At 37.7% G+C, this 144,179-nt stretch overlaps 10 protein-coding genes across 13 annotated transcripts in view; 8 read left to right on the forward strand and 2 right to left on the reverse strand.

Annotated features, from left to right (window-relative positions):
- The window catches only part of LOC132846723 (interferon-gamma-inducible GTPase 10-like), a 6,375-nt gene extending 2,590 nt beyond the window's left edge, over positions 1-3,785 (forward strand). The window contains exons 2-3 of the mRNA XM_060871427.1: positions 590-1,544; positions 2,432-3,785. Of these exons, the coding sequence (XP_060727410.1) occupies positions 615-1,544; positions 2,432-2,722 (1,221 nt within the window). The 5' untranslated portion in view covers positions 590-614 and the 3' untranslated portion in view covers positions 2,723-3,785. The remainder of the gene's footprint in view (positions 1-589; positions 1,545-2,431) is intronic.
- Positions 3,786-4,615: 830 nt separating this feature from the next.
- LOC132847436 (interferon-inducible GTPase 5-like) lies at positions 4,616-12,260 on the forward strand. Its single transcript, XM_060872719.1, has 3 exons — positions 4,616-4,737; positions 10,406-10,964; positions 11,149-12,260. The coding sequence occupies exons 2-3, from the start codon at positions 10,406-10,408 to the stop codon at positions 11,787-11,789; spliced, it is 1,200 nt and encodes a 399-aa protein (XP_060728702.1). The 5' UTR covers positions 4,616-4,737; the 3' UTR covers positions 11,790-12,260.
- Positions 12,261-12,619: 359 nt separating this feature from the next.
- Positions 12,620-16,436, forward strand: LOC132847437 (interferon-inducible GTPase 5-like). The gene is made up of 3 exons (XM_060872721.1): positions 12,620-12,703; positions 14,164-14,740; positions 15,073-16,436. Exons 2-3 carry the CDS (start codon positions 14,164-14,166, stop codon positions 15,711-15,713), a joined length of 1,218 nt encoding a protein of 405 aa, XP_060728704.1. The 5' UTR covers positions 12,620-12,703; the 3' UTR covers positions 15,714-16,436.
- Positions 16,437-16,648: 212 nt separating this feature from the next.
- tmx1 (thioredoxin-related transmembrane protein 1) lies at positions 16,649-25,025 on the reverse strand. The gene is made up of 9 exons (XM_060871508.1): positions 24,975-25,025; positions 21,221-21,504; positions 20,080-20,195; positions 19,955-20,000; positions 19,507-19,635; positions 18,646-18,691; positions 18,307-18,408; positions 17,682-17,748; positions 16,649-17,574 (listed from the first exon to the last, which is right to left on the reverse strand). Exons 1-9 carry the CDS (start codon positions 25,023-25,025, stop codon positions 17,387-17,389), a joined length of 1,029 nt encoding a protein of 342 aa, XP_060727491.1. The 3' UTR covers positions 16,649-17,386.
- Positions 25,026-31,259: 6,234 nt separating this feature from the next.
- On the forward strand, positions 31,260-57,571 carry trim9 (tripartite motif containing 9). Of its 2 annotated transcripts, XM_060872723.1 has the most exons (11): positions 31,260-32,172; positions 45,598-45,693; positions 45,872-45,994; positions 47,518-47,628; positions 48,351-48,504; positions 48,619-48,764; positions 49,262-49,400; positions 50,977-51,015; positions 51,277-51,580; positions 54,669-54,831; positions 55,071-57,571. In XM_060872723.1, the coding sequence occupies exons 1-11, from the start codon at positions 31,333-31,335 to the stop codon at positions 55,146-55,148; spliced, it is 2,193 nt and encodes a 730-aa protein (XP_060728706.1). In that variant the 5' UTR covers positions 31,260-31,332; the 3' UTR covers positions 55,149-57,571. The 2 variants fall into 2 exon arrangements, with proteins under 2 accessions (XP_060728706.1, XP_060728707.1); XM_060872724.1 differs by lacking the exon at positions 50,977-51,015.
- A 142-nt stretch (positions 57,572-57,713) lies between these two features.
- On the forward strand, positions 57,714-67,262 carry pygl (phosphorylase, glycogen, liver). Its single transcript, XM_060872722.1, has 20 exons — positions 57,714-58,001; positions 59,289-59,390; positions 59,505-59,583; positions 60,095-60,198; positions 60,644-60,775; positions 61,684-61,795; positions 61,877-61,959; positions 62,132-62,269; positions 62,871-62,963; positions 63,289-63,435; positions 63,525-63,688; positions 63,854-63,968; positions 64,589-64,690; positions 64,835-64,982; positions 65,160-65,218; positions 65,665-65,806; positions 66,227-66,434; positions 66,513-66,647; positions 66,753-66,819; positions 66,954-67,262. Exons 1-20 carry the CDS (start codon positions 57,759-57,761, stop codon positions 67,140-67,142), a joined length of 2,562 nt encoding a protein of 853 aa, XP_060728705.1. The 5' UTR covers positions 57,714-57,758; the 3' UTR covers positions 67,143-67,262.
- A 5,878-nt stretch (positions 67,263-73,140) lies between these two features.
- nin (ninein (GSK3B interacting protein)) lies at positions 73,141-98,170 on the forward strand. 3 transcript variants are annotated; one of them, XM_060872725.1, is made up of 28 exons: positions 73,141-73,360; positions 77,046-77,252; positions 77,995-78,082; positions 79,941-80,110; positions 81,610-81,655; positions 82,573-82,745; positions 82,831-82,974; positions 83,053-83,214; positions 84,024-84,160; positions 84,381-84,521; positions 84,616-84,790; positions 85,260-85,370; positions 85,502-85,591; positions 85,683-85,821; positions 86,124-86,245; positions 86,796-87,862; positions 91,053-91,151; positions 91,238-91,307; positions 91,441-91,599; positions 92,065-92,163; positions 92,239-92,352; positions 92,449-92,595; positions 93,011-93,190; positions 93,271-93,411; positions 94,058-94,159; positions 94,267-94,356; positions 96,384-96,497; positions 96,608-98,170. In XM_060872725.1, exons 2-28 carry the CDS (start codon positions 77,055-77,057, stop codon positions 96,821-96,823), a joined length of 4,494 nt encoding a protein of 1,497 aa, XP_060728708.1. In that variant the 5' UTR covers positions 73,141-73,360; positions 77,046-77,054; the 3' UTR covers positions 96,824-98,170. The 3 variants fall into 3 exon arrangements, with proteins under 3 accessions (XP_060728708.1, XP_060728709.1, XP_060728710.1); XM_060872726.1 differs by having other exon boundaries at positions 77,051-77,252; XM_060872727.1 differs by lacking the exons at positions 96,384-96,497; positions 96,608-98,170 and adding an exon at positions 95,296-96,166.
- A 2,592-nt stretch (positions 98,171-100,762) lies between these two features.
- On the forward strand, positions 100,763-110,526 carry sav1 (salvador family WW domain containing protein 1). The gene is made up of 5 exons (XM_060872730.1): positions 100,763-101,246; positions 101,798-102,283; positions 107,126-107,396; positions 107,654-107,809; positions 108,504-110,526. Exons 1-5 carry the CDS (start codon positions 101,150-101,152, stop codon positions 108,715-108,717), a joined length of 1,224 nt encoding a protein of 407 aa, XP_060728713.1. The 5' UTR covers positions 100,763-101,149; the 3' UTR covers positions 108,718-110,526.
- A 2,296-nt stretch (positions 110,527-112,822) lies between these two features.
- atl1 (atlastin GTPase 1) lies at positions 112,823-126,226 on the reverse strand. The gene is made up of 14 exons (XM_060872728.1): positions 126,062-126,226; positions 122,763-123,013; positions 122,281-122,415; positions 121,565-121,669; positions 121,420-121,470; positions 120,961-121,017; positions 120,760-120,852; positions 119,100-119,238; positions 118,238-118,365; positions 118,053-118,109; positions 117,009-117,080; positions 116,040-116,471; positions 114,326-114,340; positions 112,823-114,220 (listed from the first exon to the last, which is right to left on the reverse strand). Exons 1-14 carry the CDS (start codon positions 126,156-126,158, stop codon positions 114,110-114,112), a joined length of 1,743 nt encoding a protein of 580 aa, XP_060728711.1. The 5' UTR covers positions 126,159-126,226; the 3' UTR covers positions 112,823-114,109.
- Positions 126,227-127,760: 1,534 nt separating this feature from the next.
- map4k5 (mitogen-activated protein kinase kinase kinase kinase 5) overlaps positions 127,761-144,179 on the forward strand; it is a 34,093-nt gene continuing 17,674 nt past the window's right edge. The window contains exons 1-10 of the mRNA XM_060872731.1: positions 127,761-127,985; positions 128,856-129,081; positions 136,293-136,350; positions 138,948-139,038; positions 139,289-139,353; positions 139,870-139,925; positions 140,507-140,554; positions 140,787-140,829; positions 141,012-141,084; positions 141,261-141,392. Of these exons, the coding sequence (XP_060728714.1) occupies positions 128,974-129,081; positions 136,293-136,350; positions 138,948-139,038; positions 139,289-139,353; positions 139,870-139,925; positions 140,507-140,554; positions 140,787-140,829; positions 141,012-141,084; positions 141,261-141,392 (674 nt within the window). The 5' untranslated portion in view covers positions 127,761-127,985; positions 128,856-128,973. The remainder of the gene's footprint in view (positions 127,986-128,855; positions 129,082-136,292; positions 136,351-138,947; positions 139,039-139,288; positions 139,354-139,869; positions 139,926-140,506; positions 140,555-140,786; positions 140,830-141,011; positions 141,085-141,260; positions 141,393-144,179) is intronic.

The following is a 144,179-nucleotide window of genomic DNA, read 5'->3' on the forward strand; positions in this document are numbered from 1 at the left end:
CAATTGTTCTGCTCTGGATATAAATGTAGTTCAAAATCCAAATTAGTTTATGCTCAAACTTAGGCTCTAAAATAAACCTTGTAAATAATTATGGTTAAACTCTACAACTCTTGCAGTATTAAAATATATGTTTAATCAGTATTAAACCAGTACAACTACCACTGTCACATATTGCTTATGCTACTCAAATTTTGTGTGTTGTTCATCTTTAGCATCTCTATACTATTCATTATCATCCACTAATGATTGGATATTGAATAATTGGATATTGAATAATAATTTTGTAATACTACAAAAAAAGCCTTTACTAAATATAGACATCTTTCTCAACTTAGTATGTTAATATGTTTTAAATCCTGTACCATTTCCATGTTCGTCTTATTTTTTTTTTTTATAGATACCACTGTTCAGTTCTGTTTTGATTATGTAATGAGCTATTTACTGGGTGGGTAACATAAACATATATTTTCTAAAATGATTGTGAGGTAGAGCTGAGGCTAACATTGTCTATGGTAACAGTGGGACATTCGTTTCTAAATGATTTTGCTACCTGTGTCGTTTTACTTTATTTCTTTTTTTTATTTGGCAGACGGTTTTATCCATCCTGCATTATCATGGCATCCGAATTTGGAATAAGTAAAGAAGAGGTGAATGAGATAAACAGCGTCCTGCACTCCAATGTTGTCACTGATGTTGTGGCACAAGTGGAAGATATGCTTACACAGAGATCTGTGACTCTGAACATTGCTGTTACTGGAGAGTCAGGTGCAGGCAAGTCTTCGTTCATCAATGCTTTCCTTGGGGTTTCTGATGATGAACCTGAAGCAGCACAGACAGGTATAACAGAAACCACTCAGAAGGCCTCAGCATACTCACATCCCACTGCTAGTAATGTCTTGCTGTGGGACCTACCAGGGACTGGTACTCCCTCTTTTCATCCTAGAACCTACCTGGAGGATGTTGGCCTCCTAAAATATGACTTTTTCATCATTGTCACATCTGACAGGTTCCAGGAGTACCACTCTGCATTGGCTAAATATATAATGCAAGCTCAAAAGAAGTTTTATTTTATCAGGAACAAAGTGGATCGAGATTTGGAGGCAAATGCTAGGCGCAGGAGTCAAAGGGGTTTGTCTAATGATGAAGTCTTGAACCTCCTCCGTGTAGACTGTGAAAATAATCTGAGAAATGATCAGGTGAAACAACCACGGGTTTTCCTACTCTCTTGCTTTCACCCACAGTGCTTTGACTTTCCTGTACTCCAGATGACCTTAATAGAGGAGCTGGAGGGACACAAGCGGCATGCCCTGCTCTTGTCACTACCCAACCTCAGTGCATCTTTAATACAAAGCAAACGACAGGCACTAGCTCAGGATGTTTGGAAGAAAGCGATCTTGGTTTCCTTGAGCAGTGTCATGAGGGGTGCCACTCCCAATCCCATCGTTCCAGAACTGATGAAGACTTTAAAATACTATCAGCAAACATTTTGTCTAGATGCAATATCACTTCATCGATTGGCTAATATAACAGGAATTTCATTTGAGGTACAGTGCATTGTTTTATTTTCCTATATTAATCTACATAAAGGGGGCACGGTGGCTTAGTGGTTAGCACGTTCGCCTCACACCTCCAGGGTCGGGGTTCAAAAGACATGCATGGTAGGTTGATTGGCATCTCTGGAAAATTGTCCGTAGTGTGTGAGTGCGTGAGTGAATGAGAGTGTGTGTGTGCCCTGCGATGGGTTGGCACTCCGTCCAGGGTGTATCCTGCCTTGATGCCCAATGACGCCTGAGATAGGCACAGGCTCTCCGTGACCTGAGGTAGTTCGGATAAGCAGTAGAAAATGAATGAATGAATGAATGAATGAATGAATAATCTACATAAAGTTCTCATTCACAACTTTGAGTCTGGAGGAAAAAGATAATTATGGCATGAATAATATCCATACATTACCAATATGTGTGAATCCTATGCAAACGGTTAGAAAATATTTCCATTTTAGTGACTGAATTTGCTTGTATAGTTACAGGTATCTTGTCTTGAAACCTGTGAACTGCAGTTAATGATATTACCTTAAACACTGTAAAAACATTTAGATCAGGTATAGTATACTTCACCTTCTTTATATTTTGCCATGGATATTTTTAAGGCCTAAATAAATGTGTGGTACAGTATATGTTAAGACTACTGCTACTGCTTTCTGGGTCACAAATTCAAATCTCAGTAATTAGTTGGTCACTTGAGCAAGAATCTTGATCTGTAAACCTTTAATTTGTTTCATGTTAGTTTAAAGTTGCTTTGAATAAATCTGCAAGCCAAGTTGACGTAAAGAACAGTTGTGCCTTTCAACATTACTCACCTACTTATCTTTCACTAATAACACAAATCTTTCATGAATTCTGACAATTTCTTACTATGTGGTTTTCTGCAGAAGCTTCAGAGTGAAGTAACCTCTATCTTTGGCCAAGGGCTGTCAGCACAGGCAGTGGAAGACTTGCTAATTCATCTAACTACACAACATCAACTCTTGGCTAATAAGTTAGAGAACCAAATCCCAATTCTGGGTTCTGTCATTGCAGGTGGAATTTCCTTTGTGGCTTCCTACTTCCTGCTGAAATTTGCCTTAAAGGATTTGAGTGAAGATGGAGAAAGAGTGATACAGAAATCACTATTTGACTCATTTAAACATTTTTCTCTAAATGATCCCAATGAAGTTCTCTGATTCTCGCTACAGTTTAAGGACATGCATGAAGACTCTGTTGGCTCATACTGGAATGCAAACACAGCAGTACTGTACATCCCTCAAATAACCTAATAAACTCCCCTTTTGCTCATGTAAAGGCCTGAGACACATTCCAATTCACAGCAACTTGCCAATGCTGGCAGTTTTTTTAATTAGATAATTCATGCTGCATGTTTTTTTATTTGTAATGATGCTCAATGTTGTGGACTGCTGGTCCTAGATACCTAGTTCCTCATTACAGCATTCATTTCATTTTCTACCACCGAACTACCTCGGGTCACTGGGAGCCTGTGCCTATCTCAGGCATCATCGGGCATCAAGGCTTCAGTTTCACCTTCTCACCACTTTAGTCCACACACTTTGAGAGACTCTCTCTGCACTGCTCTCCAAACTAAAATATCATGGATTTGATAAACTGGTCTCTCAACGCAATTGACACCATCTTCTTGACGAGAAGCTTGGGTTCGGGGGAACCTGACTGCCCTGCCGGAACGTTCGCAGCTGGCTATACGATGGACGCGTGGGAGAGATGGCGGGTCGTGTGCCGGGAGCAACGACTCTCCAGGCCTACACTTACATACACACACACACACACACACACACACATATAAAGATATGCACTCCCCCCCCCCCATCCCACGCCTTCGCCGCTTTGTACCGCCAGTCTGACAAGCGGGTCTGTGACCAGCGCCGAAGATAAAGGCCGCAGGACCTGATGGCTGCTTGCCTGTGCTGGATTACCTCCACCCCCCAACTCCCCTCCCCTGTTGCAAGTCATGTGTTTATGGCGTACTGTTTATGTGCTTATGTTGCTGAGGTGTTTTTTTTCCTGTTCCTACACTGTACTCCCCACCGGAGCATAGTCTGGGGGTTGTTGTTTTTTTCTCCTCCCTTCCCTCATGTTATGCTGTATTTCTTTTCAATCCCCTGTCTTCCTGTCCTGTCCTCCCCTTGTATTGTATGTATTGTATGTATGGGCAGGTTGATGGCTAATTTCGCTGGTACCTGTGACCAGTGACAATAAAGGCTACTACTACTACTACTACTACTACTACTACACTCTCAGCTCACTATGTGGTAGGACTGAGTCAGACAGTGAGAGACAAGGAACTTACCACTACACCACTGAGTCCTACCTCATTATAGCAGCTATAAGCATAATAAAAACTGTACGTTTTTGACTGTAATAAACTTCAGATCATTCAGAGATATTTTTACTCATAATAAAAATTATGTGGGGATTTTCCATAAAAAAATGTATTGTAATAAATATATTGTTTTATAACAAAAAACATACAATCACTGATATGGTGATATGGTTTTCGCTTAGAAGACATTTGTTTAATCTTTAGGTTTTATATAGGTTTTCTGTCATCTAAATACAGCAGCGACCAACCTTACAGATTGAACGCAACAATAACTGGCAACAAGACAATCATATACAGTACATCAAGTTAAACAAGAAACATGTGAGAAGGCAGGAAACAGGATATGAAAGGATATGGCACAACCCACGTGAGGACACTTGCTGGTAGTCTTGCAAGGAACTGTCCCAGTAGCTCCTAACTGGATTTTTACCTACATGATTTTGCAGTAATTTCACTTTTAATGTGAATTTTTTTTTAACAAAAGCTTAAACTACAATTGTGCAAAAAAAAAACCAAAAAAACATTACCTTTTACAAGTGTTTTTTTAAAGCACTGAAGATGTATGTTTTGGTTCTGCTGAATATGATTTCATTTAATGCATGATCGCTTTCTGACTTCTCATAAACCTCTCTCAACTATCAAAGACACTGAGGGTTAACAACAGTTCCAGTTTCTCTTTCTCGCTCTCTTTCTTCATGCCACACCCACCATACACACAAACAGAGTGAAAGAGAGAGAGATGAACTTTTACATTTAGACAAAGGGTGCAGTTTGCGGTGTCTTCATTCCTCACAACGGCATATTTGCCAGACCAGCATTTCTGAGTATTTATTCTCCTTTATAAAGGTAGGATTAAAACTACATTTTTACCAGTTCCTATATAAAGTATTTCTGTTTATTTTTGAGTAATGTGATGTTAAAATAAAACTAACAAGATTTTTAATAAGGAAGGAATTCAGTAAATAATGACATAATGAAAGTCATAACCATTAGCCAAAAGCAACTTAAAAACTGTGATAAATTAGTACACAGAAAACAAAAGGAAAATTACATATGGAAAATGGAACTATAAACTAGTCTGCTGATTTCATTGCTATTAAGCATCAGGTTGATCAAACTGGTAGACAGTCTTTGTCAGCTTGATAGTGCTGGTAGGTGGAAACAGGTTATGTTGCGTACTACAGAGCCATAAAAATCTGATGCCATAGAAAAAAAATGTTTTGGGTTTATTCTTTTAGATTTTGTCAATATTTAAAAAAAATATTTAAATTAAAATATGTTTAAAAATTACCCTTCAATTACCTGTTTTTTACTATTATATTATGTATATTATATAAACATATCTATATATCAATACAATAGAAATATACATAAAATGAAAACAAAACATGTAAGATTTAGAAGGTTTAGAAAATACCAAAAAATCATATTGTTGAACAAACATACTGCAAACACTGAAATTATCGTTATCAGTAAAATAATATATTCCAGTCCACATGGCTTCCTCAAGGAATCTAAGTCAGAGTTTGATTCTATTTTTATAAACAACATGTCTGCAGATTTACTCCTTGGTACAAAGGCTACTGAGATTTTATATACTCAAGGTAGTGTGCTGGTGTTGCATTTATCATCTTGCGCTGTAGGTAAAATGTTTCTGCCATGAAACCTTTCAATCCAAGACAAGCAATGTCTCTTCAGGTGGAATGTCTGGATGCTATTGTGTACAGCTGGCTGCTGGACCTGCCTGTTGCTTTGAGATTTAAGAGATTTTAAGAGATGCTAGTGTGTTGTTTTGATTTGAGTAAGAAGTGAGGAATATCCTCCATCTTCCATCATATCAGCGAAGGATTGTGGAAATTGCTTTTCTATACTTTCAGGAAATATGATACACTGACTTCACTGGGTTGGCCTCAAACTTTCTCAACTCATCAACAGTGACACAAACCATTTGCCTTCTATCTGCTGGAATTAGAAAATTATTCAGGAGCCATTTTCTCATTCATTTTTTTAATTTCCTAAAATTTCCAGGCCAATTCTTCTTTACTGTTGGCCTATTGAAATTATTTCAATAACACTTCAAAGATCCACATAGATTTACAAGCACCAGGTAATAAAATACAGACTAATATCATGCACTCTCCATGCTTTCAGAAGTTTTATACACTGTATTGGCCAAAGGAATGCAGCAATGTCATCTCCTCTCACATACTGTGAGTCTTCGTTGCTTTCTACTCCCTGGTTTAAAATCTTTTCTACTAGCAAATTAACTTAACCTCTGGTAAACTTGACAGGACAGACGTTACCTCCTCCTTCATGCACCTGGTTACATCACACATTCTTTAGAAAAGGTTATGAATGGTGAAGGGAAAATATAGACAATGGCAAAGGATAATAATCTGGTAGATCTGACTATTTTACACATGTACAATTTGAAAATTTGTGCCACCACTTCATATTCAGGCAATAAATTCCCATATGAAGAAGGAAGTCTGATTGGCATTTCTCTCTAAGTTAAGTCAAGTTTGCGAACACACTGCTTAAAATAATTGAGCATGCTTTCAAACCTAAGTGTCCATAAGGGAATAAGAGGCCCAAAGCAAAGTATTAGTTCTGGATAATGACATGCAATGATCGACTTTGTATTTACTCCTCAATAAGGACATTTAAGTAGGTTACCAGGCTAGTTGTAATGGCAGAAGCACAAATTAATTCAACGATTTGCCTCAGCTGCAGCACAAGTTGCAAAATCTCATTCTGCATTTGGGATTTCGTAATTTCATTTGCTATTTATAGCAACATGACTACTGCATGACAAACTGACATTGAAAGAGTGACTTAAGTGTCCCTTTCACTGGAATGTACTGAAGAAAACATTCTGTACAAGAACAATATAGGAACTGGCTCAACATATCTAAACTGACGTCAGTTTTTAAAGCGCCAGTGTTGCAAGCATGGAACAATTAATTAGGTTTTAGAACATCTAAAACATTGTTTCTCTCATTGACTGTGATACCCAACAGTGACAGATCTTCATCCAGACTGTGACGTAAATGAGACTGACTAATGTCATGCACTGACTGAAGGTCTTCAATAATAGACTGAATGACATATCCAGCATAGCATTACAACATCCTTTAACAAGATCGCTATCGATCTAAAATGTGCTCGATACGACGTTCGATATTTTTTATTCTTCGTCGGAAGAAAACAGAGGTTGCGAAGCAAGTTTGGTTGCATTAACAAAGGCACTCGCTCTCTGGTAACCTAGCAACTTGGGGAGTAACACTCTAACAGCCAATCATGTAACAGTATCTGTTTGGTTGCGCCATATCTTTGTCTCGTGCTGGATTCCTCTTCAGTAACCGGCGACTGATGAGCAGAAAATGAGCCGCAGCGAGCGAGGAAATTGTAAATAAAAGAGGAAAAGTCAGCACGCCAGTATGGCAGTTTTTTGGATATTATATCCTCGAGTAACTCGATTACAAAAATTGTTCGAGGCAAATTCCTCTGCCTCGAAGCCTCTTTTAATTCCTTTTAAAGCTCACGTCACGTTCTTGTGCAATTATTGTGTGTGTGACAACGCGCTTACGTTAAAGCGGAAGGAGACGCGAGGAGTAAGCGGTCTTTTGATTTGAGGGCGCGTGCGGGCTGCAAAATGTTAGGGCGCCATAACAATGTCAAAGAGGAGAAAACAACAGAAAATGTCCAGGTTTTGGGACACTATCAGAGCGTCTGTTTTCAGCAGCAGGAAACATTTCTTCAAAGCGCAGGGCAAGCCTCAGTTCTGAGCATGTTGATATGTTTACCTTTTTTCGTTGCAATCACATGCTCCTTTAAAGACTTTTAAAGCACACACACGTTGAGAGAGAGACTTTTATATTCTGATTAATATATATATAATGTATATGCTTAAAGCACTTGTGAAACCATGCATGGCCTCTAGGTCCAAGTTCCTGTTCATGATTTTTGCCTCTTAAATACCACAAAGCATTTCAAATTAGACAGTAAAGGTTTGTTAGGCCTGAGCTGTAGATTTAGAATCTTTTGGTTCTGAAAGTTAAGTTGCATGACTTAAAGGCAGTATTTTTGTATTATTATTATTACTATTCATTTTAATGTATGCCTTAGTTTTGATACTTTTATAATTATTTTTTTTGTTTTTGCATCTCAGAAAAGGGTTCATTTAAAACCCAGAATGTTTGGCACTTAAATGTACTTAATTCTTCTCAGTCAACTTTGTCATTGTTCACAGTACAAGTACAGACAGAAACTATAGTTAATATCTAAATGTTTATTTTTGATAGAAAATATTGATGTATGCATTGCATACTATACATTTAAAAAATAAAAGTTAATTTTTCTAAAAAAAAAGGAAACCAATTAGTTATTCATTTTAAGAGACCTGTCTTATTTTCTCTTGTATATTTAATATCGCTCTTTAATTAAGCAAAAATACATTTTATCAGATTACTCGATTAATTAAGAATACTCGATTACTAAAATATTCGATAGCTGCAGCCCTAATTATAAGTCTACGAAAATATACTTGAATAGTTCATTCTTCAAGTATGATTAGAGTAAGAATAACTTGAGTTACTTTTTCATATTTCTGCAGGTTTTATATTTCAAACTATGTTACTGTACTGTATCAGGTTTGTTTTTTATATTACAGATGTATCTCAGTCTACCTCAGTTTTATTTATGTTTACAAAACACTGCACATATTTTAAAACACTTTATTCACCAGAAGGTGAACAGCCAGTGAACTTCCTAGCACTAAACTTCTTCTCTATGAATTCTCAGGTTTCTCTATGTTTATATTTAACACTTTTTTTTTCACTATTTTATTACACTTTATTAAGCATTTCTTACATTTTCTTTCATTTTGCACCTTAAATGTTAAGAGATAATTGTTAAGTGTTCATTGTGACTTTAGACTTATGTTTACATTATAATTATTTGAGTTTTCCTGGTTGTTGACATTTCTGTCTTAAAAACTGAAGGGATTACGATAAGAGGAAGGTTAAGCTTAAAATAAAAATGTTTAAATGTAATATTTTTCTCCTGGTCCTTATTTTAAATGGGCCATAAAAAGTTAAATAATTATCGATATCGACCGATATGAAACACTGATATCGTGATACAGTTTTTGGCCATATCGCCCAGCCCTACAGGTGAGTTGTAAATACAATAAAAATCTAAAGATGAATAAAAATCAAAACAACAAAGCCTAAGATGTGAATGTAACTGAAATAAGGCCAACATAAAAGCATGAAAAGTTTCAATATGCCTCAAACATGGCAGAAGACCATGGAAAAGTATATATATAAAAAAGTACAATGGTTTCTATGCAACTAAATGGCATTTTTTGAACAGGCATTCCCCTTTAATGGGACATGAACACATCCTAAAATTAGATCCTTCCTTTTTAACAACAGAATAACAACAATCAATCAATCAAAAAATGTAAATTATTGAATCACACAAACCTTGAAGTGAATTAACTATTGGAGAGAGAGAGAGAGAGAGAGGGAGATTGGAGTGAGAGTAATTTATTAATATTAAAGGGATAGTTCACCTAAAAATGAAAATTCTGTCATCATTTTCTCACCCTCATGAAGTTACAAACCTGTATAAATTTCTTTGTTTTGATAAACACACATGTAGATATTTTGAGGAATGTTTGTAACCAAACCATTCATGAGCCCCATTCACTTCCATAGTGGGAAAAAAGAATTCTATGGAAGTGAATGGGGCTCATGAATGGTTTGGTTACAAACATTCCTTAAAATATCTTCCTCCGTGTTCATCAAAACAAAGAAATTTATACAGGTTTGTAACATCATGAGTGTGAGAAAATGATGAAAGAATTTTCATTTTTGGGTGAACTATCCCTTTAAATGGAATGTGTGTGCGTGTGCATGCGAGACAGGAATAGACTGTGCTTGCAACTTAGAGGTTTTTTATATTTAGGTTTATATATATATATATGGGTCCAGATCTACCAAATTGTGAAATGTTATCCTGTGCACAGCCTTCTTAAAGTTATAACACAGGTTTTTGATATGATATAGATCTGGGATCTGACTGATCTATTCTAAAACAATGATATTTTTCTTTGGAAGCAATTCCTTTGTTAACTTGGACTTGTGCTTTGGATTTACTATTAAACTTCAGCTGTGAGGTCTGAGGCCTGTGTTATTTACATTCATCAACAATTATCTTGACCAGAGCCTGGGTCTCATAGAATGATGTTGCTGCCACCATGCTTTGCAGTGTATATTGTGTTCTTTGGGTGATAAGATGTCTTGTTTTTATGCCAAACATGTCTTCAAATTATGCCAAAAACATGTTAATGTTTTTATCATACTACATCAAAAAAGTGTGTAAATGGGTTATTGTTTTTTTATTTCTTTTCACAAAAAACAATTCTATTTCATATGGATTTTGTGGGCTGCTGTACGACATGAAAGTTGCACCTGTTTATGTTTGAAAAATTGTGTTTGTTTTAAAGATGGATGAGTACGACATTATTGACGATGCTGAAATTGAAGAAATTAAAAGGTCACTAGCCACTGAAGATCTGTCATCAGCTGTTGACAAGATTAAGGATTACTTTGCACAACAAGACCGTGTGGAACTAAACATTGCTATAACAGGAGAGTCTGGATCTGGAAAGTCCACGTTTATCAACGCCTTCCGGGGTTTAGGGGATGAAGATGAAGGCTCTGCAGAAACTGGTGTTGTAGAGACCACTACAGTGCCTACTGCTTACCCTCACCCCAGGTTCCCAAATGTCAAATTATGGGATCTTCCTGGCATTGGAACCCCAAGATTCAAAGCTGATGAATATCTTAAACAGGTTCGATTCGAACGTTATGATTTTTTCATCATCATAGCATCAGATCGTTTCAGAGAATGTCACGCCAATCTGGCAGCAGAGATACAAAATATGAAAAAGAAGTTTTATTTTGTTCGCGGAAAGATTGACAGCAACATTGAGGCTGAAAAAAGGAAGAAGACGTTTAATGAAAAAGAGACACTGGAGAAAATTCGAGAGAACTGCATTAAAGGTTTACTTTTAGATTACATATAATTCTTACTCATTTAATACTATTGCATAAAGATTTTTTACACATATGATAATTAGGAATGTAAAATTTAAATAGTAATAGTAGTATTTGATTATGACGAATGATCATTTGAAAAAATGGTTTGAAAAATATATTTTTTATATTGTTTAACTTTTCATCTTAGGGCTGGAAGAGATTCGTCTAAAGTCTCCAACTGTCTTCCTGATCTCTTGCTTCGAACTCCATCTCTATGATTTCAGCTGTCTTGAGGAGACCATGGAGAGAGAACTTCCTCAGCACAAGAGAGATGTACTGATTCTGGCCCTACCAAACATCACTCTGGAGATTCACGAGAGGAAAAAGAAGGCACTGCAGAGCAGCATATGGAAGTTGGCTCTACTCTCCGCTACAGTTGCAGCTATGCCGATACCCGTTGTAAATGCAGCTGCATCAATCAGTGCAGATGTGACCATCTTGGTGTCAGAACTTAAAAAATATTACAGTGCATTCAGTTTGGACCCAGATTCCTTACAAAGGCTTTCTGAGAGATCAGGAAAGTCAGTAGATGAGCTAAAAGCTGTAATGAAATCTCCTCTCAATCAAGAAATAACCAAAGATCTGGTTATTAAGTTTCTGACAAGATCAAGTCTTTTTGGTGTTGAATCAGCAGCAGAATACTTTCTGGGTTTAATTCCTGGTCTGGGATCTCTGACAGCCGGTCCACTGTCTTATGCTACTATTACCTTTATACTAAAACGTTGTCTTAATGAGCTCGCTAAAGATGCCCAAAATGTGCTTATGGCTGCTTTGCAGACAGCAGTATAATGTATGTATAAATAAAATTGTACTGAAGTAAATGTTATTTAGCCATTATAATCAGTTCATGCTTAGATATATTTTGTAATTTTTCATTCTTTCTTTTTTAAATCAGATTTAGGATTAATTAGTATTGAGTTAATTTCTACTAAAAGAGGTTTAATTTGGTTGACTTATAATTATGAATATTCCTTATTTTTGATCTGTTGTTTTTATTGTTTTTTTCTAACAGTATGTAACCTCCACCTTTGGCAGGATGAAAACATCATGTCTTTGTAAATAAACATAAATACTTCATAAATACAAATGCAGCATTAAGAGAATTTCACGGCAGATATAATATCTTTTACCTATCTTTTACCAATCATTCGTGTAGTTTGTGCAGCACCACACACTACACTACACACTACAAACCACAATCTGATTTTGCAGCAATTTGACTTTAACATGAATTTTTATTAAAAGAATTTTAACCTAAAATTTAAAGCATTGCAAATGTATGTTTAGGTTCTGTTGACTATGATTTCATTCACTGCATGTTTTATTATAGCAAAACATTTTGTAGTTTGCTTTTGTAGCAGATCCTCTTTTGAGGTTTATTCAATCAATTGTCGTTGTACTTCAGCCCTTTCTGATGCAACCACCCCCATGCTCACTGGCAATGAGAGTTAATGACAGTTTCGGTTTCTCTCTCTCTCTCTCTCTCTCTCTCTCTCTCTCTCTCTCTCTCTCTCTCTCTCTCTCTCTCTCACACGCACACACACAAGTGTACACACACAGAGAAATGAATGGCTATATTTAGACAAAGTGAATTTTGGGTGGAGTTTGCAATGTCTTCATTTCACAACGCCATATTTCCATTGTAGTCCAGCATTTCTGAGTGACAATTTCTGTGGTAAAAGTACTTTAAAAAACTTTTAACGGTAGGATTAAAACTACATTTTTACCAGTTCCTATATAAAGTATTTCTACACAGTATATCTGTTTATTTTTGAGTAATGTGATGTTAAAATCAAACTGACAAGATTTTTTAATAAGAAAGGAATTCAGTAAATAATGACATAATAAAACTCATAACCATTAAGTAGCCAAAAGCAACTTAAAAACTGTTGAATTAGAGCAGTACATAGAAAACAAACAGGACATCCTTGTGACAAAAAGAAAATGGAACTATAAACTAGTCTGGTGATTTCATTGCTTTTAAGCTTCAGGTTAATCAAACTGGTAGACTGTCTTTGTCAGCTGGATAGTACCATACCTCCATATTGTTGAAAGGCTTTTTCTGGTAAACAAGCAGTGCTGCACAAACAGGTTTTTTTGGCATCTCTAATGTAGATTTCACAGAGACAGCTTTAACTTTAACACAATTTCACAGACTATATGCTCTTAGGAGAAAGGTTACATATAAAGTACTAAGGAATATTTAGTTTGTACATGAAGCAAAACTCTTAAAGGAACTTCTATGTAGAAATCTGTAACAAAGAGTTTTCCTATCTGTGAGCAGTACAAGTGGATCCTATTTGGAGAGCTAGAAATTGTCTCTTCAAAAAGCCCTTGATGATCCTTCACCCTAAATAATTGCCAGACATAGATGTAAAAAAACAACTGTATGCTTGATGTCATGCAAAATATAGAACGATATTTATTGTACTTTTTGCATTTTATTCTTTATACAAGTAGAAAAGACCAAAAATAAAAGCTGTAATAATAATAAATGTAATAAATAAAAAAATGTGTGAAAATAAGATGATGAGGGTGAAGATCTTAATGAAGAACAAGAAGTTTATTCCAGTATCGCAGTGACAAAATACATGAAGTACTTTGGATTCATCGGAGTCAGTAAGAACACAGGAAACTTCCCTTTCTGTAGTTTAAATGAGGTTCCGCTTTGAATGTGTATTGAGCGTAAGAACTGAGTGTCTCCCAAATGGCTGGGATACACCTTGTTGTCTAGCCGGATGTCTTTAAATGTTAATCATGGTCACGTACACCTTGGCTTGGTATTGTTACAATTGTTATCAACCAAATGGTCACTTTAAACGGTAATCACGGTCACATAGATCCTTTGTTAGTGATGATACTTGATGTCCTGCTGCTGCTCCCATACTAATGATTTAATCAAGTTTATTCATTTAGAGTTCTAAATGTATTACCTTATGATACGTAAGCCTTTTTAGGAATGAGCTCTTTTCGATGTGTATCTTGGAGTGGAATCTGGGTGCATTTATCTGTAATTTATTACAAAGCTGACTTTAATACTTTTTTTATCTGCAATGGATTATAAGCATGATCATATTTAACTTTTGAAATACATTGATTTTTAAATACAAATGTAATAAATATTTAGCATTTGTGTTTTTTAAAAATGTACTTTTTTTTAAAGATGGATGAGCGCTCAAATTTGAGCTCAAATTTCAGCATTGACAATGCTGAAATTGAAGAAATTAAAAGGTCACTAGCCACTGAAGATCTGTCATCAGCTGTTGACAAGATTAAGGATTACTTTGCACAACAAGACCGTGTGGAACTGAACATTGCTATAACAGGAGAGTCTGGATCTGGAAAGTCCACTTTTATCAACGCCTTCCGGGGTTTAGGGGATGAAGATGAAGGCTCTGCAGAAACTGGTGTTGTAGAGACCACTACAGTGCCTACTGTTTACCCTCACCCCAGGTTCCCAAATGTCAAATTATGGGATCTTCCTGGCATTGGAACCCCAAGATTCAAAGCTGATGAATATCTTAAACAGGTTCAATTTAAACGTTATGATTTTTTCATCATCATAGCATCAGATCGTTTCAGAGAATGTCATGCCAATCTGGCAGCAGAGATACAAAATATGAAAAAGAAGTTTTATTTTGTTCGCGGAAAGATTGACAGCAACATTGAGGCTGAAAAAAGGAAGAAGACATTTAACGAAAAAGAGACACTGGAGAAAATCAGAGAGAACTGCATTAAAGGTTTACTTTTCAGATTACAATTTATTATTTCATGTTCTTACATATATAATTAAGGAAATAACATTACTGATGGTAATAGTTGATTACTTAATACTTTTACATAACTGTCATGAATAATGATCATTTGAAATAAATTGTTTTGAAAGGCCAATTACTTTTGACTTGGGGATAGTAGATTAGAAGGTTGTGAGTTTGAATCCCAGGTTCACCAAACTATCACTGCTGGGCCCCTAAGCAAGGCCCTTAAACCTCAGGTGTATAATATGAGATAAAAATGTAATCCACTCTGTATAAGTGTGTCCAGTAAACGTAATGAAATGTTTTTGTTATAGGGCTGGAAGAGATTGGTCTAAACTCTCCAACTATCTTCCTGATCTCTTGCTTCGAACTCCATCTCTATGATTTCAGCTGTCTTGAGGAGACCATGGAGAGAGAACTTCCTCAGCACAAGAGAGATGTACTGATTCTAGCCCTTCCAAACATAACTCTGGAGATCAACGAGAAGAAAAAGAAGGCACTGCAGAGCAGCATATGGATGTTTGCTGTGCTCTCTGCATCAGTTGCAGCTATGCCGATACCCATTGTAAATGCAGCTGCATCATTCAGTGCAGATATGACCATCTTGGTGTCAGCACTTAAAAAATATTACAGTGCATTCAGTTTGGACCCAGATTCCTTACAGAGGCTTTCTGAGAGATCAGGAAAGTCAGTAGATGAGCTAAAAGCTGTAATAAAATCTCCTCTCAATCAAGAAATAACCAAAGATCTGGTGATTAAGTTGTTGCCAAATGCAATTCTTTTTGCTGTAGGGTCAGTAGCAGAATACTTTCTGGGTTTAATTCCTGTTGTAGGATCACTAACAGCTGGGCCAGTGTCTTTTGCTACTATTTACCTCATACTGAAGCGTTGTCTTAATGACCTTGCTAAAGATGCCCGAAATGTGCTCATGGCTGCTTTGCAAACAGAATTATAAAAATGAAAGCAGTATGCAGTTCAACCTCCATTATAAATTCTTATGACAAAAAAAAGGCCATTTAGACGTTATAATTTGAATAATGGCTTGAGTTGCAGTCATATGGGTGTTCTTGGGCATAATACACAGCACCCTCTAGTGTCTCAATGCATTTATTAAACAGCAAATTTATTAAAAAACAAAGCAATATAATGAAATCCAGTACTCAATAAATAACAGCTAAGAGAAATATCATAACTAAAAAAAAACAGGCAAAGTTTAGTTTTTTCTTTTTCAGAACAATGGCTTAATTGTAAGTGGTTCATTGGCTTAAAACCTGGTGCATTAATACATAATTGGATTTTACAATGGCTTACAATGGATTTTTAAATGTGCAGCCAATCTACAACCATAACTGTCCGTTTAATTTGAAATTTAATATTTTTACATTGTTTTTATCAATTAGATGCTACAATCGATAAGATTATGACTACTTCCTGATTTTATTATTTTGTTTACTATGTATTTCTTTGCTCTTTCAAATTATTTTATTTTCTTGATTGTCAAACTGGGGAGTGGGGGGGGGGGCAGTAGTTATCACGTTTGCCTCACACCTCCAGTGTTGGGTAGGTGAGTGAGTGATTGTCAAACTGTAAACTATTTGTGATATCACATCCCAGTTATATTAATTAAATGCAGTCTAAAATTTTGGTAACTTTTGGAAAGATTAAAAGATTTATGAAATGCTGTTGTGTAAATGTTGTTGATCTGTTATGTGCTGAAACGGAGACTGAAATTAATAAGAGTAAATAATTATCCAAGGTATGCAGGTATTTCTCACCACTCCTGCCATTTAACCAGGCTTCACACATACAACATGATGTGTTTATATAAAGATAAGTAATAAATGAATAAGCCGAATTAATACCAGAGAAGAAATGCATTTTATGTAGCACTCATGGAAATGGCAAACTTTATTTGTACAGTAACATGGGATATTTCCTGGGGAACAGCACACTAACGCTTTAACTGATGAACCACCACAAGTCTCTAAACTGAGGTATTGATGTTCATCACAAAGTTTCATTAAATCCACTTTAATGAAACAGCTGAAACCTCAAATCAGTCATCACATGAAACTTTTACATAAGCAAAAATAGAGTGAAAACTTCTGGCAAATCTTTATCCGTAAAGAGCAACAAAAAGTTAATGTGAATGAATTACTAGAAATTTCGGATATGAAAAACTCAATAAAGTATCTGACATAAAAACTCAGAAATGTAATAAAATATTAACAAAGCAGCAAAAAAAAGTAGTTAATCCAAACATGTTAAGTTTTTGTATTCTCCAATGGACATCTCTGCTCAAGCAGGTAAGTATTAGTTCAGCTGAAAGTTAGGCAGGCAATAAAAGTTCATCTCATAAACAACAAAATTTCATACATTGTTATGTCCTGGCCCCTGCCTGACACTTCTACTCCCATATTTCTTTCAGCGTCCTTCCCTTCTTTCTCTCTCACACAAAAGGAAAAGAAGGTGGAGCTGAGGAACTGAAGGGAGGAATACAGGGCAACACACAGTGAGAGCTCTGACATCAGTGATGTCATTAGGTGGCCTGCCATGTTGGCGTGGGCATGCGTTTCCATAGCGATTTGGTTGGTCTGGTGTTGTAATTCACATTTCCTCTCCAGTTCTCTAGGTGTCCTCCTCCTCACCTCCTCCCACTGCTCTCTTCCTAACATTGTCCTCATTCTCAACTTCTCTGCTCCATTCCTCCACACTCCCAACATATTCATCCTCATCCTCCTCTTCCTCACCATCAGCCTCCTCCTGCTCTTCCTCCAACTGCTGCCGAAGGCGAGCCTGTTCCATAGCATGCTTCTCTGCTCAACCACAGAAAACACAGTAAATCCTTAAATCCAAAAACAGAGTAATGCAATTTGGTACCTAAAGGGTACCCGTGATGCTTCTCAACAGTGAACACACTCACTCTGATAGGAAGCTGAAGAAGAAAAGCGGCGTGATGGAAATACATAATCAGCAAAAAACACCAGCACCTAGGGGATAAAAGGTAGCAAGAAGAAAAAAACATTTCTATTTGTGCTTCTTACATAGAGTTGTATAGAGCATTTTTATGACATTTATGTATCTATAGTGGGAAAAAACTGTCCACAACTGTTTTTCAAACCCCTCTTAAACATTTTGGAAATATGAGAATTATGTAAGAGAAATGACTAATCCAATTAATTTAAGGTATAGTTATTTAATTATTACTATAGTTTCATTTTAAAATTATATTGTTTGGTTTGGTAGCTTTGTGGCATGTTTTAGTATTTTTCCATGACGCATATTCAGACTTCTATTCTTGTCGGTACATGAAGCATCAGCTTTTAAAATTGAATTTGGGGAAAATATGTCAAGGAATCCCAAAAGTGTTACAATTTTTTAGCAAGTGACAAAATACTTATATAATATCCAACTGACTTTGTTTCTAAAAGTTTATTTTCCCCATTTATGTTTTATGTGAAATGAACACAGTGTATCTCTCTCAGGTATCACTGTCTTTTGCAGTATCACATTCTAGGATCAGTATTCAAATGCGTTTAGACACTTACCAGTCCAAGGGTGAGTCCACAGAAGAGGGTTGCTAAGCCAAAAATGACATAAGAACCCCAGACTGGAATTCCGACATGCTCTGTTAGGTAGGTATGGCATTGCTGTAACAATCAGCACAATGTTACTTCAACTAGCAAGCAATATTAACCTGACTATGCATGAAACTAATAAGTCACTGAAAGTAGTGAACTGGAAAATGACAGCATTAACACAGTGATAAATGGATCACTCTGAAACTCAACCTGATCTGACTGGGCTTTTGTGTTTACTTTCACTGTAAAATAAGATACAATTTATGACCAAAGGAATGTTGTCTATCAGAATAAAACGGTTCTTACCCTGATAAACATGGACAGCTTAAAGAGAGCAGACATCATGTTCATCCTAAAGCAAAAGAACAAAATCATCCATTTACTTGCATCATTTAACCTTTAAATAAATATGGGCTATGTATTCTATTACAATTATTATTATTAATTAGCAGGGGGCACGGTGGCTTAGTGGTTAGCATGTTCGCCTCACACCTCCAGGGTCGGGGTCCGATTCCCGCCTCCACCTTGTGTGTGTGGAGTTTGTCAAATTCTGTCATTTTCTGAATTTGTCATGTTCTCCCCGTGCCTCGGGGGTTTCCTCCGGGTACTCCGGTTTCCTCCCCCGGTCCAAAGACATGCATGGTAGGTTGATTGGCATCTCTGGAAAATTGTCCCTAGTGTGTGATTGCGTGAGTGAATGAGAGTGTGTGTGTGCCCTGCGATGGGTTGGCACTCCGTCCAGGGTGTATCCTGCCTTGATGCCCGATGACGCCTGAGATAGGCACAGGCTCCCCGTGACTCGAGGTAGTTCGGATAAGCGGTAGAAGATGAATGAATGAATGAATGAATGAATTATTAATTAGCAATTTATTATCATTTTAATAGCAAGGTTATACTAAGTGAGTATTCTAAGAGCGGAGAGAGAGAGGCATTTTTCTAAACAAAAAGCTTTCTAACAAAACAATAACCCTGCTTCACTTCATACAATGCTTGATGAGACTAGAGAACTGAGAGTAAGCTGTGCTCCTTGTAATCTAAGTTGTAATTTAAGTTGTAAAACAAGTGTTGAGACAGCACCACTACCCACCACCATGCTGCCCTAAAAGGAAACATTTACGTTACATTTTCTCTTACAGACTCAGCTACATACATTAGGAAGGTGCTTACATGAAAGAGGAAGGGCCAAACCAAGAGGAAATTGGCTCAATACTCTGCCATTTCTTCTCATCAATGAAGCTCAGGAAGTCTTCTTTAGTACGTGCACCTTGGTACCTCCGAAACACTCCATCTTTACAGCTACATAATATATGTGCAAATAATATACAAAGCAATATATCAGTTTACAATTAAACACTCACTCACACTTATTACTGTAAGTCTCAGTCATAATGCAGGCAGGTACAGGCAAACACATTTGCACACCCAGTACCCTGGCTATGGGTGAGTCATAGGAAGTTATAAATGGCTCATCCGGAAGTGAAACTCACCACTACACACTCTATCGAGCAGAGTAAATGATTAAATGGCATCACAGTATTTGTGCACACCATTTTGTATGGTATTCTTGCACACTTTACTTAAAAAGATAAGGTATCTCAAGTAGACATGGACTTACTGGTATATGGTTGGAAGAGCTGTGATGATAAACCTGCCACTCAATCCTACAAAATCATATAACATGTAAAGCAAATAAGTTCTTATTAAACACACACAAAACTGAGTTTAGGCAAGAAAATTTACCAGGCTGCTCAGTTACATCCACTTTAGCAATGTTGACCCCAATGTCCTCACTCCAGTCTGCAAATTCATTCCACAGAGGCTGCAGCTGCTGGCAAGCTGGACACCATGGAGCATAACTGCAAGACACAGATTAGAGGCAATGATCTAATATTAATAATAATATTAATGATGTCATAGTAAACTTTTCTTAGATATCACAAATATTGAGAGAATTCTTAAGATGCTTACAAAAAAAAGCTTCTTGACTTCACAAATGCAAATGGAGACAATTTTCTAACAGACCTTACAAATAGTTTCAGTGAATTCGGTGAAAACCTTTCTAATGGGCCCACATCTGGTTTGCTAGCAGTTTGTTAGCAAACCTATATATCAAGATACAGATCATTTATCACATAAAAAATCATTAAGTATTGCAATATACCATTTATTACCCACTTCTTTAGCTTTTTGAATAAAAATGGATGACAAAGCAGGAAGCAGTGCTATCTCACGATACCAGACTCATGGGTTTGATCCTAAGCTACTGTCTGTGCAGAATTTCACATGTCCTTCTTATATTTAGATGCAATTCATGCAGACTTTCCAGTTTCTGATCACCTAGAAAAAGACATGCATGTAAGGGGATTGGCTATGCTAATTGCCCCTGTGCAAAGTGTGTAAGTGTGTGTAAGTACGTGTGTGTGTGTGTAAATTATATGATAATTTTATATTAGTCCAAATTAAGGCAAATTAAGCAGTATTGAACTATCTGCTGTACAGTAATCTAACTTACAATGCAGAGTATTGATACAAATAAATAAATAAATAAATAAAGGAGAGAACATTATATTAACGTATGAAAACCAGAACTATACAATCTTTAATGACAATCTATAATGTTGACAAATGAGACCAAGGACAATTAATCCTGTAGTTGATTTCCTTTCTCCAACACAGATCCCAACATCTTATTCAAAATGCATCAATATAATACAATTTAAACATAACTCATTTTTATGACACGTTTTTTAGATCCGTTTTGGTTGTGTAAAACGGAGTTAGTCGGTGAAAATGAACCATACTGTTCCATGATTATTCTCATGCACACATAATCCCCAGCTAACTCATGCTAAAGGCTAACTGGAGATAGGCGGCAACTCACAATTCTATCATCCATTCACCCGTCAGAATGTCCTCCCAGTCCGTGTCCGTGATCACTCTCAGGTTGTCCGGCTTGGCTGTGACAGGCAACACCGCCAAACAGTACAATACGACGACTGGATACAAAATGGAGAAGGAATTTATTCGCGAAAGTGGTCTTGTTTCTCTCCTTCTGCAGCTCACTGAAGCCGCCATGTTTACTCTAATTCTTCTTAGCCTACTTCCGCTTTGGGCAGCGACTACATGGGCTGTGTTCCAAATGACGTCCGTATATAACGAAGTGCACTACAAAGTAGGTGAAATGGATTTATTCCTACATCATGTGAAGTGAACTATAATTTTAAATTCCAGGCAATTGAGACTCCATGTTGAGGAATTCCTGCGTTATCAAAAAGTTACAACTAATCAGTTCTAACTATAATTATTTAAATTAATAATAAAATTGCGTGAGAGTGTGTGTGTGCCCTGCGATGGGTTGGCACTCCGTCCAGGGTGTATCCTGCCTTGATGCCCGATGACGCCTGAGATAGGCACAGGCTCCCCGTGACCCGAGGTAGTTCGGATAAGCGGTAGAAGATGAATGAATGAATGAATGAATAAAATTGCGCGTATCTCAAAACAATTTTCCCCATTTAAATGAATTGAAGTCCCATTAATCCGTTCCAGCTCGCAAAATTCCACTCCAGTTGTTTTGTTTATGTGTTTTGAATATGAAAAATGTACAGTACCTGTATATATAAATGACAAATATTGTATAAAAACATACAGTAATAAAAGAGAATGTTAAAAAATAAACTGGTTTTACTTTACGGAAGATGCGCACGGAGGTTGAGGGAGGAGTAAACAGGAGGAATTTTGTCTCGTACAGTACGTACACTTTCGCTTTAGTTCACTTACTCGCTACTTTACACTCTTAATGCTACTTTACACTTAAATGGAACTTAACTAAACTTCACTAAAATTAACGAACTTAAATCAAGCATCGCGTTAGTTCTGGGAGGCCACGTCATCAAGCGTGCATCATCTAATAATCAGCTGTCCACGACGCGCACCAATCCGGTTACGGCATCCATATTACCCGACAATTTAAATTCCCATTCATTGAGCCGCTCTAGCGCTTCGCTGCTGCTGCGATCTAAACTCCCTCCTCCAACCCCGACTCCACCATGCCGGAACCCGTGTTCGTTGTGCCAGTTTACGTCATAAATCTCCACATATTTTTCTTTCTCTCTCCCTCTCTCTAATTATTTAATTATTTATTTATCCATTCATTCATTTATTACTTTCCAAAAACGCGTAAGCGAGCATATCTAATACTATGCATGATTAGTGGTTCTACGGGGGTCTATTCTATTTTCGCTGCTTTCTCCGCTCTGACCACGCATGCGCACGGACGGGCGCGTCGATTTTTGTCCAGAACAGAACCATACCGCCAACACTAACTGTATGCATATCATCTAATAAATTCTCTTTTGACAAAGTGGTCCTGACTGAACTGAAATTCTTAACTTAAGTGAACTTAATTGCTACAATTTCTGTTTTCTTTACATTCATTTTGCTTAATTTTCTTCATCACTTTTATCTATACTTGTTTTTGCCTTTTTTGTCACTCTTTCCTCACTAATATCTGCCGGTCGTTTTTAATAACCTGTCCGGTCGGCATATCGGATGCGGTGTAGTCGCACAAGTTAAAATTTTTCAACGGATCCAACGCTTAAAACGGATCTGAAAATTACGGACCCGCAGATGGTCGGCACCTTTGCGACTCTCCATAGGAAATGAATGACTTCCTGTTTATCGGCCGTCGTTTGTCGTGTGCAGTGGAAAGGCGGCTTTAACCGAGTGAGACGCGGGAAGCTGAGGCGGGGAAACAGCGCACACGTGGTTGTTGGGGATCTTTGTTTCGGCGGCGGCGGCTCGGATGCTCGTATCTCAAAAATTTGCTCGTATCTCAAGCCAAAAATTTGGTCGAATCACAGCTCGTATCTCAAAAGAATCGTATGTCAGAGCACTCGTATCTCGAGGCATCACTGTAATAAAAATACATGTTCATTAGTTTTCTTTATGCAATGATGAAATTTTTAGTGTTTGCTTTTTCATTTTAATTAAGCATTAAGTGATTTTTTTTGTAACTGAAACGTCAAGAGTATTAAAGAATTAATGAACGAATTATTTAAAAAAATTAATTTAACAATTAATATAATTAATATCAACAAATGCATATCTAATAAAATATTCACTATAGAGTACTAGTTTCTTGCCTATTGAATAATAATATTTTCCCCCCACTATATTTCATGCTTTTTATTGTGCAAAACAGTGTGTATTATTTAATTAATCCTAATAATTATTAATTTTAGTTTGTAAATTTAAATTTTTTTGCCATAAACATAGACGTTCCATTTACTTTGCAGCCTGGAAAACATTATTAATATTGTTACATACTTCTTTGTTTTAGGTAAAAATAAAAAAGGAAGAATAAAAGATTATCACACCCGTTTCTTACCTATCCGTTAGTTAGTTGTCTTGCGCCAGTAGAGGGCAGAATAAGCGCTATATAACAAATGAACCTGCAGCTTTCCATTACATATAAATCAATGAGTTCGTGAGATTTGGAACACTAAAGATTTTGCTTGGATAAATGTTCACACACACACACGCTCACACGCACGCACGCACGCGCACACACACAGACACACACACACACACACACACGCACACACACACACACACACACACACATACACGCACACACACAGACACACACACAGACACACAGACACGCACGCACGCACACACACATACAGTACACACACACAGACACACGCACACACACACACACACACACACACACACACACACACACACACACACACACATACATTTAATGATTAAACATAATTACTGATGTCCATAGCAACCATAGCAAGTGAGAGTGATAATGAGAGCATTTGAAGCTGTCTGTGAGTATATATATATATATATATATATATATATATATATATATATATATATATATATATATATATATATATATATATATATACGTATATATGTATACGTATATATAGAAAGCAAAATAATAACAATTTTTACCAAATAATAACCAATTAATAACCAAAATTATGTAGTAACAATGTCATAGAAGGATAGGACGAAGAAGAAGAAGAAGAAGAAGAAGAAGAAGAAGAAGAAGAAGAAGAAGAAGAAGAAGAAGAAGATGAAGAAGAAGAAGAAGAAGAAGAAGAAGAAGAATAGGAGGAAGAAGAAGAATAGGAGGAAGAAGAAGAAGAAATTGACAAATATTTTAAAAATATGACCAAGATTAATGGGTTCAACTATCGAATTATGATATTTATTTAAAAAATCAGGTTTTGGGCTTTGTGTCTTTAAATTCTAGTTACTGAAAAGTAAAGGTTAAGGTGAACATGCTGATTAAATGATGATATATGTATTGGTAAATATCTGCATCTCTTCAAACATGGCCATATTTGGAGAGCACTAAAATACAAAAAAGCTTGACGTAGGACGCACGCTTGCTTCACAGGATATGGGTGGGAGGAGAGAAAACGCCGGAACTATGGAGACAGCATGAATAGGAAGAAGTGGGCAGAGAAACCACTCACTCCTTCTAATCACTTTCTTCCTCTCTGTCTCGGTTATGCAAGGGTCTTCTCTCAGTATCAGGTATTCTCTAAAAGCAAACAGAAATAAACCATTCATTCTAACAAAACTGCATCTCAGAGCTTTGTCACCCACACATGCATCTCAGAGGCTTTGTGAGCAAGTGGCTTCTGTTGATTCATGATCTTATATCATGAGTTGTGCTTATATAAATATATTGAATGAATATACAGTACAGATCCCTTGAAATATTTAACAACATTTACAAACAGGGATTCATTCCACTAAAAACAATCAAATAAATTATGACACGTCATTTAGATCAGAAAGATGTGCATGATTACCTACTGAGCTATATTAGGTGCATTAGAAATATATAAAAATATTTTTTTAAATACACAACAAGTTTTAACTTAGGGTTTAATATCTGTCCTCTACGCATGACTTACAGTCTTTTATACAGATGGGAACTTGGATCTTTTGGATCCTGTGTTACATTTAACTGAAAGACTGCAAGAGGTGGATTGAACACCACTAGTACCACATCAGCAAACTCTAGCCACTCTTTTCTGCTTTTGGATGCTGGTTTTAGATTCAGATTATGTTTTTAAAAAACAGTGCAGAAACTTTAGTGAAAACTGCATTTATGACTTGCAGCCATCAGGGCAGTTTTAGAAGGACAAAGTGTTTTCATGAGTGTGTAAGACACAGTTTATGTGACATATCTGAATGTGTGCTTTGTCTCTCTAACACTCTCTCTCTTAATTGCTGACAGTGTTCTTGTCAGGCACACATTCGTTTGGTGGAAACTGTTTAACAGAATACAGAATCCTAGTGCAACATCCAGACCCAAGGAACATGCTCCCCACTAACAGAGGTCACCATCCCCTGAATAAAGAGTAGTTGTAATATATACCCAAATATATACGAGCTCTAATTATCTGTGATAATTTAACCTATGCTGTTAATAAAGTACACACATAGGTCTTTTCCAGTGTTTCTCTGTGTTGTGTGTTCCAGATTTTTTATCAGTGCAGAAATACAGCTGGTATTGAAGCAACTCTTTCAGAATTAATTTTGATTTATTTCAGAATTTATATTTATATTCTCAAACCTGAGAAATGTCAGTTCACACAGTATCAATCAATCCACTGCATTATTATCATCATTCACATTTCAGTTGTTTGCTATTTTACACAATACATTACAATACCATACAATACAGTATTACAATAATGTAACTGCTGCTTTAGTATTGGGGTTCATTACAGTAATTCTGCACACACAATATTGATTGAACATACAGTATTTACACTGGTCAGCACTGTTTTTGTGTATTGTCCTTAGTGTATTGTCTTTTGTGAAATGTTTTGTATTTTTTGTTTGCGCTGTGTTTTTGTCTTTTGTCCTGCACTGTTTGCACCAGGTTGCACAGATGCACTTTACAGTATGTGGCTAGGACTAACTTACTTGAGTCCTAAGCTCTGTCTTTGTTTTATCTAGCACCATGGTCCTTGAGAAATGTTGTCTCATTTCACTGTGTACTGCAATAGCTATATATGGATGAAATGACAATAAAAGCTTCTTGACTTGACTTAATCATAATTATTTTGGATATTAGTGGAACCAAGTGCAACAGCATCACCACTGGTCATAAGCAGAAACTATTATATATGAAGAAGTAAGGCTTGAACACATCATAAACAGAGACTGAGAAAAGGCACATGAAATACAGTCAATAATTGTGTAATAAATGCAAACAAAGCTGGAATATTAGCTCAAATTTATGTTTGAAAGAGAAACCAAAAGTAAATAGATTATGCATGTATTATCTAATTACATTTTAGCCTTCATATTTATTACCCATGCTTAGGTATATAAAATATAACCACTAAGTAATTGCTTTGTATGGAAGTAATTACAATTCATTGTTTTTTCTATGAGAAAGGGGATAATTTCATGATGGTAGTTCACTAATGTTAAGAATTACGACAAATTCAATTTGGGTGACTGTTACTTATAGGTTTTTGGGCTTTAAATCATTTTCCATAAGGGAGTTTCTGACCTGACAACCCAATTTTCTAGAACAGTGCAGCTCACTGAAGAGACTGAAGATTGCAGACATTGACTTTCTCAGTGCACTTCATACTTTGTTTTTTAATGTTAGTGGAAATGAAAAATATTAACAAGATTCACATTTTGTGCTTTCCTGTTCCTACTTCCACTCAGATATCTTCCGTTTGCATGTATATCCAAAATGGTATACAATTGAGACAGGACAACAATGTGCAGTTTAGGGAATAAAAGCCTTGCTTAAGGGTTCAACAGTGATTTAGTTCTGGGATTTAAATTCTTGACACACACACACACACACACACACACACACACACACACACACACACACACACACACACACACACACACACACACATACACAGTCATATTTCCTGGCCCAATCACTATCATTTCTCAGTGCATCTCTGAATTTCTTTCCTCAAGATGTTATGTTTATTAGTTTAATATCTTAAGTTATACATTGTTCATTTAAGGTGCCATAATTTAAACAAAAATGCTTATTTCTTTTTCAGTCTTAATTCCTTAGCAGCCCTTACTGTAGGATGGAGTTATTAGTTTAAAATTAGGTTGAGGTTTGCACAGGATTTCACTATGTAAGAGCTACAGTATTAGGGATCCAAACTATTTCAGGCACTTTGCACTGGTTTATGAATTACTTGATCTTTAACACTATTACATGTTTGCTATATCTTATATCTATAACTTATTACATTTATATATACATTGTGTTATAGGAATCAAGTAGTTGTCTGGCTATTATGTGCATATAAATGTACAGTCAAAGAATATACAATTATATACAATAGCATCGAGTAAACATGCTAGGTTTTGTGATGGTAATATTCTAAAATGTCTGGCACAAAGACAAACAACATTTTTTATGTTGTAAAGCAGTCAAAGAGCATGATATCTGAGTGCTTATACGTGTGCAGAAAGACAGATAAAGAGCTAGAAAGAAGAGAGTGTGCAAGGATGATAAATGAACCTGCTGTCTTCTCATTCAAATTAATCTGATGTTCTGCAGTAAACATGCTTTTGTCTGTATATCTAGAATATAAAATGATGTGCTAGAAGGTAAAATAATATGTTGCAGCATATTATGTATTTGCTCAACAAAAAAGCTGAACATTTCTAATTGCAAACTGTGCCAAGCTCCATTCATTTTCATTTGTTTGATTTTGCTACATAAGGGATGTATAATTCTGGTCCTGAAGATTGCAACACTGAACTGGTAATTATTTTCTGGCTAGAAGACAGAAAGTGTTTGGGAAACACTCCACAATTATGTAAAATTGAAAAGCTGCCACCTGTAAATTGAGACTAGATGAGGGAGAACAGTAATTGTGCATCATGCAAATGCAGTATCTCCTAAGAGGTCTTTAATGAAAGGAGATGAAGGAAGTATTTCAGGGAATTTGGTGCTGTGTTCAGTCTTAGAATGAAAGGTACTGTGCAGGCTCATTTATGTTCTCAAAGGTGCAACAATGGTCCACAAGTAACTTAACTCATGCTCACATGTCACTAATTATGCAAAAGACCCTACCAGTGCCAAGCATTTGTACCTTGAAATGCACTTTTCAGTACTTTTTCCTATTGTGTGTGGGATAATTTCCAGTGCTTTCAGTTAACCAGCATTGAAAAATATGCAGCAGGTGAGAGTGATTTAAAGAAGTTTAGGTAAGAGGAGCTTCCTGAACTTTAGGTCACATGCTGGATCAGTAGCTCACTGACCCACTTTTCCACCATCAGAATAAAAATCATTAAGCAGTTCATTATCCAGGAATCCCTCTACAGAGACATTAGAGAAAAACACATTATCACCATTCCTTCCACACAATATAACACTCCCTCTCAATCTCTCTCTATGTCTGAAAACACTCACATTATTCCTAATACATTTTCTAAATAATTTAAAACCATTCTCCTACCAAACACTGCATGTTTTACCCTTTGTTCTCTCTCTCTCACACACACACAAACACACACACACACACAAACACACACACACACACGCAAAATAAATCTAAAATAACATGTGTACTTCCTTAATTCACACTTTTCCATATAATTTCTCTCGCTGTGCCCAGGCAACTGAGCTGATCTGAGCTAAGCTGGTCCCCAACACATACCGGCACACAGTTCAAAATCACTATCTCACTGCATTGTAGTACTCATGAGTATGTATCAGGTTGTGTGTGTTGTGGGTTCTTGAACACATTACTTTCCCTCTAGTGGGTGGACCATTAAAATGTCAGTTTGCTGCACTGTATGAGTGAGTGCTGTTATTCACCTCGATGCAGCTCTTGTACTCTGCTTTCAGTCAGGTTACTGTGGAAACACAGCCGAAAGCAGACACAATGGGACAATACAGAGCAGTGCCCATGAGTACAAAGCATGTAAAAACTCAGGCCTGTTGACATTTCAGCTTCAAAAATCTCACAACAATGAACATGGACATCTAAGGATCCAAATAACTGAAAGCAATGCAGCTGGATGTTGTTTGATTTCATCTGAATCCATAGTTTAGCCAAAATATTGGGAGTTATTGTTAATTATACTAATTACTTTAGTATGGACTAAAATAATCTATGGACATGTATTATTATAAAGGTTTGTTATGAATAATGAGATAAATGGATAAATTCATAACTTAATGTATTTATGATTCATTTTACACAATGTTATAATTAGTAATGAAAAATACACCTTACATCAGTGGTCACAATGCATTATGAATTGTTATGAATAGTGTTCATAACATATTAATTTGCTAGTAGTAATGAAAAAGAATACATATAGACCCATTGAGAATTTTAAACAAGTAACTAAACGTTTCAATGTTTCATATGAATGTAGATTACTATCAGTTTTATGATATTATAACCAAATTATAATACAGTATAAGTTGCATTTGTGGAACTCTACACCAATAATTCTGAATTTTGAGGGGTTACAACACTGAACCAGTAATTACTTGTCTTGTGTTTGGAAAACATTTTACAATTATACAAAATGGAAAAGCTGCCACCTGTAAATTAAGATGAGATGAAGGAGAAATTATGAGTCATGAAAATGTGTTGCTTCCTAATGTAGGAGTTCTTTCATGGAAGAGGGAGTTGGGAGAGACTCATGTAAAATACCATGCAAACATGGTAAGTTTGTTACTGGATGTTGTAAATAGGTTCTATTTACTAATTCAGAATAAAAGGTACTGTACGGGCATATTATTGCTCCAAGCAGCACATCAAAGATACAACAGTGTACCTTAAAATAATTCCCATGCATTATGTACAAATGAGTCTTTAAGGGAATCACCCCATTTCCATTCAATCGTACCTTTAAAGGTTATTTTTCTGCACTTAATAAAGTAGCTTAAACCTTATTATAGATAGCCTATAACAGTTATGTGAGTTGAAAGTTCTGTAAGACATGTTACAATAAGCTGACAAGGCCTTTGGGGAAAATGCCAGCAGCCATGTTGCAGTAAATGCTAATACAGTTTTAATATTATAATTGAATTCATGTACCTAACCCTACCATCTGTTCATGCAAATTGTTTAATGAGAAATGTCATGAACAAACCTACAGACTGTAACTGATTAACTTGTATGCCCTTCAGAAGTGCATGGAGTCATTAACTGTCAGCCATGCAGCATGTCCTTAACATTATCCCACCTATTGTACTGCAAAGACTACTCCAAGCATTCAGTTATCAGATCGTTTGGGAACACATACAGGTGACATCTATAAAATTGCTACTCGTACATGATGGATGTGTGATATGAACAGAAATATTTGTCCCTAACTGTAGACTTTATATGTAGAGAAAAGGTTTTTTTTGGGTAATTACACTCAAATAGTATTTTATATCCGGATTTACACAGTGCCTTTAAGGCTTAACTCAATGGGAGAAAGCAAAGATTTTTTGAAGATGAAGATGGAAATAGATAGACAGCAGTTACCATAGTTACCACGCACTTTTAGATAAAGGGGCTTCTCAAGGGGTTTTGAAGGATCATGATTCAAATTTTCTAAAGGGATTCTAAAGTAAACGCTTCCTTACAGGGAACCCCTGCTCCATTTTAGGGTTCTGGGTTTCCACAGAAGGACAAAATTATCCTTTAATTAAATATTGTAGGTTGTAGCTTTCTGAATGATTTCAAATACAACATTTAAGAGTTGCCAAGAGAGACTCCAGATTGCTAGATGTAACCTCCCCCCCCCCCTCTATGAGTGGCAGGTGCATCGTCGAATGGGCTGTGGATGCTGCCGAACCTGACTCCGCCCCCTGTATAAATTCACCTCTCCTGACGCTCTGCTTGTGCATTCTGAAGAGGATAACGAAGATTTTGTTGCTTAAGGGTGAACTGAGATTTATTTTTCCTCTTGCTGCTAACAAAGCTAAACCTGAAGATGGATGAAATGGAAGAGGAGCTCAAGTGCCCGGTGTGTGGCTCTTTTTTCCGCGAACCGATCATCTTGCCCTGCTCGCACAACATTTGCCTGGCCTGTGCTCGTAACATCTTGGTGCAGACGCCGGACGCTGAGTCTCCGCAGGGCGGGCGCGCCTCCGGCTCAGCGCCTTCCGATTATGACTACCTGGACCTGGACAAGATGAGCTTGTACAGTGAGTCGGACAGCGGCTACGGCTCTTACGGCGGCTTCGCTAGCGCACCCACAACCCCTTGCCAGAAGTCACCTAATGGAGTGCGTGTGTTCCCTCCTGCTGCTGTTCCCCCTCCGCAACCTCAACACCAGCTGCTCCCGCAACCCATGGGCACACCACCGATTCCGCGCAACGCCTGCCTGACGTGCCCGCAATGCCACCGCAGCCTGACCCTGGACGAGCGTGGACTACGCGGCTTCCCCAAAAACCGGGTGCTCGAAGCCGTTGTGGACCGCTATCAGCAGAGCAAGGCGGCAGCTCTGCGTTGTCAGCTGTGTGAGAAAAGCCCACGGGAAGCCACAGCGATGTGTGAGCAGTGCGACGTGTTTTACTGCGACCCGTGCCGCTTGCGCTGCCACCCACCGCGAGGTCCCCTCGCCAAACACCGCCTCGTACCTCCCGCGCAGGGACGCATAAGCCGGCGCGCAAGCCCGCGCAAAACCTCCACCTGCACCGAGCATGAACTGGAGAACCTCAGTATGTACTGTGTTCAGTGCAAGACACCCGTGTGTTACCAGTGTCTCGAAGAAGGCAAGCATTCCGCTCATGAAGTCAAAGCACTAGGAGCCATGTGGAAGCTGCATAAGGTGAGGGAGAGGGACATTTACTTAAAATGACCTTTATCTACAGTAGTGAATTAACACTTACATTATTATATTAACACGTAATGTTTAAGGCCAGTTACACACAATTGAACCCTACTAAACTGAATTCATATTGAAACATATATCTAACACATATGTATTTCTATTTTGGAAAATGGATCAATATCAGAACACATGAGAGGTTCTGATTAAAAATGGATCAATATCAGAACACACGAGAGGTTATATTATTATTATTATTATTATTATTATTATTATTATTATTATTATTATTATTATTATTATTATTAATTATTCATTTATTTATTTATTTTTTCTTTTAGTACATGAAGGTGTTAGATTTTGAAACAGGAAACCATCTCTACTGGGGCACTAGAAAAAAAAAATTTTTTACGCCTAATGCCATCATGCTATATGATGGTCTGCATAACTTGGCAACAGAACCTCCAGAGTGCTGGCTTTGTTACTAAGAAGCCGCCACAGTCATATCCATCTTGTATTGGATAGCAATCAAAAATTTGTTATCAGTGTTACATCAGCAAGTGAATAGGGATAAAGGCGAGCATAACTGTAACGCAGTAATAACATACAACTTTTTCATTATCATGTGGAATTCCTCAAACACAAATCAAAATGTTTATAGAGGCTCCTATGAGCACTTGTACGTAAGAGTGTCATTGGTGAGTAACGAGTCATGGCGTCTCTGTCTTTAGACCATTTAAAAAATCGTGATGGAAACATGGCAGAGAAGAACAGAAGTGGCGTCTCTGATCTGTTTAAAATTCAAAGCACAAGTAAAAACGGAGCGGGCTGTAATTCAGGCAGAACAGGACACTGTGGTGAAGGATGCATCACTTATTTTCTATAAATATCCTGTGACTGATTTAGTACACTCAAATCACAGACTAAGCTAGGTTCAGGTTGGGAGCAAAGTCTTGGCTACTCAATAGGGTCAATGTCAGAACGGTGTCCTATTTTGCCATCAAATTGAGTCATGTAGCTTATGTGGAAGAAGTAAATCGTTATTAGGATGTTCTACCTGTTCCCTAAGGGAACTGCAATTCTCCTTGGAAATGTTAAAGGGATGTGTGATTTAGTCTCCATAGTGACATTAAAGGCATGTATGTTTTGGCAGGCAGCAGTAAATGAATGCTCTTTTACTGTATTGGAACAAGAGAGAGAGAGGAGAGGGGAAACATGTCATATCTCTAACTCCCACTAATTTACATATACATGCATCTGTCTGTTAGACACATTGATCTGAAGTGACTTACGCACTTGTACCATTTCGTTTTTCAAGTTTTTGACACTGATACAAACAATGCATAAATAAATATCCACCTGCTGATGTGTAACAAGATACTTCCTGAATGAAGCACTAGCAAATAGGAGGACCATAACCATCGGTCACAAAGCGATCAGCTTAACAGCAAATGGGAGTCATGTTACCTAATAATATGACTCGTAGCAATAATAGTAGAAGTATGTGTTTTTAGCTAAAATTGTATGGTACAGTGCAATGTGCCTGGCTTAACATATAAACGGGGGATAGATAAGAAACTTGTTTTGAATATCACAGCACTGATCAATCCTTAAAACTTAGAACCTATACACAGACGCTCTGCATAAAAAGATCTAAAATGTGTGATTGCTCATGCAATCTGTTTTTTGTAAACTGATTTTTATTAAGTATTTTTTGTAAGGACTTTGAAGTGTCCTTATGCTTTAATGCTTTAATAGTGAGAGGTTAAACTGTAAGCTCCATCATAGACATTTTCAATCAAAGTTTCCAGGATGGTTTGTGATTTCTTATAACATGACAGGCTGCATTTGTTTGACCTATTGATTAAAAAAAGGCTATGAGTGATCAACTGTTTGAGAATCAGTGAACTTAGAATGATAACAGGAACTATTAGTGAACAAAACATGCTGTGTTCAGTAATTACAAAAAAAAGTTAGCTTTGCAAATTATTATTAAGTAAGAAAAATAAAACACTGTGGGAAATGCGAGAGAATTTTTTAATTTAATCAGCAGTACAAAAGTTGGGCTGTAGATTACACCATAAAAAATCCTCTATTCCAAGATCATCCCAAGCAAACAGGTGATGTGCTCCAACGTGAAGTAGAGAGTTGATTGTCTTCTAAACTGTAGCATTTCCCACAGTGTTTTATTTTTCTTACTCAATAATAATTTGCAAAGCTAACTTTTTTTTGTAATTACTGAACACAGCATGTTTTGTTCACTAATAGTTCCTGTTATCATTCTAAGTTCACTGATTCTCAAACAGTTGATCACTCGTAGCCTTATTTTAATCAATAGGTCAAAAAAATGCAGCCTGTCATGTTATAAGAAATCACAAACCATCCTGGAAACTTTGATTGAAAATGTCTATGATGGAGCTTACAGTTTAACCTCTCACTATTAAAGCATTAAAGCATAAGGACACTGCAAAGTCCTTACAAAAAAATACTTAATAAAAATCAGTACAAAAGCAGTACAAAAGTTGGGCTGTAGATTACACCATAAAAAATAACATAATTTGGCTTTAAACTGTTTCCTTTAGTACTGGATGGTGGTAACACAAATACCTCTTCACACACAAACGTTGGAGACTGGAATGAAAGCACTAATGAATGCCTCCATACAGGTGGATGAAGTTCCCATGGTTACTTTATAGCCAAGCATGTGTTGAACATAATGTATGCAGCTATAGGGAGCCAGTAGAGTGAAGGCTCCTGTGCTCATTTTGGTTTCTGAAGACCAGACACAGACATTTTGGATCATCTGCAAGCTTTTAGTTTTTAATCTCCAGTTGTCCAGACTTCAGACCTTCACTCTTATCTAAACAGCTTTCCTAGATTTAGAAGTTACTGAATAATAACATATTTGTTTGCATATACATAGGAATATTGAGAGCAGAATTATCTGTAAAGGCAAGTTTGGTGTTTACTATAAGCCCAATGCTTCAGATGAGCCTAAGGTTATAGTAGCAATGAAGAACCAAGCTTGGCAGTGAGGTATTGAATTGAAGGGACTGACAAGAATGATCACAATTACATGGACAAAAATCTTTCTGTTCCTGTTAGTCTTTTCTCAGCTTTTAAGCAGTCTCTTGAAGAAACATAATCTAAATCTTTTAACAGTGACTCTATGTCTGAAAGAAATTTTATTGTACGTCTCATTTGAAAGAGAAGGAGCATCAGACAAAAAAACTTTCATTCAAAAGACAGAATGTGCGTGGGATAAGTCTGTACGTGGTGTGTGTGTGGAGGGGGAATATTCTCTGCCAAAAATATGAAAATGTGTAGGAGGTAAAATGAACAGATATAGAAGCATTGCAAGCTTCCCAACCAGGCATGTGTGCACCACAACTGTGTGTATTTGGCTGTAACTTATAGGTTAGGAGGCAACACAAGAGTTGGTGTGCGTATGTGTGTGTGTGTGTGTGTGTGTGTGTGTTGTTCATTGTGGTGTACATATATGGGGTGTGGGATCCATATAACCTGGGAAAACTAAGCCTTCAAAGTGAGATGAAATCTCTGATGAAAACACAGGGTTACACAGCTGTTACTCTGTATCTATGGTGTGCATTTCTGAGTGTGTGTCTCTGTGTGTATGCTTGTACCTACAATGGGATCCTTTGTGTGGGGGTCCTGTTGTTATGGTGATGTATCAGATTCCCATCGGAAAAAGTAAGCAGGAGCTAATGTGTAGACTTTGCATTGGATTTACTATAGGGATCCATGACATGGTTTGATTTTGTGAATGATCTGAAAACATTGGGCTAATGTGGATTAAAGCTATTAATGCATACAATAAATACAATAGCTGGTAGTTATTGTATGATGAGAAGTATTATCTTTATACTTTATAAAATGCTTTAACCAAAGTCATCATAAGAAGTGGGTATACGGCAATAACTCAGAAATGGATCTGTTTTTGAAAAACCTCAGATTAAACCTTAAAAATGGCGGCAGGGAGCAGTGACACTAAACAACAGGGAGATTTTGACCAAAGTGTAATTTATTCTAGTGGATGCTAATGCCAGGAAGTGATAGCCACAGAGTGGAAGCCTGTAGCACTTTCACTATCAAAAATATACATTGTGTAGGCTGTAGTCAAGTGTTATAATGTAGCACTAACAAGTTCTGTACTGTAGTAGAGATCATGATCCCCGTTGTTGGTTTTATTTCAGCATAGCTGTATGTATGTGTGTGTATGTATGTATGTATGTATGTATGTATGTATGTATGTATACATTTAGTTTTTTCTCCAAGCGAGGTTTAACTGAAAGTGTGATCCAGTTCATGATGGACATCTTTTATCTGTTTCATCTACCTAATACAGACAAATAAATGTAAGAATTAAACTATACTACAACCCTACTTTTTTTGTATGGCACCACATATATATACTTTTATTAAAATTAATTTGGTTTGGCTAATTAGTTTAGTAATTAAAACCTTTTCATTCATCTTTTTGATTTTAAATTCAACTGTTCTTGTGACACTGCAAAGCTCTGCAGTGCTTGAATTTTTCACTGAATGAAAAGAACCAGCTTTTCTGTAAAAATCCCTTCTTGTCTTCTATTGTTATAAACTTTAACTTCAGTTTAAATTAGTGACTATTCAGAGACATATTAAAAGGCATTGATTATGTCTAACAAATTCAGTGATTGTCAGTCACACTGTTTGATGTATGAATGCACAAAAAAAATTGTAGATATGACTGTGTGTTCAGTTCATGAAGGCAAATGTAAATAAGACCTGTAAACAGTTTTTTAATGCTTTTTGCATTAGATGTCTGATTATGTCATATATCTGATGCAAGACCAACTTCCATATTACTGGTAATATTAAGTAATACATTTTATAAACAAATAAAATAATGCCTTTGCTTTAATCTTCAAATGGCAGATATAGGCTTGTGCAAATTTAACACCTGCCCTTTAGTTGTATTAAATTGCATACTAGGTCTTCACTCCTAAGCAGTGACTGCCACTGCTAAATCAATATGTTTGTGTTGACATCACCCTGTATGTTTTTGGTAATTGCAGTATTACACAAAACACTGTTTCTCAAATAGAAAACACCTAGGGTTAGAGTTCATTCATGTTTTTTTGGGTGTTATAGCATTTGGTTTTTTGGTGTTTGTATATACACATTTAGCAAATCATTTAATAAATCAGGTCTTATAATGCAACACACTTCCATGACATCTTTTGCATATTTGCTTAATTTAAAATATCTTAAATGATGGCAATTGATGGTGTACAAAAATGTGAGCAATGTCATATTTTAAATTTCTTCTTTTATTTTTGGCTTCTTTTCATTCCATGATTTGAACACTGAGTTTATAGCAAAAATCTCCCATGCATACTACATGCACACTAACACACAGGAATATACACACCACATCCTCGTTATTCTTAAGAAACATGAAGGAGACTGTGTGCAAAAAAAAGAGACCAACACAGCATACTCTATCTCTCCCTCATGGTTATTTTTTCTCTAGCTTTTGCATCACCATTGCCATTGTATTCTGCATTTCAGAGAGCATGTTCAATGTTATTTGAGGACTGCTTTGGAATATTTAGGTCAGATTGAAGCAGCCCCAGGTTCTGGACAGAGCAACACAAAAAAGAGATGGGGAAGATGAAGGGAAGAAGATAGCATGCTCAACACCTAGAGGGAATGGCTAGGGGGCTGTTTCAACTCTTTCAGTCATTTTGCTGTTTTAACTACATCTTATATATTTTACTGTGCTGCTGAGACATCTGCAGAATGACTGCAGAGCCAGGAACAACCTTCTCAGTGCAGAACGCAGGACACATACTGAGCTTTATGAGTGTCATTATCTTCTGCTTCACAGCCATTTTGAGAGGAAGTAAATTGCCTTTAGAATAGTAACCTCCCACACAGTTGCACAGCTCCTGCTCCAGCTCCTGAGTGGAAAAAGATTCCATCATTGCACAGTATTACTGATACCGGTTGTATGATGCAGTAGTAGGGTATAGTGTATTTGTGTGTTCATGAGATCATTATTTGTCTTCAAACTGAGAAAGTGCATGAGTGACACTTCAATTTCATCTTTCTACTTTCTTGGTATTCCCTTGGTGTTACAGTAAAAAAAAACCTTGCATTAGAAAAACCAATAGTAGCCCAAAAGTTTAGGTACTATGATGTGATGTCAAAGCACTATGGAGAGGAAGAAGATATTCAAGATAATGGATACTAATACTAATAATAATAACAAAAAGAAATATTATTATCATTATATTATGTTATATTATGCTTAATGATAAGAATGCTTGGGGCACAAGGACCCTGGGAATAGGATCCAGGTTCCCCACGACCCTGCAAAGGGTAAGTGGTACAGAAGATGGATGGATTTTTATTCTACACAGATCACAAATATTCACCCAATTTAGGAACATAATTTTAGAAAATATATTCAGAAGATAAAAACCCCCGATTGGTGGATGAGTCCTATTCCACTTTATGATTAAATTGTACCATCCAGAACTGTAAAACATCACTCAGGACAGTTTTCGTGCCACACACACTTTAAAACATGGACATTTGGCTCACTTGGCTTTCTCTACTAAACAGATTGAATCTTTGCTAAGGCCTCAGGCCTGCAATATGCCATATTGGTACTGCCAGACCAGCAAAGTTTCCACATGAAAGTGAGAAGTCTGATTTGGGTTACTGTCACTAACTGTTTATGTCGGATAAATCATTGAAATTTTCAATCAGCCTGTGTTGTGACAGTGACTTTTGCACTGGATAACAGAGCAAACTAGATTAGGAACATAAAACCAGTTTCTAGCACTGACACATACACTGATTTTTTCTCTCTAGGTTTCCATTTGCTAAAATCGCTGTAAAGTAGGTGTTTTTACTGCTGGTTGCTATATTAATAACATTTAACAGTAGGTGAAACAACTAGCATTCAAAATAAATTTTCTTGTGCTAAAATTAAAATTTCTGGATGGAGAGCACTTGTATATAAAATTCACCAGTGTATTTATGCATTATATCTTCCATGATAAAGGAGAAGCAGTGTGTGCTTTTTGACATGGAGGATGTGTGATCTATTGTCTTCACTCCCGTTGGTAATCGCTACACCAAGTCAGTGCATATTTGCATAAACTTTTCTCAGCTCTGTCACTTAACTGGACACACCTACATCTATTCGCTAGCAGCCATTGGTGTTCATGTCGGCAGAAGTTGCCAACTCCATCCATCCATCCATTTTCTACCGCTTATCCGGGGCCGGGTCGCGGGGGCAGCAGTCTAAGCAGGGACGCCCAGACTTCCCTCTCCCCAGACACTTCCTCCAGCTCTTCCGGGGGAATACCAAGGCGTTCCCAGGCCAGCCGAGAGACATAGTCCCTCCAGCGTGTCCTAGGTCTTCCCCGGGGCCTCTACCCGGTTGGACATGCCCGGAACACCTCCCCAGGGAGGCATCCAGTAGGCATCCGGAACAGATGCCCGAGCCACCTTAGCTGACTCCTCTCGATGAGGAGGAGCAGCGGCTCTACTCTGAGCTCCTCCCGAGTGACCGAGCTCCGCACCCTATCTCTAAGGGAGCGCCCAGCCACCCTGCGGAGGAAACTCATTTCAGCCGCCTGTATCCGGGATCTTGTCCTTTCGGTCATGACCCAAAGCTCATGACCATAGGTGAGGGTAGGAACGTAGATTGACTGGTAAATAGAGAGCTTCGCCTTGCGGCTCAGCTCTTTCTTCACCACAACAGACCGGTATATCGACCGCATCACTGCAGAAGATACACCGATCTGCCTGTCGATCTCCCGCTCCATCCTTCCCTCACTCGTGAACAAGACCCCCAAGATACTTAAACTCCTCCACTTGAGGCAGGGGCTCTCCACCAACCTGAAGAGGGCAAGCCACCCTTTTCCGGTTGAGAACCATGGCCTCGGACTTGGAGGTGCTGATTCTCATCCCTGCTGCTTCACACTCGGCTGCAAACCGTCCCAGTGCACGCTGAAGGTCCTGATTTGAGGAAGCCAACAGGACAACATCATCTGCAAAAAGCAGAGACGAAATCCTGTGGTCCCCAAACCGGACTCCCTCCGGCCCCCGACTGCGCCTAGAAATCCTGTCCATATAGATAGTGAACAGGACCGGTGACAAAGGGCAGCCCTGCCGGAGTCCAACATGCACCGGGAACAAGTCTGACTTACTGCCGGCAATGCGAACCAAACTCCTGCTCCGGTCATATAGGGACCGGACAGCCCTTAGCAGAGGGCCCCGGACCCCATACTCCCAGAGCACCCCCCACAGGTCACCACGAGGGACACAGTCGTATGCCTTCTCCAGATCCACAAAGCACATGTGGACTGGTTGGGCAAACTCCCATGAACCCTCCAGCAACCTGGCGAGGGTATAGAGATGGTCCAGTGTTCCACGGCCGGGACGAAACCCGCATTGTTCCTCCTGAATCCGAGGTTTGACTATCGGCCGAATTCTCCTCTCCAGTACCCTGGCATAGACTTTTCCGGGGAGGCTGAGAAGTGTGATCATCCTGTAGTTGGAACACACCCTCCGGTCCCCCTTCTTAAACAGAGGGACCACCACCCCAGTCTGCCAGTCCAGAGGCACTGTCCCCAGCCTCCACGCGACGTTGCAGAGGCGTGTCAACCAAGACAACCCCACAACATCCAGGTGCCTTGCCACTGAGGAGCTTCTCAACTACCTCAGTGACCTCAGCTTGGGAGATCGAGGAGTCCACAACTGAGCCCTCGGTCTCTGCTTCCTCAATGGAAGACATGTCGCTGGGGTTGAGGAGAACCTCGAAGTACTCCTTCCACCGTCCGAGGATGTCCCCAGTCGAAGTCAGCAGATTCCCACTCCCACTGTAAACAGTGTGCGCAGGGCACTGCTTCCCCCTCCTGAGGCGCCCGACGGTTTGCCAGAATTTCTTCGAGGCCAACCGATAGTCCTTCTCCATGGCCTCACCGAACTCCTCCCAGACCCGAGTTTTTGCCTCCGCAACCACCCGGGCTGAAGCTTGCTTGGCCCTCCGGTACCTATCAGCTGCCTCCGGAGTCCCCCAAGCCAACCAGGCTCGATAGGACTCCTTCTTCAGCTTGACGGCATCCCTTACTTCCGGGGTCCACCACCGGGTTCGGGGATTGCCACCACGACAGGCACCGGAGACCTTACGGCCACAGCTCTGAGCGGCCGCGTCGACAATGGAGGTGAAGAACATGGTCCACTCGGACTCAATGTCTCCAACCTCCCTCGGGATCTGGTTGAAGCTCTGCCGGAGGTGGGAGTTGAAGATCTCTCTGACTGGAGACTCTGTCAAACGTTCCCAGCAGACCCTCACAGTACGTTTGGGTCTGCAAGTCTGTCCAACTTCCTCCCCCGCCATCGGATCCAACTCACCACCAGGTGGTGATCAGTTGACAGCTCCGCCCCTCTCTTTACCCGAGTGTCCAAGAAATACGGCCGGAGGTCAGATGAAACAACCACAAAGTCGATCATCGACCTCCGACCTAGGGTGTCCTGGTGCCATGTGTACTGATGGACACCCTTATGCTTGAACATGGTGTTCGTTATGGACAAACTGTGACTAGCACAGAAGTCCAATAACAGAACACCACTCGGGTTCAGGTCGGGGGGGCCGTTCCTCCCAATCACGCCCCTCCAGGTGTCACTGTCGCTGCCCACGTGAGCGTTGAAGTCCCCCAGTAGAACGATGGAGTCCCCGGTCGGAGCACTTTCCAGCACCCCTTCCAGAGACGCCAAGAAGGTCCGGTACTCTACACTGCCATTTGGCCCGTAAGCACAAATAACAGTGAGAGACCTATCCCCGACCCGAAGGCGCAGGGAAACGACCCTCTCGTTCACCGGGGTGAACTCCAACACATGGTTGCTGAGCTGGGGGGCTATGAGCAAGCCCACACCAGCCCGCCGCCTCTCACCGCAGGCAACTCCAGAGTAGTAGAGAGTCCAGCCTCTCTCAAGGAGTTGGGTTCCAGAGCCCGCTTTGAACCGCTCTTTGTCTGGCCTGTCACCCAGGACCTGTTTGCCTTGGGAGACCCTACCAGGGGCAGAAAGCCCCAGACAACATAGCTCCTAGGATCATTCAGGCATGCAAACCCCTCCACCACAATAAGGTGGCGGTTCGAGGAGGTTGCCAACTCTCATTGAAAATAAATGGCCTCCAGTTTGACACAGTGTGTGACTGTATGTGTGAAAGTAGTCTTAGTATTGTTTCACTGACATTTGATTCATAAACCTTTTTATTTGATTTAGCTACAGTCTGTTACTAGCAATGAAATAGATTGAGCTACAAAATGTACTGTATAATTACAGTACATGGACTTTGTGTCTAGCGGTTGGTTCTTCAATAATGACTATTATGTATAATCTTTTAACATTTGAAAAGAGCTGTTGTGTGATAAAGGAAAGCTAGCTAGGAATTTATCAAATTACCCACATTCCTAAAACAAATTACATTACCGTGGAATTGTTCATTATATTATTAGAAGAAGCGACTGCAGGAAGGAGGTGCTGTATGATTGGCTGAGTGTTTAGAGGCTGAAGCGACATGCACAGATTTATCAGCTCTGACAGTTTCTGTCATCTTCCCACTCGCTACGTTACTCTCGGCAGCAAAATAAAAGGAGCAGGATTAAATGAGCCTAATTGCCCTGCAGGGAGGTATTTATGCACAGCAGGTTAACCCCTTCACTCTCTTTCACAAATTGCACACCCTCTGTCACCCACATAATGAAACAATGAGAGATGATGCCAGAATGAGTTCTACATTAATGACAGTTTTATTGCCATCAGCAACAGCTAACAGTACCTGAGGGATACAATCTTATCTTATTGCACACTCTGTGCTGATGCAGCAACACACCCACCCACACACACGCACAGTTTCATCTCTTTTCTATGAGGTAAGAGGTCATGGTGGCAAGCATGTAATTTTATATTAATTTGATTTAATGACACGGACATAAAATATTTCAGTACCTAAAGGAAGCTGTAGCAATGGTTTATTTATCCACTTCACAAAAAAGTGAGTAGGACATAACACTGCACTGTTGGCAGTACTCAATGTGAACATTTTCAGAGTTTGACCTGGCTCTCTGAAAGAGGAAACAGCCATGTGGTGAAGAGATTTTAGTTTAAATTGCTCGAATAGCTTTTTAGATCTGTTTTGGTAAGAAAACAGTGGTTAGCTATAAAAGAAGTCCAAATTAAGATCATAGCCTATGTTGTGTTGTTGTGCTGTTTTTTCTTTTTTTTTTTATAGTTTTTTTTTTTCTCAGAAAACCGACTCAGTTTGTACTGTTTTAGTGCAATTATAATTATGTATGAGTTTCCTTGTCAAACACTGATCCGCTGTTTTTTGCCTCATATCTTTGTTCTATTTATGTATTTTCACATTTTAATGCAAATCTATTTCTTTTGGTTCATCAATGTGACATTAAGTGCTGTTGTTAGAGTAGTGCACACCAAAGTTTAGAAGACATACAATTAGTATTGTATTAGTATTATATGCTATTGTATAGTATTATATGCTATTGTGTAGTATTACTGTATATGCTATAATATGCAGTGCTTTAGAAATAGAAATAGTGGTGCTTTAGGGAATAGGGAAGTTGGAATGGACATACAGAGAGCCAAAGGATTTGTGTGGAATAAGGTTTGGCCATATGAAAAAAATCTCATGATACATAAAGAGATTTCTATTTCTATTGCAATGCATAATATGCGTAAAAATATATGTCTCTTAAAACTGTCAGCAAAAACTGTAGTTTAAGTTTAAAAATATCTGGAAACAGCTGATAAATATCTTAATGTTTACAGAAAACATTTTATAGTTATAAACATTTTAATAAGGTATCCTCAATCACAGATTGCAACTGTTATAAAAAAAAAAAAAGAAAAATGAGAAACATTTTGTTTTTCATGCTGCCCTGTTTTTAGGCAGCATGTTGGACTGTGTATAGCAGACATACAGAGGCTCATTGTGTAATGTTCTGCTCCACTGATCAGAAGGTTATGAGTTTAAATCTAAGCATCACCAAACTGCCACTGCTGGCCCTGGAGCATGGTTCTTAAGCACTCTAATTTTCTGACCCTAATGGGAATAGGCCAGTGTGCAAGAAAAAAAGGCTTCTAAGAGCATGTAATCATACCAATCCATATTTACTTTAGGATACTTTAAATTTATTTATTTATTTATTTATTTATTTATTTATTCATTCATTCATTCATTCATTCATTCATTCATTCATTCATTCATTCATTCATTTATTTATCTATCTATCTATCTATTTGCTAACCAGAAATTAGCACTTATTTAAAAATATCCATTTGGAATTGTATTTTAGTTTATAGATTGTTCTGTACATATATACTCTCATTATTGGAAATAAAGGTGTTTTTTTATTGTGTGTTTTTCAGCCTTGCTTACTGTGCCCAACTTTTCTGGTAACAGTCGTAATTGATATCTTGAAGTTGATTTCTGTTTGTCAGTTTAATAAAAATCTATCGAAATGTTGAAATAACTGGCTAATGACATTGGGGGATGTAGTAGGAATTGTTTTCCAAGGTTTCTACTGTCTGGCGCATGTGGTCACTGAACATGTGTGGATTTTATGTGTGCAGATGTGTGTGTGTGTGAGAGAGAGAGAGAGAGAGAGAGAGAGAGAGAGGTCAAATAGGAAATCCCTCTCTTTTGGTACCATAGCACTGAAGGGATGTTTGTGTTTCACATCACTCCTAGAGCTTCCCACAGTCAGGAATTCCAGGGTCACTTAAGTCTCATATGCTCTGTTTCCTGTTCACTCAGCCATGAGCTGCTTTCATACAAAACACACACACACACACACACACACACACACACATGCTAAATCGTTTCCTTCATATTTGTACTTCATTTGCTCTCACTTTTTCTGTTACAGTAGCTGTGTTGATGCCAAACAGTGTTGTGTGATTTTAATATTGAAATTATGATTATCATTACAATTATTCATCCAGAACCAAAATAGTTATAACATATTATATTTATAAAATCAACAGAAAGTATGTTTTATTAGATTCTACATAATTATTTTGTATTCTCTATCACAGGTGAATGAATTGAATTGTAAATCTTGTAATTAGCACTGTGTTCATCCAGGCAGTTAAAAGATATGAAATTAAACACTTGTGGTTTATTGTATAAGATTCAATTTAAAACGAATTTAGCTAAGCTCAGCAGTATTGTAGATTATGTTTAACAAACTATGTTTGTCACTTATTAAAGCCTGAATAAATTGGCAGCTGTAGAGTCTACTATTTGAGATTGTACACTTGAACTGATTTATCTTATGCCTCTATTATTACTATTTATCTGTTTCTTTCTCTCTTTAGGGGCAGCTCTCTCAGGCACTGAACATCCTGTCTGATCGTGCCACTGAGGCCAAAGAGTTTCTTGTTCAGCTCAGAAACATGGTGCAGCACATACAGGTAATCAGCACAAACATATTGATGTGAGAGTGGAAAAGAGGGTCCAGGGAAATGAAGCATGTAGTTAGGAAGGTACTACACTGACTGCCATTGACATGTATTCCTGTCTCTAGGCTGCATTTCTAGAGTCACAGAGTGTGTGTGTGTGTGTGTGTGTGTGTGTGTGTATGCATTACAGGAGAATGGAGTTGAATTTGAAGCATGCTTGGTGGCTCAGTGTGACGCACTGATTGATGCTCTGAACCGCCGGAAAGCCCAGTTACTGGCCAGAGTGACTAAAGAGCACGAACACAAACTATTGGTAAACACAATAACACACATACACAAACTTTATAGCTACAATTATTTCTTATCAATAATTCAGCAGCAGTATGTTGGTGATAACATGTATTATAGTGAGATGCTGTTACAGTGTGCTGAAATTATTATGCTACAGTCATCATCATTCCTAAGAAATGTTTCCTGTTGTCTTGTGCTGTGTGTGATGAATTGAATTTTGCTTTGCCTTCTGTTCGGGGTTGTGGAACACGATGGACCAGATGTACATGACTGCAGCTGCAAAATGTGCACCGATGTGTCAGACAGTAATTTTCAGTTTGCTAAGATTAATTGCAAATAAAAATTAATGTGGCTGATATGCTAGGTCTGTCATTAATTAAATAAAACAATTTAACTGTCTTAACCCTAAGGAAAAGACAAGCTGTATTAATCTATCATACCTGCATGAAACCATTTTTAGAAAAAGGTGAAGTAGGTTATGTGCTTTGAATGGGGTTGCCAGATCTGTGTGACAAAATCAGCCCAAATGGCAATAGTGAATTCACTGAAATCCTAAAGTGGTCTTGAATTATTTTTTAGTAATTAGAAAAAAAATTTCCCAGCTATTTAACAGGGTCTGAGTTCTGCTGTAAAATGTAAGCCATGGCAACACTGCCCACACAGCTCTGTGCAATACGCATCACTAATTTACAGCTGCTTAAGCACAAACTTGATTGGTAATTTTTTGGCTGGCACTAAATCTAGTACAACAATCAGAATACCAGCCTCACTCTTTATGCCTCCCTTTTTTGTAGTGATATCCCCTCAGTTGCAAATCTCTGGAAGAAATGTGCACCTTTATATTCCTACGCTAGTTACATATATAACACATGTTGTATTCAAGCAGGTGACCAAATTAAACCTGAAACCAGGCACAGACAGATTAGTACACCTGACCTTGTGATTTCTCAGTAAAGTGCCTGAGGTTGTATTTTGTGTGGATACCAGAGGCATTAGACTGAGATCTTTCAAACTATGAAGCAGCAGGCCTTCTATTGCCTCGGGTTTCCATGGAGCTATGGCTCTGTTGCTATGGTTACCAAAATGTTGGTTTTCTAGGATTGTGTTGTGTTTGAAGTGAGAGGAAAAGCTACAAACATACACATACACACACAAACACACACACAAACACACACCCACACCCACACAGTCACGATTTCTATCAAGATGCATGCTATCAATTATTTTCCTTAGGGTATCCTCGTGTTTAATTAAAACTGAAGGGTTTTCACACACACATACAAAAGGAAAACATGCATGTTGCTTGCTCACAGAGGATGCAAATAGCCTTTCCTGCTGTTGCTTAGCAACTCAGCCTCAGCACCACTGACAGCAGGGGAAAGAAACAGACTTATCAGAGTGATTTAGATAAATCTAGTGGCTAAAGATTTAGTGTGAGGAGAGAGAGAGAATATTTACCCAAGTTTGTGCAATAACCCTTGAGTGTTAATCATCTTTTCTTTTTATCTGTCTGTCTGTCTCTCTATCTGTCTGCCTGTCTGTCAGGTGGTACGTGATCAGATCTCTCACTGCACTGTAAAGTTGCGGCAGACGACAGGGTTGATGGAATATTGTCTTGAGGTCATCAAAGAAAACGACCCCAGCGGCTTCCTGCAGGTCACCTAGCCTTCTCCTGCATCTTTATAGACAACACATTATTATAAAAAATATAAAAATTTACACACATTGTACTGCATTCAGGAGCTGAAGTTCTCAAGATACCTCACTAGATACACAGGAATCTTTCCATGTATTCAGACTATGTGGAGCTTAATTTTCTGGGTGATCCAGTCATGTTATTATCCACACATTCTTCATACCTCTAAGGTGGCTCTTTTTTGTTGTTGTTATTTCTTGAATGCAGTCTTAGAGGAATCAGTGGATAGGATGTTATCTAAACTAGCCAATTGCAGGCACCTTTTAGCTCATGCATACAAGCTCATCTTTTTATACATATTAAGATGCTCTGTGATGAATGAGCAGCAGATCAAAAATGCTCTGCCCTCACATATCTGAAAGAATACTTATAAATTTATCACAATTTGAGCTCTTTTTCTAAACACGCATGGTCACTGTTTCATTTTGAAGATGAATACAAAAACTGAAACTTGTCTTAAAATGCTACATTTCTTGGGAACATTAACACTGAAAAAAACTAATAACTGGCCTTATGAAATTGATCATTAAAACATCATTATAGAACAGTGTTAATCAGCAACACACAGTGGCTTTATAGCCATCTAACCATGCACATGATTAATTGATTAGCTAATGTGTTTCGCCTGACAGAGCATGTGCACTTAATGGTATTTGTGTGTTGTGTGTGTTTGTGTGTATAGATCTCTGATGCACTGATTCGTAGGGTGCATATGACTGAGAGTCAGTGGGGTAAGGGCACACTCACGCCACGTATGACCAGTGATTTTGACCTGACACTGGACAGCAGCCCATTACTACAAACTATCCACCAGCTTGACTTCGTACAAATGAAGGGTATCAATTATCATGAAGCATAGTTGTCTGTGTGCATGTATATCTTATTAATCATATATTTAATCACCAGAGATGTATGTGTTTACTGACAGGACTGTGTTTGTGCATGTACAGTACCTGCAGCTCCAATCTTACAGCTGGAGGAGTGTTGTAGCCAGACCAACAGTGCCACTTTGTCATGGAAACAGCCTCCTCTCTCCACCATTGCTGTAGATGGATACATACTGGAGCTGGATGATGGCAGCGGAGGGCAATTCAGAGTGAGTGTTATACGCCCACACACATACATATATGGCCCAAACGTGCAGAAAAACACAAATACACCTGAACATACACATATACACATAATTAGAAAGAATTATTATTGTCTCAGGCCTTCTTTGTGATATACATGTTGTCTTACTGCAGTATTCTATTAATACGCTTTTAGTAGGCTACTCCACACACACATATACACACACACACACACACACACACACACACACACACACACACACACACACACACACATGCTCCCTTTATCCCTTTCTAAACAGGCCAAGCTCTTTTTTAGGCAGCCAGGTCCTTGTGTTCTGATTTCTGCTCTATTTTTACAAAGGATGACTGAGGAACTATAAGTGCTGTTCTTTCCTCCATTACACATGATCTTTATGACTTCACAAGAGTCTTAATTATACCCCTAATGTGAGCCCCACAGGAAGTATTATGCCTATAGATGAGCATATCCTGCATTACATAATGCTGTCTCATTCCTTAGGAAGTATACGTTGGCCCAGAGTCGATCTGCACAGTGGACGGACTTCACTTCAACAGTACATATAAATCTCGTGTTAAAGCCTTTAATTCCAGCGGAGTGGGACAGTACAGCAAAACACTCATCATGCAGACTTCTGAGAGTAAGTGACCTAAGTCATTTGTGCTTCTGCATACACAAACACCCTCTTTTCCATTAGATATGCTTGGCTTTTTATAAGTATGGGAGCCGGATGGTGTTCAGTAAGTAGAATCTAAAGGATTGTAAAAGGCTAAAGCATGTTTTTTTCTTATTACTAGTACTGCTGTTAAGCTACATTACATATACCTACATACAGTTTTTTTTTTAGAAATGCTGTAATGAAGCCTTTATTTGTGGAAGATTTCTTTTTCCAAAAACAAAAAAATAAGGATTTAGAATTATGCAGTCTTTTGGGGTCATTTAGAATGATGCAGATGAGCTTGTGGTCCCTAATAGCTAATGTTCATGTTTATTCAAGTGAGCCTTTCTGCGAAATGTAATCCTTTAAAGTCTGGATTACGCCTCATCAGAAGAGCTTCAGAGAGCCGCCCAAAATGAATATTTATTATACATTTTGTAGCCTGTCCATCAAATAAGCGAGTCAGTGTAATAAACTGAAAGCATTCGTTGTTGATATCTGTTTAACAAATGACATCTTTTATTAATTACAATAAAAAATGAAGATACCAAACAAGCAATTTATAAACTCTTTCTCCTTTAAAATCTGAAACATCAGAATGCATTCACAGTTAAAGTTCAGGTTTGTGAAGTTCAAACCTGCAGCTTTCAAGCAGTTCTTGCATAGATCTGCCTGGATTTATCTTTTAATTAATGAAAGAATTTGCTGGAATACACTTTTCAACCATGAATGTTTATTATATGCATCCCTAATTATACTGAGTTCTCTGTGCCCACTGGGTGATTTACAATTTCCCAGGAAATCATAAATCTTTACACTTAATTGTTTCCTGCTTTGTTGCAGGTAAATTTTAAATTTTTTAAATTGCCCACACAAAGAAAAATGCCCTGTTGTCCCTAAACACTGATCAGGAATCAGACTCCATAAGATATATTTTAGCCTCAGTTTGTTTGAATTTAAAGGACTTAAGGACTAGAAAATTCAGTGCTTCAGTCTGTATGTTAGACACTCTGTTTTCGAATGTGATTATCTGTGAGAAATCTAGGATTACAGCTCATGCCAGTTTTTGTCCACTTACATTAATGAGCCCAGTACACAGTGTAATCAGTATACTGCGTTCCAGTCTGTGTTTGTTCTGACATCTGTGGTGGAAAGTGACTTCTCCAAATTTCCTGTCTGACCAAGCATAAATCATGCATAAGTAGAATATTCAGTCCCACAACAAACAAACAAATTAATAAATTAAAGTTATACAATTATTTTAAAGGCTTTATGACAGTTTCATGCATGAGGTGATATGTCACTGAGCAGATCCAGCTTCCCTGATCAGCTGCTTTACCTCCCTCTCTTTCCTTTCTATCACTTTCCTTTCTATCACTCTACTTCTTTCTTTCTTTCTTTCTTTCTTTCTTTCTTTTACTTTCTTTCTTTCTTTCTTTCTTTCTTTCTTTCTTTCTTTCTTTCTTTCTTTCTTTCTTTCTTTCTTTCTTTCACACTCCCACCCCCTCCCTTCTGCTCACCTTCTCCCCTTCCCTTCTTCTGTCTCTTTCTTTCTCAGCTGGACTTGCCTCATGTGATATTAACACTCTAGCTACAGGTATGGACGGCTCTCTTAACACCAATCTGCCCCCTCCTTTTCTTCATCGCTACATTCATACCTGTACATTTCTGCTCCTTTGTTGTAGAGTTTGTGTATGTGCCTTCTGTTTGTGTGTAAGTGAGGTCACACTGGACTGTCCTGATCATTATCAGTGGCATTCAAATCCATAATTACTCATCTAGTGTAATTATGTGTTAAAACTAAGCCCTCGACAACACGTAACTTGTGTATGGGTGTCTGTTTGACTCCTTCTTGCAGTTGCGTGGTTCACCTTTGACCCTGCATCAGCCCATCCAGACATCATACTGTCTAATGACAACCTCACAGTCACATGTAACAGTTATGACGATCGTGTTGTCATGGGAAACACACCCTTCTCCCGTGGTGTACATTTCTGGGAAATGACCATAGATCGTTATGACAATCACCCGGACCCTGCATTTGGGATCGCCCGTGGTGACGTGCTGAAAGACGTGATGTTGGGAAAGGATGATAAAGCTTGGGCAATGTATGTGGACAACAACCGCTCCTGGTTTATGCACAACAACTCCCACACCAACAGGTATGCTAAGAGGTTGTGTATGTTTCGGTACATTAGCTATGAACTTAGTGATTTAACATCAGCATGCATTTAAGTATAAATTAGCCCTTTAGGTAATCCTTTTCATGAATCATGTCAACCCTTATGCATAAATTACAAATCACTTAAACTAATACTGTAGAATTACTGTAGTTTATAAATCATTAATCATTGATTGCGATTCTCAAAGCAGCATATTCTGGACGTTTTTAGAAGCATTCTACACAAAATACATGTCAAGAATATCTGACATGCTCTTTGCTATTGATTTTATTGCTATTAAAAAATGACATCTTGTACACATTTGGTTCATCCACAGTATTTAAAATTTGAATTGGATGTTAGATGATAGAATTTCATATTCTAGCATTTGGAAAAAAGAATTTAAATGATCTTATCCTTTTAGTTTTATGGTATTCCTCATGTGATATTTAGAAAAAGTAAAAATTATGGCATGCAATAACAACATGTAAAGAAGCTGGATATGGTTTAAAAATAAGTTGTGCATGAAAGGGATAAGAGAAAGCTACACTTTTATGCTTGAAGCACATGTTCTGTACTTAGTAGTGCACTACATAGTGATGTGTCACATGTTTTCCGAGATCCTCAATGAATCTCGTCATGACCTGCATCACTCAATAACAAGGAAAAACATTTCTCAACTGTCTCAGCTAATGAACTACAGACCATGGCACCCAATTCGTCACATGACCCATTTCCTCGTTCACAGTTCCCTGATTACAAATCAGCTACACCAGTTCCACATGGCATTAATAGCTTTAAATAACCCAGACATTCTCTATATTAGTGCAGAGTCAATTCTGCTTTCTGCCAGTGAGGATTACAAACCTTTGGTGTGGTTGACATTCTGGTTTTGGCATTTTTCTGCTTGCTTTGATCAATTAATAATTAAATAATTGCATTTGTATCAAAACCTTTGTACAACCTTTGACACTATGTAATGCACTATGATATACTGATAATATATTGAGCTTGTATAGTAATATATGGAGGGATATACAGTACATGTTTAGCAGTACCTAAAATATGTAGATTATATATTGTAATAGCTAATGTACTGCACTGTATGCTCCATAGATTTCCATTTGAGATCCAATCACAGAAAAGGTGACTTTAATAAGCGCATTTTTATGAGTTATATAAGTTTTATGTTTTAATTAGTTAATATACAACCACTGGCAAAAAGAATGGAATCACCCCTCTCAGAAGATGTTCATTCAAATGTTGTGTAGAAAAAAAAACAAGCACATATATGCCACAAAACAATTTTCCCTCAACAATCCAAACTTCTGGCTGTATAAAACACTTTAAAAAAAAAAAAAACAAAGAAAGATAACTATAGTCAATTACAACTGTTTTTACAGATCAAACAGAGGAAAAAAATATGGAATCACACAAATCTGAGAAAAATTATATGGAATCACCATTAGTCTGCAGTTAAAAAAGAGTGCTTGCACACATTAGTAATGTGTTGAACCAAGATGATTGACATAACTCATGGCTGCAACACCAAAGATGTCAGTTGAAACAAAGGAGAGGATTATCAAACTTCTCGAAGAAGGTAAATCTTCACGGAATGTTGCAAAAGATGTTGGTTGTAACCAGTCAGCTGTGTCTAAATTCGGGACAAAGTACAAATGTAATGGAAAGGTTGTAAAAGGGAAGCGTACTGGTAGACCAAGAAAGACATCAAAGCGCCAAGACAGAAAACTTAAACTTAAAGCAATATGCCTTGAAAACAGAAAATGCACAACAAAACATGAACAAATGGGCAGAAAGTGGAGTCAATGTCTGTTACCGGACTGTAAGAAATCGCCTAAAAGAAATGGGATTTACATACAGAAAAGCCAAATGAAAACCATCATTAACATCTAAACAGAAGAAAACAAGGTTTCAGTGGGCTAAAGACAATCTTGGACTGTGGATGACTGGATGAGAGTTATATTCATTGATGAATCACGAATCTGCATTGGGCAGGGTGATGATGCTGGAACTTTTGTTTGGTGCCGTTCTTCAAATGCCTGAAGAAAACATGCAAATTTCCACAATCATTAATGATATGGGGTTGTATGTCAGGTAAAGGTATGGGAGAGATGACAGTCATTACATCTTCTATAAATGCACAAGTTTATGTTGAGATTTTGGACACTTCTTATTCCATGAATTGAAAGGATGTTTGGTGATGGTAGCATAATTTTTCAGGATGATAACGCATCGTGCCATAGGGCAAAATCTGTGAAAACATTCCTACAGGAAAGACACATAATGTCAATGGCATGGCCTGCAAATAGTCCGGACCTCAATCCAATTGAAAATCTGTGGTGGAAATTAAAGAAAATGGTCCACGAAAAGGCTCCAACCTGCAAAGCTGATCTGGCAACTGCAATGAGACAAAGCTAGAGACAGATTGATGAAGTATACTGTTTGACATTAGTTAAATCCATGCCTCAGAGAATTCAAGCTGTTATAAAAACCAGAGGTGGTGCAACAAAGTACTAGTAGTGTTTTTATTTGGTGAATCCATATAATTTTCCTCAGATTTGTGTGATTCCATATTTTTTTCCTCTGTTTGATCCGTAAAAACAGTTGTAATTGACTATAGTTTTCTTTCTTTGTTTTGTTTTTTTTTTAAGTTTTTTATACAGCCAGAAGTTTGGATTGTTGAGTGAAAATTGTTTTGTGGCATATATGTGCTTGTCTTTTTTCTACACAATTAAACATTTGAATGAACATCTTCTGAGAGGGGTGATTCCATACTTTTTGCCAGGGGTTGTAGATTTGCATTTAATTAGAAATGTTATACATAATTGTCAATGAAATATGCATTAAATACCTTGTCTTTTGTACATCAAGTGATTTTTAAAAAAGAAGTAAAAGATCACGAGGTCTTAAACATTCAGTTGCCTCTGAATATTTAATAGTGATTGTGAAACCTATTCTGATCAGCACTATTGCATACAGTATATTCTCAGGAGTGTTCTAGTGCATGTGAATTTATTTATTTGTGCATGTGGCCAGGCTTTGAGTTCAGAATCTCTCTTTTTTTTAGAACGGATGGAGGGATTGGTAAGGGAGCGACAGTGGGAGTTCTGCTGGATTTCACCCGGGGAATTCTGTTGTTTCTTATCAATGATGAGCAACAAGGTCCGGTGGCTTTCGATTCACTCGAAGGTCTCTACTACCCTGCCATTAGTCTCAACCGCAATGTTCAGGTAACACAGAACAGCCACAAAGTCAAACCAACAGACACATAGCAGCCAGAAACACATTGTAATGACTAATGATTAAACTGATGAAAATTATTAATCCTAGATATAAAGAGCATTTATTGTTTCACAGTCACCTCTCCTAAGTAGTGTGTGTGTGTGTGTGTGTGTGTGTGTGTGTGTGTGTGTGTGTGTGTGTGTGTGTGTGTGTGTGTGTGTGTGTGTGTGTGTGTGTGTGTGTGTAGGTTACGCTTCATACTGGACTGCCCATTCCAGATTTCTACACACTAGGAGAGTCAGACCCTTCGGGCTCCGTCTGCTGAAGTCCAACATAACAACTCTCTCACTCATTCTTCTCTCTCTCTCTCTCTCTCTCTCTCTCTCTATCTATGTCTCACACACACATACAATGATGGATAGGATTTACACTGATATTCAGTTTTCAGCCGTTTATGTGAAATTCTGGGTTGGTTTAGAAGTTCAGTGCTTTTTAATAAGCTTAGCTGCTAGTTACAGCTGTTCAAATGAAATGAATTTACTTTATGACAAGCAGAGGCAGCAAGAGAGCCAAAAACTGCTGTTCACTTCAATTTGTCATCTCCAAAAGCCAGAGACTTTATGTGTAGTTTTAAGAATATTAGACTACATGTTGAAAACATGATTTTAAAAAATGTTGAATTTCTCCCTCCCACACAAAATACTGATGTTATGCTACAAATGTGAGACTTGCCTCTCATTCCTTCTCCACTAATCTACTCCATTTAGTCATTTGGTCATTTCATCAGCTAAAGGAGCAAGATCAGCATACTTGCAAATTCATAACAATATGCAAAGCTCAAGTGATATGAAAAGGGCACAATGAGTAGCATTGCCACCTTGTAGCCCAGTGTGCCTGGTTCAAACTCAACCTTGGGTTACTGTCTGTGTGAGGGTTTGCATATTTCAAGGTTTCCTGAACCTCCCTATAGCATGCCAGAAGGTAAATTGTCCCAAAATTACTCAAGGTATGTGTACATTGTGTCCTGGCATCACATCAAGGGAGTATTTTTGCTCAAACACTGGTCATACACCGTGGCCCTGGGTGAGTGAGTGGATGGATGAATGAATAAATGAATTTATATGAAAAGTTGCCACTGCCCCCTGCTGGTCAAGGTTAAAGTTAGTAGCATTTCTACCTTTTCTTATAACTTCATTAATATGATCAACTACATCATTCTCACCAAAAAAAAATTCACAGGTTTAGAAAATGTTATCATTATTATTATTATTATTATTATTATTATTATTATTATTATTATTATTATTATTATTATAGTTGGTGCTAAAGCATAAAAACATATGGCTCTGGTCATACAAGCCTATAAACTAGAGTCACCAGACAGATTTTATACTTATTATTATCACTGATCATATACTGTATTATGGATCTGTGCAAAAGTGAATATGTGCAGATATAAATTATGAATCTGTAGAGGTTATACAATGCGGTTTACCATTATAATTGGACTATGTGCAGTCAGTTCAGTATAATGTGTTAAATAAGAAATTCACACCCTGACTGAAATGTCAGCATGGCCTTTAATGTGCTTTCTTTTTTGTAGAAAGCTAAGAAATTTTTAGGACATTTTGTCCTCACACATTATAAATTCATACAACGCATACTGCACCCTATTTGCCAATAACTGCTAATGCCAATTTGTAAGGGATTAGAAAATAAAAATTGTAACTTTATGATAAAACTTTAATCTCATATTATGACTTGATGCTATACTCACAGACTTCAATGACGAGTGTGTCAGTATAGTCATACAGTCATTTAACAGGAATGAAGAGACACTAGCCTGACTCTCATTCATATACACACACAAATGGAGGCACACACACACAGCATGAACACTCTCTCCACCACAATCCACACATAATCAGCAGCAGTACACTCGCACATATACATTTCTCTCTTTCTGACCCCTCTGTTTGTTACTGCCTCAGAGCTGTACAGGCATATTGCTAATCTTTATTGAAAAACTGGTGCTGCTTCTGTTTATATGTCTGAAAATTACAGTACTATATATAGATAGAAAGATATATTTGTGTTATTTACCTGCAATATAAAAAAGCACAGCTTTAAATGAAAAAAAAAAGTAATTCATAAACTGGCAATATGTTTTATGTTCTAGAAGTGCTAGACTCCATAGAGTGGATGTTTGAGTGACTCCATGTCATTAGATGTGGAGGGGTTCAGGCTGCTAATGCTGTGGTGCAGTGAAATAACTGCCTTTATTTGCATCACCAGACATGTGTAGCCTACTTAAAAAATAAATTACTGAGCCTGTTTGTCAAATGACTGATACAAAGATACTCTTCGGACTGATGAAGTGTGGCTTTGTTGTGTTGTATGAAAAGAACTGTGTACACAGCAAAAAAAAAGCCTACGTTTGAACACCTACAGAACTGCATGAACACCTATAATGCTGAACTAAATCTTATAATGTTTATTTGAGGTGTGAAAGGAGGCAAATGAATGAGTGGACAAACGAGTGCATCAAACAACATAGGCCTTCAATCAACACCAGTTTTGCTGTGTACAGAGCCAAAAGTGTGGGACTGTGACTGTACAGGGGATCTTTACTTTCTTAATCATAAAGTAATCCCTAATGTGAACAATAACTTTATTACTTTATTATTATTATTATTATTATTATTATTATTATTATTATTATTATTATCTGCCGCTTGGTGCATTCTGTAACCGTACACTATATTCAATAAATGGGTTGAGTCAAGTAATCTGTTCTTTAATGTTGTCCCTCTTGTAAATGACCAATGAGAGAGCACAAGGCCTGAGCCGCCTCTGTCTGTTTAACCTGGACTAAAGTTCAGATCAACGAACCCCATACTTCTAGTAGTCTGTTCCAGACATACAGACCCTCAGCATGGCCACTCCACTCACTGACCAGGAGAAACGCAAGCAGATCAGCATCCGTGGGATCGTCGGAGTCGAAAATGTTGCCGAGCTGAAAAAAGGCTTTAATCGCCACTTGCATTTCACTCTGGTGAAGGACAGGAATGTGGCCACACCACTTGATTATTATCATGCCCTGGCACACACGGTGAGAGATCACCTGGTGGGTCGCTGGATCCGGACACAGCAGTTCTACTATGAGAAGGACCCAAAGGTGAGGTCACAGGAGAACAAAATAGGGCTTTTATTCTAGCATTTCTAAATAAGAAGGATACAACTCTTTTAATTATCTTACTACACCTCCTCTATAATGTGCTGTCCACCTATGATTAAAGTTCTTTAAAGGCAGTAAAGATGGGGAGTATACCAAGAAACCTGAGTAGATATTTGAACCAAGGAATTCCAAAGGAAAAAAAAATGGATGGTGGGTTCACTTTATGAACCTGTCAGCGACCAACATTTCTACTGGGAATGAGGTGTCCTTTGCGTTGTCTGAAAGCAATGACCTCTCCAATAAATGGTAAACACTTATAAAAAGTTGGCCAGAAACTATTCTTTACAGGAATGCCAGAGAGAAGTTATTGGTTTCCTTGAGGCCGTCCTGTCTTTTATCCACATTTTCTATAGCTTTCGTTTAATTTGTGTTAAAATAAAGGAGTGTGATATAATGTTCATTTCAAAATTCAATATATTTAATCTTTAGGTTGTAATTCAAGCAGTACAAATATGAAAAACTTGATGCGGCTTATAGATGTTTCATAAAGGTGAAGAAATTTTGATCATAAGTCATGCTGCTGTGTTCTTCAACATATCATAATGCAATAAAACAATTCTTATATTTATCGTATTATTGGGATTAAGTTGAATTTTGGCTGTGTTGTAAGGGCAACTAACAATGAGATAAAGTGAATGTTTCAAAGTATGGAAGCTAGGACACGTGGTTATTCTAATATTGTGGAATAACATAAAAAATACATATAAACACATATATCGTGTATGTCACATATATAAATGTGCAACACATCATTTATTTTTACATATAGCGCATATGGTTTTATGTTCCACATGATCATATGTGAGTCACATCTGTAAATCACATGTGCAATTTCAGAGCAAAGGATGGTGAAATTTGCCCTTACATCTTTTTTACATGATCACCTATTACTCAAATTATAACATAATCATTTTTGAGCAAAAGGTTGCAAGATCTGGTTCTTTCTTTTTTTTTTAAATATTGTAGATTATGCACTTTTGTATTCAACATATCTGACTGTTTTTATTGAGCTCTTAAATTTGTGACAGGTCAAGCTGGTTAAATTATTAAACTGGGAAATATTAACTAAGAAAACCGGTTAAGGGTGATTAACATGTTTACATAACTAAGTAGGTGCAAATATGTTACAGCTTCTGTATCAAATATGGGTATTTCCAGTATCAATCATACTCAGTATATTATGCTTTTCTGTACTATTGACTGGAAACATTGAAACATGTGTTACAGCGTGTGTATTACCTTTCCTTGGAGTTCTATATGGGCAGAGCTCTACAGAACACCATGATCAATTTAGGACTGCAGAATGCATGTGATGAGGCCATCTATCAAGTAAGAATGTGTGACAAAATAAAGGAGAGCACTGATTACTTTGTTTACTGAACTGCGTACACTCGATATATCTGATTTCTATGAGAAAATGTTTACTTTCCTCTATCATTTTAGTTGGGATTGGACATGGAGGATTTGGAGGATATGGAGGAGGACGCGGGATTAGGGAATGGAGGACTAGGCCGGCTGGCAGGTCTCACAGTTTTTTTAGTTCTCTGCCTCAATCTGTCATTGTTCCTTCCTTCATTCCTTCCTCTGCCCTTCTGTGTCTCCTGCTGCTCTTGTTCTTCTTAGTTCCCACAAGGCTTTTGCAGCGTCTGTTACTGCAAATGTCATTTTTGATCTTGAAGAATGTTAGCAGAACAGGCAACCCCAGGCCAGAATGAGAAATTAACGACCCTAGAGACATGCAGTATTTTATTTCCGTAGAGAATGTTTCTCCTGAAATCATATGAGCATTTTATTGTTGCTCTATGGACCACTCTAATCATTCATTACTATCACTGTGCAATCTAATTACAATAAGATACAAACCATCCAGAAATCTCAGATGAACCATAATTAGTCTTACTTCCCTTCCGTGATTTACACCTGATTATCCTACTTTAGTGTTGACAGACAAAACAAGTTCAAACTGGATCTAACTTCCTTGACATGTGTATATCCTCGTCCATTTATATGTGTTTATGTGTTCATGTTTATAGCATGTTTTCTGGACTCTATGGCAACTCTGGGCTTAGCTGCATATGGTTATGGGATACGTTATGAGTATGGGATCTTCAATCAAAAAATCATAGACGGCTGCCAGGTAAATAGCCAAATTGACAGTTGCTTTGCCAGTCACGTCATGTAACATCATATATAATATCTACATTTGAGAGTTTGATTTATGGGCCTGTTGCAGGTAAGATAATTTTTGTGTGTCAGGAGTGTAACCTTTGTGTGTGCATGGGGGAACAGGGTTCACATTGCTGATAGCAGGGAACCAATAGAAATTGCAGGCTTGAATTTTTAGTTGTTTTTTTTTCAGTTACACAGCACATATACAGTACAGAACTTGTGTCAGGACTGCAAACACATGCCTGGACTTTAACCAACAGAGATCTGATCACACACGTACATTGGTTGTGAAAGTCATGTTTTCCTGAGTATCTTACTCTTATTTTGGTGTATATTTCTATTTATTATTTTATATTGCAGCTGCATACTGATGGCCATATTAAATGTATTAGGTTGAATGTCTTGTGCATTAGGTGGAGGAGGCTGACGATTGGCTGAGGTATGGAAACCCATGGGAGAAGGCCCGTCCTGAGTACATGTTGCCAGTGCATTTTTATGGACGAATAGAGGAGACTGAGGAAGGAACTAAATGGGTTGATACACAGGTCTATTCCTACAAACACACTGGCACCAACATTATATGATTTTTCAGTGCAATGAGCTATACTAGATATACTAACTGTCCACTTCATTAGGAACACCTTTACACCTGCTTATTTATACAGTTGTCCAATCGGTCAATCATGTGGCAGCAGCACAGTGCATAAAATTATGCAGATACAGATAAAGAGATTCAGTTATTGTTCAAAACTAACAGAATAAAAATTTCTGTAACATTAACCTTAGGCTGGTTGTTGGTTACAGATGGGCAGGTTTGAATATTTCAGATACTCCTGGGAATCACATATACAACAATGTCTCTGTGAGAGGAGGGTTTGCAGGCTGAAACACCTGGATGACAAGAGAGTTCAGAGGAGAATGACCAGACTGGCCTGACTGATAGTAACACTTTTTACAACCATGATAACAGGAGCGGAATCCAATGTGGTTCTTCTGCTGTTTTAGGCCATCCACCTCAAGATTCAATGATTTGTGCATTCTGAGATGCTTCTCTGCTTACTACTGTTGTAATGAGTGATTATATGAACTATATCTTTCCTGACAGCTCAAATCGATCTAGCCATTTACCTCTGACCTCTCTAATCAACAAGACTGTTATTCACTCAAAGTTTTTCTAATTTTCAAACTATTCTAAACTAAACTCTAGAGACTGTTGTGTAGAAAAATGATCAGCAGACTCTGAAATACTCAAATCAGTCCATCTGGCACCAACATCCATGCCACAGTTAAAGTCCACAACTGAAGCTCTTGATCTGTATCTGATTGTTTTTATGCATTGTGTTGCTATAACAAGATTGGCTGGTCACACAGATAACTGTATAAATAAGCATGTGTACTGGTTTTCATATTTATGTGGACAGTGAGTATATGTCGTTATAATGTCTTCTTTTAGGTTGTTCTGGCTATGCCTTATGACACGCCCATTCCTGGATACATGAACAACACTGTAAACACAATGCGCTTGTGGTCTGCACGAGCTCCCAACGACTTCAACCTTCGAGACTGTAGGTGATCAGTCATATGTATACGTAGTGCTCTGATCAATTACACAATAAGTGTTCTTGTGTATTTATTGTTATCCTCAGTCAATGTTGGTGATTACATCCAGGCTGTTTTGGACCGGAACCTGGCTGAGAACATTTCCAGAGTGCTCTACCCTAATGATAATGTGTGTTCTGCTTATCCACTCCTTTACAATGTGCTTTTATGCCTATTATTGCAAACTTAAGTACAAAATCCTAACAAAACATATCACAGTATATAAAGTTACTCCTTAAAATAGATTTAATATAGAATCCAGCTGTAGTATTAAAATTCCATGGCATTTTGTTGCCCTGTAGTTTTTTGAAGGTAAGGAACTGCGACTGAAGCAGGAGTACTTTGTGGTGGCAGCGACTCTGCAGGATGTGATTCGGCGCTTTAAAACCTCAAAAAAGAGTACCTCTGTCCCCCTGTCTTTTGACAGCTTTCCTGAGAAGGTTTGTATAACACTGATGATGGAATGGAAAAAGCCATGTGTTTGTTTGATTGTTTGTTTGTTTTTGAGTCTACACACTTATGTAAAATCTGGATTTGAGTTTACACCATGTTTGGAAAATGATCTTCATATGAATTTGATTCACTCTGATAGTAGAAGAAAAACATCTTTCAAGTGGAAAAAACTGTCAGAGCAGGGGAAAGCTGTTTAGAATTTCCACTTAAGAGAATTCAATCGTTTGGAAAATATGCCAAAACCAGATAACATGGTGTTCTTGTAGTATGTCTTTTTTTCATTACTCAGAATATAACAGCAAACCATTAAAATGATTTATGGTTGAGTTCTTATTTAATTTCCCTGCAATGTAAATGCTACATGATATATGCCAACATTTACATCTTTTATCAGACGTAATCTGTTCCACCCTATCATCCATCACCCATATTGGCCCATCACTTGTGATGCTTTGGCACCAGGGCTGTGAAAGATTTACTGCAATCACACTTTTCTACCCACGTACCATCTGAGCTACTTAACTAAATTTGATTTCTTTTAATGGTTTTGAAACATTGTTTGTATGTGTGTTTGTATCTTTGCCTTAGGTGGCCATCCAACTGAATGACACACACCCTGCCATGGCTATCCCTGAGCTAATGAGGATCTTTGTGGACATTGAGAAGTTGGACTGGGCCACAGTGAGACACCCATATGTTAACAATGTCTTCATCTTATAGCTGTTCAAAATATTTACATTTATAGCATTTGCCAGGCACTTGCATCTAGAGAGACTTACAGAAGTGCTTTGTATTTTCCAGCAGAAACATATCCCTAGGCATAAATAAAAAGACTAGGATCTAAGAAATCTAAAATCTAGAAATATTAAGAATACTATCAGGGTCTACTATCAAACTAAATTAATGTTTATAAGAAGCTACTACAGCAAAAAATATGCTTGATGTTAATAATAATATTTAATATAAAGTGGTACTGTAGTTCTTCTGACTTCATTTCTGTGTGAAGGCATGGAATCTCACTAGGCGCACATTTGCATACACCAATCACACCGTACTCCCTGAGGCTCTAGAGCGCTGGCCTGTCCATCTGCTGGAGAAACTTCTTCCACGTCACTTACAAATCATCTACCAGATCAACCAGATACACCTGGATGTGAGTGTGAAAAAAATACAGATCACTTTTTTTTTACAATGGACTTACATAGAGAATTATAGCAGCCATGTATTTGTGTGTTTTCGTAGAACATAGCATCCCTGTTCCCTGGAGATATGGATCGTTTGCGCAGGATGTCTCTAATAGAAGAGGAGGGTGGGAAGAGGGTGAACATGGCTCACCTGTGCATCATTGGATCCCATGCTGTTAATGGAGTCGCTATGATTCACTCCAACATCATTAAAAACGAAGTGTGAGTCATATATAGACCAACCAAAAATCACCAGACACATAGATCTAACAAAGATCAGAGACCTGCATTCATAGAATTCAGTGATATCAGAAACAAGGTGAGATTCTTGTACACATTTATCCTACTTCATCAAGCCAGTGAGGTTATATTTTTCCCTCCTGTCAGATTCCGAGAGTTCAGTGAATTGGATGAAGACAAATTCCAAAACAAAACAAATGGAATCACACCACGGCGCTGGCTCTTGCTGTGCAACCCCAGTCTGGCTGATCTAATTGCAGAGGTAACACAAAAAAATCTATATTTACATTTTTAAAATATTTACATCTGTAAATGTTTCTACCAATTATAATCATATAATTGTAAAGACCCAAGAAAAACTATAATTTGCAATCTAACAATGAATTGCAAGAGCTTCCTTCATTTCAGTCTTACAGTTTCTTACAACTTTCTCTGCTGAATCACTGATGTTGCATTTGTAAGTCTTAGCATGAGAACATTTGACTGGTGAGACATTTGTTATTGGTGTAAGGCCTGGCCTTACTGTGTTCTTACTGAAATGTGAGTTTGATAGATAAAAAGGATGAAAAATAATATATTATTTTAATAAATATAATAATATAATAGATAATAAATAAAAAAAAAAAAGAATCTTTAGTAATAAAAAATAAAAATAAAAATTTGTGTTCATAAGAATAATGTATAAAAGTTTGTTTATTATAAAACAGACCTTGGAAGTATTATAAGTATTATTTATTCAAAGGTTTACATGAGTAAATGAAACTCATCATTTTCTGACAAATTCTGCCAAACCCTGACGGTAACATGTAACATTAGAGTTATTGTGTACCTGATCCTTGAGGGTGGTGAGGCATTCTTATCTTCCGGTGTGTTTGTGTGTAGATGATTGGAGAAGACTATGTAAAAGACCTGATGCAGTTAAAGAAGCTGAATGATCTGGTGGATGATTACGAATTTATCAGAGATGTAGCTAAAGTCAAACAGGTTTGGACACATACTGTGACTACTTATGCACATTATATACCTCAGGGTGTATGCATAAACTCATATAAACAAATTGTCAAGAAAGAACTGCACTGTAACTGCACTGGTGCTTACATTGTGGTTATTGATCGTCTTTGTGTATAGGACAACAAGCGGAAGTTTGCACAGTACTTGGAGAAAGAGTACCAAGTGAAGATAAACCCTGCATCTATGTTTGATGTTCAGGTGAAAAGAATTCATGAATACAAACGACAGCTCCTCAACTGCCTTCACATCATCACTATGTACAACCGTATGTACTGTAGATAACATAAAAACATGCCTTGAATGTCTGTGCCCTTCTGACTTCTAAGCTTTATTCTTGTAATCACTAATTGTTAAAGTGCACACAGAATTCAGGTGTAAATATCAGGTACACACTGGACATGATGCACAGATGCTTTCGTGATGTGTTCTGTCTCTTTTCTAGGCATAAAGGCCAGACCAGCAGCACCATTTGTACCACGCACTGTGATTATTGGTGGCAAGGTAAAATACACAATTTAATATACAGTAATTAAAAATATCCATTGATTTTGAAGTGTCTCATAATGTAATATATTATAATGAATGCACAGCTGATAAATACATCCAGTCTTCAGCAGGCCAGTTTGATTGAGTCAGTGCCCAATAAGCCTCAAATGTACACCTTTGCTGTTTTAGCTTACACACATTCAAGATTCAGTATGTCCCGCAGATGCTTTTCTGTTCACCACAGTTGTAAAGAGTGGTTATTTGACTTACTATAGTCTATCTGTCACATTGAACAAGTCTGGTCATTCTCCTCTGACTTATAAGTATAAGGCATTTCCACCTGGATGCTTTTGGTTTCACACAACATTCTGTGTAAACTCTAGAGGCTGTTGTGTGTGAAATCTAATTTTTTCTAAAATATTCAAAGCAGCCTATTTACATATGTGTTTGTGTGTATGTAGGCTGCGCCTGGATATCACATGGCTAAGATGATCATTAAGCTCATCATCACAGTTGCAGATGTGGTCAATAATGACCCCATTATCGGTAACAAGCTGAAAGTCATTTATCTGGAGAACTACAGAGTGTCTCTGGCAGAAAAAGGTAAATTCTCACACAACAAAATTTGAGGGTGCATTTAAATGCACCTTATGCCCACAACACAGGGATGAGCAGTATTTATAATACATTTGTGTTGTATTATATTATTTACTAGCCATTAAACACTATGTGTAATAACTTAAATATGATTTTTAACTTTGAATCTTTGAATCTAACTCTAATTTAGCATTGAAAATCCATACACAAGTGTAAAACCAAGTTAGAAAAAGAATGCCCTGATTTTTTTATTTTCAATATTTAATATCAGACTACAATTCCTTAATACATCTTGTCTTTTAGCTGTTTTCTCTTATTTTAGCAAATAACCAGAATTGTATATATTCTTTTTTTTTTCACCCATGTGAAACACCGACATTCTGTGTGTGTGTGTGTGTGTGTGTGTGTGTGTGTGTGTGTATACAGTGATCCCAGCAACTGACCTCTCTGAGCAGATCTCCACTGCAGGCACAGAGGCATCAGGCACAGGAAATATGAAGTTCATGTTGAATGGTGCGCTGACTATTGGCACCATGGACGGGGCCAATGTAGAGATGGCAGAGGAAGCAGGCCAGGAAAACCTCTTCATTTTTGGCATGAGCGTGGAGGAGGTGACAGCCATGGACCAGAAGGGGTATTGAGACAGGAAGATTAAGTAAGAAAGTAAATGGCCATATAGTAAGATATGAACTTATTTTATGTTTTTGTGTAGATATGATGCAATGCAGTACTATAAGAGCATCCCAGAATTAAAGCAAGTCATTAACCAGATTAAAAGTGGATACTTCTCACCCAAACAACCAGAACAATTTAGTGACATCATCAACATGCTCTTCAACCATGATCGGTATGTGATATGCACAGATTCATTATAAACACTATAACCCAACACACTGCTATATTATCTTCATTAATGTATTTTAATGTCTGTGTAAATACCAATGTCTTTCAGCTTTAAAGTCTTTGCTGACTATGAGTCCTATGTTAGATGTCAGGAAAGAGTCAGTGCTCTGTATCAGGTAACAACACACACTCACTCACCTAAACTCCTTCAATGCATATATACCATTCTAAATTCACAGATTCTGACTACATTAAACATCATAAATATAATGCTGATGTTTCCATTTATAACTTCATTTGTGTGTATCAGAATCAGAAAAAGTGGACGCAGATGGTAATTAAGAACATTGCTGCTTCTGGAAAATTCTCCAGCGACCGAGCAATAAAAGAATATGCCACTCAGATCTGGGGGGTTGAGCCAACTGACCTGAAGATCCCACCTCCCAACGAGCCACGAGAAGCGATCGAAGAAACAGTGCGTGCACTTCGCAAGATGTGACATTATGCACACATGCTCAGTGTTACATTGTTGGCTTTCATATAATGATTTACTGTTACAATAAACAGCATAAGCTGACTGTATACATCTTTTAATGGTCATTGATGTTTTCCATTTTTAAATTTTTAACCTTCTTTAATAAAAACAAGGTTAATATACAGTGTAAAAAGTGAACACGTTTATTTTCCCTTAAGTCTTCAATGAGTTTTTAAGACCCACTTTTTTACTTTCCACTCGGTGATGTATTTGATGTCACACAGACTGAAACATGAAAATTAACATAAATTAATTGAGTGCTTAATTTTAATAGGTTTGCTACAATGACATGTATAATACCACTAAACATAGTACAGATGTACAAAGCTGAAAAACAGATCACATTGTTAGGGGTGCAGAGAACTGCGTGGAACTGATCAAGGCCTATTATCCGATTGGATAAAAAGGTGTAAAACTGTGGACAAGAAGCCGGATCAGTAATCCGGAGCACACAAGGAGGAATGCAACTAGCCAAAAGGTGACCTCAACAATAATGATATTACCGATAATAATGCAAAACCACGGTGATGATGGCAAGAGTGGGGTGAGAGCTGGTGCTCCACACCCGAGCGCCCAGAGCGCTTCCCACCATGCAACAGGCTCACACTGTTAGCAGTGAAACAAAGAATAATGTCCGCATTAGGGGACACGCCAGCAAGAAATGCTCACTGCAAAGATGAGGATGGGGGACCCACTACTCATGGTTAAAAAATAAAAATAAAAAGACAAAAGACAGAAAGAGAGTCAAAAAGAGAATAATTTTAAATTACCATATCTGGAAATCATACTCATACTTTGTATAGTTAAGGTTATTTGAACCTTATAAATATATAATGTACAGGATAAATCCACTGCAGCAAAACACAGAGGAGTCTCTAGCACTGTACTGTATTATCATAGGGCCTTTCTGTAAACTTTTCTCTTGATAGAAAATCATATTAAACCCATGGCATTAAGACTGTGCTTGTACAATATATTCTCACATTGTCACAAATGGTATGTTTGGTATACAACTGAAGTAAAAGCATTTTATTTAAAATGAAGGACAAATCCAAAACATGACTGAAGATCAAAAGAGAGAACAGGCAGAAGTCGAGTCAAATCAGCACGAACAGAGTTAATAATCTGGAACCGGAAACAAGAAGCAAGGCCAAACTTAGCAAGTTATGGCAAGAACAAGTATATGTTCCTGGATGATGTACTTCATCTAAGGGCTCTTCTTTTAAAGGTTTGTCTTGAATCCTACATTTAGCCCATTCAAAAGAGAGATATGTCCATGAGAGCTTTAAAAAGATGACATAGAAATGTCTTTTAAAAGGAAACTACACAAGATCTACTTGGTTAGGTCATAGAGAGCGGTCAGGGCTGAATTGGAAACAACACAACACATCGTCTTCTGTGAGGTAATGAGGAGTATATGTACATTAATCTACAACACCTACTGAAGCAATGTATTGTATAACTTTCTCCTTCCATAATTTTTCACAGTAAACTCATTTAATGTTGAAGATCAATATAAATGAAAATGCTACAACCTGTCAAGAAGCGAGTTGTGGAAACTAAACAACCTCACAACATAGACAGCAGATGGTGACAAAGACTAAAAGGCTACAATTTTATAGTCTCTCCATTTGTGTAGGTGTCACAGGCAGTGTCGGCGCCAGAGAATAGAGAATGAGGGGGCCTCATGTTTAACTGGGGGGCCTATCTCGTTCACATACTATTACTATTATTAAACTTCAATAAACATAATAAAATATTAAACGTGAACTGTAAACTATAATTTATCATGACTCTAAAGTGCAAGACTCGCGAAAACACACGCAAATTAGCCACCAGCATATAACCAAACGTACTAAAGCAAAAAGGCATCTTACCTTTAGAAGAGCTGCAGGCGACGAGAGGAGGAATTAAATTTTTGAAGAACAAGGTCCTTCAACGAATGGCGAAATTTTTTCGTAAGGTCCCGCTCAAATGCAAGATGCACGAGTTGAGACTTACGAGTGTGGCTCATTGCTCGTCTGTGGTCCGTAAAAACGTTCTTTAGTGCCGAGAAGGAGTTCTCACACATGGCAGTGGAGGCCCCGAACGTGACCGCAACTTTTAGCGCAGACAAAACACTTGGCATAGCTTCCAGAACTTTGTGTTGTTCAGAAAGAAGTCTCATAACCGTCATTTTCTGTTGACTTTCCTCTGTCTTAATTCTGAAGATATATTGCTTTGCAAATGCATTCTGTTTCCACAATGGTGCAATTTGTTAAATCCATAATAGGGTTCATAGACTCAACATTTAAAAACGTCTCACTATCTATCCCCAAATCTCAGGCGTCATTGGGCATCAAGGAAGGATACACGCTGGACGGAGTGCCAACCCATCGCAGGGCACACACACATTCACTCATACACTAGGGACAATTTTCCAGAGATGCCAATCAACCTACCTACCATGCATGTCTTTGGACCGGGGGAGGAAACCGGAGTACCCGGAGGAAACCCCCGAGGCACGGGGAGAACACACACACAAGGTGGAGGCAGGAATCGAACCCCGACCCTGGCGGTGTGAGGCGAACGTGCTAACCACTAAGCCATTATTTTTTAAATTAACTTATACTCTTTATTCTTTAACCAGTATTCATGGTATAATAAAAGTAATTTGTAAAACATTTTTTAAAATTATTAAGTTCGTTATTATTTTGAGAAGTAAGGGGGCACAGTGACTCAAGTGGCCGGGCCACGCCCCCCAGGGCCCGCTCGTGGCGCCGACAACTGGTCACAGGGCATTGTATATAGATCATATAGAAAAAAACATTAAGGGGTCAACAGGTTAAATTTGAACTCTTGTTGGTATTAACTGTATTTAATCATAATCATGTCACACTGGGGTACAGGGCTAACACTACATTCATACCTACTTATGTTGTCTCTACAAATGAATGTGCATATTCCCATTCCCTTAATATTTTGTAAACAGTCAGTAACCTGGTAGCACTCTTATATACCGTCTACAGCCGTTCAGCGCTGAACCAGAAAACAAGCATGGCTACTAAGCAACAAGTCATTTAAACAGACAAATAATGACATTCATACCTACTGCACTATTTTGTCATAGGAGTGCAGAGACCTTACTCTAGTTCCATATAAATGCAGTTACAATAAATAAAAATTTGTAATTAGCTTGTTTTAAATTTTAATATTACATAATTATTTAGCTACCTAATTTAATTATCATGCTATGATATGTTTTAAGTAAAAAGTGAAATTTATATGTTAAAGACAGATCAATTTGTCATAATTTGTAGCAGTTAATTATCTAAACGTTTATAGACATTCATGTGCATTCTGTATTCGGATGTTTATTGTCCTGAATGCCATATAAAAAGAATGAGATAAATAAAGTACTTGAAGAGGCAGATTTATTGTAAAGAGGTAATTGGCAGACAGGGTGAAATAAGCACAATCAAACGTTTAAGACAGAAAAAAGTTCAAACCACAAGAATAATTATGGTATAATCCAAAAAATAAACCAATATAAGCATGACAAAAATGGCAATGTGGTCAGATACAGTGGACCTAAAAAGACTTTACCTGTTAGAATTGCAGGTAAATTAAACCGAGATCAATTGTGTCACATCCTTTTATACCTTAAATGGGCAAATGTTTACAACCAACCAACAAACAAAAAAACATATTAGGAGGAGAAAAGGAAGAGAAAACCCAAGGAGAAAAGGAAGAGAAAAAACTATTGGTTAAAGCATTTTTGGAATCTACCAATTTAATTCCACTGTTCCTTGCAAAACTGTTCCATATCTATCAAATTGTAAAGGGATTCCTGGTTCTCAGCCACCTTGAATTCAGTCCACAACTATTTTTTCTTCTGATGTTATACTTTTGTTGACTTGTATTTGTGCATCAGGCATTGTGAAGGAGGTACATTTTTTCTTCATTCATTATCATTTATAAATATAATATGCAAGTCCAAATAATTGTCAGCCTATGTAATCCATATAATAATAATAATAATAATAATAATAATAATAATAATAATAATAAGAAGAAGAAGAAGAAGAAGAAGAAGAAGAAGAAGAATAAGGGGGCACGGTGGCTTAGTGGTTAGCACGTTCGCCTCACACCTCCAGGGTCGGGGTTCGATTCCTGCCTCCGCCTTGTGTGTGTGGAGTTTGCATGTTCTCCCCGTGCCTCGGGGGTTTCCTCCGGGTACTCCGGTTTCCTCCCCCGGTCCAAAGACATGCATGGTAGGTTGATTGGCATCTCTGGAAAATTGTCCCTAGTGTGTGATTGCGTGAGTGAATGAGAGTGTGTGTGTGCCCTGTGATGGGTTGGCACTCCGTCCAGGGTGTATCCTGCCTTGATGCCCGATGACACCTGAGATAGGCACAGGCTTCCCGTGACCCAAGGTAGTTCGGATAAGCGGTAGAAGATGAATGAATGAATGAAAGAATGAATAATAATAACAATAATAATAATACATAATATACAGTTTTTGACTTAAAAATCAGGGTCAGCTTACATTTTACATTTAAGAATCAATAACCTGTGAAATAATATTTGTTCCTATGATTATAATATAATTATATTGTGGAAATAATGCATTTGTAGATAGATAGATAGATAGATAGATAGATAGATAGATAGATAGATAGATAGATAGATATGTGATTACACAAGCAGGTGATATAAATTTGGGTGATGCCACACACTTCTCCTCCATGCTCACTCCAACTGATTCTGTGGTGGTTTCTCTGTGCAGTAACTGACTCACAGGCTACAGTACAAAAGCTCAACTGATCCGAGAACAGTTCTTTGGTATTAATGAGATAAGCCTGTTTGGCAGGGCCTTTAGGGACAGAAGCAGCCATGGGAGAATAACACAGCCACAATCACAACCACACATGCACTGTAGACATAGAAACATGCAACATGGAAAGAAATACAGTGTGAGATTTTAAAAGCGTGAGGATTAGCTTTGGTTCAGTGTGCTCCATAATTACCGTCACAAATCTGGCCAACTAATTGATTAGGCAACTGTAGATTATTGTTATGTACAATTTGCCATCCCAACTTTTGTTTCAGATTTTCTGAATTAAACATTCTGTGTATATTCATTTACCTTGTTAGTTTTTATTTGTGTAATGCTTTAAACACATAAAGAGATGACATAAAGAAATCTTGAGACAAACTGGATTCTTCTGGATGACACTGGATAGTGGGATTTCAAATTGGTGCTCTTGTACAAACTTAACATGCTATGAGCATATTATGAATAAAATCAATTGTTTGATAATCTCCTTCAAGAATCATCTCTAGTTGCACTTCATGGAAAATATTCATTGATGTTTCTATCAGGAACTGAAAATACCCCCAAAATTTTCAGACATTGTCATTTATCCAATCAGACCTCACACCTTCATTTGTTGAGGCAAAGCCATGTGACTCTTTGGATGTGACTTTCCTGATGTTTATCAGGAAATCTATTTGGTAAATATGTTTCCAACATAGTTTATTTCTGTCTTCTTATAGAATAAAAGATTATCAGCCTGAATTGAGCACATAAGCTTTTTTGGACAGTTTGGAGTTTGTTGTTTCTATTCAGCATGTGATATTCCAGAATTTGTATAAAAATACATAGATGGAAACACAGGCCAGTGTGACTGCTTTGGTGAGTCTATTGCTAATTAGATAGTTGAAGCACCATAACATTAATGCCATAAGATTAATATGCTACAGTCAATAATTGTACACTTTAAACTGCACCTACAAATTGGTGGCTGTAACTAATAAGTGGTCACTGACTGTAGATACACATCAGATGCTCTGCGTTCACATGCTCACACTGCTGCACTGTTTTAAACCAGCCGTTAGTGGTGCTAGAGAACAAATCAGTCTCTGCGTCCCTCCTCTTCCTCTCTGAAGAGTGCTTCAAAAATCTCAAAAAAAAAAAAAAAAAAAAAGATTCAGTCGAAGTCGGAATCCCTCAGCAGGACGAGATGAAGAGACCTGCAGCTGTTACAGCTCGATAACAGTTGGAGCTCAAGCTCAATCCCACACTGTGTTTGTGTGCATGAGCGTTAATTCACGCTGGAACGCATCTCTGTTTCTGGATGATTTTTTCCCCAAGCGAAGATAAGGAGAGCGTGTACGACACCGTATACTGAGAGGATTGGGTATGTTTTGTGTTTTCAACTTGTTTGATTAACTTTCCGACATCTTTGGGTTGTAATTTCAAACTGCTTATGTCACCAGAGCGCACGGTTATGTGTGGGCGCTGGATTTAAAACGTACAGTTTCTGTTCATGCATACTTCTGAATCATGGGTCTGTAATTTCCGGTGTTACAGAACTCAATATCTCGTGTTTTTGCTTATAAAAAGCGTAAAAACCCAAACAAGTAGAATCAGAACTAGGGGCACAAACGTTACCGGTTATACTTCACTGTGGACGCGTATTGGACAACTAAAATGACCCAATAATCTGCTTAGTAGTCTCTTAATGAAGGCCTAGTATTTTGCAGAATGTGCATTATTTAAGGATAGTGTTGACTTTAGGACATTGCCGGTGGTTATTACTGTATCACTCTTATCTTTTTGGTCAGCGGAAGTTGGTCTTCACTTTGGAAGCGTCTCGTTTACTGTAGCAGCTGCTACTTCTGCTTTGTTACATTGTTAGCTGTCTCATGTAAGTGTTCTTAAAGGGCTTTTTGGACTTCCCTTTTATTTGTTTTTCTTTTAACGACACTTCATTGAACATAATGGAAGTTTTAAACTATTGTTAAGTCATGTTTTGTTGACATTTTATTCCCCTTGTATTTCTCAGTCATGTTGGTTAAACGGTATTGATTTCCAAAATAAACTCATCAGGTGAGAGATTACAACCATACAGTTATTAAAAAGCTGAAAGTAATCAAATGTAAGGTTTTGTATACTTTTTTTATCCATGTGGTAACTAAAAGAAATATTTAAAGAAAAATCCCAGTTATTTGAAGTAATTGAAGGAATTATTGTAACATAGGGTTACAGTTACAAATATAAACACAAAAGAAACCTCTCGTCATGTGACAAATGCTAACATACACATAAACATGTTAATAGGAACCCAGGACAACCAGGATAATCATTCAAAGCAGAGCTGGATTTTCAGTTATTAATGAAAAAGCCCTATGATTATTTTTGTTTGTTTATATTAACAACTCTGTTCCAGGCAGATAGTGTTTAATGTTTGTGAAAAACACACTGTTGCATACAGTGATTACTCCCATTTGTTGTCAGGCTTCTGTTTAATGAGCTGTAAGTGGTTCAGCTCACTGAACACGCACTGATCGGAATGATGATTTTTTTTTTGTGTGTGTAAACATTAACAGATATAACAGAATAAATTTTGCTGTCCGATATTGGAAACACGTTTAGTAGTTGAAGTATGGTTTATGGCTTGCTTTTGCAAACACACATCCACATGGCTGTTTGTAACTACAGGAGGGTTTACGACCACTGAGAATGGACATGACCGTGTGTGCTGTGTGCTAAAGATGTTACCTTTTACAGTTGTGAAACGCATGTGTGTGCTTCAGTCTATAGCATTTTATTTCACACTTAGTGACGTCTCTCAGACAGCTGACAATCAAAGAGTCAGCCAAGGTTACACTTTAAAAATTTCAGACTGTATAGTATTAATTAAAATGATCTTATAGGTTATTTTGCTTGATTATTATCACCACAATTGTATCACCACCTTCAGTCAATTTAGAAGCAAATTTAGTTGTGTTTTAATACATTAATTGAATGTAAACTGAATCTTTAAAAAAAATCTCACACTGATTAGCAAATTGTTTTCAAATGAACAAATGGGATTTACTGAACCAGTCAATAAAATACTATTTAACTTTAGGCAATTAGCTAGCTTTATCTAAGCTCTGAGTTGATTATGGTATTAATTAGGGAAGTGTTAAAAATTATGATCATCATCTTTTTAAAGGATGCTTGTCCCTGGATATTTTCTGAGACACCATGAAAGAATGATTATTCAAGTTTTATGATGTTATAGTGCTATATTGGTATGTGACTTACCCCTAGTACATGGTCTGTTCTTTGTTATGGATGGGTCACAGCAGTTTGTTTATAGTTTTTGTTGTGTGTGTGTGTGTGTTGGTGTGAGAGCTACATGACCTTGGTTGATTTATTATTCCTCAGGTTGATGTTACAGTAGCTCAGAGACAGTATGGTGAAAGCAACAACAAAGGGAGTCTGCTCTCTCAACACACTCAGAGACATACACACAAACCTGATGCATGTGGAGGAGATTTTAAGGCCCAGCTGCTCCTCATCAGTGACCATCAGTGGTCCTCGAAGTGAACTGAGTGGCCAGGTGTCTCCCCAGTGATAAAACACACACAGTACACTCCAGAAAAATAACACACAGACCTGTAATAGTCAAAGACTTCATTGTGGTTCATGTTTTTTGTTATTTAAAAAAAACACCTTTGTCCTTTATATAAGAGCTGGTAGACCATATTTGCATTTAAACAAAACTTATCCAAATGATTTCTTATCACAGATGTAGTTGATCAGTGAAGACTTTATATGTTTCATATTTCAGTTTGCTTCTTTTGTGTAGTTAAAAAAAATAAAATAAAAGATTTGTTCAAACTGCATGTTTAAATCATCATGCATTAAACTGATTTGAGGTTTTTATTAATCTCATTAGACTTAATTGATTTCTGTGACCATTAACAAAAACATTACATTCTTGAACGCAATAGTCATCTAGGATTTTGGCATCTGAAAGGAGGTAGTAAACAAAATCTGAATTGAAGTGCTTTGTTTGTTTGAAAGGTTTATGTAGTATAGCTCTCTCACAGGTTCAGGGTCTTCAGTTTAATCCTGAGCTCAAGTTACTTTTGTGAGTCTGTGTGTATCTGTTTGTGTGTTTTTTCCTGGGCTTTTTGTTTTTTCCCACTGTCCAAAAATACATGAAGGAAGATGTCAAAGTAACTCTAGTTGTGTGTGTTTGCGCATGTCTGTGACCCTGAACACCTTTAAAATCATTACTGATGAATGAATGAATGAAGTAAACAAGTAAGTGCCAATACATACATGGCAGTACAAAAAAACAGCCTACAGAAAGCAAACATAAATTAGTTGATGGAGTAGAGATGGAGTAATTGGGGAAATTGTGTATAATTTATTTTTGACAAAATCGTGAACAAGTATGTGCGTGTATGTCTGTCTAAAGTCTCTCTGAAGGCAGTGTCATAATTGTTGTGTTTAGCTAAGGGATTGGTTTTAGGTCATTTCCCTTAAATGACTTTTCCTGCCTGTTTCTGTAAATCTACTTCCTTTTGTGTGATCTCCTCTATCAGCCCAATCATATGACCTCTCAAACATTCTGAGGAGGCAAAAACTGTCATAGGTAGTAATTCTACAGACTTGTTCAACTAATTGCGTAAGGAATCATTTGCAAAGATTTCATTTTAGATTTAGATTTTGTTTGTGTGTGTGTCAATATCAATAATGAACAGGAGCTGAGACTCTACAAGCTTCCATTATATTATTGAAACTCTTACAGGCATGGTGGTGTCATACATATGTGCAGATTCATGACAACCAACATCACACATGTTCCTCTTATGAAACATGGTCAGTCTGATCCAGTACCAATCCAGTTGCCCCCTACACCTTGACAGTGTTTTGTTTCCAAGAAAAATTAAACTAAGCAATGTTTAAGTTGTCATTTAGCTTTGATGGATCGGGATTATTGGACAGATCCATGTTTATTGAATTTTTTTTGCTTGCTTTTCTGTAGCTTTGAAATCTTTCTAATGATATCCTATGAATTGTATGTGTGTGTTTTCATGCAGTGCAGGCTGATGGATGGAGAGGGAGATCAGAGGGATCAGCATGAGGAGCGCTTAAGGGAGGTGTTTCAGAGTTTCGATGGGAGCGGTGCTGGTTCACTAAGCCCAGAGGAGCTAACAGAGCTCTGTCATGCTCTACAGCTGTCTGACCAAGCACTACACACGCTCCTACAAACACTATTCAAGACACAGGACCAAATAAACACACGAGTAAGAATCGATTATACATCAGATGCACTCTAGGATGTCTGTAAACTTGAAAAGCAGCATGTTTTTTGAATGGATGCCAATCAAAAGAGTTCCTTGCTGTGATCTGCTTTTGAATTAAATGTAATTTTACATCATTTTTAGAGCAAATCCATTGTGGTCTTTTTTTGTGCTGTTTTCTCTGCCCCTTATACAACATACATGTGTGCTAGATTGGACCAGTCTTTTGTTGTTAATGTGGGGGAAGAGCACTTGTTGAGGATCACTGATCCTTCATTCTGGCTTAACAATAGCGTGAACCTCAAAAGACACATGCACTTGCACAGCATCTACTACTTGCCTCGTACACCCCCTACCCTTTTATAAGAGTGCCATAATCCACAAAGGGAACCTCCATATGCAGAAGTGTGTTATTGTCTAGGGCAGCTGTTGCTACCCAAACCACTCAGGGTACACCCACAATTCCCTTAGTCACCAGGCAACCAGGATTTAATTAATAGGCGTGTTGAAGATTATTTGTCCGATTTTAGCTGGGATCTTTAATCTTTGCTCTTCATCACAGGGGAGCAGCTGCAGGGCAACTCAGTATTACACATTAGCTGCCATTAGCTTTAAAGGTCATTTTCAGAAGGTTGTATATGAGCCAAACTCTTAAAAACCTCTAAAGGCTACAGGTTTGCACCTGCTTTCTTTATTAAATTCTGTAAAGATGTTGAATACCGTCATTTGTTTTTCCATCTTGCAGGTTGAATTTGAACAGTTTAAGGACGCTTTGATTCTGGTGCTTTCCTCCAATGAAGATTCAATAGCTAATGAAAACCCTCCTCGGCCAGGTAACATCATCTTCTGTGTCTGTTTTGAAGTTAGATTATCATATTTAATTTTTTATTTTTATTTTTAATTTCTTTTAAACATTTTTTTTAACGCAAATGGTTTAAGCCTTCGGATAAGCGGTAGAAAATGAGTGAGTGGTTTAAGCCTGGCAATCTTGGTGAAGTGCCCTGTCTGTGTGGCAGTGTAGGCTGTTCTCATTAGCTTGATTGCCTGATGTTAATGAGATGGACATTAGCCAATGTCTAAGTGGGCTTTTGCTTCATGTCTCTATAGTAACACTTTACAGGGCCAAACAGTCAGTCAGCATAACGCTGTGATTGTGCTGAGCTCCACCTACTTAAAATGGCAAATTCTCTGTAAATATTTTACACTTCTTTGCTACTTAAAGTACAGATCACATAACATGGCTCCGTGTGAAACAGAACCTGTGGCCCTGAAACATCGTAGTAGTGGTATTAAAGCAATAATGCCACTAATATGGTCTTAATCCTAAACAGGTTAAGGTATTCTGACAGTGAATTACTAATAGTATTAATACATGAGTCAGCATAGCCTAGGACAATGAGGGCTGTTAACACTTTAGTGCCATCTCTGAAAAAACTGGACTTTCTTTTTTAATCCACCACAGAGTTGACCTTATTTCTGTCAAGCTTTTGCATATGCAGTGTTCAGTCCATTTGAATGAAACCCTTTATATAGGCAAGTGTGGGCGCAGAAATAGCCCTCAGGTGCAGATTAAAAACACAATCTGTAAGCTTCAGAGTGATGTTGTCTCAGTCTGGTTGAAGTGAAATGATCTCAAGCTCTACATGACTGCAGTGAGGAAACAATTAGACTCTGTATCATCACCACTTCAGGAGCTTACTCAAACGTGACGTGTTATTAGTCTTTGGACAGCATTTTGTTTGAATCTGAGAGCTGTAGAGCTATATATATAATTATTATGTAGGCATGTATTTAGAACGGACTCTCTTAATTTTGGTCATTTATAAATGGAAAAAGTGGACCTTTTTACACTGCTATATTTTTTTGACCAATGACAATGAGATTTTTAGCCTTACATATCCTGTGGTGTGTGTGTGTGTGTGTGTGTGTGTGTGTGTGTGTGTGTGTGTGTGTGTGTGTGGGCAAGCCAAAATTCTAATTAACTAAATACATAAAATCTGCAATCAGACTAAGGGGTGTGAAACCCTGCCACAATATTTTACTAGGAGACCAATTTTTGAAATGGTAAATGGTCTGCTTTTAGTTTGGTTTTAGTGCATTATGTGTAATAAGAATATTAAACTTTACATACAGTAATTAACCTTAGCCACAAGATGGCTGTAATGCTGAAGGTTATTCTATGAGTTGTGTGTCTAGAATAAGATGTTTCCTGTCTAGGTATTTGGAAACAAGGTTAAGATTCTTAAAGAGGATTACTCTATATCAGGAAGTCTTGAAATAGATGACGACACTGTCAAAGTAGAGAGCTTTCCTTCTTAAGTCTCTAGGTCCTGTCAGGTCTGGCTCTTTTATAACGATGCATTCACTGGAATCACTGATTAGCCTATGATTGTCTCTTTTCACTTTTTGACAGAGTAGAGACTCACTGAAAGTCTTTTATAGCACAAGGAAGTTCATGGGCTACAGTCAGTATTGTAAACCTAAAATCATCAGTGACCAGTGCAGATACAAGGTAGCTGTATATAAACTAAAAACATTGTGTATGCTTAGTCAGAAATGAATTGAGAACAATACTTGATAAATGAGGGAAAGACATGAAAATTAGGCTTCAGGCTTTTAGCATAAATTGCTATACACCACAGACCGTACTCAATGACCAACGTGTGCATCTGTCTGATTGTCACTGTCCAGTCTCCCCAGAGGTACAGCCTCGCTTTGTAAAGGGCACTAAGCGTTATGGTCGTCGGTCCACACCAGAGTTCACACGCTCCATTTCAGATCTTGCAAACACATCGTCGGTGGAAAGAGAGGAGGAGGATACCACAAGGACCAGCGATGGGACATTGCCTGTTAAGCGTGAGGTAACACACACTCACACACACACACACACACACACACACACACACACACACCCTTCCTCTGCCTGCTGGAACCAGAAGTCAGGAAAAAATATTCTGCACCTAGAAGACAGTTTTCAGCCTTCAAATAGTATGAAAGGAATGTTCAAAATGTACAGCACATAACCAAGAAAGAACATATTTGAATATAAGAGAAATTTTTGCCATGGAGATAGTAAATAGCAGTCAAAACAGGACCAGCATGAGTGACTCAAATGATAACTGGAGACATTCTCACATTGTCTTTTTCACCTTAAATAAACACATTCCTGTAGAGATTTTATTTTGAATTTATTAAATTTGGTGCTATATAATATAATCCTGCACCGACTACTGAGTAGTCCTGTGTAATTTTTGCCCTATTTCCCACACTAAGTGTGCTGTTAGCTAGGATGTTGGCTTCAGTATTTCAACTGAAAGATTCAACTCACTGAATCCATCAAATAGTGTTTGTGTGTGAGAGAAAGAGAGCGTGTGTGTAAGTGTGTGTATGTATAAATCCCCAGCTGTGTGCATTATCCCGGTGTCATAGTGACACTGTGAGAACAGAAGCCTGTTTAATCTGTAGTGAAAACGCAGACGCCTGTTGGCCTGCCTGTTAATAAGCATGTGTGACTGCACAGGGTTACATGTCTATGGGCATGTGGCTGCTGACAGTCAGTTTAGTGTGTATTGTGTAAAGTAGGGGTTCTCAAACATTTTGAGAAGCCACATTCAAAACTGTTGTAGGATATGAGAATAATTGTGAGATGTGATGTTTAGAAATTTTCAGATCCATATATTTTATTTCCCTCCTTGTAAGTAGTAATATTGTTTATTCTAAGGCTTCTTTATATTTCAGTGCTTATTTATTTTACAGTCTGATATTATCATTAAAGCAATGCATATATAGTGGTGTGTGTGTAGTGGCAGGCATACTTATTCTTTAGCAGGTGCAGGCTATAGTGAACACATGCTGATATGAAGCATGGCCTTGTTTTTTGATGATGGTTTTCAAACAATGCTCAGCTCTAACCCCAGCAGATGCAGAGGTTGTGTGCGTGTGTGCAGGCATAGGGCAGCAGGTCTGGCCCAAGGAACAATGTCACTACCCCCACTATGTTGAATACCGATACTCTGAGCCCCATCTGTTCTCTACACCCAGAAAAACTCACAATAGAAAGAGGGTATAATAACTCCCTTCCCCTGTTTACTAATTCACACACACACATTTGTGTTTGTGCGCATGCACACACACACACGCACACACACTCCCTCCCCATTTACTAGTGTCACTTGACAATATGAAAATGTGTTGATGGGAGTTTGACTGCCATGCATATGCCAGTGTCAGTGCGGTGATTTTGCTGATGCAAATACTTAAGAGCTGAGTTCTGTGTTAAATTTGTTAGTGGTGCCCCCTACAGTTCAACTAATTTTCACTTTTCTCTTGTTATAACTTCAGCTCTTTTTGTGTGTTTCAGCGCTGGAACGCTGACGTTAGCAATGCAGAGGAATATGAAGCAGAGGGTAAGTTTATCAAACTGTAAAGCTAAACAATAGTGTGTGTGACCTTATAATGTCCTCCTTCTGTTAAGTGATGTAAAGAACCTCAATACTGGTGATTTCTTCTCTGTAATTTGGATGTGTATACAGTATATGACAAAAAATGTAACCCTAAAGTATGCTGTGTTTATTTTAACAACCATAATTTGTGTGTTGTGGCAACCTTTTATTAGTCTATTAACCGTGTTCTTTTATTTAATGTTCTTGCTTTGCAAGAGGAACTAAAATAATCATATGCATTTTATATTATCCAGGATTACTTATGATCTTAATCCTTGAATAAGCCGGTTACAGTTGCAATAGATTCTATATTGGTAGTGTATAATTTCTATATACTATATAAAAATAATACTAATACGCTATAAAATCTAAAAACATCAACAACCTCAGCAAGTGAACAAACCTTTGCCTGAATGTTTTAACTGCTGTTGTAACTTCAGCCAGACAAAACTGAAAGGATAATGGGTAAACCTTTATAGAAAGTTTTTTTTGTTTCTGTTTCATTTAAATGATCTTGTAGCTGGATACAAACCGATTTCAGTATTAACTTAAAGCGGTCTTTCCCTAGATAGAAAACATTGTGTTAGCCTGTGAATTCTGTCTCCAAAACTGAGTAAGCTATAGTTAGATTTAGTTAGAACATTTATTTGCAATATAACAATATAGCCTTGATTTTTGTCATGTGAATTCCTTATACATTCCTAAAATGCTTTATAGGCAAAATGCACTTTTATGTAATCTGTTCCACTGGAGCAGATAAATATTTATCTAGATCTCTCATATGCAAATCTGTGGTTGAAACAAACATTACCTTACTTTATTTTTTAATGTTTTATTACATTTTTCTACTTCAACATCCATGCTTGTGCTTGTGTGTGTAGGTCAGCTGCACCTGTGGAACCCAGATGAGCCAGGTACTCCATGGGGTAGCATGGCACCCTCCAGTGACCTGGAGGAGAGACTGTACAATGCCTGCCACCAGTTCTCACTGCCCCTGCATGGCACAGCTACCCTACAACAACTACGCACACTCTGCCAGCACCTTGGCTTGGAGGTACACAGACACACACACAAAAGCATAAATGCATAAATATCTGTCTTTGTGCTCATGGAGCCATGTTTGTGTATGTGTGTTTTAGGTAGGAGAGGAAGTATTTCAGTCTGCACAAGAGAAGAATATGAGTGTGATGGAGTTTGTATCTTGCATCCAAACCAATAGCAAACCTCCTACTCCTTCTGCCTCAACCCCATACAGACAGCTAAAGAGACATCACTTTACACAGGTAACCCATCTGTTCACCACACACACACGCACACACGAGTCATATAGTCATATAATCCAATGACACAAAATCTTTCAGCCATTTGATGAGATGGGTCGCAGGATCTCATCTGCAATGAGCAGTACAATCGGACTGCGGCTGTTTTCTGAATTAGATGATGGAACAGGACACACTGCAGTGGAGCTACTTCTGGATACCTGGATAGAAGACGGTGTAGAGAACAGCTCTGAAATCCTGCAGGTTTGTGCAACACACATACACACACTTATATGTACACTAGGTCTAATGCACTCTATAAATATCTGCCTTCTGAAAAAAAAATCCCATGTATGTCTTTCATTTGCAAACACAAATCGAGTAAAAACATTCTTATTCTTAGTCTTTTGTGTGACTTATTTGAGAAAATGGATCTGAGTAAATGCATTTTATTACTTACTTGTGTATTTATGTCTTACTTAATTACAGCTGATACATATAGTTTATACTGACTGAATCTTAAATGGCAATATACGATATATGTATTGTACCATAACTGCTCACGACATGGGTTTTAATGTAAGAGATAGTAGACGTCTTTTCCTAAAGAGAATAGGACTAAAGATTCAGGATTTATTGTAACTGAATGTTAATATTCAGTGTAACTGTATGTTAATGTAAAAAAGAAAATTCTAAAATTAAGCATTGTTTGAATTGTGGGTTGTCTGTCATGTTTAAAATATAGCTTAGGTTCAGAAACTAGAAACTAATATATGGTTTGGTAAATAAATTGAATTTGAAATTTCCTACATATAATTTGTTTTCCTTATAGATAGGGAAAATTTAGCGTCTGTGTTTTATGTAATATAAAAACATTGTATATCACTACAATTGTGTAAGTTTATACACTTAGTCTCATTCATATTGGAATGCATTTGCATGCTAAGTAGATTCAGTAAATAATTTTGGTTTAAAGATTTAATAAAGTTTTTTGCATATTGAGACCATTTGGATCCTTTTGTCTAGCAATCTTCTACTTGGATTCAAATAAAACTTTGTGTGTGACTGAAAAGGCTCTAGATTTCAGCCTGGAGGGAAAAGTGAATCTGAGTGAACTGACTGCAGCTCTGGAGAACGAGCTTATGGTCACAAGGAACTCCATCCACCAAGCAGCACTGGCAAGCTTTAAGGCTGAGATTAGATACCTACTGTAAGTCTGCTCAGAACACACACTGGGTCTTTAACATCCATATATCTTTTCAATATTCCTGCATACATCTTTTTTTGTGCAAAAAAAAAAAACAAATGCTGCAACAAGTAAGCCATGTTTGTCTGGATTTGCGGAAAAAAAAAATTAGGGCTGAATCTATAATGCTAAATTGAGGAATTAATCCTGTATATTCTTGTGATTCCGTGTGTGTGTATGCCAGTGAGCGTGTAGATCTAGAGCTCAGGGAGAAAAAGAAGCTTCATTCTGATTTGGAAAAAGCAGAGAAGCTCAAGTCCCAGCTGGCCTCTGAGGTGGATGAGCATCACTCCGCCATCGAACGCAACAACAATCTTAACCTGCGGTAAAACTTGATCTCTAATATTTATCCATATGTGACCTTTCAACTTGAATCCCTCAATGCTCTGATTTAGTAACTTGTTTTTTGGTTTATACAGGAAGTTGGAGCAGGAGCATAAGGACCGTGTAGTGGCTCTGAAAACAGAGCTGAGCAAAGAGGTGGAGCTTGTACAGCAACAGGCCATTCAACAGAAAGAAGAACTGGAAGTGGAAATCAGTAGGGTCAGAGAAGATGAAACCTTCCTCAGAGAACACCTCACTCTGACTATTAAGGTAATTGAGTAACCATAATCTTTGTCTCTGTGATGTTTTTTCAAACCAAGTACAAAGTTTTGAAAACTAACCTGTGCTTGAGCATGCTGGACCAAGCTTTGGTACCTCTAACATTCAGAGCGTTAGAAAATGATTACAAATAATAAGCATTTGTTTTTATCATGGCAATCTCTCAGTAACCATGTCTAATGTCTCTTCCCACCCGCTTTATCTCTTGCATGGAGCTAGATGTAATCTTATATTACTGTGCTCCAAGTGTCTTGCGTGTCTATGCACTCTGGAATTTTTCCCGTGCCTTATTGACTCCATGGACAGTTGACCTGTCCTATGATATCTGTGAATTATATAATTTAGAGATTAAGTACTATCCATACGTCCTTACAGGTAAAATAGAATGTTTTTATTATTGTAATTTTAAATGATTTGTGTGACTTATCATGGAATGAATATAAACAAACTGAATGTTTAGGAAAATGGCCGATTGGAGGCAGAACTGCTGGACAGCACACAGCGGCTGATGGAACTAGAGGCCCAGCTGAACAAACTACAAAAGAACCTGGACAATGTTCTAAGGGAGAAGGTACTAGCCCAACTAAAAAACACATTCTTGTGCTTAATTGTCACCTTTTCTGACCACTATAGCTTTTAGTCATTTTGTATTTGGAAGTATCACTATATATACATTTTTTTTTTGTTTGTGTGTCTTTATAGTTTGGTGATTTGGACCTGAGCAATGCTGAGTTCTATCAGCAGGAGGAACGTCTCAGGCAACTGCGTAACAGCTATGAGGAGCAGTGTCAGGTTAGAAATTCAACTTTTTTTTTCTTCTATTTAATAGCTTTCTTTCAATTCCTTTATTGCATGTTAAAGCCTTTTTGTCTGTGCTGTTTAGGAACTGCAGGATCGTATAGATGAGCTGCAGGCACAGTTGGAGGAGTTTCGTGCATTAAGCCGAGCTCCGCAGTCCTCCCTCATGCCATCTCTGTCTGATGAGCTGGATAGCAAGAGTCCTGGCATGGAGTCGGACCAAGGTGATTCTTCTTTTCTCTCTCACTCACTGATGCATGCGAGATGCATGCATTTTGGTCAGTGTTAAGAAATGTCTATACCGTCACTAAATTTCCCTCAGTTATGAGAGTATCTTTTGGAATAAGTTTTCTTCACTCCAGTACAGTTATATGAAACAGTTCTGATGCTGTCTGGCAGTATTTGGAGGCTTCTTTTTTTTTTTATTAATTAGTCTTCTGTCTGTACATGTGCATATATCCCATGTTTGCAGGACTTATTGCTGTGGCAGAAATGCTGAAGTGTATGTGTGTGTGTGCTCGCCTAGGCCTAGGTTCTGAAGAAGGGCAACCGTTTAACGTGAGCCTGGAGGCAGAAATGATGCTGGAGCAATTGAAAGAGCAACACATCAGAGAGCTGGAAGACATCAGAGACCAGTTGGATTCCATGGTCAGCCTCACACGCAGGATGTTCTCACACATATCAAGTGCAGCATGCTCGAAGCATCTATGATGTCTTCTTATTGGCAGTCGTTGTTTCTCTGATTTTCCTCTTTTTATAGTTTTTAATATATGAAAACCTTGACTCATTTGCACCATCCCCTACCACTTTAGTAATTTTTTAAAATGAGTTTCCTAAAACGGTCTATATTTTTTACTTGTTAATGTTTTTAATATTGTAATAAGAACTTTTGGAAATATTGCTCCATGCTTGCTGAGTTGTCATAGTCCTTTCTCTCAATCATTCAGTGTATTTAGGTTGGATTTCTGGTGCCTTGTATTTACTAAGGACAGTTTGTACATATGGAGTGCTTTTTAACATAAGTTCATCCACAACAACAAAAAAGACTTGTTTAAACATGTTGGGACACTTTGCCTCAATAGGGTGCTTTCATGCTAATTATTTTAGTTTTACACCCCACATATTTGATTAAATCAAGTAAAAGAAATGAATCTTGGAGCAGATACAAATGGATTAAACACATATGCATTTTCTGTAGGTGAACAGCTATGAGCATAAGCTAGAAGAACAAAAATCCTCTTTTGAGAAGGAGAGGAGTCTTCTCTCCTTACAGCATCAGCAGGAGGTGGAGACTGTGAGGGAAGAATTGAACAAAGCACTGGAGACAGCTAGAAATTTGCAGGAGGAATTAGAGCAGCAGAGACGCAGCATGGAGGCTCAGCAGAGTGACGAGCGTGCTGAGCTACATGCTGTTTACCAACAGCAGGTTGATGCTCTCAGCCAAGAGGTGCAGGATGCCAGGATCCAGGCATTGAAGCTAGAGGAGCAGCTCAAGCTCCTGGAGGAGCAAGAGGAGAGCAGCACAAGGGACAAAGAAGAGCTGAGCAGGGCTCATGTAGAAAAGCTTACCCAAATGGAACTGCACTATACAGAGACACTCAAGACCAGCCTACAGAAGCAGAAGGGGGAAGCAGAGAAGATACTCGCAGATGAGTTGGAAAAAGAAAGTCAGCATCTTGAAAAAGTTCATGAGGAGATGCTAAGGGTTCAATTAGAAGAGGTGCAGCAGAGAGCCGAGCAGGAGCGAGTCAAATTAGAGAGGAGGCTCAGAGAAGAGTGGGAGTGTGACAAGCAGCAACTAGAGGAGAGCAATAGGATAAAACTTCAGGAGGAGTTAGAACATACGCAGAAGGAACAGGAGGAAAGCAGTAAAAGGCTCCGAGAGCAGTGGGAAAAGGAGCTCATGCTTTTACATGAGCAACATCATACTGAGCTGCAGAAGTGTTTACAGCAGGAAAGGGAGCGACTGCAGGCCCAAGAGGAAGACATGGAGCATAGAATTATGGAGTGGGAAAAAGAGCGAGTTCAGCTGCATGAGCAGCATGAGGAGGTGCTGCAGGCCAGGCTAGATGAGGAGAGAGCACATTTCCAGACACAGGGAAAGGAGCAAGAACAGAGGTGGCAGAAAATGCTGGAAGAACAACTGGTAAAAATGGAACAGGCACACCAGGAGGCCACTAAGGTGCTGAGTGTGAAACATGGTGAAGAGAGAGAGATGCTGAGCTGCATGTTGGAGAAACTACATGCAGACGTTGCAAAGGAGAGGTAAGACACAAACCATCATATTCTGATACATACATTCTTGCCTTTTAACTTGTATATGTCTGTAAAAATGGCATAGCTCGTCATTTTATCGTTCCTTTAACATTCTAGTAAACATTTTTTTCTTCCAGACAGTACCCTGCCTGTTTCATAACAAGTTCTGTGATGATTTCTGAAAGTTATAGCATTGATGTCAAACAACAAACATTTATATAAAATTGGCATTTCTAAATTACCTTAAATTCTTAGTATTTAGAAAAGATCATTGCACACAGCTTTTAGACAGTAATACTAAATATTATTTTGCTTTATTGTTCAGCAGAAAATGAATATAGCCTGGTCTTTTTTTTTTTTTTTTTTTTCTTTTTCTTTTTTCTCTTTTTATCTTCCCACAGAAAATAGCAGTTGTCTGATGCTAGAGATTACTCAGAACAGTTGATTGAATTTACCAATTTTTTTTATACAGATACCCTATTGAGGTTTAAAAGGAAGTATTGATGTAAAGTGTCGACCACAGATTACAGGCCTAAGCACACTGTCTGATAGATAAGCACTATTACATACAGTGTATTAAGTATGTGGGTATGTGTAAGTAGGAATTTTGAGTGTTTACCCTTGGCCATGCACAGGAATGAGTCAGAGATCCACTTTGCTCAGGGGATCCTACAAGTAGAGGCCAGTTTTTTTGGTGACCAGGAAACGGTGATGAAGCATATTCAGACAGATGTATGTAACCTCAAACATCACTACCAGAGGAAAGTAACAGCTCTTACCCATCACTTTGCGGCAGACAATGCACAATGGGAGGCAAAGCTAGAAAATAGCACCCAGGAGTCAGGGCAGCAAAGGAAAGTACTGCAGGAGGCTCTTCAGTTGGAAAAGGTGCCCATCGTTACAGAGCTCACACGAAAGCCAAAAAGGCTGGAACATAGCCATATATTAGTTATGGGTGCCATACCAGAGAGAGACCTGCAGCTTCAGAGCAAACTGGATAACATTGTTGGCAATAGAGTCAAACGGGCACTTAAAATTCGTCAGATGGAATCACATGCCAGAGAAGCTATTAAAGGTCAAACTATGAGTAATCAGATTATTAAGAATTTCTCTCTGCCTGATTGCCCCATTGTCATGGCAGAGCAGCCAGAAGGCTTTAGTGTTCTGAAAGAGAATTCACTAATAGCACAGCATGAGAAACTGGAAAGGCAATTGTTCCTGCAGGAGGAAGACCCAAGAGACTTTGAGAATCCAGACGATTCAAATACACAGATTTTAAAAATGTTCAGTGGTGAGAATCTCACATGTACAGGCGGTAATAAACCTAAAGGCACTGAAATGGTGAATGACCAGTTTACTGACACTGACACTTCTAGTAGTGATGAACAAGATGAACATTACACCTATGAGCCATTGTGTGTTGATTTTGCTAAAAAATCAGAGAGAATAATTAAGAATTCTGCAAGATTAGTTTTTGGCAGTTTGAGTGTCACCAGCACTGAAGAAATCACAGAAATTGGTGTAGATCATAAGGTTGTGGACAGTAGTGTTGACACTAAACCTTTTATTGAAGAAACCAAGTCTCTAGTTGGTGGAGAATTATGTAAGAATCCTGCTGAAACGAGCAATGAAGTGGTTGCTTTTGGAGTCATCAACATTGTGTCTGAGGCTATTGTGAAGCCAAAAGGTGCTAAGATATCAGCTCTAGATACAGTGAATAACACGGAACATTATGAAGGTACACAAAATATTGGACTGAGCAGTGCTATATTCTCCAAAGATACTGTTTCAATGGCAGGTGAAGAGATTCCACAGTGGAGCAGTGATGATTTTACTCCTATTGGAGTGTTGGTCAAAAATGGTACAGTTTGCATAGCAAAAAATGTTTCTGACAGAGCCAAAGGAATCAAAAACGGCAATATTACCAAAAATGAGACAAACCAGGTTGTGGTCAGAATTACTCAAGCTGAACTTTCATATCATGAGGGGCCAAAGCAAGAGGATTCTAAGACTGATGACATCTGTACTACCACTTCTCAACAACAGGTTCTAGCCATTGATCCCATGCAACAAAGGGACCAAGAAGAAAAAGAGCTTGGTAAATATGTGCATGCTATAGAACTTTTGGAGTTGCAGGCTTTTGCAGTGCAGTTCAAATACCAAAGTTGTCTCGTGGAGTTGCTTCAGGAGCAGTACAAAAGCACCGTGAAGCAAAACCTCTCTCTGAAGAACCATCTGGTTAACATGCAGCAGTGCAATAACAAGCTAGAGCTTATGCTAGATCTGAATAGAGGCAAACTCCTAACCAGTCAAAAGGTCTTGGAGGAGATTCATGACTTTAGGATGGACCTGATCGCTATGGCAGGCTATGCAATAGAATTGGAGATAAAAGTGTGGAAGTTTGTTGAGCTACAGGCACAATACGAAAAATGCGTCTTCGAAAATGTGCAGCTGGCTAAGCAGAAAATGAAACTTGAGAGAACAGTGCAACACCTGGAAAGCAGGATTTACAATATCCAAGAGTTCCAGGAGCAACAATTAAGCCTGCTGAAGCACATTAATATGTATAAAGAGAATGCAAGACTTAGCATGGTGGCTGATGATTTTGAACACCAAGATAGGGTGCTTTTGACACTGCAGGAAGAGGCTGAATCTATACCTGTAGACTCCTCAGATGATTCCTTTCAGGACCTTAGCTTTAAGATGGAGTTGATGGTCTCCACGGTGTGTGAGCAGAAAGACTGTTCCTTGGAGTTTGACCAACAAAACCCTTGTCTGCAATCTGCGGTTACTCAGCTACAGGAGAAGTCCCTAAGAATCAACAAGAAGATACAGGAACATAGGTACCATAAAATGTCCATCTCTAGTTGGCTGACTAGGAGAGATATCTTACCTTTCTTGGCAAAACCAGCTGGCCTGTTGCTCCCTACCCCTGCTAGCTGCTCTATCTTAGTAGTTCTAACTCCTTTGTGTCCTGATTCAACTATGCAAGTAGTTTCTTGACTGACCCCACTTGAATTGACTGCTTGGCAGGAGACCCAACCAGTAGATCTATGGGATGAACCTGTAAAGCTTCAAAAGCCCTGTACTTTTTGTATTTTCTAATGATTCCTAATGTCTTAATCTAAATGCTTTAGAAATCATTCCTGTAGTTAAGTAAATTTTGTGCAATGTTAAGAACGATGCAAACTTTTGTTAGGAATGAAGCTGTACGTCTGGCTGAGGAAAACCATCTTTTGAGACAGAGTATCTCAGAACTGAGAGAAGAGGACCTGAAAGAAAAGCAACAGGAACTGCTGTAAGGATCAAGTTTGCTCTATATACAGTAAAATTGTTTGCTTAAAGACCTGTTGGCTAACATTATTACCAACTGTCTACATGTAGCCTTAAAGTGGAGCACTTGCGGAAGGAGAAAAACACTGTTCAGAAGATGGCTGATGGTTTGAAGAGGCAGGTGAGCACACAGAAATAGAGAATGCTGAGAGATTGTATTTCATAAATTGTTTATCGTTGTCTGTCTTAATCCGTTATGACCAATTGCTATAATGTCCTGTATGCAGTAACAAGTGAAATACTGCTCTGTCCAGATTTCTGAGCTGCGTCGTCGTGGCAAGCAACTAGAGAGGGAGAACAATGCTTTGTCACAGCAGAATGCAAAACATGCACTTAGTGTTGACACACTTCAACATACTCTTGAAGAAGTGATGCTCCATCACGGAAATGGTTCCTCCAATGAAAGGAGTGAGGTGAGCTCTAGCGCACTAAAAATGATATTACATCAGCTGGCAAGAGAGTAAATTCTTATGGCCATTATTATGAAATAGATTCAATGATCATCTTAATTTAAGGTCCCACTAAATGGTGACCCCTTAAATAAACATATTTTATTTGCTTGTTATGAAAACTGCCAAATCATGAACTATTCACAGTAAATAAATTTGGTTCCAGTACTAAAGTGCTGTAGGCCTAGAACAAAATCTGCTCATATCAGGGACTAGGGGTGGCATCATTTTATTGATATGACAACTTAAGCGAAAATATTTTGAGGTTTTTAAAAATGCTTTCTAACAGTGGAATGTTTTATATCTTCTTATACATTTTACATAATGTCTTTAAGTGAAAGAATAAAATATTGTAACCAGTATGAATACATGAATTTACCCATTAAGCTTTCCTTATGTTTGTCTTCTTTCAATATCGACATTATACAGATAGAAGAAGGAGATTTTGCAGCATCTAATAGCAGAACCAAAAAGCTAGAAGAGGAGAAGAAGCTTCTACGAGCAGAACTGAATCGCTGTGTGGAAAAGGTACATTACTTTTTAGATGTTTTTCAAATGGGCATTGGTCATAGAAACAAATCTATGATCTGTATTTTTGTGTAGATGGCTCAGCTTCGTTCAGCTGAAACTCAGCTAGCTCAACTCTTGCAAGAAAGACAGATGGCAGACAAACGTAACCAAGCATTACGTACACAAATGATCAAGGCACAGGAGATGGTAAGAGCACAAATATGCACAGGTCAGCTTTTTTTTTTTCTCTACAGAGAATTAAAATATATGCTGAGAATTCCCCATTTTTTGTTTCTCTTTTAGGTCCAAGCACTGAATTTTACATCGCAAGGGCTTACTCAGCAGAACACTCGCCTGAAATCAGACCTGCGTGTTACGCAACAAGAGCGAGACACTCTCAAACAGGAAGTGATCTCGCTGCATAAACAGCTGCTGAATTCCAATGAAAAGGTAGGGAATGAGTCCATGTAATCTGCTTTGACCTCATTGAGGTCAATATTTAGGTCAATAATATTTAAATATTCTGATAGACTGTAATATCCTTTTAATTATAATGTCTCGATGTACATATTTCACTATACACTGTACTACGCAAGTGTTGTTCATGAAGCCTCATAACTCGTGTGAGCCCAACACTGTGTTGATATGTTTAAGGAGCAAAGGCTAGCCTGTCTGGTCTGATCTCACTGAAAAAGTTCATACTGGCTATGATACTAAGTTTGCTTAGTATCCAGTTTGCTGTGTAGCTTGTAGAGGTCTTGTACTGTGACCTGTCAAGTCATGGACTCCACAAGGGTGAACTTGACTGATCTCTGTTTGTTTGTTTATTTATTTATTTAGTTATTTATTTGTATTTTCTCATCAGTGCCGTCTGGCTGAGATGTCTGTATCTAGTGTCCCAGGGAGCTCACACCAGGGGAAGCGTGTGTGGCCGGAATTGTCTAGGCTGATGGAGGCAGAGTTGAATTTGCTGCGTGAAGAAAATCAAAGGCTACAACGAGAGCTCAGTGATGCAAGACTAGAGCTCAACTCTGCACGTGAGAAGGTCTGAGCTCATACATACCTTTGGGTCACTCTAATGCAATAACATCTTGTAATGTGAGCTTTGTTATTCATATTTCTCAGGCTCGTCAGTTGGAGGCGCTGGTGTTGAGTGTGAAACAGCAGAAGCTGCACAACCAGGCAAGCTTGTCCAAGACTGCAGAACAGGAGAGATCAGCTCTTAAACGAGAGATAGAGGCTCTGCAAACACAGCTACACAATAAGGTAATGTACTGTACAGTACATGTGTATAGGCAGAACAATGCTTAAATTGCAGATACAGTTCAAGAGCTTCTGTTAATGTTCACATCAGACCACAGAATGCAGACCTGTGGCATGGTTGAGGGTGCTGGATAGGCTGGTTTGAGTATTTTAGAAATATTTACACTCAGTAGTCTCTAGAGTTTACCTGGAGTGGTGCAGAAATTAAAAAAACATTAAGTGAGCAACAGTTCTGTGCGTGGAACTGGCTTATTTATGAGCAATATCGGAGTAGATTGACCAGCCTGTTTTGAGCTGACAAGATCGTTACAGTACCGCAAATCAGTCTTTACAACCATGTTAACTAGTAAACAATAGAACACAACACATCAATATGGATAGGCAACAACAGCAGACAACCTTATCAGGTTCCACTCCTGTCAAACAATAACAAGACTCTGAGGCTATCATGATCACAGACTTGCCAAAACTGGACTCTTTTTAGACTGGATTAAGATTTTTGTCGTGGTGTGTTCTAGGCAAGGAAAAAAAAAACAATTTAGCCACAACTACTCCTGTTTTCTCAGACCACCACAGATATGTAACGGATGTGTGTGATCATATCATTGACACTGACATGGACCTTTTCTGCTCCCTGTTTGTTGTGTAGCTGTGTGACAGTAATGAAGAGCAGAGAGAACTTGAGACTCTTCATGAGGAGAATGATAGACTTAGGAACAAACAGACAATACTGGAGGCCCAACTGATGGAGGTCTATACACACACATTCCTTAAGTGTTCATGCATATGCATAGACCAGTGTTTTCCCAAGCTGCTCCCAAACATTGAAGCTCACAAAGGTCTGTTCTGTCTCTACAGGCTGAGATTATAGCCATATTACCACCATCGCCACTGCGGTTGTCAGCTGAGCGACAGCCCCGAGAAGAGGACATGAACCCAGACATCAATGTAAGCGTGTGTATATGTACTCTATACATGCACATTTCTGCACTGGGCTGCTTTACTGATTCTCATGATGTGAGTCACTCCTGCTCTGCTCTCCTGCACTCTTATTGTAGTGTGTTCACATCAGAGCACATGCGTTTTTCTATATGGCACCTGCTGGTGATGGTTCCTGCTTGGTTCCTCTATCAAGTCTGTGTCTTCCAGATAATTTAGCTATGCATACCTATATAGAATATGGTTTGGTGTTCGACATGGTGGAGAATGATAATGGAATGTCTGATCAATATCTTGTTTTAAAGGGGTCAAAGAGCCTTCAAATGTTTTTACATTTTTTAAATGTAGTGCATCCAGGTAGCTATAAATGATGGAAAAACTAATGCATGAAACTTATCTTTTCTTTTCCTATGAATTGTGTGATTTCAAAAATGTATCCTGAAAGCTTAATCATGATATTGTCGCTTATGTGTATGTACAGTGAGGCTTTATACCAGTTGTAATGATCAAAATAGTGGTCAGGTTAATTAGTCAGGATCACATTTTTATTTCTAATTGGCTTTAAAGACAGTCTTGTAGATTATATAAACCATTGCAAATACTTGTGTTTATGTAGATGTCATGCATCTGACATTGCTCTGTAAGTTGGAAATGATAAGGCATTAGAATCAGAAGCATATTAATACAAACCTTGTGGCCAGATCCAGTATCAACACCTTCGGAACTTCAAAGTACCTATTTTTCATCTGACCAGTGGTGCACATCTACAAACTGTGTGGTAGCTGTTTACACTCCCACATGAAAGAACCTGGAATGAGCATCACTGATATCGCTTGCTGGTGTAAAAGCAGGGATATTAATTTGGGATGAGGCGTCTCAGGACAAGATAGCAGTTGTTTGCGAGTGTGTACCGGTGTTCGTGAATATAGTACTGTGTTCTTTCTGCAGGTGATCCCCGAGCAGCAGTCTCATCACTTCGACAGCCACCGGAGGAGTGGTGGCTTTTGAATCACCTCTAAACTTCATAACATGTTGTCCAATCACTGAACTCTTCCTGTCCTATCTTACATCGAAAAGTGTTTTATTTAATTTGTATGTATGCCAGTGTTGTGTTTTTTGTCCTTCCCGCAGGGCTTTGCTTGAATGTCTGAGAGGTCTTGGCAGGAATTGTGTAATGGCCGAATCTGCCACTGAGTGGCAGTCATGTGTGACACTATGATGTAGTACACTGTAATAGATGACTAGATTGTAGGCTGAAAAAGTCAATGCTGTATTTTAAAGCAAAAGCGGATTGTTTCATTGCTCTTTGAATGTGTGGAATGTCTATCATGTCACCCAGTTGTGTGTATTTTATACCATTTACACTCACAATGTGAACTTTTTTTATTTATTTCTCTGAGGATGTTTTGCATGTTGAATGATTTTACACTTATGGTTTTTTTTTACTGCAAAACTGAAGACTTGTGTACTGTATTTGTTTATTGATGCTGTTTTTTTTTCATGTTGTGGGTTCAGTTTGATACACTACCTGTGTGTATGTCTTTGTGTAAGAGCTGAATATAGTACTAGCAGCCTGTCTGAATGAAGTGTCTGATCAGTGGTTGTTTTAGTGTCTCACTTGCTGTACTGTGTAGAAGTTTTAGTCTTTTTTTTTTTTTTTTTTTAATATCATTTGAAAGAATGGATTTAGTGGGTAGAATCTATTAAGTTAAATGTTTAAGTTATTACATTTAAATAATTTTATTTTTTATATTTGATTTATTTATTTGTTAGTTTTATTATTTATGTTTTATTATTTATTTTTGTGGTGGTGTTTTTTTGTTTTTTTTGTTTTTTCTCCCTCTACACCTAAAAGTATTAATAATTTTGTGACGCTGAGACCAAATAAAGAATCAGGGTAAATTTGTAATCGTGTTTATTTAAATTATTCGTCACTTCCTGCGAACAACATGATATGACTAATATTTTATTATAAATAGAATATAATAGATTATTCTGCCAACTGAAAATCTAATATTTCTGTTGTTTGCCTACAGAAAGAGAAGGAAGTGGCACTGTTAAAGATGGAGGAGAGGATGAAGGAGGTGGAGCACTCACTCCGAAAAGTCAAACTGTTGTTGCAGGAGAAGGTTTCCCAGCTGAGGGAACAGGTACATAGCAGAAGATGCACACAAACTCACTTGAACAGAATAGATGATTCTTCTTTTTTTCCTTTTCTTTTTTTCTTATAAATATGTGGTATTTTACTTTTCCTCTGCAGATGAATAAGAACAGTAAAGCAGATGTGTTGATCAAGGATCTTTATGTAGAGAATGCTCACCTTTTGAAGGCTCTGGGAGTCAGTGAGCAAAGGCATAAGGTGGCAGAAAAGAAGAATTACCTCCTGGAGGAGAAAATCTCCAGCCTCAATAAGATTGTTCGTGAGCTCAGTCCATCGCCGATAATGCCTGTGCCATATCATGTGACCCGCTCCTGATGACCCATGTCATGGTTTTTAATATACGTTTCTGTTATTTATTTTTGTTATTGAAAAGACATGAGAAGAGGTCATGTTTTTTTTTTTTGTTTGTTTGTTTTTTTGTTTTGTTTTTTTTTATAATGAAGCCATCATTCTTGCTTGACAAATAAAACAAAAAGCACACAGAAGAAAGAAACTCTGCTGAGGAAAAAAAAATACCTGAATATGTTAAATTTGCTCTTTCCAGCAGCACATTTATTTGTGTTTTTTTAAAGATGCAGATTGTGATTTATAGAGCAGTTGCCATGGAAACAATTACCCCACACGTTCTGTTGAATCCGTGTCTCTTGTGAGTTGGCTTTGAGAAAAAACATTCAGAGCTGAGCAACTCCATTCTGGTTGGGGATGGAGCATGTTTTTGGGTAAGAAAACTGCTTAAAAAATAGAATCTCAGCAGTAATTTTGTGTATCAGTTTTTCAAAGGTATTTTCTTTTTTTCTTTTTTTTATTTTAGGAAAATAAATCAAGGTTTTGAGGGAAATTACAAAGTTTCTATGTAAATTCTATAACAATTTATTTATTTTTACATCAGTCAAGTACTATTCCAGTTACCTATTTGCACTTCATTAGCCTTATTATATTCCTACAAATTGAAGACTTTCTTTTTTGTGAAATTTAAACCATGTCTTTCCCTGTTTTACAGTATTGGTTTGTTAAAAATGAAATCTCTGACTGTTCTATAAATACTGGACCTAAAGAGATGTGGTGTCTCCTAGTACAGTCACAACTCCCTAAAACATACTAAGGGCAAAGTGCACTTTCTCTATGAGCAAAATATATTGTGAATCTGTTGGGGTTTTTTTCTGTCCATTAGCAGTATTTGGTTCAATTTTCTATAATAGATTGATTTCAATTAAAGCCTGCCTCTTGGGTATTGGCATGGCACTTCTGCCTGTTATGTATTTTCTTTCCTGTATGAATTGTACATGCTGTGCAGGTGTTCACTGAAGTATTACATTTTTTTATTTTAATTAACATTGGAAATAGACAAGGACCACTTCAAATGTCCTAACCAGCATTTTTGTAAACCTAAATAAAGGCAGCAAGTTTGGCCTCCTACTGTAAGTCTGGTGGTGAATGTAAGCCTGTAATAAAACAATATGCTGCTGAAACAGGAAGTATTTGTATTACAGTTTCTGAAGTGTTGCATAACCAAAGAGATTTTCCAACTGTCACTGGCTTAGTTAACAGTATCCAGACTGTCCAGACTCTACCTGGCAAGAGCTGCTGTTATTCAGGAGAGTAACTGACAATGTGCTGGGTTATTGTGAATCAGATGAAGCAATAAATTCGTTGACAGAATAAGGTATCTGAGTGATCATTTTCTCTGTGAGCATGAAGATTTCCTGTTGCATCTAGGCCTGCTTCTCGGGCACAAATAACCCACTGCTATAGTAATAAACGTTGTTCATAAAGAGGAAGAGTTGTGGGATTTTCTTGACCTCCTGACCAATCACATACATTAAACAATATATTCAAATGTGATTAAGTAACTATGTTATGATGTGAACATATCAATTTCAGTGAATTACAGTGTTATATTTAAATAAATTACTTTGGGGAAAGATGATCACTTGTAAATCTAAGGAAATTGTGTGGAATAAATCAAACATGGAAATGAATTATTTGGGAAAAAAATAATGTGAAAATAATTTGAAAAGAATGACCTTAATATGATCGAATACATGAATTGTCATGTTACAAAATAAAAACATACACATTACATATGAAGACTTTAAGTGTGAATCATGTGACCTTTTAACAAATGAACATTGTCTTTGCATAGTGAAGTTACATTATCATACTAAATTAATTCTATAATAGAATGTATTTATTTTACATCAGTCAACCATCACACCAGTTACATATTAGCACATTATTTGAGAAACTGGCCTCAAGCTAGTGGGTGAAAAGGAAAATAAGCAAACAGTGAAAGACTCATGTCGCCCTCCTCTCCTCATCTCTCCTCTCCTCTACTCTCCTAACATCATCTCTCCTCATCTCTCCTCTCCTCTCCTCATCTCTCTCCTCTCCTAATCTCTTTCCTCATCTCTCTTCTTCTCTCCTCATCTCTCTCCTGTCTCCTCTCCTCTCATCATCTCTCCTCTCCTCTCCTCATCTCTCTCCTCTCATCTCTCCTCTACTCTCCTAACATCATCTCTCCTCATCTCTCCTCTCCTCATCTCTCTCCTCTCCTCATCTCTTTTCTCCTCTCTCCTCTCCTCTCCTCATCTCTCTCCTGTCTCCTCTCCTCTCCTAACATCATCTTTCCTAATCTCTGATCTCCTCTCAACATTATGTTGAACATACCCACTAAATTTTTATAAGGTTTATAAGATCTCTAATGTAAACATTTAAATGGCATGTTATAGATGATTTGTTTATATGCTAATGTGCAATTCAGTGCACTATGACATCATTCTTGATGTTGTCTAAGATGATTCTTAACGATAATGACATCTGTAAATGTAAGAACTAAACTAAGAAAACTGTACTTTTGGGACATGGCTTTGATAAGTGTTTGATACATTTATACATTTTGAGGAAAACAATTAAGAAATATGTGCAACAGTTATCATTGTTATTGCATATGTGATTTTATATATATATTATCAGAAGGATGTTTATTTCATGCCTGGTTATTAATAGGGTGAATACTACATTAATATAAACAGCAGGAATATTCCAAATGTTACAAATCTAACTTTTATATTTAGATTTAGATATAGTCATGTAAGTGCTCCTTTTTGTCTGTAAACACATTTAATAAGAAGAAGAAGAAGAAGAAATATTTAATGATATCATTACTCTGAATTCCAATTTTATGTAAACTTTTGTGTGTATGCGTAAGGAGCCCAGGAGTTTTCAAGCAAGACATTGAGCTGGCTGCAAAGTCAGAAGTGTGACTTTTTTCCCCGAGTTTTTGAGGCGAGAACTAAGAGCACCTAAATCCCTGAGGACTGTACATGCGTCAATTTTCCCACAAATCCTTGCGGAGCGTCAGAGAAAGACAGAGCGCTATATGTTGTGTTGCCAGGTGCGTAAATATAGCACCTTTTAAACTACAGTCATAGGTTAATTTTTTACTTTACTTTTTTTTAACTGTTCCTAATATGTGTGTTGAGCACAAATGCGTACAAAGGATTAGATTAATTACAGCTGTTTACACGTGATCGGACAAGGTATAGTCTGTTCTGTATGTAAGGACTACATGAAAAGTATCCATACAGAAGTGGATTATTTCTGTATAACAGCCAAGGGTGAAGTGTGTTACTTTGCTTATTCCACAATCATTTTAAATTATGTTTAATAGTAAGGTTTTATTAAAGAACGAAAAATTGCACATGTGGAGCGACCGCAAGACAAGTTTCTGTTATCACCAACATTATACCCACTTAATGCCACTTAATACACGCAACTGCAAAACATTGAGGTTGGTACAAGGGTGCAAGGCTTTGTATTAATTTATGATGACAGTATTTAATATAAATTAATACAAAGCCTTGCACCTTTGTAAAAACAGTATACTTACAAAAAAGTGATTGTGTATGTATATAAAATTTTTATCCATATTATATATATATATATATATAATTTTATATATTTATTCATGTACATATATTTTGTAACATCCAGTAAGTTAAAGTCCTGAGAACATTATAAGCTGTTTCTTATATATCAGCTTTACCAATAACTTGTCTCAATCTACAATAACATCTATAAGTATCTATAGAGTATAAAATTTGACAGCAAATATAATCACTTTAACACATTTTAATCGCTGAAAAAATTATAGTGATAGTGGTGTGAGACGAGTAAAAACGTGTTTGTGATATTATTGTTAGGTGTTACAATGAAATCAAGCACCGTGTTTTAATCGCAGGTCTGGCAACCTGGGCTGTATGGGCTGGGTACAGAGCAACAGGCTGAAGCCTACTATAACTTTAACCACTCAACTTATTTGATAGCTTAGACTCTTTTTTGTCTTGTGGTAATTATTCTAACTTGACGGTTCAGTTTTTCATTCGTTGTGATAATGTAAGTAGGGTTAAAACATGAAACTCAGTGTAAAGTGAGCTAGCAAGCTCGACGTCTGTTTTGTTGTTGTTTCAGCTAACGCTAGCTAGCGAAAGCTGCTCTGAGGTCTAGTGTGAAGTCGATAGCCTGAGAGCTTACGTTTGGTCCTCGGTCGAGTTTAAAATGAGCGCCGTTGACGAGCTACTTTTCAGGAAGCCATCAACAAAATGTTTTTGCCACATTAATATCTCCTATATTCACTGAGCTATGATGCTCCCGAGGAAGAAAAGTAAGAACGAAGCGTCCAAACCAGCAGAGGTTCAAGGGAAGTATGTGAAGAAGGAGACGTCTCCTCTGCTCAGGAGTGAGTCGTTCTGATTAAGTCAAATAAACTTTTTTTAATGTGTAACTGTAATGTAAAACCACTCAGGAGATAAAACGGATTGTCTTGGTGCGTTTTAATAAAGTTTAAAAACTCTGTATGATCCAACATGTACCATAGAGTTTACAGAACTGTAGGTCTGTATTGTGTTTTAATGAGATGCTTTTTTTTTTTAGAATGATCTAAAATGCTGTGCAAGACTTTTAACTGTATATTAATTATGTTTTAATATTGTTTAGATTCTTAGACCACTTTTACTACAGTGACATTCTTAATCCCAAGGTCACTTTGCTATATCCAGACAGTACAAGTGAATACTGAAGGATAAGATCATGGTTTCTTGGGTTGTATTTGACATTTTCTATCCATTACACTGAAGCATTTTATGCGGTGAAAGTGTGTGGTCTTGACTGATCTAAAAGAGATCATCGAAATGAACCTAGGTTGTAGTCTGTCTTAAAACTGACAAAAAAAAGCTTTGTAGCTAACAATTTAATTAGCAGCTTTTAACCTTCTGCTAATTTTTCCCCCAGACCTTATGCCCTCGTTTATCCGTCATGGGCCAACGATTCCTCGGCGAGCAGAGGTGCCAATGACAGAAGCCCCAGCTGTACCTAGTGCCAGTGTGTACCCATTGGGTTCAGCAGCAGGGACGGACGCAGGTGGACTGAAGAGTTTCTTGCGTAATGCGACGCCTCGGCCTCAGCATGAGGTTTCTCGGCGAGACAGCCATCGTCTATCTGCACCAATATATCTTCCACGCTCGCTCTCTGACCTTCCTCATGACTACTCCTCTTCTACCCCGTCATTCATCAGTGATGGTGGTCCAATAACTGAGAACGGAGATGTGGCTCGTTACTACTACCCCCCTGAGGCGTACTACGATAACCAGCCCAGGCGCACACGCCGCCCCGATCACTTCCATGATGATTACAGATATTATGAGCACAGCGAACTCAACTATCCACGAGGCTCACCACAGCCTCAGACGCCCCAACCTCACCATCGTCCCCCTGCAGGTAAGAAGAGTGAGATTACCCAGCATGCCTCTCTCTTATGTGACTGAAGAGACAAGTGTCAAGACAGCAGTGGCATAGGAATATGTAGGCTAATATCAGCTACTGATTATTTACTAAATGCAGGGGTAAATGCTTCGAGGGACCTGTTAAAATAATCAGTCGACTCCCTTAGTGCAAATATAATGTTCAAATATTTTGAATTTGGTAGATTTAGTTTGACATTATTTATAACCCTAACCCTGCGTCTTTTTTGGGTTTTTTTTGGCCTAAGCTGAAGTGACTAGTAAATATGTTATTTTTTATAGAATTCAATAGTACATACAATAATATTAGTAATGGTGGGCTGTGATTTTCCCCCTTTTAACAACATAAAAAAAACAGATTATTCAATTTATCATGAGAAGCTTCATGCTTAAATGAATTCTGTGCTAGCATAATTTGAGTAACACTTTTGTCCTGAAAGAACATAGTCTGTTTTATACAACAGCAAAATACAACAGGAAAAGTCCAGATCGAAGTCAGAGTCTAAAAAGCTCTGGTTCGAGTCGAGTCTTGAGCCATGATGTATCCCTGATGGCCTTATTTACATCTTCAGATAAGTCTGAATAAACTGCTTCCTGCTGATCAGTAATAAAATTGTTAGCAAAAGCATATCAGCTCACAGATATTTCCGCCAAGTGGAATGTTGTAAATATTGCTGAATGTTATGCAGTGTTTGAGTGTTTTTTTTGTGTGAGTATAAAAAAATAAAAGCCAAACATCAGTAGTTCTATCAGATTCAGCAGTCATATGATTAGGCTTAGGGCTGTTAGTTCTATGACATGGGCATGGGTGGACTGCTGAAAACAAATCTTTGACAGCAGTAGACACACACACACACCCAGAAAAATCTACATCCGTTTTCTCAGTCATATTGTGCAACTAATGTCTGTTCCATTGGAGAAACCTTTATTTGTGTGTGTGGGATTGCCAGCATGCAGTTGTAGATCTTTTGCATGCGTGATTGGGTGAGATTATAAGGCAGGTCCTCACATTACACTGCAGAGAGAACGCTTTTTAGACAGATACAATTGCAGTTTAAGTATAATTTATAGCTATAATAATAGTGTACATGAGGAGAGGTCAGCCTTGTGGTCATACTGAGCAGATTGGTAAGAAAATCACTGTCTAGTCGTCTTTAGTAGATGCCGTGAGCTAGGTGTGCGTATCTGTATGGGTGTTGTATCTGAGGGGGGTGTGTGTGTGTGTGTGTGTGTGTGTGTGTTAATATGAGCTTTTGCATTAAGCAGTTGTCTCCACCCAAAGTTAAATAACTGACACATGCCAAAGACATCATCGGTTGCTATAAATACACACTGTACTTATCCATTGCTCTTGTTCTCTCTGTCTCATTCTCCTTCTTCAAGACCAGTTCAGGTTTTCTTATGAAACCAGCCTGGTCAGTGTTCCCACACTTCTCTTATATGTATTTGAAAAGCAAAATACTTTTTAAGAAATTAAAAAAAGTATTTCTACGTGTCCTATATGATCGGTATGCACAGATGTGGACCTTACAACCAGTTTGCATGTTTTCTCCTGCTCAGTTTTTCCCTCACTATATTCAGGGGTTAAAGTAAAATATCTTAGAAACTAGGGTTGTGTGGGACAGTGATGCTTAGAAAGCTAAGTAGCTAAGGGTACCAAAATACCAAAAAAAGATGATCTGATGATCCAGTATTCCAGAAGTGGTACAAATATTCGTACCACACGTACACATTAATGCACAAGCGTTATGTACTTTTTGGTGATGTACTTTTGATTTCAAAATTATGTACTTCTGTGCAAATAATTAATAATTGTAGACATTAGAAATTCTCAGCCATATGATCAAATCACACAATGATCGTATTTTAATAACTTTTCTCTATCAGCAACTATGTTTTCTAGTGTGCAGTAATATTGTAAATAAACATGAGCACTAAAGTTCAAGTAGCTTAACTATTTTAGCTAAAATGTAAAACATGCATGTAATGACGGCATCATATGCGTTTTAATATTTTGTTCATAATTTAACAAATAGCCCAGAAACAAATAACAGAAAGACAAAGCTTCTTGAAAATGTGGTTCAGGTCTTGCGGCTTCAAATGCTTATTAAAGGCCTGTAGCTCTTATTGTAAATGTTACTGAGAAACTGTACTAACTGTATAAACTGTACTGAAGACTTGTGCCTTGCAGACATTCTGTAACATTAAATTTAACAAGAAATGTGAAAAAAAACACAATGTGTTGTTCATTGTAATTGTCGATAAATTATTGTGGAATAAGTGGACCACTACTTCTGATGTACAAACTCAAAAACTACTTAAAATGCTCAATTTTAAAGTTTGTATTTTTTAAAATACATTTTTATCATTTTAGCAGTTGCAATTAAGGGTCTATCCTCAGCATCTGTGCTTCCTGTGCTCTTTACAAAGTAGACCACTTGAAACAGCTGTCAAGAAAACCTACTCCTTTGAATCGCTAAAGAAGACTTCAGGTCATTAGACTCGTTCTGGTCAAGTTCAAGCTTCAACCACCACCCTGCCTTCACAACACACACTTCATACACAACATAGTATCCTTAGCATATACACCGAAATTTTAATAGAGTAGTTTGTGAGGCCAATTCAAACAAGGCTTTTATCATTTAATACAAAGTGTGTAAATCTCATCATGAATCTGATTTCTTTTACTGTCTGGATCTTTTCAGACATTCTGGGGCACCTTTTGTTTACCCCATAACACACACTGTGGCGGGTGGAAAAAAATGGCTCTGTGTAGAAACATAATAGTAAAAATGGATAATCCAACCCTGCATCCATTCCGCTTACTGTCTGGTCTGAAATAGTATCAGGGATCAGAATTTGCTATCCCAAATTCTAGTTTGTTGCAATGAGTATCCCAAAGGTACCTGGGCTACTATTTCTGGTAGATTTTTGGAGTGTAGGTCCATGCCCACATTTTCATCGAATGTTGCTCACAATACCTTGCATGAGGGAAAACGTTTTGTTACAGTTTGCTTCACATTTTCATTTTGGATATTTTATAGAGGTGTAAATGGAAAATGATAAAGGGAATGGTAAATTACAGTATATAGAATAAGGGCTGGCACTCTGTCCAGGGTGTATCCTGCCTTGATGCACGATGATGCCTGAGATAGGCACAGGCTCCCCGTGACCCGAGGTAGTTCGGATAAGCGGTAGAAAATGAGTGATCGTGAGGGAGAATAAGGGTTATAAGTGAATAAATAATGAAAAGCTGAAATGCAATGAGGAGTTTACGGTGATGGTGTGTGTATCTCGGCAACAACATTTTTTCCATTACATGACATGCTAGTAGTGTCTCAGTACTTGCTGAGTAATGTTACTACTATTACATACTATTGCTACACACTCAAAAGTATATACTTTTTCTTTGCAAAAAGAATACATACTTTTAGTGCAGAGTGGGACACCGCTTAAGACTTTTGTTGGAGACACAAAACTTACATGCTGAGGTATTGTGAACGTCTTGAAGAGACTTGCAGTTTCTTTTTGGTTAAACAACCTAGACATTAAATACTGCTACTTATAACTTTCTCATAACCTTGATTTGATTACATGTAGTGTTCATGTAAACTGGTGTTGAACACAGTTCTGATTTCAGGTTACATATCAACACTTCCTTTAGAATCCTTTGCATATAAATGATTCAGTGGCACTATGATTTATTAAAACATAACAATGACTTGATTAATCTTTCTATTTATTGGCATTAAAACACTGATCATAATCGTAACAGGTGAAGGAATATGTTCAGACTATAGAAGGAGGTGTGCCATCTAACAATTAGAGAAATCAGTGAGTGATGGGGTTGATGTAAACTGTGTGAATTGACATAGTGGCTAGAGATGAACTGGTCAGATTCAGTTGTATTAAATTGCTATTTTCACATGAGAAGTGTTTAAAGTCGAAGGTAGCGATGTTTCAGAATTGTGATGAAAAGAATGAGTATTTGCAGTGTGTCTGTGTGTTAGAGCAAGAAGGAATGCTCTCCTTCTTCAGTAGGAGGCGAGGAGCATGGTTTTCCTCACATTCCATCCCTGCCTAAGACTCTCTCTCTCACACTCACACTCACACACACACACACACACACACATTCACAGATGTGATCATTGACGTACATAGTCTCACCCAGCTGCAGAATCCACCAACATGGAAGGCAGTCTTCTGACGGTGATAGAATGTGAATCTTAGATTTTCTAACCTCTCGTGTTTTCAGTGTATTTCAGTGCTTCACGTTGACTGAGCAGTGAAGTTGGTTTGAAAGTTTTGACACTCCCTCAGTCTCTGGGCTCTGTTTCTCCTCTCTTTTATTTTGTCAGAATGATGAGAAAATTCCAACTCAAAAATGGCACATACTCCCAGATGACTTACGCACACACACACACGCGCGCACACACACACACACATGCACACCGTGAAATGAACACAGTGACACACACACACTCTCTCCCTTGGAGAGTCTCCCAAAACAGGCCAAAATCCCAGAATTAACAGCAGATGTTTGATTGCACATGCAGCTCTACTGTATTTTTTGCACTGATACAATCGCATAAAGAATAGGAGGAAAAAAGTCACATTCATGACAATGTGGCATTTTGCATTGCGGATTGGAATGATCTGCCTTTTTTCTGTTCACATGCACATTTTGCAGTAATCTTATTTTGTCAATGTATAACAAGTACAAAACATAATGCAAACATGTATAGCCAAGTGTTTAACTGTAACATTAATAGAAACTGCTTGTGTGTGTCTGTGTGTGCACGCCTATGTGATTTTGTAGCTATTGGACGCATGCAGGCAAAGTCTCTAGGCAACCTGGCGAGTTTGAGTGGAGAAGAGACGGCCCTTCCACCTGGCTGGACAGTTGATTGGACAATTCGAGGCAGGAAGTACTACATCGACCACAACACAAACACTACTCATTGGAGTCACCCACTGGAGAGGGAGGGGCTTCCACCTGGCTGGGAGAGAGTGGAGTCTGCGGAGTTTGGAGTTTATTATGTCGACCACATCAACAAACGGGCCCAATACAGGCACCCGTGTGCACCCAGGTGTGTTTTGTGTGTGTGTATGGCACTTGTGTGACAGAGCTGTGTAGAGTTTAAAAGAGTTTCCCTCAAACAACAGTTTTATCTGGCTTGTGTTTCAAAGTGGAACAGGTTTCACATTCCCATATTGACATTGCTGCTATTCAGAAATATTTTTAACCCAAAAAAAAAAGTCAGATTTTTACTATATTCTCAGAACCTCTGTGTTTTTTTCTGGCTCTAATGCTTCTTATTCATTTTCCATCTGCCCCGGCCATCAGTGTTCCACGCTATGACCAGCCTCCGCCCCTACCTCCACCAATCACTTACCAGCCCCGTCCCCCAGAGCGGAATCAGCCAGTGCTGGTGCCAGCAAACCCCTACCACACTGCTGAGATCCCAGACTGGCTCCAGGTCTACGCCAGAGCACCTCTGAAGTGAGTTCCCACACACATGTACACACACTCAGATGCTTGTACACTAATGAGCTGGGTTTATTGTTCATTTTAGAAGCCCCTAGAAGACATAAAGGCTACTGCAAGCCATCTGTAATTTTTTTCTTCTCTGACTTCACTTCTCTCTGTCTTTTTTCTTCTCAGACTCAAAAGTTTAGGAAATGTTGCCATGCATGTGATTGTGCCTAATTATTTACCTATACACTGGAATAAGAACATGGCGGCAAGTGCAGAGCTGAACATTGGTGTGGTCTAATCTCTACAGTCTAATCTTTACTTTGTGTTCTTACTAAGAAGTGTCAAGTGGCCATTTGTGGCCATTCACGCTTCAGCTGTTTTTATTTTTCAGTGTACACAGTCAGATATAAAGAAGAACTGGCATTACTCATTTGCATAACATTAAGAAGATCTTGATTAAAATGTCATTGCAAGTGCCAGACTCACTGCACTATTATGAACTCAGATTATAAAGGGTGGTAGTAAAAATCTCCACTTGCAGTGGGCTCTGTGAATAAAGCAGTGATACTGAGAAATGTAGCCCTGCTTTCTTTCCAGCTTGCTTTGATGCAGGGCTATGGTGCTATACATCATTGCTTTATTCAGCCAGTGGATATCATCTTTGTAGTCTTTTTTATTAGCCATTGTATCATGCTAGCCATTTTATTTCGTTCCTTAGGTATGACCACATCCTAAAGTGGGAGCTATTCCAGCTGATGGATTTGGACACGTATCAGGGTATGCTGAAGCTGCTGTTCATGAAGGAACTGGAGCGCATCGTTAAATCTTATGAAGCTTATCGGCAGGCGCTGCTCACTGAACTGGACATGCGCAAACAACGGCAGCAATGGTACGCTCAACAGCCAACCAAAAACTTCCCTCACAACATATGAACTGCAGGAGACTGACATCCAGGAACACACATGTACACTGCCAAGCCTTCACAGACGTGTGCCTTAGCAAGTGTCCTGCAGCACCATGTGTAGACTCCACACACACACACACACACACACACTCCAACATATAGCAGAGGCTCGTAGGGTTCTTACAGACTACACAAGATTTAAAGCGAGAGCTGCACACCTGTATTTCCAGAAGACCTTCCAATCACTATCGTATGATGCGTGCTACAATGACAGTTACCTTCTATACAGTTTAGATACTACGATTTAAATAGACACTACAGTGCCTTTTGGAAATTTGGACCTGTGAATCACCTTCCTGAACTAAATATCTTTCTCACACAGACACGCACAGCTCTTCCTGTGTTTCAATTGTCTGAAGCATGCTATAATCCTGTCTGTACTTTTCTTCGGCCTGTGCAGCCAATCTGCCTGTAGCACACACACACTTTTGCCTTCAGCCTATGGACAATGAAGCTTTTATATGGACTTTTCTTGACAATGACAATCCAGCGAGCTCTACATGTTAAAGGGTTTGTGGTTTTTTTCCAAAGGAATATGTCTTTATTTAAAGACTAGGTTTTGTCAGCAGAAGCATCACATGTGATGCAGGGCAAGTGTGAGCTCTTTTTGCTCCTAGCTTTTTATCTTTATGTATGTTAGTTTATTTCCTGCATAATGAAATTATATATAACTAAACCTTATATAATGTAAAATCCTCTCTGTGCTGTGTAGCAGCAATATGTTTAAGTCTTTAATTATTGTGTGTATGTGAGTGAGAGAGGCTGAACGTTGGCATTGCTCATGCACGATCGTTTTTCCACATATGTTAACAATTTTCATACACACAAGCACTCACATACATCACAAGGCTTATTTGTGTGAGGTGTGTCTGCTGCTGACCGCTATCTGACCTCTGTTATAAACTCACAGATCTTGCCAACTCAAGTCTGTGTGTGTAGGATTGTGTGGGCTTGTGTTTGTGAGAGAGTAAGCAAGGACTTTTACAGAGCATGATTTTCTTTGTAAAGTTTGTACATATGTAAACACCAGCAAAATTTTAAGCTAGAAAGCAACACAGAGCCGGTAACAGTGGTTTCACTGAATACCACATATTTCTTTTTTATTAAAGAACATGGTGTCACTGGTGTTATAGCAGCTGTATGCAGCTGTTCCCTTGCTTTCTCTTGTGGAGAAAAATAATTGAATTTTTGCAATTTTTTTAACATAAATTGCAAAAAGGACTTTCTGGTGGTGGTAAACATTACCCCTGACTATTACAAGGCACCGACACTGGAGACTCCTTTCAAAAAATAAATTAAATAAATGTGTCCTTACAGAAAACTCCACATCATCAATTTATCTTGGTAAAGACATTTTAAAAATACATTTATTATTTTCCTTAGATTACTTTTACACATGCACCCTATAAGTCTTGGTTACTTAAGCTTTACCATGTGATATATAATATTAATCAACACCTGACCAATCAGAACTGAGAAATAAACAGCTCTGTGGTATAATGCAATATAACCTGAACGCTACTTTTTTTTTCCTCCTGATTTTGGCCAATGCCATATCATGTCTGTTCCTGAAAGAGGGCTTGAAAAAGCTTCAACTTTACCTTGAATTCCAATATCCTGCATCTGCACATTTGTCCTTCCAGGAAAATATATTGCTTTAGCTATCTCAGTCTTATATAAACTGAATCAGTATTGTGTTAACAGTGAGCTGTAAAAGCCCTCAGCAGTCCAGCCTTCTCGTCTGTTACGGCTTGTAATAAAGACTGGGGTAAATTTATCAATCTTTGGGCAGTTCTTGTGAAGATTTTAGACATTTTTCTTGTACTCCTAACTCAGGTAACATTTTGTAATGACGGAAAATGGGAACTTGTTTTGGAAAGACTAAAATCAGACATTGTAGCCATGACCTGCATGTGTGAGCTATAGTAGATTGATATAACTTGCAGCATTTCTTGGCTTGCAGCAGGGCAGGTAAGCACACAGACATACACACTGAAAACACTCACCTTTAAACATGTAATATTTAATTCTTTATAAATAGCACTGGTTTCAACATTCAACATAAAACAAAATAAAACATTATGAGTGTAACCCAGCCAGGATAGTTAGTGTTCCACAGCCATGAGCACAGATTTGTCTTTGCTTTATAGTGTGTGAATAACGTGAATGTACAGCAAGAATATTGGGTTATAAGTGTATTAGGTTATGTTTATTTATGGTGAACAAATGATTTCCTTAACTGTGGTGGATCTACAGTCATCTGGCCACACTTCAGGCAGAAACAGCAAATGTACAGAATGAGCTTAAGCTCATTCAGCACAACACTTATACACTTAAGTGAACCATGCTATATTGCCTTTATACCTTCAGCATCAACGTATTTCTACTTCATTTCCAGCACACACAAAAGATTGCCTTTAATTGCTAGGAAAATGATGTATCTATATACTAAAAGCACAGAGGGTAAGATTTAGATTTACATTGTGTTATAAAATCAAAAGTGGGTGAAATCTGCTTAAAGATTTAAAATGCAAAGCTTTTATGGAGGAGGGTGTGTATATATCTAAGGTATTTTGTCTGACTTCTAATTTTCTTTTGTAAGCACTAATGAATTTTATACTTTTGTAGATAGTCTATAACTATCGTTTTATCCAAACTCATTAAGCTAATCAGTCAAGCTAATTTGGACTGCTTAATTTTGACCAATCTTGTCAGTCCCCTCAGAAAGTTTGATCAACCCTGTCCACTCCCATCAAAACTTTGACCAATCACTCCCAAAGGTATAAATGAATCCTGAATACTCCTTTAAGGAATTTTGACAAATCTACACCACTCCCTCAGAAGGTCTAAGCAAAGGAATCCTAAAGGAATTCTAGACCAATCTTGCCTGTCCCAAAGGAAATCTTGACAAATCCTTCCTATTCCCTCAGAGTGTTAGACCACACCTTACAGCTCAATTCATGACCAATACATCCCACTCCATCAGAAAGTCTGAACAATTCTGCCCATTTCTAAAGGTACTATTGACCACTTGTGTCCAGTTCCAGAAGTTTTGACCAGTTCTTCTGACTCCTAAAGGAAATCTTGACCAATATTGCCTGCCCTGAAGGAATTCTTGACAAATCTGCCTACACCCACAGAAAGTCTGACCAATTCTTTCAACTTTCTTAGAGGAATTCTTGACTAATCCTGCCTGTTCCCTCAGAAGAGTCAACCAGTCCTTATGGGTCCCAAAGGAGTCCTAGTCCAGTCATGCCTGCATCCAAGGGAATTCTTGAAAAATCCAATCCACTCTATCTTAAAGTTTGACCAATATTTCCCCTTCTTAGGATGTTTGTCAAATCCTTCCCATTCCTAAAGAAATTCTGTACCAAATCTTATTGACTGCTTCAGAATATTTGACCAATTTCTTCTGGTTTGTCCAATCCTAGGGACTCTAGACCAATCATGCCAATCATATATATATATATACACACACACACACACACACACTCACTATCCACTTTATTAGGTACACCTGTCCAACTGCTCGTTAACACAAATTTCTAAATTAGCCAATCACATGGCAGCAACTCAATGCATTTAGGCTTGTAGACATGGTCAAGACGATCTGCTGCAGTTCAAACCAAGCATCAGAATGGGGAAGAAAGGTGATTTAAGTGACTTTGAACGTGGCATGGTTGTTTGGTGCCAGACGGGCGGGTCTGAGTATTTCAGAAACTGCTGATCTACTGGGATTTTCACGCACAACCATCTCTAGGGTTTACAGAGAATGGTTGGAAAAAGATAAAATATCCAGTGAGCAGCAGTTCTGTGGGTGCAAATGCCTTGTTGATGCCAGAGGTCAGAGGAGAATGGCCAGACTGGTTCGAGCTGATAGAAAGGCAACAGTAACTCAAATAACCACTCGTTACAACCGAGGTATGTAGAAGAATATCTCTGAACGCACAACACGTCGAACCTTGAGGCGGTTGGGCTACAGCAGCAGAAGACCACACCGGTACTAGTAAGGTGTACCTAATAAAGTGGCCAGTGAGTGTGTGTGTGTATATATATATATATATATATATATATATATATATATATATATATATATATATATAAAATATAAACTGTGGGACTAGGCAAGATTTGTTAAGAATTCCTTCAGAAGCAGGCATGATTGTAAATTATTGTGAACCAGACCAGAATAAAGCTTATAGCTTCTAGTATCACACTATCAGTCATAGCTAAGATGTAATATTGTAAGAGACCAACTATCAATGGGAACTCAAAGAAAAACTAGACTTCATTGAAAATGATAAATCATTCTTAAAAGATGGTTAAAGCAAATCATACTGCTTTAATGCAGTAAAATCAGATCGATTTGATGTGGATGTGGTTAGAAAAGGAAATCTTCTTTCCCTCTGCACTTTTAACCTAATATCCAGCAGATAGTAGACATTATTTCCTAATCCAGGTCACTTAGAAATCCAGGCAAATTTGCATTTTTCTAAACCAAGTGATTTAATCTATTTTGGACAACATAAAACAAAACAGCACTAGACAAGTAAGACTATCCACATGCACAGTTTGCTTAGATGCAATAGCAGTCATTTCATAGCCTTCTTCCACCAACAAGATACCAGTGCCTAATCTGAAAAACACTGCATTTCCACTGCAAAAGTTGTGATTCTCAAATGGAAAAAAATGATTACAGCTCTAAAAACAAAATATAGTTCTAAGAATTTGCAAAACATGACAAGCAAGCATGATATTTACAGTCGCAACAAACTGGATAGGAGAAACTCTATTAATGTTTATTAATGTGAATAAGTGCCACATATGTATATCCTGTTGCAAATGCATCTGACAACATATTGGTGGTGTGAAACAATTTTATACCTTATAGTAAAAGAAGGTAACTTATAATAGCAATTTTGCATATAATAAATTTTACTTTGGGTGGTAAGATGTGCACTGATTATGTAAGGGTTCGGCTTTGAACTCCGTGGAAAAGGGGAGTGGTTTGTTAATTGGTTCCCTGAAGTAGTACCAACATCTTGTTGGTGGAAAATCCAGGCTGAGTTTGATCTAGATCTTGGGATTCCAATTTCCATTACTAAATTCCAGCAGCTATTATACATTAGACTGGACTTCTATGAGCTATGGCAACTGAATCTGACCTTTGTTTCTTATTCAGCAATAATTTGAACTTGTTGCATTTTCTATTTCTCTTGATTTCTCTTTCTCTCTGGCCATGATGTCTCATACATGATCCAAAAAGCTCAAGTGTGCTATGGCTGGAGCATCTCTTCGACAGAGTGGATGTACATTTGGGTCTGTGTGTGTGTGCACGCGTAATGTGTATGTGTGTGTGCTCAGTTTCTCTTCTTATCCTGTTCGGGGTGTTGCTCGGTTTGGTGTCTGGGGAAAGCGTGGTTGTATAGCTGCCTATGATTGGCAGCCACGTTATACAATTTATACAGAGCCTGTAAGAGAGGAAGAGGGAAGGAACGGGTTAATCAGCATAAAACGAGTTTTGATCTTGGATATTTGGTTAATGTCAGGTAAACAGGACTCTCCATGCCCCTTACCTCATTAGTGCTTCCCTGCAGTGGAGAGAGAGAAAAAGAGAAGAAAATTAATGCAACAGCATAGACACAAAAATTTGGGATTTTTAAGTGACAGGTCATGCTGATTTACTGAAGTGGAAATTGTATACAATTTTGAACCATGTTTGTAGTCCGAGAAGATGAAAGCCAGTCAAATGTCAAAACCCATAATCTTGGGTTACATTTTCTTGCCATAGTCTCCAACTTGGGTTACTCTCTCCTTATTTCATTTGGAAGCTTATTACTCTGAAATTTGACAGCTGCATGGCAGAAAGTGAGTATCTGTCCCCCTTGTGGTGAACAATACATACTGCACTCTGCAGTGCATCTTGCTGCAGAAGTACAGTTTAGTCATGTTCAGTCATGTGAAAAAATTAGGACACCCAATGTAAGCCTGTGTTTTTGTTTAAATAGTTAAACATATGAGAATTTGATCTAAGAGGCTCAAAGTCTGCCATGAAATACAATCATTTTAACAATATTGGAAGATTCAAGTAATACAACTAAACAAATAATGCCAAAGAAATGTCTTTTTTAAATGATCTATAAAATGTAATAAAAAAATCTTGTGAGGAAAACGTAAGGACACCCCACATTTATTTATACTTAAAATGGATAAAATTACCTACAGGTGTATCACAGTAGGTACAAATTATTACGTACCAATTATTGTTTCAGAGCATTTTGAAGGAGGCTTTTCAAACCACTGCAAACATGACCAGGTCAGGACATCTAAGCAAATTTACCCCAAGAACAGACCACCAGATGCTTAAAGAAGTCTCCAAAAACCCTAAAATATCATCACAGGACCTACAGCAAGCTCTTTCTACAGTTGATGTCAATGTGCATGAACCTACAATCAAAAAAAGACTGAACAACTTTATCATGGGAGGTGTGCAAGTAGGGACTATTAACTGTCTCAGAAAAACATGAGGGCAAGTTGAAGTTTGCGAAAGAACACAGAGGAAAAAGGCCAAGACTTCTGGAATAATGTGGTTTGGACAGATGAGTCTGAAATTGATTTATTTGGACTCTATAACAGAGGTCATGTTTGGCATAAACCAAATACATCATTTTAGCAAAAGAACCTCATACCAACTGTGAAACATAGAGGTGGAAGTGTTATGGTTTGTGGATGCTTTGCTGCAGCAGGACCTGACCAGCTCATCATCATATAATCCACTATAAATTCTACAGAAGTGGGGGAAACTTTCTTCCAGTTGATGTCAGGAACTGGCTACAAGAAACAACTCATTGAGGTTATTTCAGACAAAGTGGGAAACACTAGCTATTAGGTCACAGGGTGTCCTAACTTTTTCCTCAGTTGAATTAACCTTTTTTTTTAAAATCTATTTTATTTTTTTTATTATATTTTTATTTTTTATTTTAATAAGTGAAAAGTGTTTTTTTGGTTTACGTGCAATTACATCACTTTCATCTACAGGTACAAATTAAAACAAGATGGGAAATTGACATTTCTTAATAAAGAACAATATAATATATAATATAAATATTATATATTATAATATTTAAATATTTAATGGGGTGTCCTGATTTTTTTCATATGACTGTAAATGTACTTTGTACTTGCACTTGCCTCTGTTGAAATACATGGCTGATGCTTGTCAGAGATTGTGTGCACCCTTTTAATGCTTTATATGTTAATGATAGACAAGTTAACCTGAGAAAAGCTCACCTGGTCCCACAGCGCTCCAGCTACCTGGTCTATGAGGGCTCCAAGCTCTCTGTACTCGCCGGAGTAGCGGATGTAGGCCCAGGTACAGAGCGTAATGAGAGCGAAACCCAGGACCATGTTGCACACACTGGCGATCACATCCACACCCACGAAGCCTGTGATGCCCGCCGCCACATACATAATGAAGATGACCACAAAGAGTGTGGCGGGCGTCCGTGCTGCATGGAAGATGTTCTTTGAATCGTTGTGCTTGATATACTGCACAAAGAGCTCATCGATCTCTGCCTCCAGCTGCAGCAGGTAGCGCCGACTGAACTCCTCACCACCCATCTTCTTCACACCACGAAACACAGCTAGGGCTTCATCACGGATCACTGCATGACGAGCCTGCAGCTCACTCGGGGCCAGAAAGGGCCGGTCACCCCCACTTACCTGTTAGAGGAAGTAGGGGATTGGAGTATGGAGCTATATTCTTGTTTCAAGTATAAATGCAACAGCAACTTCATGAGTTTCATTCATTCTTAAGTGCCAGCTTTATCCTGGTCAGGGCTGTGATGGATCTAAAATCTGTCCCAGGAAGACTGAGCTGGGAAAGCACCCTGGATGGGTTGCCAGTCCAATATTGCCATTTTTGGGGAGTTGGGATAAAAGCCAGTATTGAAACAGGGATCCTGCAGCTGTGACACAACAACACTACCCACTGAAACTCAATGCAATACCCAGTAGAGATCTAGTGTAGTGTAGGATTACATCTGAAAGGTAATTGTAGGTGAGAAAGTCTACTAACATGATAGTCAGGTACTGTGCATTTTCTTTCATTCATTCATTCATTCATTCATTCATTCATTCATTCATTCATTTTCAGTAACCCATTTCACCATAGATCTAAAAACCTTCACTTTTCCTGACTCTGACATAAGTGATGAGCACAATGAAAATAGACTGAGTGTATGTGTTGCTGGCTCTCACCTCCTCCATCTTTCGGTTATACAGGTCTTTAGCTGCAGCTACAGCTGCCAGGTTATTCGCCTCTGCAGTGGCCTGCACACAAACACCATATACGCAGTCAGAACCTACCGTCAATCAACCCCCGAAAACAATACCCGCAGAACAGTAGGTGTCTGCTTGTGAATTTATTGTGCTTGACTGTGCAGAACATTAATGTGCTGTGATTATAGACATCATCCTAACAGCAAGACTTTAATTCACCTAAGCATTATACCTAGATGCTAGTCATTTTGAGTGTACTATTTATAAAAATACAGAAAAGCATTATACATGCTTTAATGATACTTTTATACATGCTTTACATGATGCTTTAATATGTTATTTATGAACCTCACAAGCTAGCTAGTTTGTTAGACATTAATTTATTGTGGCTGTCTGAACCCTATAATTGAACCAAATAGACTCTACTTTTAAGCTTGCTTTGTTGCTTTTGGTCAGAAGATTGGTCAGAAGATGCTGATTAAGTTTCTTTGACAGTAACTGTGAGAGGCTGTAATTCAGATCTCGGTTTACAGCGATGCACACCTTCACTGCGAGATTATGCAAATCCTGGGCTGTGAGAAATTGAGCACTGGTCACGTCACTTATTTTTAATTATTATTTTCCTGAACATTAAAATCTGTTTCATTCCTTCTGTGTAACAGTAAATTAAAATAAAATAGCCAAACAGATTTTTAAGTTCACATTGAAATTTACATTTCATCACATTTATATAGCTAAGCAGTTGAGGGTTAGGGGCCTTGCTCAAAGACCCAAGCTGGGATTTGTTCTCACAACCTTCTGATGAGCAATATAACATCTTAACCACTGAGCAACCAGTTCCCTGTGATAGAAACAGCTAATACGCCAACATTGTTTCTTAAGTTTTCTAAACTCCTACCAGCAGCAAGCAAAGAGATTAAATAATCATCACTCCCATATTTTGAGATTGAAACCATATAATACTGTGTGCAACACAAACTGTCTTCGGATGATGCTGGGAAAATGAATAAATGTATACTGTACCTGTAGCATGGACTTTGGGTGAGGCAACTCTTCCCCTTGATAAATCTTTATATATGCCTGGAAGACATAAAGTCTAAAGTTTGTTTGGGACTTAATTACAGATAAAACTTTACAGTGGCTCTTTCAATCTTATGGTGGTTCAACAAAAGAAGCTTGGCCTCCAGTATGGCGTATGGTGTGTTCACCTTAAAATATTCCAACAGGCCTCTGCAGGTAATCTTGCTGCCATTGATTTCTTTAACGTCCAGGTTTTTAGGGCTCAGTAGCCATGGCACCAGCACCTTCAGGTTACTGATGAACTCAGAATCAATCTCTAAAATGCAAGTCATATGTAGTAATCAAGCAATGGTCTTAAGTGTAATGGTCTTAATGGTTCTACTTCAGTCATCCAAAGACCGTGTTCATTCACTCATCTTCAGGAACTGTATCAGAGTAAAGGACAGGGTGAAAGAGGAGCCCATGCCTCACTTTTCAAACTGAATACAAACAAATTTATCTGTGAGTCATTGACAAGATCAAGAAATGCGATTTTCATGCAAATTCATGAAAGGCTTTTATGACTTTGCATGAATATCACATTTCTTGCTCTTGTATCATTTGAGAGCTCCTATGTTTGTAAATTACTCTATAAGGTATAAAACTCAACTCATTACTCTGTCAAGCTTAAATAACTTGACTTTTTCAATTGCATGCACAAATAAAATGTAGAAAAACTCGGTGTAATCAAAGTCATTCAGCCATTTTCAGCTTTCTATAATGTTTTTATGAGTGAATTGTATTTATCTACATATGCATATCAGCATGTGAAAATTTGAGCTGGCTAAATTTTTAAACTTGGCAGAAATTTTTCGTTTGGTTTGGCATGCGAAAAAAATTACACACACAGTTTCACTCAAAGATTGACGTCCATAGAAAGGAAAGCTGTGAAGAAACTTGGAGGGGTCTTTCATCCATTACAGGGCCACACACACACACACACACACACACATTCACTCCCACATTGTGCTTTTTATGTGCCTGTTTGTATGAGTGTGTGGAAGCATATACCCTTGAGTCTGCCATCAAAGAGGGGGTTAGTTGCGACTTTGAGGCCTGGGTGTGGCATGAGGAAGCAGGAGATGTTGGTAAAGCAGGAGTGAATGTGCTTTCTCACATTCTGCAGCTCTTCATGCTGGTTCTCTGAAATCTACACATATATATATACAACTGTGAGAGCACTGCTACTATATATTTTCACATTTTAGAACGCAAACAATGGGCCTTTATTTATCAATCTTGTAGTAAAGTTGTGTGTACATGTGTGTGTACATGAAACCAAACTAAAATAGTGCACTGGATTTACAAAAGTTTCAGAAACCCTGAGTTTATTTATTTTCTCATATGCATGTTGATCACCTGTACAGTGCAAAGCATGTTTTCAAAACAGCTCATTTTCTTTTAGTGGTGCCCAAATAAGGTCAAGTGTACAGTGGGCTAGAAACACAAAATGACAACTTAATGGTGAAAGAAAGAAAAACAAATCTTATGAAGTTGATCAAGTCAAGGATTACATCAGTTGGTCATCATGTGCATAAATTTAGGAGGATATTAACGTTTTCAAATTAGCAGAAGTTGGATATAAACGAACACCTGGTCAACTACACAACAGTCTAGAGAAGGCCAAAAAACATCAGGAAGTTGTGAAAGATCACAATTCCTGTTTCTCCTCACTGACGTGAAAGCATGATACAAGCTGTTATTTTGAATAATCCTAACTAATTAACACTGTAATCAATCATGGTTGTTGACACAGCAGTGTGAACCTCAGATTAAGAATAGCCAGGATTAACTGTTAACCCCAGGTAAGAAAATGTGAAACAAGGTAACCTGGCATAACGTGTACTATTAAGTAACTATTAAGTGTGAAAAGCCTTTTTGAAGCAGGGATCGTGCAGCAGTGAGCTGGCAAGACATCTTACAAATCTTAAATACAATCAAAATAATCTAGAATTTCCTAGAAAAAGATTCAAAGTAACCAAATCCAAGATTATTAATCCTATTTTTAGATATAATTTACTATTTTTATCCTTTAAATTTTCCATGTGCTACTGGCAGTTCATTACGCAAATCTTAAGCGTTCATTTCTAGATAGAATCAAACTGACCTGCCAATAGAATAAATAGTGTAAAGCTTTAAAAATTGTTTAAATATAAGTCTAGAAATAGAATATCACTTCTAATTGTGTGATATCTTGCAGTGTGACATTTAACTTAAATAAATAGGCTGTTTTGCTTGCATGCACTTGTTTCTTCTCATTCCAAACTGAGCATGCCCAAACATGTCCCATCTCTGAAATTAAGCCTGGTCAGGCCTTGGACCAGAGACCTCAGAGGAGTACCTCTTGTAACTGACATTCAGTCACACATGTTTTAAAATGAAAAAGATGGAAAATAGTCAGTACATGTTTTTGATTGTTATTAAAAGATATTATAATGTGAGACATTCAGCTCGGAAGAACAAACCAAATTCAGCATTGCTGAACCACACCTTATGTAAAGACTCTTACATAAGCATAAAGGAGGATGCTTTGTTCTACATGCAATACTATTTCCCTGCCAATTCAGAGCCCACCTGCTGAGTCAGTCTGATCTGAGTGAGTTAGCTCACACACACACACACACACACACACACACACACACATTCAGCAGTGACTCAGGAGGTGTCTGACCTTTAGTCTTTTCTCCAGGAACTTCATCCCTCCCTCTAGTCCATAGGGAAACTCGTACGGAAAACTCCAATCTCTCACTAGGAAAATCATTGACTGGAAAAACACAATAAATTTAGCTGACACAAATATTGATCTTTTTCCTTTCTTTCCCAAATAGCAACTACAGGTGAGATGTGTGATGAGATGGATTCATGTAAATACCTGGAATGGTTTAAGGAATGTTTCCTCCATGGCCAGTCTACCATATTCTGTAAAGAGCTACGCAAAAAGACAAACACACACACACGTAAGGTCAGAAATCTCAGTCTCCTGCCTTGTCTCGTATTTTTCAGTCACCAACACATAATTACAGGGTCAGGTTCTGGGCTTCCTTTGAGGTTGGAAAAAATGTTTTATTGTTCCCCAAAGGTATATGAGCTATAAAATATGCTTACTTTACTTACAGAGCTAACAATACACAGAGTGTTTGCTGACATTTTACGTTGTTCTAAATTAATTCAATATCAATAAATGTCTTTTGGAAGTCTGTGTATCAGAATTCTATTTGACTTGGCAACCTCAAGAACTTAAACAGGCAGACTTGAGAACAGACACTACTGCTGCTATTTTTATAAACTGCACTGTGTCCATTTGTTTGTGCCTCAGAACGAGTGTCCGTACCTGCAAGTGCTGCAAGTCATCCTCCTGGACGTTCTGTGATATGTTATACACCTGCAAAGAGAGGAGAGATCAGAGCCGAGCTCAGTTCACTAAGCCTGGGTTTTCAACACATAAGAAGGTGTGTTTTAGTGTTTTTAGTGGTTACCTGCATGGAGCTGATCATGGTACTGAGGGCGAATACAGTAGCTGAGTCTCTCAATGTGGACTGGCTGTCAAACGTTCCCTGTGTGTCCATCAGCAGCACTGCCACCTACAGGCCATGACAAAAAAACACAAGCCACACATGAGTAAAAATACACTCAATACAAAGACAAATTGTGTTTTGAAAGCTTAGCGAACAGGCATAAACTTCAGCATGTACTTCATATTACATGAACACTGCATAAGAAAATCAACCTTTATACTGCAGGGATAAATAAGTTGAATTCTCAAATCTGGTTGGTCATGAGGTAAAGAAAAAAATACATGCTGTTACAGGAAAATAATCAGTGATGGAGTGGTCTGGCTGGCACTACTGATAGAGCTGCAATCAGACCAATCGGATTTATGTTGTTATCCAGCGAAGAAAAATATCTAATTGTTGACAATTTATTTAACTTTTATGGAAGAAGACTCCAGTGTTAGTGTTTTTCAATTGAAAAATCTTCTGGACACAGGGCCTAGTGCTTTCAGGTTCTCAGTACCATGACAATGCATGGGATGATTTACAACAGTATGCGGTATTGTGTGTAGTTTGTTAATAAGGTCAAACTTGTAAATGTTGATATAGCTGGGGTTTATGAGAAATATAACACAAAATGTGGATTAATGCACAAAATGTAAAAGAATTACTTGTTAAATCTGGACCCCTGTCTATCACACCTTGTTTCCATCTGGTTTGTCCACTAGGAAGACTTCACTCCAGATCTGGATGCCTGTGGTCTCTCTCTCAGAGCCTCCTCTCCATGAGAATCCTGTCAAAGGCTGAGCAGGATCTCCCACCCAGTCTTCACTTGCCTGAGATCACACACACATGTTATACATGTTCTCATAGGCCTCTCATACACACATTATAACCTAAAAATGATGTAAGCTGTGCACAGGCTTTACAGGGTGTTAATATCAGTACAATAATGGTGAGGCAATAGAAGAACAGCTCATGAGTAAATAACTAATGGAAGAAATCTGATATCTCATATCTGATATTACGGGAAGTGGGCATCTCATCAGCTCCTCTCTCTCTCTCCTGCTCTTATTATATGAATCACTTGCTCTAATCGGGATCCTTTACCTATGCTCAGTTCCTTCCCCTAAATGGTCTGATCTCAAACAGAATCTATACATCAACATACAGGTGATTGTACCTGGTTATACATGTAGCGTAGCATGAAGTCCATAAGGAAGGACTTCCCCTTCCGGAAAGCTCCAGCAACAGATATCGCAACTATCTCTCTGTCTCTGAGGTCTTTGGCTAGAAGGATACGATTCAGCGCTGCTTCATCCAGCTCGAATGTGTGATCATCCTTCACTACCAAAACTTGCACTGGCCGAGCCTTACCGTCCGGCTCCTCTTCCTCAGAACTCCACTCAAATACATGCTTGTCCACAAAAGACCCTGTTGTATACACACAAACACACCTTATGTTTAGTTTTTAGTTTAAAACAAAGACACTGTGCCCATGAGCAGGCATCTTGACCTTCTGGACAAAAGAGTTAACATGGCCAATAACACTAAATTGCATACAGTTAAATAGGGAGCAAGAAATAGTGCAGAATTAAATATTCTTACTTTAATAAAATTTATTACTTTGTAATAAATATTTTAAAATTCTAAAAACCTCTTTATTTCCAGTTTTAAATAACAAATTTAAATCCTAGATTAGCAATGTGGTCTTATACTTTTAGGCCACACACACACCCATGAAGTCGTATTGATTTGCAGTGACTCATAGCCGTGCACTAGACAGTTTTTCAAATGTAGTTATGTGACCTTTCCAGCAACCTGTAGGATGTACATATGTAAAAGATGTATTATTTATTTTTTTATTATTATATGTTATAGATGTAGATCAGTTTCTAAGCAACTTGGATGCTCTTTGCAGAAAAACAGTGACATATAAGAATGAAAAAATGTTGGATGAACAAAAAAGAATAAAATAAGATTAATAATTTTGTTCTTTAGTTTACTAAGAGAAATCTGGTAGGTATGAGTCTGACATTTTTGGGCTATGGTTATGGTTTTAAATCCTACAGCTATGTAGTGGTATGAATAGGACTAGACATCACAAATAGAGCAAGAATGAATAATAATCCCGGATGTGATGTTTAAGAGTGTTTCTAGACTTATAATAAGGGAAAAGCCTGTGGTTTGCAGTAAATTTTTTCGGGTATTCTTTCTGATCAGTTTAGAACACAGAGCTGAGCTCTTAATGGCAAACCACAAATCATGTGTAGCTCAATAAAGGAGTTGTAGCTGGTCGTGAGGAAGTGCTACGCTTATCACTGTTATCACTGCAACTGCAAGCTGCTATCTGGGCATCAGAGTGCTTTAACAAATTACCAACGGTTCCTCCTAAGATGTTTATTCCTGTGTTCACTAATTTATTTTCATGGTAAAAATGACATTCTGTTAAGATCTATATATTACCTCACAGACAAGGTAGTATATACCTTGTGTATGTCAGTGCAGCCCTTGTGCTCTCTCTCTTTCTCTATGTGCTTTCTGATACATTAAGCATTCACAAGCTGCAACGTTAGGACTGTTGATGTTAGGCTTTGTATTTATAAGAATAGTTTAATGCTCATAGGTTATCCTGGTAGGGCAGAGTAAAGCAGAGTAATCAATTGTACATCCCTAAAATGAGGACTGATGGAGAAAATCCCAAATTCAAGTCTTAAGAATTTTAAACACAGACTTGGACTGTTTTTCTTTTCTTTTTATTTTCATGTGTAAAGATTGATCTTAGATCTACATAAGCATTTTACCTTGGTGTTTTGATCATACACATCCTTAAATAGACATAAATGCTCACACAATTCACTTTTGTTAAACTGTCAGGTTACTGTGGAAATAGAATAACTGAATATGAGACAACAAATAATTTGAGTTGTTTCTTGAATACTTTATAATGCAGTGTCTTTGGCAGTGGTTCAGTTTACATGCCTCTCTTTTGTTTATTCTCATACCAATCTTTCCCACTTCAGGCCATTGGGGTCAAAGGTGAATGATGGAGCTGAATTCTTATGCCTTAAAAAGTTTCAACAAAATAATAATAAAAGGGCATCTGAGGGCAGTCTTGACGCTACTGAGTCATGAGTCATCCTTACTAAAATAAACTTACTAAAATTGCAGCTGTGATACTGTTATGTAAAGAGAATTGTGGTTCAGAAACATATTGTTTTATTCTTATTCTACTTATTTTTTATGGATGCATAAAATGCATACATAAATATCCCTGCTATGTAGCTCAGCCTCTCTCTCGCTCCCTCTCATGCTCACCTTGACATAGTAGGTGAGGGTGTGGTAGCTCAGTGGTTAAGGTGTTGGGCTACTGATTGGAAGGTCATGTGTTCAAACCCCAGGTCCACCAAGCTGCCACTGCTGGGCCCCTGAGCAAGGCCCTTAACCCTCAGTTGCTCAGTTGTAAGTCACTCTGGATAAGGGTGTCTGCTAAATGCCGTAAATGTAGTATATAGTGCAATACTGTGCAATACCATGGCCACAAACACACACACACACGTCTTACTATCCTTATGAGGACCTTCCTTCGCAATAATGCAGCACAATGAAGTTAATGCTATGTCTGTCCCTACATATACTTAATGTCCCTACATTTAATTAAATTTGTTAATTAACTTGTTTTTTAAAGCCATATGTCCCCCCGAGAATAAGAATATCTGATAGTGTTGACTTCATGGGGATATTTATGGGGACATAAAAACATGCCCAAACACACACACACACGCACACACACACGCACACACACACGCACGCGCACACACATGCACGCGCGCGCGCACACACACACACACACACACACACCACCTGCATACGTCATATTTCTCGCGTTATATATAGGTCACTATTTTCCCCTCATCATTCCCCTGAACTTCTTTACGCATTCCTGCATATTTACGCAACACACTGCATAATATCACATCTTATACCAAAAGCAGTACATGGAGATAATAATAATAATCCAATAAAGGAATCACGCAATATTGATCAGTTTAGTGATTAAAAAACACACGGCTTTAATTACCCCTAAAGAAACGCACCCCATCTCGTGTGACAGACCTGGCGATCATTTTTACTGTAAAACAACCCACACCTTGGAAAAGCCATGGTTTGTGTTATGATCCTGCGCCGTTGTCTCCCACTGACAGGCTGGGAATAAACAACTGTATCACTGGGCTGTGGCTCCTGTAGCTACACAGTCATATGAACCATAATATCAATTTATAATCACCATACGATCATTTATAAGCTCTTGGACACACCGCCAAGGCGTTTTCCTTTCAACGCGTTTTTTTAATCCGTCAGTCGTATTATTTATAATATACAGCATTTCTGCTCCACCATGGAAACACGACTGTGTGGTGTCTTTGCAGGAAGGAGGGACACACGCAGGTGGTGTTAAATAAACGCTCAGAAACCACTCACCCCAGCTATCTCTATCCTTTTTATCCCGGGCCATGACGCATGGAGTGTCGCTTTCCAGCCCCCTGTGTTTCACTGCTCGCTCTTCATCAACAATCATGAAGACAGGAAACGGGAATGACAACGATGCTCCCTACGCCTCATTCTCCTCTAAGAGGAACACTTTCAGCATTCAGCCACCAGGGGCGCAGTGTACAGCTGTTAGCGTGAGTTTACACTTTAGACATGACATACAGTCCCAGATCTGGTCTTGGAGAACTCCCTGTCCTGTCCTGCACATTTTAGTGTTTTTCTGCTCCAACACACCAAACTAATCCAGCTAATCAGCTTAATAACAGCTCTGAGTCTTTGAATTCTTTGTGTTACAGCAGGGAAAAATGCTAAAATGTGCAGGACTAGGGTTTAGAACCTGTGAACACACCTGCTGTAGCTTATATCCACAATCAGTGGCCCATACAATTTTTACATGTACGTTTTCTGACATGATTCTGCATGTTGCTAGTTTGCACCGACTTTTTTCACTGAGGAACAATGTTACTGAACTGTAGTCTTCTTTGTCACTTTGGTGTCTTATGTACCTTTCACATGGAAAACTGATAAAGTACGTTAAAAGCACATAATTGGCAAATAATTGGAGCAAAATTATTATTATTTTTTAATAATGCTTTAAAAGTTATAAACCAATCACATTTCTAGGTATAAGCTAACTTACAAACTTACTGCACTTCTTTACATAGTGTTATTTATGTCTGTACTTCAGAATCAGAATCAGAATCAGAATCAGAAAGATCTTTATTGCCAAGTATGTTTTCACATACGAGGAATTTGTTATAGTACAGAAGCTCCACAGTGTAAACAGAATGACATTGGCAAGACATGAACCCATATATAATATAGACAGTTGTATGTACAGTGGAAAAATGTGCAAATTGAAATATAAATGTTCATGTATTTATGACCTCTAGACTGGACTATTGTAATGCATTACTTGGTATCATAACTAATAAACTAATCCCATGCCTTCTAATGATGTTCCCTAAAGGAAGCATGTATATAGAGAAAAGCAGAGGTCCTAGAACTGATCCTTGAGGGACCCCATAATTAACTGGCAATAAACTAGAGGATACACCATTTAATCGATCAGACAGGTTCTGATTCTGATTCTCCTAAACTGTAGTAGTAGTAGTATGTTGTTGTTGTTAACAATTTTTTGATATTTATTAATGTTCAGAGAGCCCAGAGGACACCCATCTTTTCCACCTAACACCTAATTCACAATCTTTCTTTTTAGGTACCTTCTGTTTCTTTTTTATTTTATTTTTATTTATTTGATTGTTTGTGTAATTTTATATCAGCCACTAGATGGCGCACAATCCACAATTATTGATTGCATTGCGTGATTATTAACTATAAATAATATGTGATGGTTTCACCTATGTTGTTAAAGAATAATTGCAGGTAATGTTATAAACATGTTTATTACACTACAGTGTGAAATGCTACAAAATAAATATTTTACCACCAGTAATACGGCATATCTCCGATTTTTTTATAGTGCTGCCAAACTCCTCGATTGGCTGTATCTTCAGTCAGTCAGCGTGATGTCCAACTGGTAATTGGAAGTATGACATGTAATCCAATACTAGCGCAGGAGGCGGGTTGTGTCAATGCGCAATACGGGTGAGGAAAAAAGTTAAACACGTCGCAGCGAGCTAGGCGGGGGGAGGTTGAGGAGTTTTAGCGTGGCTGGTTTATTAGCCGCGTAGCAGTTGTGCTCGATTCACTGTTTCAGCAAGAGAAGAAAGTTTCAACTCGATGGAAAGTGAATGACCCGTTTTGGGATGTTTATTTTGACGCTAAACGAATGTCAGGACTTGAAGAATCGTCTGCCTCACGCTTACGGATGTGGACTATTCACGTGGAAATTGTACGTTTTTCGAAGAAAAAATTCTTGCCATAATTTTCACTAGATCACTTTTATGAACTGTTTTTTTTTTACTACTAGTGTTTTAACCAGCGAATTTAGATGCGAAATAACCGAATGTTACACAAGTCCGAATGTTGTATTTTTTGACAAAGTGGTTTAAAATGAGCGAAATACGTTGCGAGTGTATTTTAATTAGCTTTACGCTGCTAGCTAGTGCTCTGCGTCGTTAACGCTATGCTAAGCTAACATCAATAGCGTACTCCGTCTCTGCTTCTCTCTAGCTGTTAGTTATAATCGTCTTATTTAACTGTTGGTGAAGAAGATTTGCACGTTTATATGTGTCGAATAGCGTGTTTACACATTTTACGAATAAAAGACGACTGACAATAATACTTTCCTTTTAAAAGTCAGCTTGGAGTATTAGCCGAGTGAGCTAGCTTGACTTGTTTTAGTAAGCTTTCCGTTAGATATTACCAGAAAAATCTCAACAAATTATACCAAAAGTCAAACTAAAAACTGGGGTGAAACTAAACAGTAAGCATAACGTGAGTTGTTTTGTTACTTAAAAAACGACGATTGTAATGTTGTCGGTTATTGTTAGCTAAAGGAAGTTTAAATATTTTGTAAACCGTTTGTTTTTAACCGGATAAAATTCAGGAATGTGATAGGAAATTCAGGAAAGTCTGGATAGACGCCCGAATAACGTCCAGAAGTCTCCAAATTTATTAATAAACAGATTTAAGAGACAACAGATAAACAATTTCTAATGTAAGGAAACCATTAGATCAGTCACGTGCTAGATTGCAGTCACTTTAAGGCATAATCCACATCATCCACAGCTGTTTGTCTCTCTTATTCTTTCTACCCAAGACAATGAGCTAGATGGCACACTTGGAGGACAGGACTTTGATGCAGTAATTGGAAAGGCAGACCACCAGGTCAACTCGATCGTCTGTGTTTCTCTCTCGTGATTCGTACCGTTCCGATCATGGATTCATACCCGAGGTCCAGCGGTGACATTCTGCGCAGAAACCCCCAGCACGACTTCGAGCTCATCCAGAGAGTCGGCAGTGGCACATATGGAGACGTGTTCAAGGTGTGTTTACCATGTCTGGAGGCTGATTTTTCTAATGCATGCTATGCATGACTACTGTGTGCCCTTTACCACACAACCACACTCCGTCCATTTCCTGACTTGTGCATGCTTTGTTACATGCAGAGAACATAGTTAGCTCTCATTCTTGTCAAATAACTAGTTGTCACATCCAGTATTTTCCTTATTTTGTTTATTGGTCCAAATATCCAGAACGTATCCCATTTTCGCAGCTTTAAAATCCTCTGTCATTTATTTATTTATTTGTTTGTTTGTTTGTTTGTTTGTTTGTTTATTTGTTTGTTTGTTTGTTTGTTTTTTTTAGAAATAAACTTTCTCATGGCCAAGTTTAACAACTTGCATATATAAAAGAAATGTCACCCACAAATACACAGTACATAAGGTAGTCTGCACAATTTTGAGTTGCATCACTTTCCCATGCTAGAGTTACCTGGAAGCAGATCAAGAGGCAAATGGTCTCAGCTCAGCGTTTATTTTGGTCTGCATAAAAGTATGAGTCCTGAGCTCCATAACTAAATCACAAAGGTGTCTGTTAGTGGTCTGATAATTTATTTTTAATATATTTACGTTCTCTCTATTATATTTTTTTTAACATTATACTTTCCATTTGAACTCTTAGTAAATGGGAAAAAAAACATATGCTGAATGACTTTTGTCCAGGCTTTAAGCATAACTGGAAGGCTTTATTTGAGAAACACTCCCACTCTGTAAAGGTGTGGTGTACATCAAAAGTTAACAAGAGTATAACGATGCAGTTGTTTTGATAGAAACGTCAGTGAAGAAAAACCGATGATTACGACTTCCCCAAAGAACCAATAAGACTTTATGATTCTTTAATGAATTTACCCATTTTTAATGAATAGTTTGTGTGTGGTGACTGTTGTGACTGGTCATTGTTTCAGATTTTTCTGTGACATTCTGCAGACACTAATACTCTAAACAGCAGAACTGCACCTTCCAGGAAGTACTTTCCAATCCGAGCTCACCTTTCCTCTGTTGTATGAGTTAATGCTTGAATAAACAAAACATTTTCTCTTGGAATTCTCTGCTTTTTTGACTGACAGTGTAGACTTGTATCGTTTGTGTTCTCAGTTTGTAGTGAGAACTACATCGCTGTGTAGTGTTTCAGGACGACATCGCTCCAGGGATTGTCCCTTGCTCTCTACTGATTTAGCATGCCAGTCAGAGACTAGCCTACTTTCTGAAAAGTTCTGTGTTCTGTGGTTCTATGGTATTGATTGTGTGAAGTTTAGCTGGGGGAATGACTGATAATGGCTTTGGAACTAGGGTGTCCATAAAGTAAAAATGTAAAAAAATGATGTGCATGCCGTAAAACGTCCTGCTTTGTTTAGTTACTGTAATTATGTTGTCATGATATTATGATGTCTACTTTTGCACATTTTCGAGCTTAAAGAAGAGAACCACACATACTAGTTTTTCTTGTATGTGCAGTCACTTTTTCCCAATGAAATTTAGAAGCAGATCCAGGAATTGCATTCGTATGTTTTAACTACTGTGTCTAAAGATTAGTCACTACACTGAATGAAGTAAACAATGCAGGAGAAATGATTATAATAATAACAATCCTGTTTTTTTTTTTGGCATCTTTAAATGTCCATGTCAGATTTGAAGGGTTTGAAATCCTGTATAGACTCGGTAAGAGTAAATGTTGCAGATACAATCCTTACACCTATTAAGTGTTGTTATTTCTTAGCAGCTAATCTATGGTGTATTAGAGATGCTAAAACTGAGTTAAACTGGTGTTAAATGGGAATAAATTTTATCTATTTTTTATTTTATTTTATTATTATTATTTTTTTACTAGACCCAGCTCAAAAGCCATCTTAAACTGGTTACTGCAATTTGTGGCTTAAAGAAGGATTCTCTGAAATATCTGATTGATGTTAAAATGTGTAAAGGTCCAGTGTACATGATCATTTGGAGGCTGTGTTTGTTTATTAATTTTTATTATATTTATTTCCCCCCCATTTGAATAGTTCAAGGGGCCTTGCATGCTAATGACACACACGTTTAGGGATTTGGATTTAGCAAGCTCTCTGGACATTCCTGGAAACCTTCTGAAAGTAGGAATGTTTGCATTCATCCAGTAGTGGGCAACTTCCTCAAGCCAAGAGATAGCTGTGTGTGTATGTGCATGTTTGCTTGTGTGTCTGTGGTAGATGCTTTTCTATTGTTATTGTTTGGTAGACATCCTTCCTCTCTGCCGGCTTAGCTGCTGCTGTTTTAAGAACTACTGTGAACTACGCAGTGAGCCGCCTGTGTCTATTATCTAGCTGTGTGCTTACTGCATTGCTACTGCATGAGGTTTCTACCTCTGTAGCAGCACAATAACTGAGCATTGTTGAGTATTTTGTTAGTGTGAAACATCTCATAACATCACATGAGTAATCTTATCCAGTCTGACAAAAAATTGTTTTCTTCTGGTACATGTGCTGCTTCTCCTATTTACTGGCTGCTTGTAGTCCAAGTTTTTTTGTTTGTTTAGTTTTGTTTAATTTATCTAAAAGTTTCAGTAACAGGTTTTCTAACACTTTTTTTGGTTACTGTTGGGCCTCTGTTATAAACCTTACAGGCTCGGTTTATGATTTACACCTGCAAAAAAGATTGCAAGACCATTGGCCATATGATCACAATACTAAAGCAGTAATAATAAATACATTTAGAAACGTATGAAGAAGAACGCGCATTAAAACAGATTAAATAATATGTAAGATAATCTAAAAGGTTGAGCAAATACAAAAATGCGAGTAACAAAAACAAGAAGAAATGTATAGTTGTTTTTAGAAATTGTGTATTAGTTTCTTTTCCGATCTTTATTTCTTTCAACTTAACTCCTGTATAGAAATACTTTCATTTATATAGCTGGATGGTGTTATTGTTGTAGCCACAACAGAACTGAGGGTTTTATGATTCTGGATCCTCTAAATAAACAGTTGGCACTTCCAGTCTGTGCCTCTTTCTACCAAGCAGAACTGATTAGAGTATTGACTAGCCCCGAAATAATCCATAGTGATCAGTGGCCTAATGCTTGTTTGTGTTTTATTCCTTAGTGTTGTTTCTTCTGCAGCTACCAAATGTTAGCCTGTCAGCAAGACAAAGCTGATGTTTCGAGCTCACTTTTTTTTTCATTGTCATAGATGAGGGAAATGGCTTTGAGTATCTTGTCTGAGATTTGTTAGACTTCAGTAGGATCAAGGATGACTTGTAATTTTGACTACAGTGGCCAGAATAATGAAACAATTAATTATTCTTAATAATAAATAATTTTGCTTTAGTATTTCTACATTGCACATAAATCCTTGATATAAACATAAAGATTTATGGTATTGTCAATTTTTACAAAAAAAGATGTAAATTTATAAATGTACAATTAGTAATGCTGGAAAGGGATTCAGTCTTATAACAAATATAATTTAAGGGCACCTTAGCAAAACTGTTTTAAATCTGACCGTTTTCTCTTGCTAGCTTTGTTCCTGGTAACTTTTTTCCAGCCTAGAGCAAATGGCCCTTCCCCTAGCTAAAACAGCTGTTTGGTTCTGCCCCTTTAAAGGCATGTGGCACCTCATACAAAGCTTTAATCAAGCAGTGTTTTCCATAGATTTGAAATATACTTGTGTGGCAATATATATGACAGTGTAGACCAGGGTGTGAATAATATGAGGTATGATGGATATCATAACTAAATATTTGCTTTCTCTGCTTTTTGTCTTTCACTCACCATAAAATTGGTGGAAAATGTGGTGTTTTTTGTGATAAATGAAATGTGATTTAAATAGGGCAAATTATACTTGGCTGGGGTATACAACTTAGAGCTGGGTATCTGCTATGTATAAGCAACACTAGTAAGTAAGTTGTGGGGAAGGATGATTCTGACAGTTAGGACATATGAGAAACAGCTGTGCTACTATCTGCTGTAGCTGTGTTACTATCTGCTGTAGCTGTGCTATTATCTGCTGCAAAAGCTGCAAAATACATAATTGTTTCTCTTAACTAATTATTTGCCTACTTTTGGGCAAATGAAAAAATGTATTTGACCCATCAGCACAAAGCCGCCAAGCTCTAGTGATAAATGAAAACATGAAAGAGTGAGCGTGGTGAATTAAAAATATTTCAGGTGGTGTATCTAAAAGAGACTCTAAAAGCTAAAAAGATTGGAGAGATGAATCCATTTGGAATATCTATCCATTAAATGATTGAAAGTAAATGTACTCTGCTACCAGTTTAAAACATAGGTGTTTTGCGTTGTGAATATATAATACTATTACATTTTATTTTTATATAGGCATGCAGTTTCTCATGTAGTCTAATGGTTATCATTGTGGTTAACAAGGACCTGAGTGAAAAGCCTATCTGCACTTCTGTGAACTGTAACATGATCTGTATCAAATAATTCTTGCTCCAGTAATGATAATATACTAAATAAGTAAAGAATGGGTGATGGAGTGTTATAATTGTGGGTTATTCAATGTACACTGTAGCTTGTAGGCTATAATGAATATTTGCCAAACTAGCTAATGATGATGCATGTTAGAATAGACCTACATCCTGCAGTCATCCATTTCCAGTCCATCCTTGGGTTTATCAACTCTGTTTATCCCCAAGGATTACCTCCAATTGTTTGTACAATGGACAAGTGATTCTTTTGTTTCCACTCTGACTGTTGTGGTCTTTAGACTCTTTGTATTTTGCCATAAAGCCTTGCTTTGCTTTTTAGAAATACTATTGAATCCAATAGTATTGAATTTTGTTAAAACAACAAAAATGTTTTGGTTTGAGAGACAGTACACATTTAATGAATGTTATCGTATACTTAGGACCAATGAAATACAAAAATAAAAGTTATCAAATGTATTTATTTATTTATTCTGTCCATGTTTTGATTGAACAGCTGGTAGCCAGTACAGTCTTTGCGACATGCCATTAATATGGAGTTAGTTGTCAGTGTGATAGTTAATTTAGTATAATCAGTATTGGGCAAACTTTTTCAGTGCACCATGGCACGTGTGTCACTGTGATCAGTAAATATTTAAATGCTGCAAAAAATGTGAGAGAATTTCTCTCATGCCTGTACAAATTGAGATGCTTGTCTCAGTAGTTGAACTAGGAAAGGTAAGCTGCAAATGGGATCAAAAAATTTGAGTATGCTTCATTGTAATCCAAAACCGTCCCTTCCTTTAAGTTGTTTTAATCTAGAAATATGCAGTGTTTTCACTTCTTATTCCACTGTGACTGTGTGAATGTTCTCGGAGACCTCCTACACCATGTTTTTTGCGCTGCTGTGTGGAGCAGTCTGCTGTTTGTGCACTCACCAGCACAAATCACATATACCACCTCCTTTTCTGTCTTATCAGTTATTTACTTTTAGATAAACCAACATATTCAATTGGCATCACACTCTGCCCCATTTGTCGCTTTCACCTTCAATCTCTGTTATATATGTTTGTTTTTTTCCCTCTCTCCCAAAACAAGACCAGTTCTCAAAAGAAGTCCTTTCCTAACTTTTTTCTTATTATTTAATTTAATTATTGTTGTTATTAAAAAGCCTAACTGTATGGATACCACTGCATAACTCATTGTTCAGCACATTGTAACAGACTGCCAGTTTCCCAAGGCAGGATTTTAAGATTACACAAAACTGACCTGGTAAAATTTCAGTCTGGTGAGGTCTGCTGGGTGTATGGCATTTTCCACACCGTTTAGCACAGATTGGCTGAGAAAATTCATTTCTACAGTAGTGGCATTTGGATTTTGAACATCTTTGTGAAGTAGTTTAAGTATACATCAGAAAAAAATGAAAGAATATTGCTTGAAATGACCAATCATAACAGGCACTTGGTAGCATACAGCAGGTGTGGATTATAGAGATCTTTCCCCAGAATTGGTCATATAAATTTAAGGACATGCAGCCAGTGAACAGCTTATGCCTAGTTCATTATCTGATATTTCTGAGTGTCTGTAAATGTTCAACCAGGCCACAGTAGTTTCTGGTTATGTGTATATACTGGGATTTTGATTTGTATGTCTCTGTTTGTCTGCTATCAGTCCTTGCCTGAGTATGTAAAACATGTGCTTTGAGCCCGGCTGAGTTTCACACACAGTCAGTTGCCCTTTTATGTCGAGGCATTTCTCTGAGCTCAATTACAGGAACTTCTGAAACCTAGCCAGCCTTGAGATCACGCCTTCCTTTTGCATCTCTGTCTTCCGTGCACTCATATGAATTACCATGTGATGTTCAGTAGCTTTGCACTCCACATGTGTGTTCCATGTGGTAGCTTAGCGCTTAAAGTTTTGGACTACTGATTGGAGTCTGAATCTCAGGTCCACTAAGTTGCCACTGTTGGGTTCCTGTGCAAGGCTCCTTAGCCCTAATTGCTCAGTTGTATAAAATGAGATGAGATAAAGTGTCAGTCACTCTGGATAAGCAAATATCTGCTAAATGCCATAAATGTATGGTCAACCTTTTTTAAAAAGCTGCACATGTACGTGTAAACAGCAATGAGTTGTTTTTTACTGAACAATTAGGATTTGATTTGTGGTTTATGGTATTCTAAGCAATATTTGAATATACCTGGTTTGGTACCTTTTATTACGATGCATAGTTTGAAACTTTGAAAGTGAAGGAATGATTTGGGAGAGGTTCTTATGATGGACAGTGATTATGACTGAGTGGACTGTTGCTGTTGAACTTCTTCCTGGTGTGTTTTATACTTCTGTCCATGACTGTTTGATTGCAATTAATGATGTGGTTAAGACAATTTGTCTGTGTGTGTGGGTGTGAGAGAGGGAGAGAGAGAGAGAGAGATGCTGTCAATGTATCTATGTAGATATTAGTCAGATCACAAGTTAACAACCAGGACTGTCCAGGAAGCTAAAATTTCCCTTGGCTTTCCCAAGTACACAACAATGAAAATTATATAAACATTCATGGATGTGAGGCAGTCATGCTGACCTACTTCTTCATGAAAACATCTTGTACTTGAACTGCATTTTGATTGTCTCTCTGTCTGCTCACCACTCCACTCTTTTATTTGTCTTTTCCTATCCTCTTACAAACAGTAACAAACTGTAGCACCTTGGTCATCACAATCACCAACAGCCATAGTGCATATCTTTTATGTTCTCTGAAACTAAGCTGTTCTGTTTATTTTGACATTTATCTTTTGGTTTTTCAGGCTCGTAAAATCTCCACCGGAGAGCTAGCAGCTGTAAAGATGATTAAACTGGAGCCAGGTGAGTTTCAGCTCTTACAACACATCAGACCTTTTCAGCCATAACTAAAACTGTTTTATCTGCTTTTCTGTATATAACACAATAGTTTATACCTCAAACATTGTTCACCTGATATAGTCATTAGGCCAATATTTTAACCTGACTTCCAGTCCAAGGCAAGTGTCCTCCACCTTACAGCCTTGGAAACTTATGGCCCTGTGGTATCTTACATCGCTTACATGATTGAGCTGTATTCTATAGAGTTAAGAATGCTGTGCAGAACATATGAATAGTCAAGCTTTGCTCTAAAAATGGCAACTAGGTATGGTGTATCTCTGTATACATCATTTCTGTTAGCTTTTGAATTTACCTCTACTGTGTTACTGTTAATGAGCTAAACGTTTATTCTCGGAACGCTGACTGAATAGCAAAGAAAATAACAGGCTCAGGATCAGTCACCACTTGGCAGCCGTTACATTTAACTTTAAGATTTCAGCATAAATGTAGACACAGTTTGAATTTTAGAGTCCAGATATGATCAACAAATTAAAGAATTTGCCTTATGTCACTTGGACATAAAAGATTGAAGATCTGTCTCTGTTCATTGGAAAAGCTTTTTTTCCTTGTCTGTCTAGTCCTCCTCAAGACCAATAACAAGATTGGAGAAATCATGCTTTCTCCAGCTCTGGCATTTTAAAGATCTTTCCATTCACATGGCTAATTACTCGGATCAGGGCTGACAGCTGGAGTTTTGCATAGCATAGAGAATTTTCTGATCTAGTACAAATGCTAAAGCTGGTAATGAACTGTTGATTTGAATCAGGTGTCTTTGAACAGGAACAGTTTTATTGCTTCACTATTTTGAGTCTTAGAATTCCAGTGTAAACTGATTTTCAGTGTAGACCAGTGCAAACTGAAAATCAGTAGCTTTTCGTTGTAATTATTTGTCACTATCCTTGTTTGTTGAAATATTTTTAAATTGTTTATTTCCTTCATTAAGGTCGTTGATGACTGCTTCTCCATTTTACTTCCAGATCCCCAAACTGGCTATTTTGTAGCCAGGACTTTAACCCACTCACTTCATTTAACTTGCGTTTACTTCTTCAGAACCAATAGCAAAAGTAACATGAATGCAAACACTAAATGTAATTGCCACTAAAATGACAGCAAAGTGATAAAAGGTACTTGATGAGGAGTTTTATTGATTGTAATGAAAAATATTTATTAGCTAGTTTTCATGGAAGAGAAATGGTTACATGATGTAAAAATCATAGAAATTATCCTTGTGTCTTAGTTCTATGTTTTAAAGAGCACCTGTGTAAAAAAAAAAAAAAAAGTTAAGTCTTAGAATGACAGTTTGACAGTTTTGGCCATTTTGACAGTCACGTTTTTCATTTTCAGGACCTTAATTACAGATGTGTGCAATCTGAAGATTTTTTTCTTTGTAGATTTAAGTTTAGAAGAATTTTGTGCTCTGGTATAGCTGTTGAATGCACTGTCTATTTTGTAACGCCTTCAATTCTCATGTTGTTTCTAGTCACTTCAAGCATATATGGATCCTTTCAAGTTTTGGAGTCTATTACTGAATTGCACTGACACATTACTTGCTCTTCTTTTTTTAGGATAAAGATAAAAGGATAAAAATAATAAAACTCAGTTCAACTGTGGGGAAAATCAATTAAAAACAGCAAGCACATTTGTATAATGTTCATATTAGCAGTACTAGTTTACCAGAGTACCATGTCACATCTGTAATATAGCCTGTCTCTTCTAGAAGGCCAAAGTAGACTATAATTCTAACATTACAAAGAGCATGACTGACTGAATCATCCTGAGCGTATTCACACCTGAACCACAAAGCCCTCACATTTTGCACATTCTAAAGTTTCCTTGTACTGTCAAAGATTCTAAGCATGTTTAAAGGAAGTGGTCAGGGCTGTCAGTCTAGAGATCAACATTTAGTTTTGCATTTTTCAGAGACATAGAGAGCAGCATACCTTAGATAAGATGGCCTGGCTGCATTTTTGTTGCAGAGCACAAACCAACTTTTTACTCATAATACCATATTAGTAGCACTATACCTGGTGCTGTTTAGGTGTTTATGCTTCTATGACATCTGGGCATTTTTATGCCAGCCTGAATTTAAGACACTAAAGCAGAACAGGTAGACTTATAAAGGGAAACCTGCGCTTTTCTCAAAACAATTCTGCTCAAACGTTGGACTCTTATGCTGAGCACTGCTAGGCTCTGACAAACAGCGGGTGATATCATGTGTAATTGTGTTTGTAAAACACTAGCTGTCAGGCAAATTTGTTAATTTTCTCATAAGGTTCTCATAATGTGTTCTATACAGAGGTAGACACATCAGAAGCCTAGCACAGGCTCCTGTACATCCAATATTCAGAATATATTTGTAAAGCTCTGTATTTGCTTGAACAAACTGAGCTTATTTATGGACGTACATGATTGATTTGCTGAAACTGTAAGCTTAAGTTTGGTCTGTTTTCCAATGCCAAGTTTATCAGCATCATTATTTATGGTCTTATTGACTTTCTTTTAGAACAAGAACATATTTCATCTGTCTGTTGTTCATTCTCTGTTATTTTTGTGTTTTATAGGAGATGATTTTTCAATCATTCAGCAGGAAATCTTCATGGTGAAAGAATGTACTCATCAGAATATAGTGGCTTACTTTGGCAGCTACCTCTGGTACTGTATGGCCAAAACACATATGGTTTGTGTGGGTGATGTCTTGTCTTGTATCTCTGTTTACAGGAAGTGGCTTGTTGCCTTTTTGTCATTTTCAAAGCAAATTATGGTCTGTATGGTTTTTTGTTAAAGATCAGCTCTTATCTACAGATAAGTCAGTGAGCAAATGGAGTAAAAACATATATGTCGGTAATATATAAAACCTGGAATCTGAAAGGCCTAAATTAAATTTTCTCTTTCTGTGTTGCAGCCGGGAGAAGCTGTGGATTTGTATGGAATATTGTGGAGGAGGCTCACTACAGGACATCTACCATGGTACCTACTGTTTTTTGTTGCTATTATGACTAACTTGTATAACTATGAGTTGCTATCCTGCCTGTCAGCTCAAGCTAATTGGCCATTTTCACCTGACCTCTCTAATCAACAAGGCATTTTCACACACAGAACTAACAGTCCCTCAATGTTTTTTGCATTCCACACCATTCTCTGTAAATTTTAAAGACTGTTTTGTGTGAAAATATCAGGAGATCAGCAGTCTGAAATGTTCAAACTAGCTCATCTGGTATCTTTTATCCATGCCACAATCACAGGAATCAGTTGTTCAACATTCTGGTGTTTTGAGGTGAAGATTAACTGAAGTTCCTGACCTGTCTTGTGTCACTATAGTTATGTAATCCATGACTATCCTTATTAGGATATATAAATATAATAAAGAATTTATTTATATATATCTTCCACACATCACCACATAAACATTTGTAAGCATTTATACTCAAATGTCTTGAGTCTTGAACAGTGTATATTTATCTGATGTGGTATTTTTGTGTTCAGTTACAGGCCCTCTATCAGAGCTTCAGATTGCTTACGTGGTCAGAGAGACATTGCAGGTAAGGTCTTGCCTCACAAAAATAAAGCAATAAATAAATAGACAAATGAGAGATTACAGAAAATATTCAAATAAAACAAATATTAAGAGTTATAAAAAAAAAGGAAAATGAGAACAATATTTTTTAGTCAGTAACTTATTATTTTTTGTTATTCTGTCAATTTATAAAATCTGCATCAGTCAAATGTAAAAAAATAAATAAAATAAATTCATACTTTTTTTGTTGTTTGGGGGTTTTTTTTGGGGTTTTTTTTTAAATAAAGGTTATTTAAGACTATTGTTAAGAAATTTGAAAGTCCAACACAGCAAAATTGGTTGTGCTCTCTGTGTGGCTATCAAACACAGTGAGAATTCTAGGCCTTTGGTTTCATGCTTTCCTCTTAGTTTAGCATTGGAACCATTAAAAAGATTATATGCAGTATACAGTTTTCTAGGGATGGAGGCAAGGGTGTCTGTGACTGGGTACATTTTTAATTTGCATATTGATCCAATATAGAGTTCTTGATGAGAGTAAAATTGTAAGTGCTTTTATTACTTGATTTGACGTGATGTTTCTTTTATTCATATTTCTGTCTCCTTCAGGGTCTGAGTTATCTCCACTCCAAAGGAAAAATGCACAGAGATATCAAGGTACCTCTACTTCCATTGCTCATTGTGTTTCCTTATTGTTTTGCTACTGTATCTCTGTAACGTCTTCCTGCTACCTTTTTATGGAAAGAAGACTATTAATCAAATGCACTTGTAAATACTTACAGTATGAAAGGAGGTGCGCTCCAATTTAAAGCCACTTTTAAAGAGTAATGCAGACTCCCTCTAATTAGAATACATTTTGTTTTGTGTGTTTCTCTCGTTCTGTAACCAGGGGGCGAATATTTTGTTTACTGACAGTGGCGATGTCAAACTAGGTGAGTTTGTTTTCTTTTTCTCTGTGAAATTTTTACAAGATTAGGAAAAGTTTGTTAGGATGGACTTTTTTTGCACTTCAAGTTTGAATTTATTTTGTTTATTTTTAGCTTTATTTTGTTTAGCTATTATTTGAACATAAATTGTATAACTTATGATCTAAATGTATCTTAATCATTTTCAGCGGACTTTGGAGTGGCAGCCAAAATAACAGCTACCATTGCCAAAAGGAAATCTTTTATTGGCACCCCCTACTGGTGAGACTAAAATTCAAGATTTTATCTGCGCAGTGTAAATAATGAACAACAGTCATAAATGAGAGAGTTGTTGCTTTCTGACTGGAAATGTTGAGGGGCCGGAGAAAGAGAGCAATGTGCGAATGTAAAATGAGAGAGCAATGTGAGATTGAGTAGATTTCCTTGTGTGTCAACAGGATGGCCCCAGAAGTGGCAGCTGTAGAGAAGAATGGCGGTTATAATCAGCTGTGTGATATTTGGGCTGTGGGAATTACATCAATTGAACTCGCGGAATTGCAGCCCCCTATGTTTGACCTGCACCCAATGAGGTACACATCATGCTCACACACTTTTGCAACCATTACAACTAAATTAAAACTAGAAATCTGCTACCAAACTAGCTGAAATATAATATGGGGGAAAAAACCTTTTCCTAGCTTCCTCATACTGTAAGATAACTCATGATGCAGGTGCTCACATTATGCAAATTTAAATGCTAATTCAGATTATGACTTGCTTAAGAAACAGCAATTTATTGTCTGTTAAAAGTGAACTGATGCAAGAAATATACAGTGAATGCAAAATTCTGTCTTCTGAGAAATACATGATGTTACACAACATGTACTCTACATTCTTATGTACTTCTCTAGATCAGAAACAAAAAATCTTATTGACTAAAATATTATGTAATTGTGTTAATAGTTTATTTTTATCAATTAACAAAATGGAAACTAAATGGAAACTGAACAGATGAGAAATCAAAATCAATATTTGGTGTGACCGCTTTTTGCCTGCAAAACACCATAACTTCTAACCATTACAAGGCTATTCCAAACATCTTGGTGAACTAATCAGTGGTCTGTGGATGTAGGCTGCCTCGAATCCTTCTGTCTCTTCAGGTAATCCCTGACTAACTTGATGATGTTGAGATCAGGTCTCTGTGGTACCAAACCATCACTTCCAGGACTCCTTGTTCTTCTCTATGCTGAAGAAATTTCTTAATGACACTGGCTGTATGTTTCTGGTTAATGTCTTGCTATATAATAAATTTGTTGGCAATCAGATGCCTCCCTAATGGTATTGCATGATGGATTAGTATCTGCTTTTTTTTCTGCGTTGAGGACATTAATCCTGACCAAAACTTCAACTCCATTTGCAGAAATGCATGCTTCACCATGCTTCAGTGTTTCCTGCAGACAATCGTTATTGTACTGCTCTCTAGCCCTTCAGCAAACACCTGCCTCCTACAATTTTGACTGCTCAGTCCTGAGCACCTGATGTGCTTTTTCAGCACCCCATTTCCTATGTTGTCATGCATAGATGTGTCTTTTAGCCTTGTTTCCATGTCAGAGGTATGGCTTTTTGGCCACAATTCTTCCATAAAGAGCCGTTCTGGTCAGATTTCTCTGGACAGTAGATGGGTATACCTGGATTCTACTGGTTTTCACCAGTTTATTGCTGTTGACACAGCTGGACATCTTTCACTGCCAAAGGGAAGTGAGCATAATGTGATTTTTTTTTTTCTTTTTCATTTGCTGCATTAAGTTTCCTTGGCTGATGGTACAGTCCTACAGAGTATACAGTCCTCAACGTCATCTTAAAAAAACAATCTGGTTTAAAATCTTTGCCTGGGAGAGACCTGTGACATGAAACTGTCTTTCACCACCTCAAATTATAAGAATTTGGCTTTCCCTCACCCAGGTTTAAGCCTCTAACACAGCTGTTTCTGTTTCAGTTAATGATCGTCTCAACCTACACATGAAATTTATGATAATTAGCATAACTAGCCATTGGTATAACTGGTTAAATATAAACCCGAACACTGATCCTACAAAATCCCTGACTGTGCAAGTGTACAAAGTATGCAACATGTTAGTTTGAGACCAAAGGGTAGTCACACCAAATATTGATTTGAATTAGATTTTTCTTTTGTTTGCTCCCTTAGTGTTTTGTTCATTAATAAAAAATAAACAATTAAAATCATTTTTTGAAAGCATTCTTGCATCATAGCATTCCTCCACAAGCAGGGTGTGTGTATGTACGTATATGTATGTATGTTTGTGTATATATGTGTGTGTGTGTGTGTGTGTATATGTATGTATCACGAGGCTCAAGGTCTCTCCAGAATCTGCAATTTTGCGGTATTTCTGCTTCTTATATCGGGTTTGTTCGTTCAGAACAGCTGTGCCTATACATCGTACACCTGACATGAGCTTTTGGACGCTAAAACTAAAACTTCTGATCACTTGTACATTTGTTCAATCACACCCCACAATTCGTTATTGCACTAATGGACTGTTACATAAAATTTATGCTCATTTGCACACTTGCTCTCCTTTTTTGCATTGTTGCTTACCATTGTGTATATACACACCTAATTTCTGTTCATAATAACAGCAATATATCATGTTCATAATACATATCCTCCTGTATATTTCGGTTTATCGTAATAATATATTTTCTTTATAGCACATACTCTCTGTAAATTTTAGTTTATAGTAATAGACATCTGTATATTATGTTCATAACACGTACAGTATATTAATCTGTATCTTATATTCACAGAATATATATATATATATATATATATATATATATATATATATATATATATATATATACACACACACACAACAGTACATTATATTTATAGTACATATATATTCATCTGTACATTATATTTATAGAACATACATATCTGTAAATTACTGTTTATAGTATTAACCATATATTTTGTTACAGCACATATCTTATGTAGATCTGTATATTTGTTCATAGTATGCACACAACTGTAAATCATACCATATCAGTTACTTAAGTTATTTAAATCTTGTACAAACTGTATATCCTGCACTTGCTACTATTGCACTCTGGTTAGACCTAAACTGCATTTCGTTGCCTTGTACATGTGTAATGACAATAAAGTTGAAGCTAATCTAATCTAATATATATATATATATATATATATATATATATATATATATATATATATATATATATATATATATATATATATATATATATATATATATATATATAATATAAAAATATGCATGCATGCAGACTTTTTTTTCCTTATCAATCTGCACCCAGTACATAATTAGCATGTAAACAGA

The sequence above is a fragment of the Tachysurus vachellii genome, chromosome 6, assembly GCF_030014155.1.
Source record: "Tachysurus vachellii isolate PV-2020 chromosome 6, HZAU_Pvac_v1, whole genome shotgun sequence".
Lineage (NCBI taxonomy): Eukaryota > Metazoa > Chordata > Actinopteri > Siluriformes > Bagridae > Tachysurus > Tachysurus vachellii.

Coding starts and splice junctions, on each gene's coding strand:
- LOC132847436 (XM_060872719.1), top strand. CDS start 10,406: ATGGATGAGTACGACATTATTGACGATGCTGAAATTGAAGAAATTAAA. Junction 10,965..11,148: donor TCGAGAGAACTGCATTAAAG/GTTTACTTTTAG, acceptor TTTTCATCTTAG/GGCTGGAAGAGATTCGTCTA.
- LOC132847437 (XM_060872721.1), top strand. CDS start 14,164: ATGGATGAGCGCTCAAATTTGAGCTCAAATTTCAGCATTGACAATGCT. Junction 14,741..15,072: donor CAGAGAGAACTGCATTAAAG/GTTTACTTTTCA, acceptor TTTTTGTTATAG/GGCTGGAAGAGATTGGTCTA.
- tmx1 (XM_060871508.1), bottom strand. CDS start 25,025: ATGAATCAACAGAAGCCACTTGCTCACAAAGCCTCTGAGATGCATGTG. Junction 20,196..21,220: donor GGTGAATGGATGATAGAATT/GTGAGTTGCCGC, acceptor TGTGTCTTGCAG/TTATGCTCCATGGTGTCCAG. Junction 20,001..20,079: donor GGATGTAACTGAGCAGCCTG/GTAAATTTTCTT, acceptor ATGATTTTGTAG/GATTGAGTGGCAGGTTTATC.
- trim9 (XM_060872723.1), top strand. CDS start 31,333: ATGGATGAAATGGAAGAGGAGCTCAAGTGCCCGGTGTGTGGCTCTTTT. Junction 45,995..47,517: donor AGCACGAACACAAACTATTG/GTAAACACAATA, acceptor CCTGTCTGTCAG/GTGGTACGTGATCAGATCTC. Junction 48,765..49,261: donor GCAGCGGAGGGCAATTCAGA/GTGAGTGTTATA, acceptor CTCATTCCTTAG/GAAGTATACGTTGGCCCAGA.
- pygl (XM_060872722.1), top strand. CDS start 57,759: ATGGCCACTCCACTCACTGACCAGGAGAAACGCAAGCAGATCAGCATC. Junction 60,776..61,683: donor CTAAATGGGTTGATACACAG/GTCTATTCCTAC, acceptor GTCTTCTTTTAG/GTTGTTCTGGCTATGCCTTA. Junction 66,435..66,512: donor ACAGCCATGGACCAGAAGGG/GTATTGAGACAG, acceptor GTTTTTGTGTAG/ATATGATGCAATGCAGTACT.
- nin (XM_060872725.1), top strand. CDS start 77,055: ATGGATGGAGAGGGAGATCAGAGGGATCAGCATGAGGAGCGCTTAAGG. Junction 85,371..85,501: donor ACAATGTTCTAAGGGAGAAG/GTACTAGCCCAA, acceptor GTGTCTTTATAG/TTTGGTGATTTGGACCTGAG. Junction 85,592..85,682: donor GCTATGAGGAGCAGTGTCAG/GTTAGAAATTCA, acceptor TGTGCTGTTTAG/GAACTGCAGGATCGTATAGA.
- sav1 (XM_060872730.1), top strand. CDS start 101,150: ATGATGCTCCCGAGGAAGAAAAGTAAGAACGAAGCGTCCAAACCAGCA. Junction 101,247..101,797: donor GACGTCTCCTCTGCTCAGGA/GTGAGTCGTTCT, acceptor TTTTTCCCCCAG/ACCTTATGCCCTCGTTTATC. Junction 107,397..107,653: donor AGGCACCCGTGTGCACCCAG/GTGTGTTTTGTG, acceptor CCCGGCCATCAG/TGTTCCACGCTATGACCAGC.
- atl1 (XM_060872728.1), bottom strand. CDS start 126,158: ATGATTGTTGATGAAGAGCGAGCAGTGAAACACAGGGGGCTGGAAAGC. Junction 118,110..118,237: donor GCCTGTTGGAATATTTTAAG/GTGAACACACCA, acceptor TATGTCTTCCAG/GCATATATAAAGATTTATCA. Junction 116,472..117,008: donor ATAACCGAAAGATGGAGGAG/GTGAGAGCCAGC, acceptor TTCCTCTAACAG/GTAAGTGGGGGTGACCGGCC.